Source organism: Agelaius phoeniceus, chromosome Z, assembly GCF_051311805.1.
Source record: "Agelaius phoeniceus isolate bAgePho1 chromosome Z, bAgePho1.hap1, whole genome shotgun sequence".
Lineage (NCBI taxonomy): Eukaryota > Metazoa > Chordata > Aves > Passeriformes > Icteridae > Agelaius > Agelaius phoeniceus.
Window position 1 is genome coordinate 3,888,683 of NC_135303.1, and position 143,230 is coordinate 4,031,912.

General features: G+C 42.0%; 4 protein-coding genes across 11 annotated transcripts; 2 read left to right on the plus strand and 2 right to left on the minus strand.

Moving 5' to 3' along the window:
- The first annotated feature begins 5,923 nt into the window (after positions 1-5,923).
- On the plus strand, positions 5,924-15,803 carry CZH5orf63 (chromosome Z C5orf63 homolog). Of its 4 annotated transcripts, none has more exons than XM_054653402.2 (5): positions 5,924-6,012; positions 8,503-8,627; positions 11,289-11,409; positions 14,130-14,186; positions 14,983-15,803. In XM_054653402.2, exons 3-5 carry the CDS (start codon positions 11,290-11,292, stop codon positions 15,160-15,162), a joined length of 357 nt encoding a protein of 118 aa, XP_054509377.2. In that variant the 5' UTR covers positions 5,924-6,012; positions 8,503-8,627; position 11,289; the 3' UTR covers positions 15,163-15,803. The 4 variants fall into 4 exon arrangements, with proteins under 4 accessions (XP_054509377.2, XP_077027616.1, XP_077027617.1 ...); XM_077171501.1 differs by lacking the exon at positions 5,924-6,012 and adding an exon at positions 6,184-6,298; XM_077171502.1 differs by lacking the exon at positions 5,924-6,012 and adding an exon at positions 6,270-6,290.
- Positions 15,804-20,580: 4,777 nt separating this feature from the next.
- On the plus strand, positions 20,581-83,785 carry MARCHF3 (membrane associated ring-CH-type finger 3). Of its 5 annotated transcripts, none has more exons than XM_054653400.2 (6): positions 20,581-20,714; positions 22,006-22,155; positions 58,791-59,004; positions 61,525-61,732; positions 74,818-75,027; positions 80,045-83,785. In XM_054653400.2, exons 3-6 carry the CDS (start codon positions 58,814-58,816, stop codon positions 80,201-80,203), a joined length of 768 nt encoding a protein of 255 aa, XP_054509375.2. In that variant the 5' UTR covers positions 20,581-20,714; positions 22,006-22,155; positions 58,791-58,813; the 3' UTR covers positions 80,204-83,785. The 5 variants fall into 5 exon arrangements, with proteins under 5 accessions (XP_054509375.2, XP_077027784.1, XP_077027782.1 ...); XM_077171669.1 differs by having other exon boundaries at positions 61,528-61,732; XM_077171667.1 differs by lacking the exons at positions 20,581-20,714; positions 22,006-22,155 and having other exon boundaries at positions 58,751-59,004; positions 80,045-80,231; positions 82,462-83,785.
- Positions 83,786-86,756: 2,971 nt separating this feature from the next.
- LMNB1 (lamin B1) lies at positions 86,757-109,135 on the minus strand. Its single transcript, XM_054653383.2, has 11 exons — positions 108,639-109,135; positions 100,099-100,255; positions 99,274-99,399; positions 98,105-98,275; positions 96,602-96,727; positions 93,822-94,042; positions 92,155-92,380; positions 90,071-90,175; positions 89,516-89,635; positions 88,697-88,810; positions 86,757-87,538 (listed from the first exon to the last, which is right to left on the minus strand). The coding sequence occupies exons 1-11, from the start codon at positions 108,986-108,988 to the stop codon at positions 87,497-87,499; spliced, it is 1,758 nt and encodes a 585-aa protein (XP_054509358.1). The 5' UTR covers positions 108,989-109,135; the 3' UTR covers positions 86,757-87,496.
- An 18,015-nt stretch (positions 109,136-127,150) lies between these two features.
- PHAX (phosphorylated adaptor for RNA export) lies at positions 127,151-136,768 on the minus strand. Its single transcript, XM_054653401.2, has 5 exons — positions 136,613-136,768; positions 133,894-134,513; positions 132,038-132,158; positions 130,114-130,197; positions 127,151-129,069 (listed from the first exon to the last, which is right to left on the minus strand). The coding sequence occupies exons 1-5, from the start codon at positions 136,706-136,708 to the stop codon at positions 128,800-128,802; spliced, it is 1,191 nt and encodes a 396-aa protein (XP_054509376.1). The 5' UTR covers positions 136,709-136,768; the 3' UTR covers positions 127,151-128,799.
- Between the last annotated feature and the right edge of the window lie 6,462 nt (positions 136,769-143,230).

Here is a 143,230-nt window from a genome sequence, read left to right on the forward strand (position 1 = left end):
CCACATCCCTAGGCCTGGAAAATCCTCTGCAGCTGAACCACTGTGAGCATGTTTTTATATCAGTCAAATGCACCTCTCAGTTTTGACTTTTTGAAATAGTTTTATAATTGATTTTAAATCAACACAGAACACAACACTGCTGCTGTTATAATTAGCAAAACACAAAACACTTAGCAAAAAATGTCCATGGCATTAAAGGGAATGGGTTATAACAGATTATGCTGCTAGTCAGTCAATTATTTACTAGATAGCAAATGGGGAAGCAGCAGAAAGAAACAAAATATCCCTGAAAAAAAAATTTAAAAAGTTCACGTGAACAGAACTTTTGTGCCATGTGCTGATGTTAATCAGATAGCTAAGTTTAAAATAATTGTAATTTCAAATGTAAAGACGCTGCTTTTTTATTCAGGTGGACTTCAAAATACAGGGTTTTAACACTTTAACACTTCTTGTTAGCATTTTAGCAAAGGGGCAGAATATGACTCGTGTTTCTCTGTAAAGTAAATTAGGAATAACAATTAGGAATAACAGCAAAAATCAACTTTTGCATGATACTTCACATTAATTTTGAAAGAAGTGTTAAGAGTGTAAGGTATTAGAATAAGATCCATTTCCTTTAAAAACTCATATTATGTGAGAGAAAATAAATAATACCCCACATTTTATATTAGTTAGTAGTTCATTACTTACCACCATTGCAAAGCACATCATTAGCCTGAAAAAGTTCTTCACTAGAAGAAAATAGCAGAGCCTCACACTCAGTCTTTTCCCTCATTTTCTTTCAAACTGCAAATGTTTTTTCAAGTGATGAAACCTGTAGGATATTACACGGAGAAGCTCTTTTTGCCTTGAGGGACAAAGCACAGGAAGATATTTTTAGGAGGAAGGTATGAATTTGTAGGAGTAAAATGAAATTTCTGCTGCTCACTTTGTAATGCCGAACAAACGCCGTTTGCTCACGTGTCCCTTATGGGCAGCCAAAGGGATGGTGAGCATGTGATGGGAGAATTTTGGTCAGCAAAGGAACTGCTACAACCCTCACGTAATTTACATGGCCCAAAATTATACCCATTAGTTCACTGTCCTGTTATTCTTCAACTGTATAATCTCAGAGATGAGGGGGGAGTAGGGCATTGGCTGACACCATCTACCAGAGCAGCCTTGACTTGCTTTAAAATAAGTGTTTATCCCAGATCCCATAAAAACTTCCATCTTCTCCCTCAAATACTCTCCACTGAGGTGGAATTTGTGCACAGTAAATTTCACTATTAAAAAAGCTGCTAAACACAGCTTGGTCTTAGCACTCAGAGCAAACATACCACAAATTACTTTCTGTGCTGCATGCAAAAGAATGGCCTGACCTAAGGCTTTTTAAAAGGAAGAGAAAGAACAGCATTGATTTCCAATAGGCTCTGCTTGAGCCTGGAACTCACTGCTCTCTTGGTGCTCAGTAAATTAATTTTTGGTTACCATGTGTCACCATGGCAATGGTCCAATAGAGAACATGAGATACAAAAATAAACTCAAAATGCTGCTCAAATTGCTGTTACACAGTGTGTCAATTAATGTGTTTAGTTTATTTAGTATTTATTTAGTAATTTATAAATTTATTATATATAAATTTAGTAACTTAGTAATTTAGTGTTTAGTTTATTTGGTATTTATTTAGTACTGTTTAGTGCTCAGATGATCCTTGGGCTACCAGACAGTGAAAAGTTCATGGGCAGGCAGTCCCCTGCCTTCTGCAGGTCATTTAGGCAAATGAAAATGCTTCTCCACTGGCATTCATCATTTAAGGAACACATTATGGGTTTTTTTTAAGCATATTCCTCAAGGTCCTTTTCCTCAGGCTAAGATCTCTAAAAGCTGTTCTTTTACAGCAAAAAAAAAAATTCTCTCATATTAGAATCAAATTCTCTAATACGTTTCTCTGGTGTTCCTCTGCTCCTTATTGAAGTTACTGAATATGTGATGCTGTGATTATTTTTTTGATTTGTCACATTTTCCGTGCTCAAGTTATTTGAGCATTAAGAATTTCGCTTTTCACAAAGTCATTCCTTCCCCCAGGCAGCCTCTTCCAATGCTTGATAATCCTTTCAGTGAAGATGTTTTTTTTAAACTTCATGTCCTGAGCCTGCCCTGGCCCAGCCTGAGGCCGTTCCCTCTGCTCCTGTCCCTGGTCCCTGGGAGCACAGCCCGGCCCCCCCGGCAGTGCCCTCCTGGCAGGAGCCGTGCAGAGCCACAAGGGCCCCCTGAGCCTCCTTTGCTCCAGGCTGAGCCCCTGCCCAGCTCCCTCAGCCTCTCCTGGGGCTCCATTCCCTTCCCAGCTCCGTTCCCTTCCCTGGACACGCTGCAGCCCCTCGAGGTCCTCGTTGGAGTGAGGTGCTCAAAGCTGACCCCAGGATTTGAGGTGTGGAATGGCTTTAAGGTGAAAAAGGGTACATTTAGCCCAGTTATTAGGAACAAATGTTTCCCTGGCAGGGTGGGCAGGCCCTGGCACAGGGTGCCCAGAGCAGCTGGGGCTGCCCCTGCATCCCTGGCACTGCCCAAGGCCAGGCTGGACACTGGGACACTGGGAGGTGTCCCTGACATGGCAGGGGTGGCACTGGATGGGATTTAAGTTCCCTTCCAACCCAAACCATCCTATGATTCTGTGATTCTAACTCAAAATAACATAGAGAAATAGAATAGAAATCTGGAGGAGAACCAAACTGAATGCAACCCATCAGAGCAGAAGTTCTTTTTAGTTTGGATTGTGAAACCATGTCCACACTTTATTTAAGAGATATAAAGAAAAAATAAAAAGGAAGACTTGTGCATCATAGCATGGTACCTGTGCAGCAAACTTAACCATTGAGTCCTAACTGCCCTTGAAATTTAAAGATGTCCTTTGTGCCATAATGAAAAATGGAGTGGAGTTGCACTTCTTTCAGATGTCAGAACACATTTTTAAATACCAAACTTTACAGCAATCCATCTCATTCCTAAGCACAGTGTTAGTGAGACATGCTCTAAGTAATAATTCTTTCTGCATCTATCACTATGAAGATTAAGAAGATTCATCTCATAAATACTGGATTAAAACCAAAGCTAATTTTGTGCTGAGATATCTACAGTGGTGTAAAAAAACCTGCCAAAGCAAAACTGGTTAATTGCAAAGCAGATGTTTGTAGCCTAAAAAACCTTTTAAAAACAAATAAAATTCTTTTTTCCATCTTTTTTCAACCTTTTTTTTTCTTACTTATCTCCTGTATTATAAACAATCTGATCTGAGGGTGAAACCAGTCTATATACCTGAGTGCACAACAATAAACATATCTGGCAGTGTAAGAAAATTCTGATTTGGCAGAACCAGTCAGTGGTTTGGTTAATTGACCTGTGTTAGGCAACAGAATGACAATCCTGCTGAAACTAGGAAAGGAACACAGCCAGATCACTTCTTGCCTTCAGCAGCAATTTTGTTTAAATAAACTGACCCGTTTTGGGAGCTCTGTCCTCCAGGTTCCTCTGGGAATTTTAGACACATGTCCCACAGAAGGATAGACTTGCTTTGGGAGCAAGAGGGATAAAATTAATCTGAGACCTGAGATGTCAAGAGCATGCTGGTCTCTGTATTTAAACCTGCTTTCCAACCTGCCTCTGCCCTCTGTCTGCATGTCCTCCCACCCTTTCTGAGAAAGTAAAATCCAGGTGAGAGCCAGCTCAGCATTTCCCTTGTGTGAGGCTTGTCAGGTCTGTCCTGTAGCAGTGCCAAACACCAAAGCCTGACACTGGATTTTATGATGCTGGGAAACAAAAAAACAAAACAAAACAAAACAAAACAAAAAAAAAATCCAAACCAAACCAAAACCAAACCAAACCAAACCAAAACAAACAAAAAAACACCAAAAAAAACCCCACCAAAAACCAAAAACCAATAACAAAATAAAACAAAAGAGCAGCCAGTGTCAGCTTGCCAGCATTCCATCTCTGTTCAGCAGCAGGGATTAAGAGAGTGTCTGAAAAGGAGTCACCAAGATCCCGAGCTGACTCTCCCTCCTGTTAATTTAAATGCTGGTTAATTACACGTGTCACACCAGCAGGGTAGGATTACACCCCTGGAGAGCCTTTCCCCTGAGTGCTGTTGTGTTTCTCAAAGCACAGATGAAGAGGAGAAGCTGACTTTAGCCTCTACCCTAAAGATTTGTCTCCTACTCTAGGCCTAGGGACTGCTAGCTACTGTGAGAGCCTAAACGAGGGATGTGGGACTCCATGGGGCTCTCCAAAATGCAGTTTATTCCATCCAAGAGGTTACAGCAGCCCAGGGTGGTGGGTGACAGAGCTGTGCCCACAGCTGTCAGCTGCAGCTGCAGGCAGGCCTGGAGACCCTTTGGTTTGGTTACAATGCATTATAGACTTTTCTTTAGCTTAGCATCTTAATACAGTAGAACCAATCTCTATACCTTAACTATTATCTATAGCCTATCATAACTACTGTAATTACCATATTCATGTTACTGTTCTCCAATCACTAAAAGTTAGTACATTACAGTTTAAGCTAGAAGTTTTTCAGTTTTCTTGCAGTGGAAAATTCTGAGACCTTTTTTCTACTTGCAGCTTTGCTGCCTTGTTTACCTGTGCTATCTTTCTGCTTGGTAAAAACATCTTGTTTGAGGGGGGTTTATCCTCTGCTCTAAGCCATAAAAACCCCTTCTAACTCACACACCCTTTGCCTCCTTGGTTAGCCAGTAAGACTGGCTCAGCAATTCTTTTCTTCCGTATCAAAACTTGCTTCCATCTCTATTCCTTCATCAGACTCTACATTTAAAAATCTTTCTGCCATGCATACATATCTGTGAGACTTTCTTGTCAAACTTTCATCCTTCCCAACAAGCTACTATGGCAAAACCAAACTCCTGACAGAAATACACTATGTATTTACAGTATGTAAACATGAGCCTGCAGCTTTAGCTGCCCAGCAGTGGACACTTGCTATTTTTTACTTAAAACTTTTTTGGGGAAAGGAAAATGAACACATCTGATGACTGAAACACCTCAAATGGAGCATCAAGGGCATCCTCCTAGCACCTGCCTTGGAGATATTTATATGCACTAATGAGATCCCATCTCAGTCACCTCTAGACTAAACAGGCCCAGCTCTTTACCTGTGTTTCTATTATTACTATTACGTTATTATTATTTCTATTGCATTGCTATTATTGCTTTTGCATTACTGTTGCGAAAAACGCGTATTTTATGATTGGATTTTTCACAAATATTAAAATGAATATTACGTGTGTTATGTTAGAAAGTTATGCTGTGTTAATTTTCTTAAGTAGTGTGTTAAACATAGTTTTAGGTTATAACATAAGGTTGAAATAGAAACTATGTTATGTAAGATACCTTTAAAAAAAAAAAAAAAGAAAGGACTCACACCGAGCTAGCAGGACACCTAAATCTTTCAGAAAAAGAGAATTTATTGCTCTCTTAGCGAGTTCTTCCCGCCTCGCTGAGCCCTGAAGACGCCGTCAGGAATAAGAGGAAGAAGTTGACACTGCCCAGACAGAATCCCGTGTTTGAATGGAATTTATGCATCACGTATGAGGTGTACGAATATGCAACAGGCTGTTGCTTTTAAGGGTTAATCCTCTGTTAACGTGGGTCCTTTTTCGGCTTTATGTTGCCCCGAAAGAGGTACCCGGACGTCCGTAACTCTTTGGGCTTTTTGTCTCGTATTGTCCTAAATACTAATTATCCAAATTTTAATTACTCTAAACATATTACCATTTTTATAACCATCTTATCACTATTAAACTTCTAAAATTCTAAAACCAAGCGCTTTGCCCCTTTTCCACCCTCCTATCCCCCCATTCCTATTACTTATTCGCATTTTACTTTCTCTTGCGGGCCTCCTCGGCCGCTCCCTTTGTGCCCCGGGAGCGCTTCCCGGGCCGGAGCCGCTTCCTTCCCGTGGCGCGGCCGCGTCACAGCCGGCGCTGCCGCCCCGCCCGCGGCCCGGCCGAGCTCCCGCAGGTGCGTGCGGGGCCGCCTTGGCTTCTCGGGCCTTGGCTTCTCGGGCCTTGGCTTCTCGGGCCTTGTTCCCTCGGGATGCGGGTGCCCCGGGATGCGGGTGCCCCGGGATGCGGCTCCCCGGGATGCGGCTCCCCCGGGATGCGGGTGCCCCGGGATGCGGCTCCCCCGGGATGCGGCTCCCCCGGGATGCGGGTGCCCCGGGATGCGGCTCCCCCGGGATGCGGTGCCCCGGGATGCGGTGCTCCGGCTCCGTGTCGCCGCGGAGGGTCCGGGCACAGGTTTGCGGGTATCGGCATCACCTGGCGGGCCGGCTCCTTGCGGGGCAGAGAGGGAGGAGGGCTCTGGATACACTGTACCCTGTTGGGCTCGCCGGGGGGCCCGGGGGGACTCGCTCAGAAGTTTCCAAATGGAAATGTTTAAAAGTCTTATTATGTTATATGTCTATAATGAATATAATGCCTACATATACATAATGAATATAATACCTACATATACATATACATATGCAGATTATATATACACACACAGAGATATATATATGTATGTATATTTGTGTATATATATATGTATATGTATATGTATATATGTGTATATATATGTGTGTATATATACATATATTTATATGTATATCTACATATATTTATATATATACATATATATTTATATAAATATAAAAATATATACTTATATATTTTTATATATTTTATATATATATACACATATATATACATATATTGATGTATATGTGTATATATATATGTATGTATGCAAATGTATATATGTGTATATATATACATCTATGTGTCTATGTATATGTAGATATGTATACATATATGTCTATGTATACAAATATGTATCTATGTATATGTAGATATATGTACATATATATGTGTATATATACATATATTTATGTATATGTATGTATATATATGTGTATATATACCCATATATATACACATACATATATCTGTGTATGTGTATATGTATATATATATATATATATATATATATATATGTGCGTGTGTATGTAGGCATTATATACATTATAGATATATAACATAATAAAGAGTTTTAAACATTTCTATTTGGAAACTTCGGAGCAAAACCGCCCAAGCCCTGCCAGATTGTATATATACATACATAAATATACATATGCATATACATATATATACACACACATATATATACCTATATATAAATTATAATTTATTTTGTAATTTTTATACTTTTTTATATCTATAATATATTTTCTGATTTGTTTTTCCCATATACACACACAAAAATATGTATCATATATCTATGTATTGTTATATATATAGGCACACAAATGTGTATCTTATATGTAAACATGATAATATATTTCATATTATTTTTATGTTAATATATGTGTATATTTGTATATACACATACATTAACATAAATCTGTATACATATATATAAATCTGTATACATATATATACTCATGAAAATATTTGTATATTTGTATGAATATATACATATGTATAGGTATATATATGTGTGTATATATGTGTATACTTAAATATATATATAATATATATATTTATATTTTATATGTATGTATGTGTATATATGTGTATACTTAAAACATACAAGCTGTACATATAAATAAAATATATACATATCAATATATTGATATGTATCAATATAATATACAGTATCATTATATATATAATTAATATACAATATCATTATGTACATATTATATGTAATATACAGTAGCATTAATATAATTATTCATACAATACACCAAAGCAATATTAATTGTGCATTAATGACATATTAATATTACCTTAATATGACCTACATAAATATTAATATGTATTATATCAGCAATATCCTATATTTTAATGTTATTGCTATGTTTGTTAATATGATAACATTATAGGCTGTGTAGCATGTAAGATATTAATATAATTTCATGAGATACATGGTTATATATAAAATATTGTGTGCTGTGTTCTATAATGTATATGATGCATATCTTATCCTCTATTATGCTATTTTTACTGTTAACTTTTAAGCTCCATTAGAAACTTTACATTATGGTAGTAGTGTGGTTTTCTGTGCAAGTTCTGCACAGTATTCAGAACAGGCCATTACAGCAACCTGTTGGGTGCAGTTTAAATTATCTGGGATTTGAAGTGTGGCCCTGGACCAGGTTCTAGGATGCACTCCCATGGCCTCATCCCTCTAATCTGGAGGGGTTACTGAGCAAAATGTGTTGACAAATGTGACACTTCCATCTTTTCTGTGATGGAATGCAGTGTATTTCTGTGGCATTTCCCCCGGGTTACTGTAGGAGAAAATGCATGGAAACATGCACTGGTTGATGCATAACATCACCCCACAGACATAGCTGGTATTGCTGATGGTATCTTTGAATTTCGAGCTGCTGCAAGAACCTGATTCTCCCTGAGGGACTCCTAGAGTCATGAGCACGTGCAGAAAAGATTTTCTTGTGTTTTGCAGGCCTCCTCTGAATGTCTGGTGGGGTAAGAGCTGCGTGGGGATCTCCACAGCTGCAGGGTTTGCTGTCTCCACTCACCTGGGCTCCCTGGTCTGTGTCACCTGTTTTCCTCTTCAGCATCTCGTTGGTAGGTAATCAAATGCAGACTGCCAGAAAATTTAGTTTCCTTGATGGCCATAGCTGGTTTTGAATGAGGGACAGCAGGAGATAGGTGTTTAAATTGCCATCAGCATGCATCCTGATATTTGCACCTACTTTATCCCCACCATTCTCTTTCAGCTGTTACTTAAAAGGTAAATACTTCAAGGAAAATAAATCCATGCTTGCCTTTCCTTGATTGATGCTGAGATTAAGTTTATACAGATGCTTACCTCATCTAAATAATGGATGGTTTTAGTGTCACAACTTAGTTTTCCTGCAGATGAGGATTTATTGGGTGATGCAAATTCTGTTAATGGGAATTGAGTCCAACTTGGCTTTGCAAAATAGAGCATGGGCCAAGCCCAGACTCAAAAGAATAATTTGTTAAATTTGTAGCATTGTGGTTTAGGGGAGGGTAAATTCGCAAGTTTGCAAGCATCCTTCTTTGTATTTATGTGTTCATTTTTTCCCTCAAGCAAATCTTTATAATTGGGGGTAGTCTAGAGAGAAATCCAGAATAATGATATGGGAAGTTTTGTGCGTTTTAGTGTCTTTGGCAGGACTCTGGTTTTTTCAGGTTATTTGTAAAAACAGCCAGTCAGACTCCTGTTAGCCCTGGAAACAGCAGATTCTTCTGGTCAGTGAAGATTTGCTGCTAGATTCTGAAAGTAGAATTTCTTGTAATTACATAAAATTGATGAAGAAGTTAAGGCACTACTGGCTGATTTTTTTTTTTTTTTTTTTTTTTTTTTTTTTCTTTGTGGGGCCTCAAAGTTTAGGTACTGAAACTGTTTTATTCATTCCTCTTCAGCTGCTGTTTTGGTAGTTGTTGTTCTCAGGACAGCAGAGTATGGAGGGATCAGGAGGGGAACTCTGGACTGAACTGGAGCTGCTATATGCACATATATGTGTGGAAGGGAAAATGTGATCTATGGAAATCTGTGCTTTTTTCATTCTACTATCAAAAAAAAAATAAAATTTGAGAACATCTTCCTCATTTGGAAGGCTTGCTAGGCTGGGAACAAAAGTGTTCTTAAAAAACTTGTCAGCAAGCAGACCCTTTTTTTTTCCTCCATTTTTTATCTTGCATGTGAACAGGCCAACATGCTGTGAACACTTCATGCCAAAACTGCATCCATTGTGGTCTTCCATTTGCTGTGGGTTTAAAAATTTTCCACGTCCGACTGAGGCTCTTCCTGCCCTCCAGATCTGCCTTTTTCCAAAAGGTTCCAAGCTTGCCCACACATGTAACATTCAAAATCCCAGGCAGTTCTGTTTCCACCTTGCTAAGTGAAACAAGTGCAGTAGCTGCCAAGGACTGTGACCTTTGGCAGTGTGTGCTGTGCCAGTCACTGCTCAGTGACAGGAATTTTACTGCTCTGCCCCTTGCAGCTGACTCTTACTAATAGCTGCTGTCTTTTGGCTGTGCAGCAAGATTGGTGGAGCAGTGCCCTGTCACCCATTTGATTTTTTTCTTGTGGTTGTGGCTTAGAAATAGATCATTTAAAGTTTAGAGTCCACTGCAGTGCTCTTCCTTAGTGGTTATTCTGCATAACCTTTCCTCTTAGAAAAAAGCTTCGTGATATTGGTACTGAGATATCCAGTGAAGCAGAAGAGCACTGGGTTCTGTTTGATTAAACATCCCAAACTGTGCCCAGAAGCTGCAATGAGATCCTCCTCACTCTTTAGCTGCTAGAAATTGTGACATCACGTTGTGTGTTTAGCTTTAGATAATAGAAGCTACAAGTAAGTCAGGCCTGAAACTGAGCAGAAGCAGTTTGGCTTTGGGTAAAAGGGATTCAGTTTGGTTTTCCCAGTGTAAATTCTGACATCAGGTGTCATGGCTGCTGATAATGACCATGCAGACTCCCTTTGGCTTCCTTCTTTGTCCCTCAGTCTTGTAGAGGTCACATTAAGGCAAAATTTTGGAGGAAGCAGTGTTTTTATCAATGACATTATGAACAGGTGACTTCAAGACTCCAGCGTGGCGCCCTTCAATAACACTTAACTTACTCAGATTTTCTCAAAGGAATTACAAACCCATCAATTAATTTGCTATTGCAGGAAGGACTTGGGGCAGTATGAATGCTTTTAATATTACCAAGTTAAATCATCTTGGCTACAGCTTTTTTTACTCACTGCAGAACGCATTGTATTAATATTCTGATTAGGCACAGATTAGTTTTTTTGATGGAATAATTCGGGTAAGTAGACTATGTCAAACGCTGCAGCAAGATTACAGAGGTTCAAAGCACAGCACTTTGCATTTTTAAATATGTAATTCCAGCTGGCATCTGTGGAGCTGGAACAGCATAGTGCATTTATGTCAGCATTTGTGTTGGGGAATTTAAAAGAGGCATTTCAACAAGGAAACGTAGGTGTTTTGTTGTTCTTTTCTTCTTTTTTTTTTAATGGAACTGCTGCTTTTTGAGTTGCACAACGTTTCTGGCCTGCCACATAGTAAACCCACCTCCCTGATGAATGTGTTGATAGTGTGAGGATAAAAACCCTGGGTTGAATGTTTTGGCTGTGTGTGATTTAGAGCCGCCATGGAAGCGTCGCGTTTATCCTGACATTAAATTTCATGAGCTATAACTTGGAACAACTCAGAGGGGTTTTTTGTTTTTTTTTTTACTGCCTGAAACAGGATGATGGTGCTCTGTTTCCTGAGCAGAGCCCTGCCACAAGCCAGGCACTCACCCAGCCCACTGGGGAGACAACTCTGCTCAGCCAGCACGGATAAACCAACCTTGACTTTATTCACCAAGGTAAGAGCTGTTCACACAATAAAGCTGGGCAGGACTGTGTGTTTGTCAGCTCTGAAACACAGGAATTGCAGGTTAGATGGCTTGTCCTTGCCCTTTATTTTCCCCCATTCAGAGTGGTGTTTGGCGTTTTACCCAGTGGGTTTCTGCACACCAGGCTTTGCTGCACAGTCCCGCTCTCATTGTAAGAATTAGCAATCAACAATTAGCAATCAACAAATATTTCAGGGCAGTTTTGCCTCTGTGACTCTGTGGTTCATTTACCAGCTGAAGATTTGGCCCAGCTGCCAGAGTTTCACCCTGAAAATGGAGAGCAGAGATGAAATGTTACACACAATCTGCCAACCACAAGCATCAGCAGTCAAAGCAGGCTCTTCAAAGTGCTCATGTTTAATTTCAGCACCACCTGTGAGACTGTAAAATGTATCCAATTAGTGCTGGGAGCACGTGAGGGAAAAGTAGATTTTTCTTTTACCCTCTTTTTTGCTTTGTTGGCAGCAGAAAAAAATGGGTGTAGAATTCCTAGGCATATTTAGAAAACAGATGAGATGAGCAGGAAGGGTCATTTGTGGACTGTCACATTTCATGAATTGTTTTCAATTATTACCTGCATAGTTCTGCACTTTTATAAAGGATGGCACAGGATGGGTTATGCTGAATTTATGTGGTTGTTGCAGCTTTTAAGAGGAGAATAACTACAAATGCAAAGCACTGAGAGTGCTGACATCAGTGTGGTGGTTTTAGATATGATTAAAATATTTTCCTCCTCCTGCACAGTGTTTTTTCATTCCATCTGTAACCATACAGGAGTGTGGAAACTGTGTGACAAATGAATAGGTTAAAAATAATAGGTCAGCATCCATTTAATAATCAGAACTATACTTTAAAGTTGCAGCTTTCTCTCCCCGTGCCCAGTTAGCCTCAACTAATTCATAATTCAAATGGGGTAAGGTAGGGAATAATGCTCTTACCTTTGGGTTAAAAATTGGAAAAAATTTCTCTTTTTAAAATTAAAATGTGTCTTAAAACTCCTAACTAGTAAGGAAGGCACTGTGTGAAATCAAATTTTCTAGTAGCAGATTTCCAGCATTTCCCTGAAATGGCCTTTTGTTGAAGGTGTTTTTTAACTCTAAATGTTTGCTGTTAACTTCAAATGTTCACTGGCAATTGCAAAGAAAAGTGCAGTCTATTAAAAAAATCTAATCTACACTGTTATCTTATGCTGAATGATCCCTTGTTTGCCTCCTTCTTATTTTTAATAAGGAGAAAAGAGGAGGAGAAAGCAGAAGGGGAGTTATGACTTCTGGATCAAACTGATAGAAGCTATCAAATGGGTTTCCCTTTGTAGTCCCCTTTTCTGACCACCCCAGCAACATTTGCTTATATAAATCTACTGCTACAAAAGATTTCGCTGTTTGTTAAAATAATTCACTTCTGATTTTAAGCCAATACCACCGAGTGCTTAAGCTTGCCATGAGAATGAAACTATATTTTTTCCTAAAAAAAAAAAAAAAAGTTTAGCCATCTTTACCAAAAGCATTTATGCGCCCGGTATGTTGGGAAGCTCTCCACAGGCCTAGAGGAACCAAGTGTGTCCTGGTTTAACTGGGTGGAGCTTTTTGGGGGTTTTTTTTGTGTGTTGCAAAACTGGTGTGCAGGGTTCTGGGTCAATTCCTTTCAGTCACCAGTGTCTGTCAAACCAAAAGCAACCAGGACTATGAGGAGCACAGGACACTTCAGTGTCCTGCATGGGTTTTCGGAGCACAAGGACTTGTCCATGTGGGAAAGGCAATTTAGGTTGGATCTAAATAAAAGCAGAGTGTTTAATCCGAAGTAATTCACATCACTGGAAAATTCACGTTACAGGAAATAAAAAGTAGCTGTTTTGCAAGCTAACTTCACATTTAAACAAGCTCAAGGAAGACTTTTCAGAGGGAGAATGAGAAGAAGATCTTTTCCAGCTGCGGGAGGTGTTTTGGGGCAGAGGGACAGAGCAGTCATGTTCACCTCCATGTACTTTGCCATGTGAATTTTGTGGGCCAAATTCTGCTGTTGCAAACATTGGAGCAGCATGCTTTCATATGAATTAATTCTTCAGTTACAGCCTTGGTGTCAGCAGAACTCAGATGGGGGAGTTTTCAGAAATGTGAGGGGTTTTTTTTGACCTGATCAGGGGTTAAGACACTGAAGGTGTTTGCCATTTCTCCTTTCTGGAGGTTACTTTCCTTCCAGCTCTGCTGTTTGGAGGATCCTGCTTAATTTCTTGCAGTCAAAGCCACCCAGTCTTAAATTGCCTGCTTTTCCCATTTGAGCTGAGCCATGTTTCTTGATCTGAGACAGGCTGGAAGTTACTTGTGTGGCTTTCTCATTCCTGTTTTAGCAGCAGTGGTACCTGCAGCTGTGCTCATTTGCTGCTGAAAATACTTTCAGATCATTCCCTTGGATCTGATTTAGAAAACTGTAAAATTTGCCCCATGAGAAATGCAATAGGAAATGTAAAATGATTATACCCAGTAGCTGGATAGTTTGTTGGGGTTTTTTTTTTCATCCATACTGCACTGATAAGTAAAGTTTTAGAAAGCCCCTAAGGCAGGGAGCTTGGTGCAGGGAAGGGAACCTGAATTTACAGTAATGAATGTAATGTCTGTATGTGTTATTTCACAGTACAAACAACTTCTGTGTTTTACTGCACGCTTTAAGGTACTCTGAATGTTTTCATTTAGAAACCATGCCCTCTGTGTGATGAAGCGAAAGAAGTTCTTGAGCCATATAAGAGAAGGGTAATGTATGGAAATTCTGTATATGTTTTCTATATGGAAAGAACAGTTAATCAGGATTCATTCTTTGTAAAAAGAAAATTGCTTGGATTTATTTGCATCTGTTATTCTTTCATGGATGACCTCTTCAAGACAATTTCAGCACTGATTTACATAAAACTCATTATCCAAAAGCATTTTGTGATAATGCTACTCAAATAAGTATTGGCAAACTAAGCCAATATAAACCATATTACAGGAGTTCTTGAAAATACTCCTTTTGCAAATACTGTTGCCTTGTCTGAAGGAAGAGTTTGGAACTTTCATGAGCCAGGATGTAATTTGGGAAAGATGTAACTAAGTGGGGTTGTGAATATTTGAACTATGTGGCTGCAATTTTCGCCGTTTTCCAACCAGTTTTTGATGTCTCTGTTGAAGGATGAAACTTTCAATGGAAGCACTGAGGGCTGTCGCACTCTGCTGCCTGTTTTGTTCCCGGCTGTGTGTTTGTTGAGGTTGCTGCCCACAGGAGAGTGGAACAGGAATACTCTGGGCTAGGGAGGCAGCCCCTTGTGGGGAGGCAGCCAAGGGTTGTGGCTACGTATATTTTGTACCCAAAAAAAACCAGGCCGCAACACAAAGAAAAGGCCGCAACACAAAGAAAAGGCCGCAACACAAAGAAAAGGCCGCAACACAAAGAATAAACCCGCAAGCTTCAGGAAAACAGCCCTGCCCTTCTGAGGAAAGCACTGAGCAGAAGACAAGCAGGTTTTGTTTTACAGTGTCCACTGGGAACTGACATATCTCTTCTCTGCCACAGTTCATTCTGCAGGAGGTGGACATCACCCTTCCAGAGAATGCGGCCTGGTACGATAAATACAAGTATGACATACCTGTTTTTCACTTAAATGGGAAGTTCCTGATGAAGCACCGAGTCGACATTCCGAAGTTTGAGGACCGGCTTCGGAAGCTGGAGCTGCAAAATGAGGGAAACCAGTGAAGAAAATGCAGCTGCTCTGAGGCAGGCCTCAAAGGTGAAAAGAACTTTGTGGAAAAAAAAACCAAAAAACCAAAACCAAAAACAACCCATATTCATTATCTGGCCTTAAATTTCTTAGGACGTACGAGTGTGAAAAGCTTGAGTGGCTTGTGTTCTGTTTTGTACTAATCACCAAGCCCAGCTGCACCAGGAGCCACCTTTTCTGTGCTGTTCATTTGCTGCTCTCCTGGGCTGGTGTTTTTTCTCTGAGAGAATAAAAGCTGCTCCACAGCACAAACTCTGTCTGTGTGGGGTTGGCATGGCCAGGTTGGGGTAGTGGGCGGTGGCACAGGGGTGTTTTTTCTGAGAAGCTGCTGGAAGCTTCCCCTGTGTCCAGCTGAGCCAGCCAGCTCCAGGATGGATCCTCTGGCCACATCTGAGACCATCAGTGGTGAGGAGGAAGAAGGAGAGAATGCTTAATAAAAAGACCACAAACCCTGTTCTCCATCTCCCTGAACCACTGAGGGGAAGGAGGAAGAGAAAATTGGGAGAGAAGTTAAGCCTTGGTAGAAGGGAAGGGTGGGATAAAGGAATTTTAAAGATTTAGTTTCCTTTGTCTTTATCCTGCTGTGGTTTGATTGGTAATAAACTAATTTCACTAAGTCTCTTCTCTCTGTGTTCTCATCTCAACCCAGGAACCTTTTTATTGTATTTTCCCTCCTCTGCCCAGCTGGTGATGGGGGGGACTTCTGGTGGGTGTGTGGCATCCAGCCAGGATCAGTGTTCAAAAGATGATTAGCACACGTAGATGGAGATTAGACTGTAGATGTGTTGGAGAATTCCTTGAAGAAGTCCAGGAGCCTACCCTAAATGATAATTCAAAATAGAAAATAGGGCATTTAAGTTAAAAGGGCACTTGATTAAGGACCACACACTCTCGCTGGAATTGTATCTGTAAAACGATCATCACAATTTGATACAGTTATTGCTAACACCTCACACTGAATTGTTTATTTTTCACGTTTCAGTTCTGTCTGCCACGCAGCTGCAAATCCATTTATCCTGTGGCAAGAAAGCCATTTTTTCAAGGATTGCTGCAGTTACATTAGTTACATAGGCAATGCGGGCCTGTGAAGGAGACAGAATGCCCAAGTTAAACATGTTTTCAGGACATAGAGAATGACAGATTCAGGAAAAGACAACCATTTTAGGTTAAATAATCTGTAACAGGCTGCAGAAAGTTGCTGGTATTTTTGATGTACTTAATAGATTCTTTAACACAGAAACTAATCCCCACCTGCTGCATTTTCGTTCTTATCGTGGTGATATTCAGTCTTTTCTTCTCACTAGGAATTTAAGCAGGTTCACTTGACAGATGTGTCTTCACAGAGGGAAGGATCCAGATGCAATGCCTGGCTGGAACAGCAAATTGAAATACAGCAGGATTCAAGAAAGACTTCAAGAAAGAAAGAAAGAAAGAAAAAATTCAGAAAGATTCAAGAAAGTTTTGGAGTATGGTTTAATAAGAAGTCAGCTGATCTGCTGTGGTGAAAATGGGCTTCATGGCCTCATCCTGCAGTGTCTTTAGCATTTGACAGATAATTTGCAGTCTAGTTTTGATGTATTCCCCAAGGTGAAAAATTTCTGGGGAGGTGGGAGTAAGAAATTAAAACTTTCCTCCAGTTTAGCAGCTTCAGTCCACTCAGGCTGGGGTCTGAAACTATCCAAGGTTTCCCAGGAGGGAGACCTATGCCATTTTTATAGCACAGAACTTGAGGTAAGTTCAGCCAGATCATGGATCCACAGAGTTTTTCATCACCATTAGCAGAAGAACAGGGCTCTAGAGACAAAACACTTCTATACTTTCTGCAGTTCATGATGCTACAGTCAAAATTCTGACTGTTCCGTGGGAAATAAAAGATATTTTCATTTGTTAAATAAAAGATTTGAATTATCTCTGTATCAGCAAGTGCCACTTGCCTTTCTTCTATGGTTTGAGATGGTTTCAGAGGGCCCAGGTTTTTTCCTTACTGAGGTTTTTGTGATAAGAGAACTGCATAGAGCACTTGTCAACCATAGCTCAAATGCTCTTCTAAAATGCAACAGAATTATCTCGAAGATAGGGACAACAGAATTCATGTGGACTCACCCCACTTCCCAAAATACGTAACTGACAGAGACTGGCAGAGCTCTCAGAGATCTTTTTGCCTTTGTTTTATTCTAGTAAGATCTGTTTCGGGAAGGAAAAAAAGAAAAGAGGAAGTTAAAACCAAACTTCTTAATCATTTTAGAGTTGATGAATCCCTTGTTTTTTTTGTCAGACTGTGGAGAGTTTCCTCTGTAGGCACTACCAGATACTTTTTCCCCCATTTATTTTGTAAAGTGAATGATACCAGGATTTCCATAATACCTTTTGTTCATTGCATAGCTTTTATGAGTGAAATTGAGCTTTTCCATTAGGGCTGTGCTGCCAAAAACCTTCCAGTGGCTTTACTGCTCTGCACTTTTAAGAGAGTGGGAACCCTCTTTTCATCAGCTTGGACACAGGGACAGGAGGTGGGAATGTGTCAATATGGAGTGTTGGTGGGACAGCCTCACCTTCATTTTCCAAAAGCAAGAAAGGATGCATCCTACATAAATTTGAGGGGGTTTTTTTCCCCCTTCTTCTTGAATGTAAAAAAATGGAGCTGTGTCCCAGCACATGCATCTCTCTAATCAAATGTGTTGAAGTATAACACAGGTATTAAAAGGAGAAGGTATTTGCCCCTGCTGAATATATATTTATGGAGCAATGTGCAACTTTGTGAAAACTGGCAATTTACTCTTTTGGCAGTGAGTATTGGCAGGAATGCAAAACCTTGTAATGTACTATCTCTGTAGTAAAAGGAGAATGAATACAAGATGGATTTATTTTCTATTTCTGGACAATGTCAGGAGCACACAGCACACAGACAATGTCCCATCTTCCAGTAACTATAAAAAGCCAAACACCCACTGGGCTTACTTTCTTCTATGTTCTGCTTCTCTGACCGTTTCTTTGTGTCTTTAAATTGTACACAAGACATGGAAGAAAATGTCTCATTTTCTTTTAGGCACAGCACTGCAGGTACAGTGTCTTCCTGTCCAAAGTGCCCTGTGGTACATAATCTCATATTCAGCTGTAGTCACATGGCCATCTGGGTTAACTACACGTGGAAGTAAGCAAAGCCCAGTGTGCAAGTGTTTACAACATCTTTTTTACTTTTTTCTTTTTTCTTTTTATTTTTCTTTTTTCTTTTTTCTTGTTTCTTGTTTCTTTTTTTCCTTTTTCTTTTTTTTTCTTCTTTTTTCTTGTTTCTTTTTTCTTTGTTTCTTTTTTCTTTTTTTTTTTCCTTCTTCTTTTTTTCTTTTTGTTTTTTAATTTCAGTGGCAATATCACTTTCCAGGCAGTCTTGCTTTACAGTCTACCAATAACATCCCTCTTCTTTTCCATCGTGCCCTGCTGGCAAGAAGGCTCCATCCCATTCCTGTGAAACTGCTTTGCCTTGTAGACCCAAACCTGAGTTTTTTTGAAAGTCATGACTGGAACTGTGAGAACAGAACAGTTTCCAGTTAGGGAACTCCATCTGAATGATAGCTTGAGCTGCTTTGGCAAAAAAAAAAAAAAAAAAAAAAATCACGGTAAGAACAACAAATTATTTATTTGTTATAAATAAATAAATATATATTTTTTTTTCTCTGTCCTCTATCCTCACCACTTGTAGCATTTGAGATCAAATTCTGGTTCTTGGTCTGGATCTTCCAGAGATAAATGACATATGAACATTCCAAGGGTAAAATGAGCTCCTGCAGGAGAAAAATCCTCTTTCCTTGTCCATGGAATGAGCTTCAGGGACTGAGGGCACTCCAGACCTTCCTAATTTTCCCTCAGTGTTGCCTTCTGGGGCACATATGGTTGACTACAAGGATAAAAACTAAACCCCTGCCAGTCATACACAAATCTCACTGAAATGAGACACTCCCTGCATCCACTCCCTTCTCCTGGGGAGAAGGCAAAAGATGTGGATTGTGTGATGTGGATTGCTGGAGCGCCCCTAGACACGAGGTCAGGGTGTGCAAAATTCAGGGTTTTACCCTGCCACATAAAGAAATGAGACTTAGACCATGTAATCTTCAGTCAGTCTCTTTTTCCCTTCTTTTCTCCCCTTCCTGAGTCCTTCCCAGGAATATTTAACCCAGGGACCGATACAAGGTGATACAGCTGGGTTTTTGTCTTGAGGGTTTTGGTGCTGCATTTTTTTGTTCAGTTGGTTTTGGTTTTTTGTGGGTTTTTTGTTTGTTTGTTTGGCAGGTTTGTTTGTTTGAGTTTTTTGGTTTTGTTTTGGGTTTTTGGTTTTTTTTGTTGGGTTTTTAATGCTTGGCTTTGTTGTTTTGGTTTTGGTTTTTGTTTTGTTTTGAATTGGGTTGGGCTTCTTTCTTCAGTATGACATTCCCTGAACATTCCCTGGAGATCAGCTCCCAGAAAGGTGGCACCTTCCTCTCCATCCAGCGTAGAAAAGCACGCTGAATCAAACCACCAGACCACACACGGGTCTGATTTGTACACCAGGCACCAGTTCAAGCTTCTCCTCCAGCAGGTGAGACATCCATTGCTCCAGGATCTCCGAGGTGCCAGGAGCTGAAGCTGCAGATCCGTTTGCAAGGGTTGGATCCAAGCAACCTCACTGATGTCCCCACTGTACTGAACACCTAAATTTCTACTAAATTTACCTTTCCTGCTAAGATGGGCTGAGTGACTTGGGCGTGCCAGTCTCTCCCTTTTTATTTTAACACACACACAAGTGTCACCTGTGTGCTGTTTCCATCTCCACCTAGAGGTGCTCCTGTGTTGCTTGGTGAACATGCAGGTGCAAATATCGGTGGGCATTTTTTTGGGAAAGCCAAGCAAGGGCAGCTCCTCCCTGCCCCTGTGATTTGCCTTCTGGTGAAATTTTAGTGCTGCTTTAACAGCTGCCTTCGGGGGAACGCAGCAATTTCATGAAATACCATCCCAGTCCTTTCATTTCCAAACAAAGCAAGCGTGACAGAGGCAGTGGGATGGAGAACTGCGGCTGGGCAAGGAAAAACATTAGCCTGGGGGGTTTGTCTTTGGAACTTGGGGCCGCACCGTTTTTTGGATGCTGCTCCAACTGAGTCTCAGCAAACTCTCGGAGCTTTCAGCACCGAGGCAGCTCCGGGAAAGCTCCTTGTGGACACGGGGCTCTTGTGAGGTTTTTAACAAAAAAAAAAAAAAAAAAAAAAAGAAGACAAGACAACGATGAAATTCCTTGATTCCTCGCGCTGTTCCAGGCTGGCACGGAGCTGTCGCTACCCGGGCGCTCCTTTGTGTCGCTGCTGCTCCGCGGGTACCGCCAGGGGAGGAGGAGGAGGAGGAGGAGGAGGAGGAGGAGGAGGAGGAGGAGAAGAAGGAGGGGTTGATGGAGAGAGGTCCTGTGGCGACAGCCGAGCCGGAGGCTGCTGCTCCTGGCTCTCTCCCGCGCGGGTCTCCATCCCTGCTTTTGGAAGGAGAGCTGAGGGTCCGGGAGGAGGAGGAGGTGAGTGCGACGCGGGAAGGAAAATCCGCGGTCCTCGCGTTTTCTGTGCGGCGGTAAATCGCTGCTTTTTTTCCTTCTTCTTGTTGTTGTTGTTGTTCTTCCTCTTCCTAATATTATTGTCATCGTCATCAGCGTTCCCCAGCGGTTCAGCTGGGGTTTGGGGTTTAACTCTTCCATTAAGGAAAAGGAGGGAAATCCATGTGGAGAGTGATAATGCCCAGCGTGGAGCGATCTGGCTGGAGGCTCTTTCAGGCAGAATTACCTTCGGGAACTCCGGGGAGGAAAGAAATGCAGTTTCTGTCTGTTCCAGAGGCTGTGACAAACTGTAGCCATTTCTGGGATTCAGACTAGGAATTATAAATCCTTCTTCCTTTTTATTTTTATTTTTTTTTAAATTCCTTTTCCCTTTTAATTGCCGGGTCTCATAGGGCTCTTTGCAGATATAAGGGGTTATGAAACTCCCCAGTAATGTACCTGCCCATGCCAGAGGAGTTTAACTTTCAACGCAATTCAAAGCGAAGTTTAAATTTCAAAGCAATTGTTTGAACTTAAAATTTAACCCTGTGTTGCCCGCTCTGGGTCTGCTGGTGGTGCACGCAGGGTGTTTACCGAGCAGTGTCTCAACTTTGGACTGTGCAGGGCATCCCCGAGCCATCAAACCAGTGAAAGCAGAGCATGTAAGTTAATTAATTTGCCTATTAGAGATCACTCGTTTTGGCAAGGATGCTTACGGGCCACCCAAGGTCCCTTGGAATAAACAAGGAAAACTCGCTGAGGAATGACTCATGTCCGTGGGCTTCGGACCCAGTGCAGGGTGCTGGAAATGTGCTTTGCCAAGTGGAACTCTGTGGGTAACCCTCCCTCAGCCCCCCTGGCTTGTTAAGGGTAGTGGGATGAGGTTTTTAACAAAAAAAGGACAAGAATGGCCTTGGTGAGTTGGTGTCAGACAAAAAAAACTTGCGGGCTTGTGGCTTGCTTTAAATACATTTGCTAATTGCACGTGTGCTCCCTGGGGTTTCGCATGCCATTGATCTTTAATTAATTGCTAATGGCTGAGCCTGCTGCTGTTTGTGCGGCTGATGAGGCAAAATGCAGCCTGTCCTTCTGCAGTAATTATTTATTTGTGGTGGCATCTCGGGGCGCGCAGCGTCTGCCCTCAAACTTCCAGGTGTGGGGTGCCCGAGTGTGAGGCACCAGACTCACCTGGGAGCACACAGGGCAGCTGGATGACGGATTTCCCACTCAAAAGGGACTTCTTCTGATACATTTTCTGACCTCTTGCTTGTCACAGGCTGCACAGGATCTCACGGATAAATTCGGCATCGTGCCCGCGGCTTCTGTGAGGTCTCCACTTGCCCCTATGGACAGGCTCCATCCGTGGCAGGGCTCCGAGCATGTCTGAGCCACTGCCTGGGGGCCCGTAGGCTTGAGCTCGGAAAGGGTGAGTGATATCTTCCATTTAAAATGGCTGTAATTGGGCTGAGAGCCGTTTTGATCTGTCAAAATATGTGGTTTTGCAAATAATGCCTGTTAAAACACATCAGGGTAGCTGTGGCTGTTGTGGCGCTTGTGTTGGCAGAGCCACTTTCTCCTTGAATTTGTATTTATTATCTTTCTCTGCAGCAGATGCTGAGAGATGTGTGTAGTTTCTGTAGTAGCAGAAACTTCACCCATATTTGAAAACACACCTAGCTAGCATGTTCTTTGCATCTTGATACAAATTTTAGGGGGGCCTGGTTTCTGAATGATGCTCTGAACGGATTCATCCTCAGACCACCATTGCCCAGATAACAATATTACCCTCAAGATAACTCCAGCTAGTTGGATCAGGCCCAGAAGAGCCCCTGTGGGCACCCTTCCCTTAAAATAAAACAGGTTATAGAGCAATGAAAAGTACCTGTGAGCATCACAGAAGTGGTCACGGCAGATTTCCGCTGCCAGGAGGGTGTCCTGCTTTCCTTATGGAACCTGGCAGGAGGAAATTCTGCTGCTGCTGCTGCTGCTGCTTGAAAACCACAGTCTGAAAGGGAGGGAAATTCCTTGTGACACGGTGCAGGAAGGCTCGTCACGAAATCAGATTGCTGGAAACCACCAAAGTGATAATGCGGACACCTGTCAAGGGGTTCCTGCACTGCTCCTGTGCCATCCTGGCTGTGCCAGCCCCCTTGGTGATGTGCTGAAGATAATTTTCAGTGTCCTTGCTGTGGTGCACCCCTCCACACAGCCAAGAATCCCACATCTCTCTTTCTGGTGGTTACTGAACCTGTTTTCAGAGCAATACAAAGCAACGGGGAGGGGAAAGAGAGTATCTGGCATCTCTCTCACTTTGCTCTCATTTAAGCTTCGTGCAAGGCAATGTAGACCAGAATTAATTTACTAATCCTAATTATACTTGTCTTGGAGATATTGATGATATTTTCAATTTCAAATTTATGCATCTGCAGCTTCATATTTTTTTTTTCCTCCACTGCAGCAACAAAGCCAGGAAAGCTCTTAAACACATGCCTATTTTAAGCCTGCCAGCAGTCCCTTTGACTTAATTTAGCTGAGTGGCCCAGGGCAATTGTTTGATATAAAATTCTCTCTTTCCTGATGGCAGTCGAAATTGTTGTGCTTTTTTTTCATGGTTTTGAGGGAAGAGGAGAAGGGAAGAAGTTGTTTATTCCTGAAGCCTTGCACAACTTGGCCAAGATCTTCTGGGTAAACCCTCAAAATGGGGATCCTTGCGTGTTAAAAATTCTGGTGTCTTGGTACCTGCTTTCACCCTGAAAAAAACCTTTGGGTTTTGTGTGACACTCATTCCAGACAGGAATTTAGAAGGCCTTTTTCATTCCCACAACAATTATTAATTATATATTATATATTATATATATTTATATTATATATTAATTAATATAATTATATTAATATAATTAATATAGCACTTATAACAATATATTATATATTAAAATATATAACATATAAATTATATATTTTATTAATTATAATAAAACTACTGCTAGATCTGCCTCAGACATGTCTGTTTCTAACCTGGAGTGTGTCCATGCCTTGGCACTTTACCATCCTTCCACACTTCCTTGTCTTCACCTTTTTTCTGCGTTAAGCTCCTGCACTTTCCCTTTTTTCCCCACAGTTTGCCAGTATTTACCTCACGTTTTTTCTTTCCTTGATAGCCTTCCCCTGCTAAAATGCAGCTGGCAGAACCGGTAGATTTGCCAGCATCTTCACTCTGCGTTTTGTGTTTTCTCTGTTCCCTGTCAGCCTGGACACTCTGAGCAGCTCAGGACAAGGATTTCAGTCAGATTTTGGACGTCAGCGTGGTGATCACAGAGATATTTCTTTGATTATGTCTCGGAGAGGTGTGCCAGTGGAAAACTGTTGGGTTTATATGGATTTATATGGGACCAGTTTGGGGGATAACTCATCACCCAGGTCTGGGAGTTACCAGGGGAAAGGAGGATCAGCACCAGGGTTATAAAGGGAAGGCAGCAGTGACACTGATGAAATTTGACTAATGTGGGCTGGATATCACCTCATAAATGCCTCATCTTTGGAGCCTCCCTGGCTCTTGAACTGAAAGCTGCACCTTCCCATCCTTGTTTTTCTTGATACGTGGATGTTGTAAGGAATTCCCATCCAACAGCAGTGTATTTGTTATGCTCTGTTCTGAGAAATGATGATTGCTGGCACACTTCTTTCCTAACAACCAGCTTCCTCTTGGAGTTGTCACTCAGTTTGATTTTTATGCCACAGATTAGCAATATCAGGCTAATTCCTGCTGGTGAAACCCAGTGCTTGACACCCTGGTATCTGAAAATACACAGAAAGGATGAGGGGGCTATTTATAAAACAGGCAAAAAGCTTGTAGCCTGTGTGAAGTGATGGAGAAAATGAGGCACCACTTGAAAGAAGTGATAGCAAAAGAGCCTGCAAATTACCTGTCTTTAAATTCAGTATTAAATTGAAGTTATTACAATGTGGTAATATGCATGAATATGTGTTAATATTTTGTCTCATTTGAAATGCTCTTCTGTTTGTTTTTTTTTTTTTTGTAAATTAGCATTTGGTCCCCAGCATTGAAGCCACCTGTGTAAGGTATCTGTATTAAATTTTAAAGATTACCTCCATCAATTTTTACCAGTCTCCACTTATTAAATGTATTACGTAAATGGTTTTTAAAATGTCATTTCCTAAGAGTTTCTGAGCCACCTTTAAGCAGGTGTAAAGCTGCTTTCACCTCATTTTGGAGGTTTTGGGCAGCAGTGGCAGGGGAGGTGAAGAGCTGTTACTAATTCACAGAGGATTTCCTTTCTCAGGTCACTTACAGGTCAAAGGTAGCAAAAAACACCAGAGATTTCGAGTGGGCTTTGATAATGATAAATAATAAGTATAACTTATATATATAATACTTACAAAATATAAGTATTATAAATAATAAGATAAATAATCTGTATAACCTCAGCCAGTCTTCAGACAGGTAATTTTCATTCAAACAGGTATTTAAAAGGAGGGGAGAGATATTTCTAAATTCTAGTGCCTGTGATTTAAAAGTATTAACACTTAACACAGTATTTTAGTCCTAGTGATTATTCAAAACGAGGTTTTATGTTTTACTTTTGCTTTCCAGCCTTGCAAGTGACTTTTCCTTGTACTTCTGCCCCTTTTTGGATTGAATTCTGCTGTCTGCACCTCAGTGAGGAAATTTGCTCTCTTGCAGCCACTGCCAATGTAAATTCAAAGGGCAATTTCTGGAGAGTTTTGAACATTATGCCCACAATACTTTTTATCAGAAACACATAAGAACTGCAGTTCTGCTATCTCTGTGAGGATAATATTAGCAGAGTTCTCATCATCTTTGCACTGTCCTTACTGGAGTCTTAGCTTTGTGTTAAGAGCTCTTCTGGAGGCATTCCATAAAATTAAATGGAGATTAAAACTAATTGGTTTCTATGTTTTCTAAGCCACTGTAAAAACTTGAATAATAAGTTGAGGAAATTGTCTTTTTGAAAGGGTTTTTTTTTTTCTGCTGTTGAAAAATTTTATCACCAAGGAGTTATTTTCCTCTCCCATCCTATAAAACTTTTACTAATGGCAAAGAATCATTCATTATATGTCTTAAAAGAAAGCTGTAAACAATAAGAGATAAGATTCAATGTGATTATTGAGCAAAATTTATATCCCCAAAGTTTCAGTGATGCAAAAGCAAATTGCAGGACAACCTCCAGTATCTCATTTATTGTATTCTGCTGAAGTTAGTCATGGTGAGTTTCTGGCTAGAAAGATGAAAAATGCAGTTTTCATATTTAATACCTGATATTTAAGCTTTGAAACTCCCACCAAAAAATGGAATGAGGAGGTGATTTAGTGGCATAAAATGGGACAGGAAATGTCACAGCCTTTAGAAGCCAAACCAGTGCATTTTGTGACCTTTGCTGCTGTCCTTTGGTGCCCATCTGAAATCCACTATGAATTTCTCTGCTTAGGAAGAACTTTTTCTTCAGTCGTTCCCCATTGTCTGCAGAGGGGTCATTTCCATAGTAAGGAAAATTAGGAATGGGTTTTTCTGCTGCTGACCAAATCTTTGCAGCAGGATCTTCACTGGACCTTCTCTGATTTTTGAGTCTCCTCATCTCTGCCTCTGTTTCCTTGCAGAGGGGCTGAGTCTTGGCATTCTCATCTGAAAATGCATTTAGGGGGGATTAGCTGAGGCATGGGAGTGAAGACACTTTAGAAATGCATAGCATTATAATCTGAAATAATTCAGTGCCCCTGTTAGGAGCAGTTTTTAATTTAATCTACTCATAATGAAAAGGGAGAAATACAGTGTCAAGGGGAAAAACACTTACATATAATCATGTGAAATGTAGGTAGCTGCTTTTACTTAAATACCTAGGTTACCTTACATTCTGTTTTACTTAGTTAATCTTGGCTGTTAGGTGTCTGTTGCCCAATCCAAATATTTGGGTCCTGTTTAAATCGAATTTGATTACTTCAAGTAATTTGCCAGTGTTTTGTTTGCACTCAGTGTTAGTCAGAGAACACACCAGTGGCTATTCAGATCATTTTTCCTCTAAGATTACAATTTTAAACGAATATTTTATCTGAATATTTTAAATGGAAATCATTGCTAAAAGGCATTTGTGTATTTAGTATCAGCAAAGGATTACAAACGGACCTGTGAGCCAGAAGGGGAGAGGCAGAGGTGCTTTCTCAGATCTGTGAGATCCTCAGCATTCTGCAGGAGAACCTTCAAGGCTTTATTGGAAGTGGAAAAAGAAACTGACTCAGTTTATCTTTGAAAATTGCAGCTATTAAAAAAAAAAAAGAAAAAGAAAAGGGGTGGAAAATAAACGTGGTATTAATTTAAACAGAATTTTGAAGCTAAACAGAAATCCTTTCTGCATCCCAGCTGCTTACAGGAATACATTTACTAATGCCAGACTGAGACTGGCTCTGGTTACTGATGGGAACCATCTCCTCATGCTAATTTAGGTGGTTGAATAGATGCCCAGAAGCCTGGGGTTATTTAGCTAAAAGTAGGTTTGTAGTAGAGTTTTGAATGTGAATCTGTGATGAGAGAGACCCATCCTTCGCTTGCTGCGAGTCCTGAGCAGAAATAACCCAAACTCGGGGTACCCCATGCAGGGGACTGCTGCAGAAACCTCTAGAAACTTCTGGGCTCACATTTCCACATGAAATTCTTTGGATTGAGCACTTTCCCACTTCAGGCAATACACTTTAAATCAGCCTCTCAGGCCCTTTTGAAAAGAGCATTCGGGGGGGGGGGGGCATTTTTCTTGTCAGGGGACTTCCAGTGCCATGGAAGGTTTTAGTGAAGTTTCAGATCCATAAGCTTCATTTTGTTATGGATCTGATCATGAGCTCTGTGGGCACGACCTGGAATTCCCTCCCTTTTCAAGGGAGGGAATGGGTTTGGAAGCTTTGGGTTTGTGTTCTGAATGTTGGAAGGAGTTTGAGGTCTGACTGTCCAAAATCCTCCTGAGAGGCTGCTGCAAACACATCTGTGGCTGCCCAGCCAGTTTGTGCTGGGTCTGGCTGGGGTGGAGATAATTCCCTTTACTGGAAGCCCATAAATTGCTGAGATTTTGGGTTTTCCTGGACTGTATTGTCAAGGTTTTTGCTCTCTGTGCCTCCCCTGCCCTCTCAGAGAGCAGGTTGTAGGTTTTTGGGGGGTGACCTGTGCTGGCCAAAGGCTTTTCCATAGAATTTGTCATGCCCAGCAATAAAACCTGGGGTAGGGGAAGGTGGATTGGGGGGTTCTGCCCCACAACTGGCATAAAGCTTTAATTGACTGTGATATTTATAAACACAAATGAATAAATAAATACTGTTGTGAAGCTGTTACAACCCAGGCAGTCTGAAGCATTTTAGAATTGATAATTTGTAAAAAGCCAGTATAGACAAAGAGTTGTACTGTATTTCACCCCTGCAATGGGATTTCATCCAACATTTTACTTTTTACCCAGTGATCAGGTTATGGCACCATGCATTTGCTGCCAGTCTCCACTGGGACCATCTCCATCATTCCTTTTGCTCCTCTCTGAAGCCCCTGCTCCAGATTAGCTTCATGTTTCACCTATTAAACTGCTGAGTCCTGTCCACAGAGCTGAGGGTCACCCTGGGAATGTGGGGGCAAAACAAACCTTTGTTTTTTCTTTGCTGTGAGTGCCACCACTACAGCTGAAACCTGCTTCTGTTCTGTTGAGTGAGGTAATGGATAACCAGCAGTGAATTTGAACGCTGCCCTAGAGGCAATTAACTGCAGATCGCTCCAACCTTGTTTTTCCCACTGGTCACAGCAGTCCTTGACACTGATTTGTCACCTTCTCCCTGGATTCCTCCACGGAACCGAATTAAAATCCTCTTCCAAGTCCCCCATAACTCTCTGCCTGCTGGACACCTCTGTGCCCACATGAATCCTCTCTCTGACCACTCAGGCCTGCCTCATTTTGTCCTTTGAGTTCTCTTCTCACCGTCTCTGTGTTTTCATTTGTGCTGCCAAACGTGGGAAGCTGTTCATGGTGCTGTCACCTGAATGTTCTTGCTGGTGGAGTGGAGATGGACAAGGTGGGTTCTGGAGGTCCCTTCCAACCACTCAGCCTTTCTGTGATTCTGCTTGGAAGGGCTGTCACCAATCCCTCACCCTGTAGTTTTCAGCATTAGATATATGTATTGGATGGATGGATATGTAATATATTAGCTATTGCATATTAGATATGTATCATTAGAGCTGACAGTCCATTTCAGTTAAGCTCCAGCCCTATCTCATCATTAATTCCTGTAACACTACAAAAGGGGAATTATCTAGATGTGAGCACCATTTGCCTAAATAAGCTGTCACATTTCCCTCTAATTTACACCCTGCTGCTTCATTGTGTTTGGATTACAAATGCCCTAGGCTGAGGAGTTTACTTATTGTTCCTATTTGGAAAATATTTTGTCTATCAACACAACCATTAAGAAATTAGCAGAAAATTATTTTTGGGTGCAGTGAAATTATCACTTCATGGCTGTGGCCTTCCACAGGCCTGTTGCTGCAAGTCTGCACGTGGTGTCCATCTGTTCATGTGATTCTGGAGAGGCAAAATGAAACTTCAGCCCCAATTGAGGCTGAAGTTCTTCTGCACGTGCACTGCCACCCATCCTGCTGTCACCAAACAAGCTGCCCCAGACCAGGGGGGCATTTTGAGACTCTGCCTTCACCAAGCCCAAGAGGATTTCCAGCGCTGACAAAGGCTGATGTGCACTTTTGCAGGTGGTGGTTTGCTCCTTGCTCTCTGGATATTTGAAAAATTGTTGTGGTAAGGAGGATGTGGTAAACGTGTAAGTCCTACCTTGAAATTTTTGATAGTAAAAGTGGTGTGGTCTCATTTAATCTGAAAAAAAGAGGAATGATTTATCTATCTCAGAACTGCTGATTAGTCCCTCTAGTATTCAAGGTGTTTAAGCAACATAGAACAACAATAGAAGCACAACAGTGCTTAGAAATACAGATTTGAAGGCTGTGCTGTTGACCTACCCAGGAGTCTGTGTTCAATAACTCTACTTCAGAAGGGTGGGGATACTTTAAATTTGTTCACCATGAGTCCATGAGGGAATTTACAGACTTATGGTGTCTGTAGGTGATCAGCTGTAATATGAATATTCTCTATCCTGTGCATATTCTGTAGAATATACAGATTAATCTGTAAATATGTGAACACAACTTTTTTTGAAAATTTATTTTCCTTCCTTTTTGAACTTAACAAGTAAAACCAATTCTTTCTTGGTGCTGCTTGTGACTAAATTAATTTTTTTAAGGCAATCCTTATGAATAAAATCTTAGTAGTGGTGCTGGGACTTAACACATTTCTCAGTTGCAGGCATAAAGCTAAAGAAAACTTGAATTATCCCTTGGCTCTTGTTCGAACAGTGAATCCCAGACAGCTTCACCTTTGCCAGAGTGCAATCAGTGTTGCCAAGGAGAGTTCAAGGGTTTTCTGGGCATTTGTAAATTGGGCAGAGGAGAGTGATCTTTCATCTCACTTAGGCAGTTTGCAGTGGAGACATATATGAGAATTTCAGGAAAAAAAAAAAAACAACTCTTCAGCAGCACCCTTGCATCTGTGGAAGGACCAGTTTAAGCCCAGAGTTACAGATAAATTTGATTTATAAACGCAGCAACCACAAATTGCAATGCAAACATACCTCTGTGTCCTACCTCATTTAAAAAGAAAGCAGTTTTGTCTGTTGTGTGATCCAGTTGGTCTATTAAGCAAAAGCTGAAATTCCTCCCTTTTCATGTTTTTTGGTTTTCTCTGCATCCTGCTGGAGCAGCCAGAAGAGAGTCTAACACCAGAGAAAACGTGGGGGATTAAAGCAGGAGACAAAGTCTTGAATGGAAACAGTCTTTCAGAAAACTGTAAATTAGTACAGAAAGAGATCCTGTGAACAAACCGCTGTCTTCTTTAAGGAAAAGTTAAAATTCTGGCTCACTTTGATCATGCCCACGATTTGTTGTGGCTGTATAAATGTTTTATGGGAATCAGCAGAAGCTTAGTGTTTCTCCAATAACTTGTGGTAAACATAAATATTCTCAAACTCTCTCCCTTCCTCTCTCAGTGGCAAATGAGTTTAACAGGACTGAATATAAATCTTTGCAAATCTCCTCCTTCACAGAGGTGTTTTTCCCTTTCTGTCCCTCTCTCAGCTCTGGAACTGCACCTTCCTTGTAGACCAGAGCTTTTGGGTGGTTTCTGATGTTTTCTGGAGTTTCTAATGTCTGAGTGAATCTCTGTGTGGTCGCAGAGAAAATGAAAACCCCTCAGTTTTCAGGCCAAACCAATAGTTTCATCCCCAAAAAAGGAATCTGAGGGAGCATGCCAGGAATGGGAACATGGACTGTGCTCAGTGCAAGGTGGAAAACAAGGCTCTGCCTGGAGGTGCTTTGGGTTTGTGGGGCATTTGTTCCACAGCTGACCTTAATGTGCTCGCTTTTGGTTGTGCTGCTCAGAGCACACCTCAGGCTGCGTGGTGCTTTGAGAAAGTGGTGGAAAATTGCCCCACAGAACCCTGCTATTCTGTAAACTCACCGACTTTTACACTTCATTTGTAGTGGATACTGCTGCCGTGACCTCTGGAGAGAGAAAGGGGAAATTTGCCAGCCTATTCCTGCCACTGCAAGTGGGAGAAAGCCCGGCAGTACTTCCTTCCACCTCGGTTTTATTATTTGTAGGATGAGTATGACTGCCTGAAAGTGATGGTTTTATATTTCAGTATGGGTCCACTTGGCTTAGAAAGGTTGTAGCAGCCTTGCATGCTACCCATAACTTCAGTAAAATGACAATAGCAGAATTTGTTTATCTGTGATGGTCAAACCCTTCAGGACATCTTCTGAAGCAGCATCAGACATGCTGTCTTCCTTCTGCTTGTAGATTATTACCCCTTTCAGCAGTGCTCATCAATCACTGGGTTTTCCTTAATGGTAGGGAATGAGTGATAGCCAAAGGCAGGAGTGATTTGTCTTTCCTTAGCTTTGCATTTCACTTCCCTGTGCTGAAGAAGTTACATAGTTCATTCTGCTCCAAGGTTGGCTCAGCCTTCTGCATGAAATGATTGTGATCAAAGCTTCACTTCAGAAAGGAGCTTGAAGAGGTCATTTGAAAAGGACAGAATAGCATTTCTTGGCTTTTAAACTTTGCCAGTCCTCAGTTCATTTTTTTGTAGCTGCACAGATATATTCCCCCTTCCAGGAAAAGCTTTGAATTTTGTTTATTGGTTGCTTTGGTTTTTTGGTTTTGTTGTGGTTGGAGTTTTTTTGGGTTTGGTTTTTTTTTTTTTTTTTGCCTGCATTTTGTGTTGTGTTGTGCCATTGATGAGTTACTGCTGGTTGATTACCATTTCCCTGTCTTCATTTTCCCTCTGCCTTGGTTTGTCACCTTTCCCTTCTGCTTCTCCTCATCTCTTTCTTCTCTCCCATCCTTGGTGGCCGCCCCATCCACAAACCCTCAGGGCTTCCCAGCAGCAGGAGCCACCAGCACCTCTCAGCTCCAACTCCTGTAATTCCTGTTGTGATTTGTGTTGTGATTCGTGTTGTGATTTGTGTTGGCTGCACAATTTCTGGGACAAAAGGCCCTTTGCGCTGCATTTTCCATGCTGACAATGATCTTGTCCAGGTGAACATGGCACTCACCCACTGGGACATTCCAAAGCTGATGACCAAACCTTTTTTGCAGTGTGTGCTAGTGCCTCATCCCATCAGAAACAGCAAAATCTATTTCATTAAACACTGGGGGAAATAATTGTCCTCTGCAGATATCTGCTTCTAATAAACTCCACTTATGGATTTGGGGATCCTTTCCAAAGGATCAGTAGGAAGATAAAGCACATTGTCTACTTCATTTGGTGTGGTCCTGGATCCACAAAGAATTCCCTATTCCATGTAAAACTCCAGCCACCTGCAGTTGGTTGGTTCTCTTAAATCCATTACCCAGCTGTGAACAGCAAGTGGAAATACTGGTTTATTATTTATCGCCTTTTCAAGGGCAGTACTTCCTCACTGCGTTTTGGACACAGATCAATGAAAATACGACTTTTTTAGGCAATGAACCAAGCCCTGGATTTCAACCTTTGTGTGCCCCTTGTCTCGTGCCGCTGGGGTGGTGCTGACTCCAGAACCCTCTGCCCTCACTTTCCTGCCCAAGCAGGTGTGACCAGAAGCCTTTGGGCTCCTCCTTTCCTCTGGATTTGTGATTTATGGCCACTCAGCGCAAATTATTGAAGTATTTCGCAGACGACCAAAAGGGGAGGTTAAGAGCACTCTTGAATTTCTGCCAGTCATTTGCAGGAGCAAGAATAAAACCCCACAAATTCCTGGGCTTTGGGATAACCAGGAGCGTTTATGGGATGGTGGCTGGTTACACCTGATTGTGGATCTCTGGCTGGGAGTTTAATCCTGTTATTTCTGAAAGACATTTTTACACCCCCATTAAAGATTTTTGAAGTGTCATGCAACAATATAGGGGTGTTTAAAACCGTGCACAAGCATGTTGTGCTCTTGCCAGCAGCGTTTTCCTGGCCAGAATAATTTTTTTTTTCCTTCCCCAGTGTGTCACATTTTATAGCTTGGTTCACTTTTTAAGGGCTCCTGGCAGGTCCTTAAACTCTGGGTTCCATCCAGGAGAAGCAGCCAAAATTAAGCTGTGCCAAACCACAGCTACTGTGCTGTTGTTTTGTTCATTTTTGCTCAAATTACAGTATTTAGCAAGCAGTCATTCCCTGACATTTGCAGCAGTGGCTGAGTTTCTCAGTGTCTTATTATTAAATAAAAAATAATGAAATTAGTCATAAAAAGTCATGAAAAGCCTGAAGCAGGGTCTTGGGACTTGGTACTACACATAACTTAGATATGATCTGAGCTGGAATCTACTCTGTTAATTTGGGGTTTTTTATGCTTTTTTAAGGGAAAACTTTGGGTTTTTTTTTTAATTTTATTTTTTTTAAAACTAGTTACCTTTTAACAGCTCATGTTTCTTGTGTTTGGGAAGACTCAGTAGCCCAATTTCCTCCCAGCGCTCTAGGATGTCACCACAAACTGTGTGTGTACACATATGGACACACACAACACACAGATATTTATATTTAAGGCAGACATTAAAACACTTGAAGCTGATTTACAGGATGTCTTCAGAGTATTGGGAAAAAAAAAACAAAACACATTAAAACCCCCACATTTTCAGAGTATTGAAAAAGACATTCAGCCTTCTCTGGGGGTTGGGGTGGAGGGTGAGGGAAGCAGCTGGGTGGGAGATAGCAGCAGCTTTTTAGTACATGCTACCAAAAATAAATTAGGATTTTCCTTACACAGAGACACAGTGCTTAAAAGAGAAATAAACCTGTGCAATTTTGTGTCTCCTCAAGTTCTCTGCCTGGAAATATTTTGACTAAACCTTTGGGGTGCAGATGTGGTGTTTCAATCTCCTCTTCTGCTTTTTCTTCGTGCTCGAGGGTTCATTGGAATATACATAAATTGGAGTGGGAGTTTGGTCAGGCTCTGCCTGCAAGAAAAGAGCAGAGTCTTTCACAGAGCTCTCTGTGCCCTTTATTTCCTATTAGAAGCCAGTTAGATTTAACAAACCCACACCCAGTGTTTTAAATATTTCATCTCTTACTTGTTTCATCTCTTGCTTTAAAATATTACAGTCAAAATAGAGGGTTTTCTTTTTTTAGTCTGATGAGGTCTGACAGAGAAGTCAAATCTCTTATATTCCTAAATATCATATCTATTATCTTCCTAAAAGCAGAGAGAAATACTTTCAGGGTGATAAAGCTGTGTCTTTATGTGAAAAGTGAGACTGAGAGCACCAACACATTTTCCTGTCATTTGTGGATCTTTTTAATGGGCAAAAATCCATATTGGCAGCCTTGTGTGTCAGCCCTAAGCCTGTGTAATTTCAATCTTGCCTGAACTCTGTTTTCCTTGGAAGAATTACCATTTCTCATCACTGTGAAAAGGAACAGAGTCTTTCAGCGCTGTTAAAAAACTTTCTGACTTTCCCAGGCAGCTTCTGAAACAGGAAAGCAGAGGTTGTGTGCGTAATTTAACTTTTCAACACACAAATATTTGCCAGATCATTTGCTTTCTGTGTTTGCAGAGGCTGCTCCTCTTGTGTGATAAGGTCAGGCAGCCTCTGAGCCCAGCTCATTCCTCCCCAGCCCCTCTGTAAGACATTAACTCAGCAACAATGAATGAAGAGGTTTAATTTTTTTATTTTTTTTAATTTTTTTTTTACCCTAGGAAGTGTTTCCTCCTAGCTGGAGGCTCATGCAAAAGAGATTTCTGCAGAATAATAATAATAATTAAAAAATATAATGCATACAGTGAAAATCCAGTGTCCTGCTCTTTTCCCAGAGGGTTGGGAAAGAGACTTAGCTTCACAAACATTTGCAAACCTCTGTTTTCTCATTAGTTTTGTCCTTGGACCTCCCTAATTTTTAGATGCCACTAATTGCAGGCCTTCTGTGTACAGCTTGTACAGATGTAGGAGGAGAGAGCAGCTGGGTGAAGAGGGGAAAGAGAATTTACCCAGCAAAAAGGAGTTCTAGCACAGGGAAACAAGGCTTAAGGCTGAGATGCGGGAGTTGAAGGGAGAAGAGAGCACAAAAGGTGTGTACACCTGAAAGAAAAGGATTAAACACAATGAATTCCACTGAGGAAAAGGCACTGCAAGCTCAAACAAAATTTAAATCAAAAAAAAAAAGAGGAAAAAAAAAAGAAAAAAAAAAAAACCAACCCAGGAGTCACAGTATAAATTACTTATCTCTTTCTTATTTCGAGGAAGAAGTGATTTGATCTGCATGCTTCCAAAGGAGGTTTTAAACCCCTGAAATTCTTTCACGGGTTTTTGGCTGTTAAATGCAGAGCAGGGCAGGTGCTGATGGGAAGGGCAGCAGGGGCTGCTCCAGCTGAGGTAATTTTACAGCAGGTTGGAACAGGGGTCATGAGCCCACAAGTCATCCACTGGCCCCAGTGCCAGCTAATCCTCAGTGTTTTACTGTTGAGAACAATTTTGGTTGGCTTTAAGTCCTTTCCCCTTACCAGATGCTGGCCTGTCAAAATCAGGGAAGATAAAGCTGTGCCTGCTTAGCATGCTTAAAAATAAAACCACAGACCTTTTTTTACTCCATAGCTGGGATTTTTTCTCCCCTTTTTAAAGAAGGAGAAAGAACAGAGAGACAGAAATGAGGATTATAGCTTGTTTTATGGCATAGTGAACATCCTGTTCACTTACCTTCTGTACATTTTTTAAAATTAAATAGCCATCTCAGAGAAAGCCATTGCTGGTGAGTAGCTTTTGCAATTCTTGGCAGTGGGTAGGAAATTTGTAAGTGTGCTATACCTGCTCTAGTCCTCAAGAGAGACTGTGGCATGTAAAAATTTCTGTCTAGATTACAAATTAAAAATAATATGAAAATTTAAAAACTGCTATTAAGAAAAAGTCTTTGTCCCATACCAGTCACCACTCACTGTTTTGTGTGATTTTTTTTGAGTTTTTTTTGTCTTGTTAAGTGACCTGGCAAAGTGACTTTTCTGGTAAAATTGCCATATTTCCCCTCACCATTCACCATATCCTGTGTGTTTAAAAACGTAATTCTCTGGATGTTATGCTGCCATGCATGTTCAGGTGAACTCCACGCCCCAGGAAGTCTCTCTGTCTGCTGTCATGCATGTTCTGTGGCCTCAGTTAAAAGAATAATGAAATAATTAAAAAATAAAAAAATAACTAAAATAAAAAATATTATTAATAATAAAAAGAATAATAAAAGAGCCAAATAGCTCCACAATTCTTTTAATTTCATATCTTGGAGCTGACATGCAGCCCTTTGTACGGCATGCAATTGGCAGCAGAGATCCCCTTGCTTGCTGCTTCAGAAACAGAGAGGGCATCACAGGTTGTGAGGCTTTGGGGGTGAATTATGGACAGGTAAAAAAACCCAAAACACTGTGAGACAAAGCAGAGAGGACCAGTTTTAATTTGCTTTTGGACTGTTGAGCATGGCTTGCTCTGTTGGCGTGGTGTGACACGCGCAGTTCTGGTGTCGTATTTTGGGTGTGTGATGACTGTGCAAAACACCCAGTGGTGGAAGGGCTTTATTTTTTTTGTTGTTGTTTTAATTTTTAATTTTTTTTTTTTCCTCTTGTTATTCTGTTTCTTGGTAGGAAGGAAACTAACCCATCTCTGCAGAAAGTGCTGTCAGAGATGCACTTACTCTCCAGGACAGAGAATGCCCCGTTTGCCTTTGGCCTTTTAATAGCACTCCTTCAGGCCATGCAGTTTCCTTAATGGAGCCACGTGCCTGATCCTTTTAGCTGAAAGAAACATTTCAGCATTAATGACTAAGAAAGGGGTTGGAGAGAGGGAGAGAGGACCTCAGGAACACTGTGGGAGGCAGCTGTACATGCAAAGGTGGTTGTGGCTCCGCTGAAAGGATGGGAAGTCTGTAAGGATGGAAAAGGAACACAAGATTTTACAGAATTTAATGAAATGCAATGAGACTGTATTGCATAAAAGGAACCTGTGCTCCTTTTGCCATATGTGTGGGTTCTTATTTGATTTATTTATTTTTAATGCGAGCACAAAGTAGAATAAAGAGGAATGGAAGCACTCAGCTCTGTCAGTTCTGTCCTTCCATGGTCACCTTTTAAACCATTTTTAACAATTTTTAACCACTTTTAACCATTGAGCTGTTAATGTATCTGTGAGCTAGAAGTGGTAGGAAAAATTTACATAGCAGTCAGCTCTTTCAAAATCCTGAGGTTTTTTTTTGAAGAGTGACGCATTTTACAATTAATTTGTTTTTCTCCAATTGAATACCCCTGTGGAGAAATTTAAAAAATAAAAAAAAAAAAAATTATCTGTTTGCTTTGGAAGTGCCATCCAAAGGTGCACAGGGAGCTGGAGCACTAGAATTGTCATTCTGGATTTGGAGGAGAGGAAGGAAAATATATCCAGGGAAATGAAGCCTGCTTCTTCAATTTTCTCTGCACACCTTGGTTTTCAGATGTTGATGTTTGTGACTGTGATTTGGAGAGGAAAGGATTTGTACACAGGGTTTGTATTTTTGTTCTTCTAAAACTTCCCCATATCAAAGAAAATTACTTTCACACAGTCTGCTAAGATATGTGGGAGAGAACAGGAATATGTTTCTGGGAGTGGAAAATGCTCCTTTTTTTAGGCACGCTAAGCTTTGAAATCTTCTTGTGACGTTTTCCTGCCAGGTGTGACAAAATAACGTGAAAGTAGCTATAGTAGCTTTAAAAGTCAGAAATCACAGTTACTGATAACTGCGCTACATTTCAGATGTGGTTTTGAAACTTGGACTTGAAGACCAGGTACACAAATCATAGGGGATGGATAACCTGGAGTTATATTTGGATATATCATCTAATTATTGTGTTTTAAAGCTTCCTGAAGCTTTTCTCCCATAAGAAATCAGGAGAAAAGTTAGGAGAAGATGGGTTTGAATTTTGTACAGTGAACAGCTATATGTGTGTTCATGACAGAAATAGAACTCTTTATTTGTCCCCAAAACCTCAAGAAAACAAGACTGGTGGCATGTGGGGCGTCTTCAAACTTGTAGAAAACTAAATGAAGTGTTTGTGCAGTGCCAGTGTGAATGACTGGCTGAAGATGCAAACTCAGGGCTTCTGAATATGTTTGGGATGGCCATAAAAGTCTCACAAATGCGTTGTACTCGGTTTTGGTAAATAATTAAGCGCATGTTGTGGGACTGAAGCACTAAAAGCTCTGTGTGAGTGCCTGGAACTCAGCTGGTGGGGGCAGCAGCCCTTGGAAGGCAGCCCCTGTCCACAGGGATTTCTCAAGCAGCTTGGCTATGTTTAGCCAGCAAGATCTCCCTAAACAAATAATCTTTTGATTTTCACTGCCATGAGTTTATAGAGAAGCTGCTTATCGGGGCAAGGAACAATCAAACGGGCTGTGAGCACCTGGTGCTTTCTTTTGCATCAGACACCTGAATGCCCTCCTGCTTCTGCAGAACTGAGTCCTGGTAAAGCAAAACATTCCTAGAGAGGGGCACTGAAAAGCTTAAAGTCATTTCTGCCTTTCACCTAAGCTGTGGCTCATTCTGCCCATAGATGCTGATGCTGTTCTGGAGCTGTGTTGTAATTCCCAACCCAGCCTGGATGTAATGGAACTGCATGCCAGCTTTTCTTGTGTGAAAAAATGCCAGTCACTTGTTTTTTAAAATTTTAAAAGTTTAATAGTAATAAAATGGTTATAAAAATAGTAATACAATTAGAGTAATAATAATTTGGAGAGTTTGGATTAGGACAATATGAGACAATAACAACAAAGAGTTACAGATGTCCGGGTACCTTTTCCTGGGCAAAATAAGCCTGAAAAAGGACCCACAGTAACAGAGGACTAACCCTTAAAAACAACAACTTGTTGCATATTCATACACCTCATACATGATACATAAACTCCACAGGATTCTGTCTGGTCATCATCAACTTCTTCCTCTGAATCTTAAGGTGTCTTCATGACTGAGTGAGGCAGGAAGAAGTTCATTTCTTCTGATAAGGGAGAAATAAATTCTCTTTCACTGAAAGATTCAGGTGTCCTGTGGCTGTTGTCTCGGCACGAGCCCTTTCTTTTTTAAAAAAAGTATTTTACATGGCATAGTTTCCATTTTAACATTTTGTTATAACCGGAAACTATATTTAACGCACTACTTCAGAAAATTAACACAGCGTAACTTTCTAACACAACACACATAATATCCATTTTAATATTTGCAAAAAGCCAGTCATAAAACATGCATTTTTCACATCTTGCATTAAAGCTTTGACAGGAAAAGGCTGTCCAGCTGAGCCAGAGATCTGCCCCCACAGCCTCATGCTGAAGTCACTTTGAGCTTGCTGGTGCATCTCGTGGAAGCCTCTTTTCCATCTGCTGGTCTGATGGTGCATGAAGCTACAACAGAACATTAATTCCCAGAGCCTTGAAATGTTGTCCCTCCTGCCTGTGGCATTGTGAGTGGCTGGGTGAATTTTGGGGATTCTGCACGGATTTTACTCACAGCCACCTTTACTTTACCCACAGCCAGTTTTGGTCTCAACACACCCCAAATTCCACTGAAGCTCCTTTGAAAGCCTCCCAGAATAGGAGGAAGTAAACTCCTTGAAAAGATATAATACTGCTTAATAAGACGACCACGAGGGTGCAAGTCTTACCACCAGTGGAATAAATCCTATTGCTCCTTATCAGGTATAAAAGGAAAATATGTGATCAGTTATGGCCCAACTGCTTTTTCTGCATTTTTAAGCATGCAGACAGGCATGCAAACCCAAAATGCTTCATGGTTTCATGAAACCTAGCACAAAATAATTCCAGGAAAGTCTTCTAAAATTGAAATCAATTAGAAACTTGGTGAAACAGTCATGTCTCCAACTCTCCAGATTATCCCAATTTTCCCAGAAAAGCCTACCTTCTAAAAAAAAAAAAATTAGCATTAACATAGGCATCACTTCAACGTGACCAAAACTCATAGTTTTGCATCACATTTTTCCTCACAATTTAACTGTAAGTGCTTTTAAGAAGAACAGAATGTGAAGCATGACACTCAGTTTGGGAAAACTGGAAAATAAAAAATTTGGAAAACTGATTTTCTTGCTCTTCTCCTCATTTAGCTGGAGCACAATGTTGATTTCCACCAAGTGAGGCACAAGGCACTGGAGGTGGCTGTGTTGTACAGAGAGGTCTAAAAAATCCCCCTGGCTGTGGTGAAGTCCCACCTGCAGCTCATTGCACTCAGCAGCCCTAAAAACGATGGGATAATCAGCTTGGACAGCTTGGACAGTGTGTGCTGGTCCCCAGAAATGAGTAAAAGATTGTGTCAGCTGATGGGCAAATGCTAAATTTCATGGGAGGGACCCAACCTTTTCCCCCTGTAAATGGTTTTCTCTGCGGTTGCATGGCCAAGGAGCTCCCTGATGATAATGATGAGTGGCTGAGGTGCCCTCTCAGTCTCACTCAGAACAGAGGTTTTTGGTTTTGTTTTTCACAGCAACATTATCTAAAAAAGCCCCACAATACAGAGAATAAGAGGTTTCATGGATCTGGGGTTTATCCTTTGGAGTAATTAACAGCTCTCTGGACTGAGGATTTCATCCTCTGTTCTTTGTGGAAAAATAATAAAATTGGTAATAGTCACCATTCATTTTTATTTAATGGAGTGGTGGGGTTTTTTTTTTTATTAGCAGAATCAGGAAATTAACAATCTTGTTAATGTGTTCTGCTCTAAGATGCTGGTTGTCTTTGCAACGCTGTTCTGCCAAGGACAAAGGAACGGCAAATAACTTTGGATAATGTAGTCTATAAATTATTTTCACCTGAAGAGTTAGCGTATTCCTGTGCTGAGCAGATCCTGGAAAAATGAATGTTAATTAACGGACTGGTAGACATTTGTTTCAAAGGAAAAAAATTAGGAGTAGGGGGAAAAACGTTATGAAGAGAGAACAGAGATATCATCTACTTTTAATTATTCAACAGTATTTTGTAGGGATGAATCATTGCTGGCACTGGTAAAGCAGAGACAAAATATTTAGTCTAACACTGTAAAAAGAAAAACCCTCTAAAAGCTCAAGAGAGATCTTGGATGCTTTTCCTTTGATTTGTGCAGATCTTTACTGAGTTTTATTTTGTGGGAATCACACAGAACCACAGAATCAATTAGGCTGGAAAAGAGCTCTGAGTCCAACCTGTGAACCAGAGCAGAGCCCTGGTGCCAAGTCATTCCTTAAACCCCTGCAGGGACTGAGACTCCACCCCCTCCCTTCCAATGACCAATCACCAATCAATTTCCAATCAATTTCACCAATCACCAATCAATTTCCAATCAATTTCAACAGTCATCAACCAACTTCTTCACTTGTGTGAAGAAATTCCTCCTCTAGGCCCACCTCAACCTCCCCTGCTGCAGTTTGGACTAAGAGAAAGTGGAGTGAGATTTTTTTTTTTTTAACCTCTTTAACTTTTTCTTTTAAATATTGAATGAATCTGGTTCTACTTGTAACACAAAACTGCTGAATTTTGAGGACGAAATTTCCTTTTCTAACTGTTATGGCTTCACATAGAGAAGCACATTGGCTTGGATAGAGCACACTGACTGTGACAAACTCTTTTATTTCCACTCCGTTTTACTGATTTTTTTTAATGTTGGGTGTTCTGTGGGGGGATGTGGAGACATCTCATGCCCTGGAGGCAGAATCTGCAAGACTGCGGGTTGCTAAAATGAGGGAAAATAGTGAAAGCCATGGAATGAATCTGTGGTTCATGAAGCTTGCCAGAGGACCTTGACAAACTGCTGCTCAAATGTTGGGTGTCTTTTTAGAAGGAATAATTTAAAAAAGGTAGAAGCCATGCTTTTCTTCCTGGTATAAAGCAGCAGTGGAGATGGCCACTTGAAATTTAGAGTAAAACCCTGCTAGATAGAGATGTTTTTTAATTATTTATTTGTTTATATATTTGTTTATTTATTATATTTTTAAATAAAATAATATAATAAATATTATATTATATTATATTATATTATATTATATTATATTATATTATATTATATTATATTATATTATATTATGTTATATATAAAAATAAATATAACAGTAGTATCTATAATTTATTATATATAATATTATAACAATAATATTATAGATAATTTCTTATATATAATATAAGAAAAATAATAATATTTTTATATATAATAATATAATATTTATATATATATTTATATATAATATATATAGTAATTATATAATAAATTAGTTTTTTATATATAATAATATATAGTTTTTATATAATAGTATATAATAAATACAATAAATATTATTATTATTATTATTATTATTATTATTATTATTATTATTATTATTATTATTATTATTATTATTATTATTGTTTTTTATTATTCTGTCACACTTATATTAGGCAGCCTAAACATTACAGCAAGTGTTGTAAGTATATAGTTGTACTAAGCAAGCATTAAAAATTTAACGCAGGAAACTTGCAAAGGCATGTCTGTGTTAAAACACACAGGGAAAAAAAAATAAACCCAAAACAAGACTAGCAAAAGAAAACTCTCTTTCTGGCTTGATGATGACAGTCATGATGAATAGGCGAATTTTGCAGAAGGTTAACCAAAGGATACAGGCAACTGGCATAAAGCTTTTATTGACTGTGATATTTATTGGGATGTGACAGTAAACACAAATTAATAAATACTGTTGTGGAGCTGTAACAACCCAGGCAGTGTGAAGCTTTTTAGAACTGGCGCTTTATAAAAAGCTGGTGTGGAAAGAAATTGGCCATATTTCACCCCCGCAGTGGGATTTCACCCCACGTTTTAACTTTTACCCAGTGATCAGGTTGTGGCACAGTGACAGTGGCTGCCTAATTCCATAATTCCTTTTTCCTCTCTCTGAACCCCCTGCTCCAGGTGAGCTTCGTGTTTCCCCTATTGAACTGCTGGGTGAGCAGCTCAGGATCACCCTGCTCACTCCTGGGGGTGAGGCTGGGAGGTTGGTGCTGCTGCAGAGCTGCAGTTGTGCAGCTTTGCTGCATTTCATCATTTTTGTGGGCCTGGGATTCCTGCAGGTTGGTGTGGAATTCAGAGAGGTGGCTGCTGCTTTGGGGTGAGGTGCTGACCCCATAACCTGGTGTTTTACTGGTGATTAACCCTTCCATGAAGTCACAAATAGAAGAAGAAATAATCCAAGATGTTTAGATTGCAGGTGAAGTGCAATTTATTTTGTTTTTTGGTTTTTTTTTTGTTTGTTTGTTTGTATGTTTGGTTGGTTTTGTTTTGTTTGTTTGTTTGGTGGTTTTTTGGCTTTTTTTTTTGTTTGGTTTGTTTTGGTTTGGGGTTTTTTGGTTTTTTTGCAGGTTTTTTTGTTTATGTTTTTGGTTGGGTTTTTTTGGGGGGTTTTTTGGTTGTTGCTTCTGGAATTTTTTTGTGTGGTTTTGTTTTGGTCTGTTTTTTTGGTTTTTTTCCTTGCTTGTTTTGTTTTTTTGGGGGTTTTTTTGGTGTATTTTTTTGTTTGTTTGTTTGTTTTGGGTTTTGATTTTTGGGGTTTTTTTGTCGTGTTTTTGTGGTTTCTTTGGGGTTTTTTGGGGTTTTTTTTTTTGGTTGGTTGGTTGGTATTTTTTGTTTGTTTGTTTGGTGTTTTTTGTTTGTTTTGTTTCTTTTGTTTGGGTTTTTTTGGGGGGGGTTGGGGGGTTTTTTTGGGTTTTTTTGGTCATCAAGTCTGGGCTCTGGTGCCCCAGTTCTCAATGTAATCACTGCTTTACCTCAGAGAGGGAGAGCTTGAGAAGCATGAGGCAGGGTCATGGTCTGCAACCCTTTCTTACCCACCTGTTTTTTCCTACCTCTGTGTGAGCTGGGTGCTTCACAAGCATCACTGGGCCGAGCACTGGGGAGATTATTTTTCTCCAAACTAGCTTATGGTTGAGGTAATTGGTTTTCCGAGGGCTTAAAAAATAAAAATTGTAAATCTGACACGAGGTCAGTGTTGGTTCTTTGCTTATCTGCTCTAGGCTGTTTGTGAGAAGCATCAAATGCATTTATCTCTAAAATGCTTGGAAATAAAACCGTGTAGCATTTCATGGCTGTAGCTGGAACATAAAGGCCTTGTTTAAGGCCTTGGTATCTCCACATGAGGACAGGTTTACACCTTCATCTTCTGGGATTTTTTGCCCCCATTTTAGTCCTTAAGGTCTCTATGAAACAGGATGAAATACCTTCTGTGCCTCTTTATGTTCTGTAACATAAAGTTATGAACTTTATGTTTCAGAAATCCTCAGGCCGCTCCTTCCTGAGGTACCGAACCATGTCTGAGGGGGCTGGTGCAGCAGAGGGAGGAGTGATTAATTCACATGGGAGTATCAATAACACACTTTGTTTAACCTTTGTTTTCAGGGAACAGTCCCTGAAGACCATCAGGAGCAGGAAACTGAATCCCACCTCTCTTTTCTCCTCCTCAAATTGCAGCTCCACTTTTTCACAGCTGCTGGAAGTTGTGGTTTCTCTGACTTAGTGCCAGGACTGGCAGGGAGATGAATGTGGGAGCTCTAACCTGCCCATTCCTGCCCTCCTACTTGTGCCTAGAGCCTTCCAATCCATGCAGCCTAAAAAGGACAGTTTCCCCCTTGCAGCAGCTTATTTTAAATTTGGACGTGTTCTGAAACTCAGGAGATCAAAGTATCCTCACCAGCACGAGAGGAACTCATCCCTGATGGAGCCCTTAAAGCCAGCTCCTTGCCTGTAAGCTGATTTCATTGTGCAGCAGTGGTTGGTGGCTCAGTTTCTGTGACTTCAGGGTTCTGTGACAATCCTGATGTTAAGAACACGTCTTGGGCTGGCAGGAATTGGCAGCTGCCAGGCTGGTGTGGGCTCTCAGCTGTGACACACAACTCAGAGTTGATTTCTAGCTGCTGTTGGACTGCCTGCTATCCAGTTTGCGCTGTTGGACACTGCCGGGGTTTATAAAAGCTGAAAAAACTGCAATGGGGAAGAGCAACTGAGAATACTTCACTGGACATTGCTGCTGTAATCAGGCTCTGCTGCCACTGAGGTTTAGAAAATAGAGACAAGTCTCTCAGTTTGAAATATTTCATACATGTACAGGTTGCTTGTGCTGGCTGGCTCTCAACCCACTCAAACAGACTCCAGACAGAGTTTGATTTAAAAGCTTCTATCAACTAAATCAAATTAAATAATGAAATGTCATATGGGAAAACGAAGAAATAAGAGTGACTACGGCTCAGTTTCTCCCGTGTTTTGTATAAATCTGTGTTAAAGCCACAAGGGCAATTCCATCCCTGCTCACTTGGGCTGTGGCTGCCAGACCTTCACCCTTTGCCTGTTCACACTTTGATTAGGAGCACAACCTGCCCAGGGGTGTGCAAACATGGCTTTTTTGTCTGTCCTCCCTGAAGGCTCAAAAGGCAATGAATCTGTTGCCACCTCCCACTTGGACACAAAAAAATCCACCCCCAAAATCCAAGAGAAATTTTTTACCACCTGGACTCCATCACCTCCTCCAGTTCTGGCCTGTTGCAATTAATTGCCTTTGTTGATCATGAGGCTTCTGTTGTTTTGCTTTTGACAAAAGACAAGTGTGCTCTGGCCTGGGCCAATGTTGTTGAGTATTTTGGGGCTGAGGCAGTGAATTTCCTGTCTCTGTTTTGCTTATTTCAGTCCTGCTTGGCAGCTGAGAGCTGATGGCTCTGTGAGACAGATAGTCCAAGTTTCTGGAAACACTTGGTCACAAATTCCTATCCATAATTAATTTATCCTCTATCTGTATCAGCAGCCAGGAGTGTAATGTGCTTGAAACAGGTAATGACTGCTAGAAAGGACAGATGTCACAAATATTGGAAGCAAATAAGTGCAGTTATTATATATATGGACTGTTCAGCCTTGGAAATGAGCTGCACTGAGGAGGGGTTTGAACAAGGCTTTGGCTTACTTTAAACTAATTTTTTGTCACTCTTTTAACTCACTGTTCTTCATTAGGGCTACAAATTTGTTGTATGCCTGGAGGATGTTACATAGGCAAGAGTATTAAGATATATTTTATAGAAATATGAGATATCAGGGATTCACTCTGCTCCCACTGTAGCTATGGTAGGAGATAAACCAGGAGTTAGAAAGGAAGAAGAGCCTTTGGAGGATGTCAGCTTCCTCAGAAAAACACTGGGGATTCATTTGATAGAAAAAATGAACAAAATTTAGGACTAGTATGACTAGCTGAGAACAATGCCCATGGCATGGGATATGTAATTAACCTTTGGCAAATGCAGCAGTTCTCAAAATGATGATGCAGAAATTCACTAAGATTCACTAGTTTATTAAGATGTTTGTACATAAAGGGATCAGTTTTTCAACTTCAGCATCCATGTTGTTATGAAATACTTGTGGAGGTATTCTAATAATTTTTAATTAAAGAGCCAGAAACACCCACTTAAAATCTCACTAGTCAATGGCAAGGAAGATAAAAGTGTTGGAGATAGCCTAACATAAAACAAAAAAATGATTGAATCTTACTTATCCAATTTGCAGGGTGAAAAATTATGTTTCCAGCAATGGGCAAAAGCTGGGAGACATGGTACTTAATGAGGAAATTTGTTTCAGTGCTTTTCTCTAACAAGGTGTAATTTCTTCCTGACCTGACAGGCTGCTAAACCTTGGGATGCCATTAAACTGGTAATGAAGTGCCGTGCTAAAAATAGCATTTCTGCTTTCTTTCTGCTTGCCCAAACCAGCAGAATCATCTGTATACTCAATTTACCACTGTGTGTGAGACATCTCTGCGTGGAGGCCTCCAGGGAGGAGGAGTGTCATCTTTCCTCTGTCACACAGAGCAGAGCTCTGTGCTCATCAGGTGCCAAACAGGCAGGCAGAGTTGGGAGCTGGGCATTTCTGGGTTTGCTCACCAGGTCTGGATTATCCTGAAATGTGCTCTGAAGGTCCTGAGCATCAGCTGAACCAAGGGAAGTGCTCCTTGTGGAAAATGGGGTGTGCGGGGTTATTCTATTAAAGAGCAGAGGATCGTCAAACTTTACATTTCATGGGCTGTGTAAATGTAAATTGCCCTTGATTAAGAGGTGCAGCTGGAGTACATAGCTAGAGCTGGTTTTTTAGGGCTGGTAAAGTTTCCATTTTTAGGTTTCATTGGTGATTGCTTCCACCTAAATTCTCCTCAATTGCTGTAGCAGCCATTGCTCCACAAGTGTCAAGAAGGAAGGTGAGTGAGTAGATTCTAGAAATCTCCACAGCCCTACAGTGAGATAAAGCTGTCTGACTCTAAAAGTTTAAAGTAGTTGAGAGGACAGAGACCCACAAAACCCTGCGGTTTGTAAGGCAGAAATCAATCAAGAGTTTGTGGAAAACCTGCATCCTAAACTTCCAGCAGGGTTTTCCTTTTCACCTGCCTCAGCAGCAGGAAGGCAAGTCTTGGAGGAGAAATCTTTTAGTTGCTTGTTTACTAAGAAAAAAGAGTTTTTTGGAAGATGAAGTAGGCTGGTAAAACACATTGCTGAAAGCAAATAAGTGTTTCACCAGCCTACTTCAAGTGTTTTATCTTATTAAAACACTTACTAAGTGTTTTATCTTACTTTTTACTTCTGGCTGTTCACAACATCTCCAGGAACCCCAGAATTTTGCAGCCCCCAGGGTAAAACTTGGAGATGTTTAATTACTTTGCCCTTTGGCAACAACCAACTTCACACAGATTCTTCTGCAACAGAGCCAAAGTGCTCAGCCAAGCTTTAGAACTTCCACGCTTCTGGATGATTTCTGTGCCGTCAGTGATGTCTTAGGATGTGCACGGTGGCACAAAGACGTGCAAACATTTTGATGAGGTACAAGTGAATCTTTAAGAAGATTCTGCTTTAAAAAGTGTGGTTGAAGGAAAATCACAACCATCATGTTCTCAGGCCTCGTGGGACTTGGTGCTTGGGGCAGCTCCAGGGATATCAGCCTGGGGAAGGGAAGATTTCAGGGGGAGCCAATTGGGACCATTTTGATGCAGAAGGGAGGTTGCAGGAAAGATGGAGGCTGTTTGGAAGGGTCTGTAAGTGACAGGACAAGGGTTAATGGCTTCAAACTAACAGAGAGTAGGTTTAAATCAGATATTAGGGAGAAATTCTTCCCTGGAAGGGTGGGCAGGCCCTGCAATAGAATTCCCAGAGCAGCTGGGGCTGCCCCTGCATCCCTGGCAGTGCCCAAGGCCAGGCTGGACACTGGGGCTGGAGCAGCCTGGGACAGTGGGAGGTGACCCTGCCATGGCAGAGCTCGCACTGGATGGGATTTAAGGTCCTTCCCAACCCAAACCATCCCCTGATTCTGATACACAAACTCCACCAAGCAGCATTAATACAGTGTTTCATAGATGTGGTTTCATGTTTCTGGGTTACACACACTCAGCTTCTAAAAAAGGATTAGTAATTCTCTGGTAGTGAAAACAAATAGCAAAGCTTGCTAAATGGCACTATAGAAATCTATGACATGTCTTGCAGGTCCAATTACACAATAGTATATATTTTTAGCATCAGTCTGACTCACTGCTGCTCTGCAAAGTTCTAATAGTCCTATACCAAGCTTGTCTTGGGTATGCAAACAAAGCTGCATGTCAGGGTTGATTTCAGAAGAAGTCACAATGACACACAGAGCAAAATCCCAGCTGAGATCAGCTCAAACCTACTCCAGGCTTCCACTGACTTTATTTCTCATAGAAATAAGGCTAATACCTACTTCATTTCTAACTCTTGTTATTTCTCTTGTTGATATTTCTCTCGGATTTGATAAGGACAATAATGTTGTCCAGCAAAATTTTACCTCTGCCACTTCGATTTAGTTCTGTCTTGTAGTTTTGATTCACTAGTGTAGCATTTCAGTAATTTGCTTGAAGATTACTGAAGAGAAATTGAATTTTATGTGCTTCATTTTGCAGCAATAACTTTTCCTTTCCAGGTCTGCATGTCAGATCTGATTTGTTTGACCAGTGCCAACTTCGTGTGACAATGACTAAAAGCATTCTTGGTGTGCTTGTTACTGAAAAGGAAATGGAGCTGTTCAGTCCCCACAGCATATAGTTTTATGTAACACATCACAAACCCATGTAAAACCAGCTACTGTAGGGAATTACCACTGATTTTAATTAACTCACAGTATCCCCATGTGTTTGTCTCATTCTGGACTGCAGTGCAAGTCTCGGAGTTTGATGAGAAACTCTTCCCCTCCTCCCAAACTGAAGTTCAGAGGGAAATCTTTATGTAAATATTGCAGAAACCCATGGAGTCCACGCTTTGCTCCTGCTGAGAGAAATGACTGATATGGGAACAGGGAGGGTTTATCTTCCCATGTGAAGGAAAATGCAGCAAGAATATTTTTAGCTGCTTTTGACTGAAGGGTAAAAAGGGAAAAGGGAGAGGAATAGACCTGCATTTGGAGGCATGTTGCTTTTTAAAGTGTTTTCCTCTTTTTCAAACAAGATGTTTGGAAGACTAATTTCCCCCATTGCTAAACATCAAACACTCAGCTGCCGCTGCCAGCCGAAACACAACAAGATAAAATCATGCAAAGTAAATTCTCTTCAGGGAAGGAAAGTGGCTTGTTGGATGGCACCTCCAGAAACACCTGGGGTGATCCCACAGCCAGAGAACAACTGAAAGCACATATTCCACGTGTAAATATATTAGTTGGGGACATGCTTTGCAAAGCATCACACAGAAGCCGAGTTTCGTGTATTTGCAGACTGCCATCCAGGTGATTCATTGCTGAATAAAACATAAGAATTTAATCCACCCCATGGGGTTTTTCAGTCTTGTTGTAGAAGTGACAGACACAGGGCCTAGGGAAGAAGAAAAATATCTCCTGATTGCACTTGGTGCATGTAGGCCTCAGTGCAGAGCACCAGACAAGTTTTTTAGTAATGCAGGTACCTTGCAGACAGTGAGACGTTTGGGATGCATCACATGGAAAGCTGAGAAGTCCTCTGTGGAGGAACTAAGTATTAAATTTTTATGCAGGTGAAGACTAAGGAAGAAAAGAAATTAATATGAAGGTACCAGAACGATTTCAGGTTGAATTACAATGCATCCAAACCGAGGTATGCAGGGTATGATAATAATCTTTGCTTCAAAACTGGAGTCTTAAAGACAAGTTGTGCTCATTGAGCTTCTAATGAAGCTTTTCTCAGATGCAAGACCGATGCAGCCAATATTGCCGAACTCTGGAATTAAAACATAAAGCTATTAAAAAGAGAAATGTTTTCAATTTTCTACTTACTTTAATTTGAAAGTGGGTTTAGTATCTTTTCTAAGTTTCATTCACTGAGCTGTTTTGCCATCAATAGCGAGGAGTATAAATGCAATAATTGTAATAGGATCATATTCGTGTGCAGTATCGACTGCAGGATCTGGGAGAATGAAATGTACTAAAATCAGTCAAATAATTAACTTAGCAATGATGAACAGAAGAATTAGCATTTTTCTTAAGCTGTCTGTAGAATTACCATGACCACATTTCTCCAAGTGTCCCCCGTAAGTAGTTCAAAACATTTTGCTTTTCTGCTGGCTCTTTCTGGCCCGCAGTTATCAAGCTCTTGCCTCCATCACCTGCCAGCACCCTCTGTGCTCTCTGTTGCTCAGACTCTCCTGCAAACAAATTTCTTGGTCACAGCTCCAAAACCTGTGTGGATTTGACCACTGTGAGCCAGGTAAAACCATAATTTAGCCATAATTTAAGAGTTATTTGTCAAAGAATTAATTTACACAAGATTTACATGAACTGGAGTTCGTCACCAAGCCCTCAGGTATTAACTATTTACACCATTTGCAGTTTAAATGAGTAATTTTCAGCTTGGCCTTACCTGGCCAGGAGAAATCAGTTGGATTCAGCTGATATTTACCTGTGTGAGCAAAAAAAAAAAAAAAAAAAAGAAGCCAAATTATGGATTTTTTACATGGGGCAGGGCAATGATCTGTGTGACGCTGGCAGCCCTCCTTTCAGCCTTGCAGTGGAAATGGGGAGAGCTATTTTTAAATGTGAAAACGTGGCCTTGGGAGTACACAAATATTTAACTTTTGAGCTGTTTTCCCCTGAGCTCCATCCCACAACTGTGGGACAGTAGCTCTGAGTCCAGCCTAAATGTGGGGAAGGTCAATAGGGACAGTTCCATCAAGTGCAGCACATTTGGATCAGATCTGACTCCGTTTGCCCTCCTAAGACCTTGTATTTAAGAAAGGCTTCAAGACTTTATATTTGACAGAAACACTGGTTCCTCACACTGTCTCCGTTCTCCCCATCTGCTGAAGGAATAGTTGAAAACATCGAGGTGTAATTTCTGTTCAAATTTTTGGTGCTGTGTGAGTCTCAGGGGGTGGGGTGAGCATCTTGCACTCTCAGATTTTGCTCCTTCTGACAAAACAAGCAGCAGGAATGAAGCACCTAAATGGAGCAGAGGTCAGAGTGCAGAGGCACTGGATGATGAAGGTCCTCTGCACCAAAACTGCAAAAAAAAAAAAAAATTTGGAAATTGCAAAAGACAGGTTTTCTGATGAAATCCGAGGTGCTTGCAGAGAATTTGGCTGAAAGTTTTGCAGTTCCCATGATGAAGGAAGTGCCTTGTCAGTAAAACACAGTGTGTGCAAAAAAATACTGTCACTCTGATTTTTAGAGATGAAGCCTGGCTTTAAGGGCTGACATGGAGTTCTTTGTCCTTTGACAGCTGTTGAGAGCAAATTAAATTCTCATTTTTCACGTTTTAGGCCAAGAAATGCTTGACTCATTTGTATGAGGTGACCTAATTTGGAAGAGGAAAGAGAATCCAGAGCTTTCTGGTGCAAAAAAAACCCAAACTTCTGGGCCTTTTAATATGCAATCTTTGAGTATATAAGCAGATACTAATTCTTTCACTGCATTTTGGTGCCTAAGTGTGGAAACAATTGTGGTTTATGCCATTTTCTGGGGTATAAGAAGGAATTTTGTGGACAGGAAATAGGGGAATGAGGGTCTGAAGCAGATGTGGCAATGAAAAAAAAGGAAATTTAGGAACACATGTCAGTGCCTTTGTAACCTGTGAGGAAAGACATTTCTGCTAGAAAAAAACTAGTACAAGGAAAGAAAACATACATATTTCCTTATACCTTGGGAAAAAAAACCCCTATTTCCAGATCAGCTGTAAACTGAATTTGTGTCTTCTGTTTTCTTTTTTTTTCTTTTTTATGCAAGGCTAAAATGCCAACACCACAAGTACTTCTACTATTTATTGTCATCTGAAAACTTTCATTTCAACAACCAACAAAAGGATACAAATCTAGGCAAATAACCCAAGTTAGTGGCTGTGCAGGCATATAAAGCAATTTATTAAAAAGTTCACAGTGCCAAGAAGGGAGTCTATTGCTCTCATGGAAAGTGGTTCAAGGTTCAGTACCTAACAGAATAACAATGATTTATGGGTGGGCACTGAAGTTTTAAATGCATGGTCAGACTCTTAAGGACTACTTATGCTGAACTGCTTTGTGCTGCTGCCTCAAATGAGCACTCAGTTTTTCTGATGGTCTTGTTTATAAAATTGCGCTTTGAATGCGGCCTACAGTGTGGCAGCTTTTAAAAGCCCCTGCAGCTCTCTGCAGTCAGACCAGATGAATGGGAAATGCTGTTTACAGCTTTGAAAAATTAGTAAAACTCGGGCTGAAACAGAGTAAAATTACCCAACGTCATCTGTGCTTGTGCTGTGCTACTTTCTGTGTGTCGAAACGCCTTGACTTGAAATCTGCCCTCCTCCTCTGGGCAACAATTGCCACATCTTCCTCTTGCACCTTTCAGTGGTCTCTCAGAGCTCCTTGAAAGGGGGTGTGTGATGCAGCAAACTGGATGCTCTTGACCAAAATAAAATTTTCTCCAGCCTTCTTCTCCTGCCAGCGTGTCCCAGCACTGTGGTGCCCCCTCTCACTGATGCCTTTAGAGCTCCAAAATGAACAGGTCAGGCAGCATTTTGGTTTGTTTGGTTTTTTTTTTTTCTTTCCTCTCCTTGTGCTGAGCCACATGTCATTATCAAATATAGGAATTGGTCTTCTCAATTGAGAGAGATTAATTTTTTTACTCTGGGGGATTTGGGGTGTGTTGTGGTGCTTCAGCTGGAATTCCCAGTTACTCCACCAACTTTTTCACTCAGTCTTTGTGTGTTTGAAACCAGAAGGGCAGCCTTGAAGCTCTGTGGTGGATCCAAGAAACATTTCAAACTATTCCAGATGTGAGTGTCCAAGAAAGAACATGCATAAAAGTCGATTTTTTTACACTAAAATAGGATTTTCAGGTGTCCCAGGGGTTCTTACTTTTTAAGAAGTGATCTGTGCATTCCACCTTCACAGTACCCTGCCTTGTTTGTTAGCAGGTAAAAATCTAGGAGGTTCCAGAGTGCTCTGGAGTGGAGAATTTCGGTTCTTCTTCTGCATTTTCTTTTGTGGGAAGGGGAAAGAGGGATCACCCAGCAGCTGTGTGTGATCCAGTGAGTGCAGTGCCTGTTTCGGTCTCTGGGGCATCCTGAAGGGTGGCATAAAATTATTGCCTAAACTTCAGTGAGGGAAAGGTGAGTTCCTGTTCCCCTTTTCTAGAAACAAAGGCAACACTTGAGCCGGTGGAGAGCACTGGAACACCTTTTACACCCAGCCTCTGACAGCTGCATTGCTGACAAAAACATTTTGAGATTTCGAAACGCTTATTTAAAACATTTTTTTATTACTTAGAATGCAGCAATTTCCATTCTGAGCAGCCAGCCAGGGTTGATAGCAGAAAAGAAGGAGGGAGATTCCCCTCCATGATTTGCACCATTCTTCCAGCTTGCAGTGAGGTGGAAAATTCTATCTGTGCTCCAGATCTTCTGACCTGTCCCAGGTAAAAAACTGTCCACACATCCCTAGGGCCCAAAAATCTGGAGTGAACTGCACCAAATTATGTGAAATTACATAAATAGTATAAATAAATAAATAAATAAATAAATAAATAAATAAATAAATAAATAAATAAACAATAACAATCAGTATATAAATAAATAATATAAATTATAATAGTATTTAATATAATAATATATATTATATTATAATATTATAATATCATTATAATATTATACTATAATTATATATTTTTATATAATTTTATAGACCTATATATAATTTTAATATTATAACATAGTATAATATTATAGTAATATTAATATAAATAGAAATAAATAATAAATAAACAAAAACACATCTCTGAAAGCTTCTGAAAACTGGAGGGCAATTTTTTGGTTGTTTGGGATTGTTGGTGGTGGTGGTTTTTTATTTTTTTGGGATTTTTTAAAATTATTTCTCTGTGTGGGTATGTATTTGGGATTTTTCTGCTGGTGTGGGGTTTTTTTGGTTTTTGTTTGGTTTGTTGTTGTTGTTATAATTATTATTAATATTAGCATCAGTATTTTGGCTGTTTTTTTAAAAATAACCCGGTATTTCTTGGGAAAATATCTCCAGATGGGATGCTGGTGGTTTTTCACGCATATTTTTGAGTGTTGAAGCTGATTGATGCAAGCTCGTGTCACATTTCTTGAAGTTAATAGGGTGAACTCGTGGGAACATGGAATAAGAAAGGTGAAAGGGTTTCCAAGTTTGAAACCATGACTGAGAGGTGGAATCAGTGCTATTCTTAGCAGAGGTGCTGAAAAGAAAAAATAAAAAAAAAAAAGGAAAAGGGGGCAACTCCACGAGTATTTGTTCAACATTCGCAACCCACTGCTTGAAGTGTAAAGATCATTTTGGCTTGTGTCAATCCCAGCCAGTCACAGCTCCAGCAGGAAAGCAGCACTGCCTTAAAAAAAGCTCTGCTGTGATGATTTAACTCGTCACCCTGGTGCTGCTTTGTGGCTCTCAGAGCTGGGGTGAGCTCACGCACAGACAGAGAGAGCGCGACAAGGATTCCAGCTGCCATCCGGGTCTGCAGATGGCTTTGCCTTTAAATTCCATTTCAGGGCAGCAGTTCTGGCTTTTTGCTTCTTATTTGGGTGCAACTCAATTGGAATGGCAGTGCCTTGCTGACTGGCACTTGTTGAGCCTTGTGGGCTCTTTGGTACAGAAGTTATAAATCTCTTAAATAGGAATAAACCATCCCGTAAATTATTAAGGGGCAAAGGATGTCTTCTGCACTTGAATCTTCTACCTAGCTTCAACAAGCCCTCAGATACTTTCCTTGAGTTTATTGGTTGGTTTGTCACTGTTTTTACACTTACTGCATAAAGAAAATACCTGCAACACCTTTACTTTTATTCTGATACCCATAAACCCATATACATACGTACATATATATATATATATATATATAAAAAATAATGTGTGTGTATATACATATTTATTTATATATATATTCATATATATATAAATTATATATATATATACACACACACACACATACATATACATATATATATATATAAAAAAGTTAAAAACTACAGCTAGTGAAACACAGGAAAGAAAAAACAGAGAGCTACATACTACCGTACATTCATCATGCCAAATTCAGCCACTTTTCTCAGAATTTTCTGGTGTCTGGAATAAATATTGATACTCTGTCTTCCCCAATGTAATATCATTTCTCTTCATAAATACCAGCTAAACACATCTTCCTGGTTTTGTTCTTTATTTTTCTCTTTTATTGAGGCATTTTTGACAGATTTCCACTTGTTTCAGGTGAAAAACTTCAAGACATAGTACATACATATGGTAAATACTCACTTTGGGGGTTTGTGGCTGTTAAAATTTACAATTCCCTAATGCCAGCTTTAATTTAGGATTTGCTTAGGATCTCTGTGCTTCTCAGGACAACTAATCTCCATTATTTACCATGGGGTTCAGTATTAAAGCACACACCATTTAATTCTATAATTGTATCACTTTTCAGGCACATGCACTGATTTTGTGTGAAAATGGTTCTTCTGAATTCAGAAAAATGTGTTGTAACTTTCAACATCCTTTTAAAAAAAGCAGAAAGCGATTACCTGAACCTTCCTTCTTTAAAAAAAAAAAAGTAGAAAGGGATTACCTGTATCTGCTCTGCCAAAGTGGGATATCAATGCAGTGCTGTAGGCAGAAATTTGAATTAACATTCCTGAGATACAGCCAGATAATTTCCTGTGCGCTTTAAAGCTTTGCATTTAGTTGCATCTTCTGATGCTCCAAACTCATCAAGTGACTTGAGGGATGTTTGTAAAGGCCTGGATGGCCGTTATATATGAAATTATAAAACCACTGTTGTACTTAATGGGGTCAGTGAAGCAATCAGGATAAAAATACATAATTCTGCAGCGTGAGTCTGTAAGCATGATACTTCTTAGGCTTTTTAAGTTTAATGAAGCAGCTACTCAGCATCTGAACGTTCTTGTTAAACAGTCTCAGCATGGATTTTAAAACTAAAACTGAACACCATCGTCTCCTTGGAGAGTCTGTGGCTCTTATTCTCTTGAAATGTCTGCATCTTTTATATGTTAATGGTTTTGACATCAGCCATTTGCTTCATTTTCATTGTAAATGAGGCCCAGAGTCCAATTCCCTGCCCCATTCCCTGGACACTCTCTGCCCTGTAAGCTGTCTCATCAGCCTCCAGCTCTTCCCCTGGGGGATGTGTGGTCTGAAAACAGCTGAAGTCATCCTGCAAAAAAACCCCCATTTTCCTATTTTAGATGCCTTTCTAAGAATATGAGTCCCTGTGTGAAAACTTGAGTGGTGCAAGTGGGTCCAGCATCCGCACCAGTCCTCACGTGCCCCAAAACCTTACTGCCAAGGCCATCCCTTCAGGGGGCTTCCAAAGGTTGGTGCTGCTCTTCCTCAAATCCAACAGAGTCAAATCACAGGGTTTCACCTAAATCCTTGGAGAAACACCCCTGTTTAGAGGGTTTTGTTCATGTTTGGTTTTTAAAGATTCTTCTCAGCCGCAGTGCTGGCGCTATACAGCTGTGGTGAGTGATGCAGAACACTTTTTTTTGAGGGGGAAACTCCTGCTTTTAACATGGGAATATCAGCGTTGTAACCTGCAAGTTTTACACAGGACTGCAGCCAAGTGTCCCAGGGTGTGCTAGGGAATCTTCTCACCCTTTTGCAGAGGGATTAACCCACCCTGTGTGTGTGTTTTTGGTGCCTGACCCAAAGGGCAGGGACAAAGCCTGGTGGAGCCCTCCAGAGCAAGCACACCCAGCCAGGAGCACCCATCCCACCAAGGCATCAGGAATTTACACACTCAGGCTTCTTCAGGTTGGGATCCAAAATGCAGGGCACTCTCAGAACTTTAGCCTGTAAGCCAAAGCTTAGAATTAAACACAGGATTTGATCTGAGACCTTGGAAAAGGCTCCCAAACTGAGGTGCTAGAAGTGAGAATGTGGATTTACAGTTTAGAGCAGACACCCATTAAGTGGAAGAAAGTTTAGAGTTTTAGAGTTTAAGATATAAAAATTAAAGTAGTTACAAAGGTAAACAGGAAGTTTAGAATGCAGTGCTGTAGGTTTGTGTGTCATTACATGATTGGCTAAGGAAGCTTACACAGTGACATGGGTCCATAAGACGAAATATTTAAGGATTGGGTCAAAAACATAAATATCCTTGTTGGCAGTGTTTTATTGGTCAGTAACTCCTTAAAAGTTCTTGTAACTAGGGGGTGTTGTGACCTTCTGAACCATGGGGTAAAGATGTGAGCAGAATTCACCCTTCCTACCTATGCAGAAGATAAGAACCATAAATCACATTATCAAAACCAACTCAGAAGTCCTGTCTCAAATTCCTTACACAATTCCCCACGAGTGGATTATCACACTTGTTCCCAGCACAACCCTTCCTTCCCATTTGCCAGGTGTGAAAGCACTGTGCAAAACACACTCACAGTGATGTGAGAGACAGCAAAGCAGAGGAGGGAGGCATGGGCAGGCTGTGATTTCTGTCTCACCTTGTGGCATAAATTACTGCTTTGCAGGCTATGATTAAGCAGGTTTGTGTGACTAAAACCCTGTACAGGATTAATTGCCAGGTCTGTGCTCTGCTGTGGGTTGGTGATAGAAGACACTAAGCAGCATGGAAGTGTTTTCAAAGGGGATTTGAAGCCAATCAACCATTTTCTCCTCCAGCACATAACTTTCCCCCTTGGCGGACAGTGGCAGCCTTTAAATTTGAAAGTGCACAGACTGTATATACCTTTGAAACATTTGGAGAGGGAGTGACAAAAGCTTCAGCCTCTCTGTTTATCACTCATGACTTTAGGAGTCTGCAGAGGGAAGAAGACAAGGTTGCTGCCTTGCTGCTTGTGGGATGTGCAGGCTGTTTCTTCTGTGACACCCAATACTGCAAACCCCCTTTCCCTGCTCAGTGGGCTCTGGAAACCTGGGGTGGGCACTGAGGGATGCTCCTTCTCATGCCTGCTGTTGGTCAGACAGGGAGGGATGTTCCCCACAGCACCTCCCTGTCCCCATTCCTTCCTAGATGGGGACCCGCTGCCCAGCGCCATGAGGACCAACCGCTGCAGCCACCTGCCTGGAGTGCCTCCAGATCATCCACACCCTGCAGCCCTTGATGGAAAGAGCCTGCCTGGCAGCAGCGGGGGCCTGGCCACCAGCTGTCCCCAGTATGTCATGCAGGTGTCCTCCAAGGATGGGCAGCTGCTCTCGTCCGTGGTGCGGAACCTGGCCGTGCAGAGGTATGTGGGGGGAAGAGGGAGGGACAGGCCCCTTCCCATGTGGCGTGTGGTTAAACCCCCATTCCATCACCACAAGGATCATGCTGCAGAAGGCATCATGCTTTTTAAACGCTTCACCAGCCCCTGGTGTGCTGAGCAGCCATACAAGCTGTTTCTAGCACCAGTGTTGCAGCTTCTGTCATTGTCCGAGGGATTGACCTTTCTTTTTGCTGCTGGTTTAGAGAGGCGGATTAGAGGTGAAATATATTGTTAATCTATGCCTTTGAAGCGTGCTTCAGGCTGGCTTTGTTCTCATTAGAAGCAAGGAAGGGTATTCTGATGTGCTTGGCCTTATCCAGACTTGATGCTTGGGTCAAAATTAAGTTTGTCTTTGGTGGTGGTGAGCTGGAAAGGCTTCATGGATCTTAAAGCAGTGCAGAAGAGATACCCACCTGCAGCCCCACAGCAGGGATGTGTTTGGCACACATCTCTTTGTATCCCTCTTTGACCTGCCTGTGGGCTGCCCCAAAGAGAGGGAAACCCTTTCCAGGGAGAGGAGGTTTCGGCCTTCATGTGCTTTTTTCTGAAGTTGTGGCCCTGCCTTTGGGGGCTACAGGGAGAGGTGATGCTCTTTCAGCAGTCCTTTACTGTTGGCCAGTGAAAACAACATTTATGTATCAAAAAGGACAACCCCCATGGCAGGGAGGAATGATGAGGACACTTCCAGCTTATCAGAAGGCTAATTAATTACTTTACTATACTATATTATATTATATTTATTATATTATATTACATTACATCTAAACTGAATCTGCTAAGCACTCAACTCTGCACACAACTACACTCTAATTCCACAAAATTTCGTGACTGTTACCTGACAGTCCCAACACACAACACACTTGGCCCTGATAGGCCAAGGAAACAAACCACCATCACTTTGGGTAAACAATCTCCATATTGCATTCTACTTTGGCACAAACACAGGCACAGCAAATGAGATAAGAATTGTTTCTCCTTTCTCTGAGCTTCAGAGAATGTGAAACCCAGAAATATTCTTGGGAAGAATTGTGCTCTTCTCTGTGAGGAGAAATGGGATTACATTTATGTCAGAGGATCACCAAGAAGTGCCCAGCTGAGGCAGATTTACAACCTCCCTGATGCACTTTGGGATTCCCTGAGGCGGCTGCACTGCTGCTTTGTGAAGAGCTGGGAAATACAAAATACAGAAAAACCTCTGTAAAAAAGAGGTGTTCTGCCTCTCATCTGCCACTCTGATGTTTTTCACTCTAAACTTTCTCCCCACACCTAATAAAATAAGCATTTTAAGCAAGAAAACCAAAATGCCTTAAATCATTAGCCTACCAGCTTGGATTGCTAATTAGAGGGCAAAGCAACACAAATATTTCTAGCTCACGACAGAGGAGCCTCATGTTGGGCGCCACTGGATGTGTTTGTCCTGGCTCAGGGCAAATTTTTGAAAGATCCCCCCAAAGGGGCTCCTCTAGGAAAGTAGTTCATGACAGAGAAGCACTGGATGTATTTTTCCTCATTGAGGGCAAATTTTTGAAAGACCCCCCTAAGGGGCTTGTCTAGGAAAGCAGTTCACAACAGAGAAGCCCCATGTTGGGCGCCACTGGATGTATTTGTCCTGGTTCAGGGCAGATTTCAGAGAGAACCCCCCCAAAGGGGCTCCTCTAGGAAAGCAGTTCACAACAGAGAAGCCCCATGTTGGGCGCCACTGGATGTATTTGTCCTGGTTCAGGGCAGATTTTGGAGAGAACTCCTCAAAGGGGCTCCTCTAGGAAAGCAGTTCATGACAGAGAAGCCACTGGATGTATTTTTCCTCATTGAGGGCAAATTTTTGAAAGACCCCCCTAAGGGGCTTGTCTAGGAAAGCAGTTCACAACAGAGAAGCCCCATGTTGGGTGCCACTGGATGTATTTGTCCTGGTCCAGGGCAGATTTCAGAGAGAACCCCCAAAGGGGCTCATCCAGGAAAGCAGTTCCCGACAGAGAAGACGCACGTTGGGCGCCACTGGATGTATTTGTCTTGGTTCAGGGCAGATTTCAGAGAGAACCCCCAAAGGGGCTCCTCTAGGAAAGCAGTTCATGACAGAGAAGCCACTGGATGTATTTTTCCTCATTCAGGGCAAATTTTTGAAACACCCCTGAGGGAGCTCCTCTAGGAAAGCAGTTCACAACAGAGAAGCCCCACGTTGGGCGCCACTGGATGTATTTTTCCTCGTTCAGGGCAGATTTCAGAGAGAACCCCCCAAAAGGGGCTCGTCCAGGAAAGCAGTTCATGACAGAGAAACCTCACGTTGGGCGCCACTGGATGTATTTGTCCTGGTTCAGGGCAGATTTCAGAGAGAACCCCCCGAAGGGGCTCCTCTAGGAAAGCAGTTCATGACAGAGAAGCCCTACGTTGGGCGCCACTGGATGTATTTGTCCTGGTTCAGGGCAAATTCAATCGGCCCTTCCCTCCAACCAATCACCACAACCCTCCAGCCCTGACCAGCATTTTTCTCTCCCTGTCCTGCAGCAGCTCCTTCAATGACCGGCCCATCTGCAGGATCTGCCACGAGGGCAGCAGCCACGAGGAGCTGCTGTCCCCCTGTGAGTGCACGGGGACCTTGGGGACCATTCACCGCAGCTGCCTGGAGCGCTGGCTGTCCTCCTCCAACACCAGCTACTGTGAGCTCTGCCACTTCAGGTTTGCAGTGGAGCGCAAGCCCAGGCCACTGGTGGAGGTCAGTGCAACCCTGAAATCTTCATTTTGGCTGGAAAGAAATCCTGCCTGCTTCCGTGCAGGCATCACAAAGGCTCTGTGGTTGCAGTGGGATTTGGCAATGTGAGGTGGGAGCTCAGGGAAAGGGTGGGATGGGGCAGAACCCCTCGTTTTGGAGGGAATCAAAACCAAATCTTTAGGATCAGTGGGTTTGCTCACTGCAAACCTGAGTGGTGGGTTTTTTGCAGCAAATTCCTGAGATGCCAGCCAGCTTGGCTGAGAGTGGAAGAGAGGTAAGTTGAAGTTTCTGTGGAATGTGGTGGAAATCTCTGGACTCAACATATTAAATATAGGCCAGAAATTTATTTATTTCTTCTTGCTTTTGAGAGGTAACAATCTTAGGAGCCTTGGAAACCCAGTTTACCTGTCAAGCCCACAAGAAGGAATGGTTCTTGATGAGTATCTGGTGTCTTTAGACATTTGTGAGTCACCTTTTGGCCTTTTCTTGCCTATGTGCCAGACTCAAAAATGAATTGGACAAATTGTTTCTCCTTTATCAATGAAAATTCAGTTTTTGCCAACTATAGATAGCAGCTTCATTAAGTTTTCCAGGTTTTAGGGTATTTTTGGTTCTCAGGAAAAGAAAAGAAACTAAAACAAGTTCAATCTCTTGACCCTGCTAATGACCTTTTCCTTTCCTTATTTTGTTTTGGGAAAAGGTGAAGCAAAGTTAGGGTTTCTTTAGTAATTAAAAGTGAAATACAAGCAACATTTTGGCAAAATGAACGAGAAGAAGTATTTGGTACCTGTTGGTGACACAGACACCTATATGCACAGTTTGGGTTCAGGACACAGTGTCTTTCCTCTGCATCTTAATTGTTCCTTTAAACTGTGTCAGAACTGGTGGAAGGAGGTACAGTATTAAAAATGGGTAGGGGGGAAGCAGCATTTTGTTTTCCTCCTGCTCACAGAGAAGAGGACACAGGACAGAACTCACTGGGAGGTGGGTCAGGGGATGAGAAGTTCAACACTACCAAAATCACTTTAACTGAGATAGGCACGCACATTTTGTGTCTGAGCCTAGGGATATCTTCCTTCTTCCTCAGGATCCCCCCACAAAAGGAGCATGACATGGCATTTAGCACAAGTTCCTGCACCCAGAGCAGGTCCTGGCCAGCTGGGTTTGGCTCCCTCTGGGTTGCTTCTGGATCCCCTCTCAATCTTTGATGCAAGAATATAAATGATATAAAAATGATGCCATTCTGAATCCGCCCTCTGAGAAGAAAGATAAGCAGTGCTGAGGCATCACAGTTTGATTTTAGAGCCCAGCTTCTGGAGGTTGTTCCCTTTGTGATGGCTCCTGGTGAGGCTTGTGCTGCACAAAGTGGATGTGGTGCTGGCCAGAGCTGCTGATGATGGAAGGAGCTGAAAGCAAAGCTGACCCTGCCCAGGATGGGGCACTGTGGTTGCTTGGTTGTTCCCTGATGAAATTAGGCTTCTTTTTGGCAAAAGCACTAATAAGTAGTAGAAGCAGCAGCGATGATATTTAGAGTAATAATGGTAAACCTGCCAGTTGTTTCTATTTGCTGAGGACAAATGAAAACCCTGAGCAAGGACATTTTTGAAACATAGTGAAGTGTTTTTATCTTTATTCATTATTTTCTGACTTCTCAGCTTACACCCACAGTATTTTAGTGCAGAAATCAACAGTTGGGTGCAGTTGCAGGAAAGGTCATAAAAACCCCCAGTCCTTTGTGATCTTATAAAGGGAATATGTTTTCAGTTTAGAAGGAAAATGAAGATGTACTTTCAAAGGTGAGAGCAGAAGAGAAAAAGAGTAACTAAAATGAGCTGTATGCCAGGAGGAAAATTAAACAGAAAGATAATCAAACTCCTTGATTTCTGTCAGTGTAATTTAAGTTTATCTTGGACATTTCTACTTATTTAATACACAGCGCTTTGAAACGCAGAGACCTCTGCATGCAAATAATAAATAAATAAAAATAAATCGCAGCAAAAATCTGAAACTTCCTAAAGCAGGACTAAAGTTGCCAGATTCCCTCATCTTCTGTGTCCTAAAAGCATCTTCCTGCCTGTCTCTCTGTTACCCAGAGCGTGAGGACATGGCAGGAGGTTTACCAGGTGCAGTAGAACCTTTCCTCACAAAAACCCTGCTGTAAAATTTGGATGAATGACAATCCAAAGTGGCCACCTGCTTTTAACACCACAGGGAGTGTAAGTTTTGGGGTGGGATGTCAAAGTCCTCTTCATTTAGCAGTGAGGTGATTAGTTCTCCAAAGATTCCCCTGACCTAGATAATGGGAAGAGTAAATGGTCCTCCTCTCACTGGAGGTGAGTGATGAGTTTTACCGATGCATTTTAGTAGGTCAAGAGGGGCTATTGTGCTCATAAAGTGATTTATAGGGCACAGACTTTAAAAACCTACCCAGTAACTCCTCAACAGGCCCTGTCTCACAGAGTGAATGCATCCCATTCAGGGCTCAGTGACAGGTAGTGAAGAGATGCTCAAAGCAATCAGTCACCATATTGATCTTTTCTGCAAGAGGTCTTCCACCAAGAGGGGGAAAAAAATGTATTTCTGACTATTCCAAAATGTATTATACTCTTTTTCAAAGGGCCAAAAAAAGGACACAAAAAAAAAAACCCAAAAAACCCCAAAACCTCCAAAAAAACAACAAAAAAACCACCCCAAAAAACAAAAACCAAGCCCCTAAAAAAAACCCCAAAAAACCCCAAAAATAAAAAAAAAAACCAACCAAAAAACCCCCAAGACACAAAACCAACAAAACACAAAGCCAAACTAAAACAAAACAAAACAGACACCAGAAACTCCACCAAAAAAGCCCCCCCCAAAAAACCAACAAAACAACCCCAACAAAACAAAAAAAAAAATAACCATGCTATTATGTTTTCTCCTCATCCCTTCACTAGATTGATCGCTGTCTCCTGGTGGCTTAGGCACGGGTGTGGAAGAAATCTGTTTCAGAGGGAAACAAATTGAGGCACTTTCCTAGTTTTATCTAGAAATGTCATATGTGAATTTAGGAGAGGCTGCAGCAGCAGTGAGATTGAAATGGAACAAGTGGTGTGGCTGGTGGCTCAGCCAAATTCCTTCCTCCCTCTGTCCATCCTTATGGAAGCAGCAGAGGAGTTGACCAGACACAGCTCTGTGCTTCTGCTTTGTCTCTGCCACAGGATGTGTATTTTTGTCTGAGGGAGAGTCTTCTCCCTGGAAATGCACAATTTGATGCCCAAAACCCAGCCAGAGCAGCAGGCAATGGTGGTCCAGCCCCTCAACAATGAGTTTGTGATGCTTCTTGGTTCATTTCTTTTTCTGAACTCACATTATTCTCCCCCCCAAAAAATTGTGTTTCCACACTGGGAGTGTGAATCAGGCACTATGGTGGTGATTAAAACCCTACTTCAGCATTCACAATGGTGCAGAATTCAGTGAAAGGAGTCAAGGTCTGAACCTACCCCTTCCACCCCCTGACAAAGCAAAGAGAAATCCATAATATGGTGGCTGATATGCACAGAGCTGATATTCCTTGTGACAAGCCAGCCAAGCACCTCAAAACCAGCACAGTGAAATCTCAAACTGCAGTAATTCGATTTCTGACTTTTATGGACCTTCAAGTTCTATATAAGCTGCCTTTTTAATGCAGCCAATTCACAGGAAAAAAAAAAAAATCTGCATTAGGAATGTGTGGTATTATTCATGTGGCTGCTTTTGCTGTGTTTCAGCATAAAGATTAGTCAAGCTTTATGTAAGTATTATGTATCATCTTCATTTTCAATTTCCACATTGCATCTGTGTTGCTTCCACTTGGCTCAGTGCAGAAGCAGGCACGAAATGCAGCAGTACAAACATATTTATGTGCAATAATAAAATGTTAGGGAACAGCCAGCTACAAAATAAAAATGGTATAAGAGTATTATGTGACCATATAAGTCAGGCTTGTATTGCTTGTAAGTTACTTACATGTTTTAAACCAGCCAGGATTTGGTATCTGTTGGCTCACTTTTATTTTTTTTTTTTTTCTGCAAACAAACAGAAAGCACTTAATTAACAATACGAAGCTCATAAGCAAAACAGCATGACTAGGAGAAAAAATAAAGTCAGGATAATTACAGCAATATTGGGCAGAAATTAACTTCAGTTTTTCCCTGCTGTGTTGCTGGCTTTAGAGCCTACACGAGTAAGGTAAAATAAATTAAAAAAAACCCTCTTAAATGTACACCTATGCATGAAGTATTTAAGATGAGCTTACATTATAAATTAAAACCTCACGAAGCCTTACACTGAAATATGAATTCATTTCCTGTGCAAGACTTTGAGTCACGACATTTTTATCTGTTGGGATTATTTTTACTTATTTTTCCTCTCCACTGTTCAGTGAAGCAAGTCATTAGCATTAAATTACTGTAATGAACAGACACCAGATTTGCAGCAGGTAGTTTATAAAAGGATCACACCTCAAGCCAGAAGGAAAATAAATGGTTCCTCAGCATAGTCACCTACCAGGAAAACTTTCATAAATCAAAGTTTGGAGGAACTGCAGCTGTCCATAAGCATATTAGGGCTGGGAGCAGATAATTAAGGTGTGTCTGTCCTCCTTCCTTTTTTGACCCAAAAAGGGCAGATTAAAAGGGCAAGGTGATAGAGACATTTTTGTACCTAGTTATCTTTGGCTGTGAAAATAATCCCCCTAAGACCAACTCACACGGGGATTTTTGGAAGCAGACATGTAGATTTTCAGTAGAAGTATGTCTGAGTTAAAGCTGGTATTAAAAAAAAAAAAAAAAGTTATAAACTCCCCAGCATGGATTTAAAACCATAAACTCTCCAAGATCCCTTTTTTTATCTATTTATTCCTAATGGAGTGAAATTCAGAGACCAAACCAGAATGCTCTTTCTCCTTTAAAGAGAAATAAGGTACCTGTTTTATGTTCCCTGCAGCAAGGATTTGCTACAATGCACAAATCTTTCTTATAGTACTGGCAGCAAGAGTGCAAACAACAGCAACCCACTCCCCGTAAAAAAACCAAAAATTTAAATTACTTGTCAGTGAACAGACTAGTTCAAACCATCACATCTGTAACTGCTCATCCCTAACTTTATAACAATCAAGGGCAAAAATACTGGAGGAAAGTTCCCGGGAGAAAGTAACTGAACAATCAGATTTGCTTCAATAATGAGCAAGATGGGGGAAAGATGCTGGAGTTTCCAAAGGCACAGCTTCTTCTGTTTCAGATAATGGGTTTGGTGACATTTCTTTGGGCATCGTGGCCCTGTAAAATAGTCCTGAACTGCCCAGTTGTCATCTATCTCTGTCCTTCCTGCTGGCAGCATTTCCCAGCCCTGACAGGAGCCAGTCAAAGTTTACATTTTCTAGGAAAATAGAAGTGGTAAGATTTATTGCATCTGTCTTTATTTGTAGACCTATCAAGAATTTATTATCTATCATGTCTTTGCTTCCCATATATTTGAGTTTGTCGATCAGGACGTGTACAATGTCTTGAAATAAGTTTTGCCAGTAGCAAATCTGCTTTGCTTTTATTTTAAAATGTGAAATGTGATTTTTGTTGATTTTCTTGAATGCATATATATTTGTCTGCCTAACTGGGAATACAGTCACTCAAACCAGAATGAGAGCATTGCAAATACAGATAGAAAGACACACAGCTTTTCCCATAGTTCCACAAAATCTTTTTTTTCTTGACACATCCTGAAATCTTTTAACTGATACAACCATCTCCAGGACTATTAATTAAAAGTGGCTAGTAGGAAAACAGAACAGCAGTGAGCCAGACTAATGTTAAAAAATTATACTATTGTGTAATTGGACCTGCAAGACATGTCATAGATTTCTTTAGTGCCATTTAGCAAGCTCTGCTATTTGTTTTCACTGCCAGAGAATTACTAATCCTTTTTTAGAAGCTGAGTGTGTGTAACCCAGAAACATGAAACCACATCTATGAAGCACTGTATTAACGCTGCTTGTGTATCAGAATCACTGAATGGTTTGGGCTGGAAGGGACCTTAAAGCCCATCCAGAGCCACGCCTGCCATGGCAGGGTCACCTCCCACTGTCCCAGGCTGCTCCAAGCCCCGTCCAACCTGGCCTGGAACATTTCCAGCAGTCCATGATCAAGTCCATCTCTCCCCAGTTTGGACAGAAGGCTGTTCTGGGAGACTCTTTTTGCAGAAATCCAGGTAAATGATATCTGTAGCCCTTCCCTTGTCCACTGGTGTGGTCATCTCATCAAGAGAAGGCCATTGGGCTGGTCAGGCAGGGCTTGCCCCTACTGAGGGATTTGGCTGCCCCAAATCCCCTCCCTGAGCTCCAGGAGCCTCAGCAGAGCTCCAGAGGGTCTGTCCCATCACCTGCCCAGGCACAGAGGGGAATTCAGCTGGGTGTTCCCAAGCTCTTCCTTCCCACCCTTTTTGAAGACAGGTGCAATATTTCCCCTTTTTCAGCCACCTGGGGTCTCACCCCTGCCAGGACATTCCCAGTGCCATGGACAGTGCTTGGCAGCTCCTCCAGCCAATTCCCTGGGGACCCTGGGCTCCATCCCATCAGGTGCCACAGAGCTGAGCATTTCCAGGCTCCTCAGCTGGCCCTGAGCAGGATCTTTCCTCCCAGGGCAGAGCCTGTGCTCCCCAGGGCCCATCCTGCTCTCCATCCACCTGGAGGGCTGGGAGGAGAGGCTCCCTTTGGAGGCTGGGGCAGGAAAGCTGCTGGGTACCTCAGGCTTCTCCCCATCCCTGCCACCTGTCTGCCAGTGCTGTTTGGAGTGGGGGAAACACCCCCTGGGACCTTCCTGTTGTGTTTAATGAGGCTCTAGAATGTCCTGGTACTCTTTTCCCGTTTCCAGGTTCAGTTCCAGCTTCACCTTGGCGCTCCTGAGCCCAACCCTCCACAACCTCTTAGAGGATTTAATCTCTGGACTCTTCCCAGGTCACCTGTCCTTGCTTTCACTGCCTTGTGCATTTATTTGCTTCTTTCCTTTGTCCAGTAGGTCCTCACTGTCCTATGCTGGTCTCTTGCCTTCCCTGCAATAGACCAGCATAGGACCTGCCTTCCCAATTTCTTGCTCCCGTTTTTCAGCTGGCAAATGACCCAAGGTCTAAATTGAAAACTGAGTTGTGGTGTGACAGCAACCACAGCCTGTGGTGATCTCCTCACACTGAGGAACCAACTCTAGGTACAGCTGTCTGTGCTGTGATTTACCCTTTCTAGAAAACAAAACAAAACAAAAACGAAAGTTTTATCATACACCATCCTTACAGTGGAAAATGTAATCCTTCCCCTTTCAGAAGCACGCAGAATAATGCAAAATTTATTTGCTGTTTCAAAAAGAAGCCTTGGCTCATTGAGACATCCACATTTAAAATATTTCCTGCACTTCGAGTCAAAATAGGGATCAAACTTAAATAAGAGCAGAGTCATTTGCAAAGAGGCCATGATATTGGCACAATAACATTACAGAGATCAAATAATTTTTATTCCAACTCTCAAATACACTCTTTGGACCAAAGAAACATCTCTGTGAGCTGTCACCATGGCCTTTCTAAAGGCACCTACTAAAGACAATATGACTGTGCTAGTAACAGAATGTTTGATATAAGGAGGAGACCAAAAAACTGGAGCATAAATATTTTTTTCTGCCAAAAAAGTAACTGTCAAATGTTTGTTTTCCTTGGCAAAATATTAACCTAGGAAAGTTTCAAGTCACCCAAAATCTTTCATGACACTGAAAACAAGCATATATATCATTCTAGTCTGGGATATTTTATTTTTTAGTTACATGTAGTTAAGCCAGGTTTCAAAACATTTCACTGAAAAATGTTAAAATGGATATTTCAAGTAAAAATAGTGTCAGAAAAAAAAAAATTGCTCAGATGCAGTATTTGGGGATGGGCAATGAATGGGAGGAGGAGAAGCAATAAATGGTCTTCCTGATCTTTAAAAACATTCTTCATTCCAGAGAACTATTCTTTGAAAGAAAGAGGGAATATCAGCCTTTCTCTGCTTAAAGCCCAAGGCAAAATGCTCCCATTGGTGGCAGAAACCAGAAAACACAGTAATTTCCATCACTTCAGCCTGTGTACAGCCTGCTTCCACCAGGACTCACTGCTGAGCCATCAGCGTGAAAACGACAAAATGAACTGATGAGTTCTGATGTGCAACGAGCTATTTTTGGCTCAAAGGACAATGCATTTAGGGGAGATAATTCCTTCCTCTACGCCCAGCTTCGTGGTGTGACTCCAGAAATGTTTGAAATCACTTCTCCAAGGAAAATGAGCTGAACCAGAAGGGGCTCTCCAGCAGAAACAGATGGTAGCCTTAGGACCTGATCAGGAAAAACACTGCGCACACACTTTGCTTTTACATTTGTGAGTCATCTAATTGAAGTTAGACCTGCAGAAATGAGTACTTCCAGGACCTGGCCTTTGGCAGTGGTGAGGCAGCTCAGAATGGTGGAGGTGTTTTACAGCAGCACTCTGCTGGCAGCTCATTTTGGTTAGGGTAGATAAATTCAGGGAGCCTGAGCCTCTCCAGCTGTTCTGGTCCTTGGCTGCTGCTTGCTCCAATGATTTCCTCCTCCAATTTCAGCCCTGCTTTGTGAAGTGGCTGCAGCAAATCTTTCTGTGCGTGGGGTGGAAGAGCCCCAGGTGTGTTCACAGTGTTTTGTCAAGTCGAATGCAGTACATCAAAAATCTCTTTCAGTATGCAAGCAAGCTCCTTCTCAGAACTTTGTCAGCTTTTAGTCTAAGCTGCTCTTCTTGGGAGGCTGCTCCAGAGTAGGATCCTCTAAAGGATGGGGATTTTTTTTTCTGATTCTTATGCTAAATTTATTTGGGGGCAACAATTATCCATCTATTCTTAAGCCAACCTTGTCCCTCACCTTAAGCAGCACTTTAACTTCACTGATGGCACCCTTCAGCTCTCCCTTCTGGCTTTCCCCAAGATGCCTTTAGAGAGTGACTTTGTTGAGATAAGTGTTAACCCCCATCTCTCTGAGGTGCTGGATTATCAAAGGGTTTCTTGGCTTGTCTCAGTCACGGGCCAAGATTGGGTTTTGCATCAGGTGCTGTGCTTAAAGCTCTTGAAATAATTTTTGCTGCCATAGCTGAAGTCATTTCATGTCTTGTTACTCCAGCTCCAGTTACCTGTGGATCAGGAACAGGGAACACTGACCACTTTAAGATTTCACTTCACAAAAATCCAGGCAGGCCAGCATTTTACTTCAAACATGACCCTTTTTCTACCTCCTTTTTTTTTTTTTAATCCTTCCCCTGCTCCCCTAAATGGAAATTATCACTCTGAGAGTCTGGGTTTATTGCAGAAATAATTGGGCACGCTGACACATTTTAATAGGACAGATTTCAGGGTGTCACAGCGCAGATCTGACAGCTTCATCTGGCCTTACATCTCGTTCTTGGCCAGCAGGGTAGTCCATACCATACTGCCACAGTAATTAATCAGCTCAGGGCTTTGTTAGGATCCCTGCGTGGGTATGAGTTGCACAAAAGGATCTGCTGACTTGGCTTTTTAGCTATAAAGTAACTTGACAGTGCCCATTCCATTCCCAAAACAAATGACTGAAACCTAGAAACAGAAGCAGATTTAGAAGCAGGTGTGCACTGCTTCAGGAGAAATATAAGTGCTGTGACTGAAACCTGTACAACCACTGAAATCGCTTAATCTTTGCTTCTGACTTACACTTCAGAGCTAGCTAATGAAATCCTTCCGGCTTTTTGAGGTTAGACTGTAGAATTGTGATGGCTTTATTTATTATTTAATACTACTCTTGCCTGTCACGGCCTCATCTAATATTTGAATTGCTTGGGTTTGACTCTTTGTTCGGGTGCCACAGGGCATCAGGAGCAGGCAGCCATCAGCCTGTGAAGCAGCTCCACACCTTTTTAATCTGCTCAAACTTTCAATCAGGTTTGATGGCACAGTGAGAAATGCTGTCTAAATTCAAGTGCACTGCGCTGTGTGCAGTGACAGTCACAGGGCGGGGATAACAGCACATGCCTTGACATTTGTGCTCCCTCCCTGCATTCCTGATGTTCTTCCTCCTTGCTCTGAACTGGGAACTATTTTTTGCACTACCTGAGTGGCACGGGTGCCAAAATTTTGAAGTCTGTCCTGGGAAAGTGGTGAACACCTGCAATTCCTGTTGAGGTCAAGAAGTGTAAAAATGCCCAGCATTTCTCTTCCAGGTCGCCTTTCAAACAAGTGCCTTTCACAAAACCTTTTTTTGTTTTTTTTTTTTTTTTTTTGCAGTCTTAAAAACCTTTAAAAGCACAATCTCTGCTATCAGGTCCTTTCAGTTCCTCTTGTTTTCTTGGTGGTTTCAGGGACTCCTGGAAATTGCAGGGACTCCTGGAAATGGAAAACAAGGGGAAGGCTGCAATCAGTCTTTTCAGAAGCAACCAGATATAACCTGGAGCTGTTGTGCATAAACCCTTGGTGCTCTTTTTAAGTAAATGGATACAAAGCTCCAAGGAAAGTAGTGTGACACTTTTACTCGCTCTTTAGCATTCCCTTTAAAGCTACAGTAAAAGAAAAAGGTGTTCAAATGTAAATGTGTGTTCACTTATTTTGCACAAGCTCTGCTGAAGAACACTCTGCTTGCAGCTTTTTGCTGTTCTCCCCCTCATACTGATGGGATGGAGAGGTGAGGAAACGTCTGTGTTGGGCCTTAGCTGCTTCCTGGGGTAAACCACACCTGGTTACTATCTGTCCTGATCAAGGAGAGGAAAAAAACCAGTTTTGAGCCTCCCTCTTTAATTGGCATCTTCCCTTAAAACTTCTTGCCCACAGTAATACACAGCTGGTTTAAAGTGCTTTGCACTTCCTTAGCATTTCAGAAGTGTTCAAGCAAGTTATAAGCCTACATCCTAAAAAAAAAAAAAAATTATGAATGTATTTTTTGTATTGTAAATTCCTGAGTTGTACATGAGACAGGACTTCTACTGTAAATGTGTAACACACTTGCAGAAATAAGAGGACCAATGCGTTTAGGGATGCATGAGCCTCTTCTGGTTCTACTGGCCCCAAAAACCCATAAAAGGATGCTGCAGAACAGGTTTGCCCAAACCCCACGGCTCACATTGGCAAAAAGTACAGGGCTGGGTAGTTTTCCTGTTCAAATATTGACTCATGTGATGAGGTTTGGCTTGGTTTACTTTATTTTCTTTTTAATTAAAAGACCTCAACGTACTGTTGTAGGAACTTCTTTCACCTCTGCTATCTCAAATCCTGTTTGTAGAAATGTGGGCGTGTGGGCTTGATAGCTGTTCAACCCTAACCTTTGCTTCATCAGCTGACTTTCAGGCACTCTGTTTCTTAAGATTAATACCCTCTTAATAAAAATAACCTTGTGTGCATTGAACTCTGCTTAAATGTGGGGGTATCTGAAAACAAGTCGAAAATGGCTTTGCAAATGTTATGAGCAGAATGTTAAAAAAAAGCCCCCTAAAATAGCATGGGAAATGTTAAAATATTTTCTGCACGTTTACATATTAAGAAGGGAGTTTTTCAAAGCAGCCAGTGGGCAAAAAGTAGGGGCTGCACTTCATAAAACATTTCTCAAGGCAGCCTTTACCACAGCTGAATGAATGACATGGTAGGTACAGATAAAGATGGACACCAGCAGGAGGCAAGGGGGAGAAATTCAGATCTCTAGTGTTGCCTAAAATACAAAGGAAAACAATATTAAGAGTGGTAAGGTAAAAAGCAGTTCTTTAATGAAAGCTTTCAGGTGCACAAAGTGTAGGTATGAAAGTGAGTGATACAGGATTTCTACAATTTTAAAAATTAATTAGTATTAATTATAATAAGCTCAATTAATTTGTACATTTAGCAGGTATATGCAATGTTGTTGCCCTGGGGTCTGTCCCTTGGAGTTGGTCCAGGGGGTTGCTTGCCCTACATTTTGTTATGTCTCTCAAACTCTGGTGAAAAACAAGGTTTCCTGGTTAAAAGTTCTCTTCTTGAGAGTGAGACTAACCAGAATTCCAAGAACCTGCTAGAAAGGGTTGGCTTCTTATTCTGAAATGTGAGAGAGGGCAGGAAAAGTGTCGGAGATGGATAGAAACAGGGAAGACTGATTTGGTGATCAGAATCGGATTTATTGTGGGATACAAATGCTTATATACTATTTTAGGGAGGCTAATAATGTTTCACTATAATGATTGGGTTAAAGATCACATAAAAAACTTACGCATTTTAAACATCTCTTGCTTGCTGAGAGGGTGTAATTTTCTTTTTCCAGTAAACCCATCTGATTGAATCTTCTTGCAATCCTCAATGTATTGTTTGCTTTTGCCAAGGCATGATGTTATCAAATCTCTTATGTTAACCAGGTCCAAAGTCCATCATCTGTCTTGTGTCCCCCAACATTCCAACATTTCTCCCTTTCTTTTCAACCACTCCTTTAATTGCCTTATTAATTAATCTATGCGCAGATTGAAAGGTATCATGATTAATACAATAACCACATAGATACCTTTCCTAAAAAGAATCTTTTAGCTAAAAACTCCAGCCACTAAAAGGCTGAGGCTTGATCTTTTTAAACTAAAAACATCCCTGATGGCAGCTGCATTACTGGATTTTGAAAGGCAGACAGAAGTGTAATTGTACCAAAAGGTTTGATTCTTTTACACGGGGTGATAGGGAGAAAGTTTTAAAAAAGTTAAAAAGTTTTAGACTGATTTCTTCCCGTGCGTTTAAAATTAACATTAAAATCCAATTCCAGAGAACGCAGGAACTCTAATTCTTGGGGTTCCAAGGGTGTTTCAGAAGGGCAAGGGATCAAATTTGATGCGATTAGGTTTGCTTTCAAAATTTTTAGTGTAAATATTAGTAAAGTTCTGGAGGAGCTACAGAAAAGTACTATAGAGCTATACATTAAAAACCCACAGATCCATGAGAGGCATCCCCGGGGGACGCCGAAAGCCATGTCCGCATTCAGTCCTCTAAGGGGTGGGTTTGTGCTTTGAGCTGGGGGTAAAAAAAAAATCCTCCTTGGGCTGACATCCTCCTTGGCTGTGTTGTGCCTGTGCAGTGGCTGAGGAACCCGGGCCCCCAGCACGAGAAGAGGACCCTCTTTGGGGACATGGTGTGCTTCTTGTTCATCACCCCGCTGGCCACCGTCTCTGGCTGGCTGTGCCTGCGAGGAGCCGTGGACCACCTGCACTTTAGCAGTAGGCTGGAAGCTGTTGGCCTCATTGCACTCACTGTGGCACTCTTCACTATTTACCTCTTCTGGACCCTGGTAAGTGTCAGGGGTTTTGTTTACATCACAGGGGGAAAGGGAAAGGGGCAAAAACGGGGAAATGAATGGCACAGAGCGCTCTAGGTGATGGCACGGAGCTTTGCTTCTATTTTGCCTCCTGTGCTGGTGAGGCCAGACTGCACCTGCAAGAAACCTCTTTTTTTCCACACCATTCAAGCTCCCTGGGACAGCAGAAAGACAGTTTGCTTCGGGGTAAGGATTCCCAAATGCCAAACACCAGTGGGGACAGCAGGAGGGAGGCAGGGAAGCAGCATGGGGGTGTTCAAGGCAGATGCTGCAGTGTTGGGACCCTGGATGCTGAGAATTTTGGACTTTCTGTGCTGATAGGCACTGACCCCCAAGAGAACACTGCATTTCACTTGAAGCCATGGAGAAGCTTCCGAAATGGAATGATAGAACCGGGATTATGAGTGTGTAGTATGAATAAAAGTGTGTAATGTCTCACAGCAGAAAACTGAAAGTTTTAGAATATAGTAATGTACATTGAACCAGATAGAGATTTTAGGGTGAAGACTTGTCCTTCTCCTTCACCTTCTTCTTCATGAGTTTAGGTAGTATTGTGTAATTAGATAAAAAAGTCCACATTGCGGGCCACAAGTAGTTAGTTATTAGGTTAAAAGTAAAAACAATATAAACGTCATTTCTTAATTAGACAGTTTATCCTTAAAAAGCCTTATAAAGAGAGAGATACAGCTACATTTTTAGTTTGTTAAAGTGAAGTACTATAGAACTCTCAGTTTGTGGGATTGTAATATAGATAAAAACTAATAAACATCTGAGTCTGAACAAAAAATACCATCTCACACATTTAATGCCAACCTTAACAAAAAAACCCTAAAGAATCCACACTACAGGAGGGAGTTTCAGCAAATGTGATGTGCAAAGGGTGAAGACACAGCACATACACACACAAAAAAAAAAGATTAAAGGCGAACAACTTGGCTGCCACAGAGGATTCAGATTTTATTCTAATGCAACTTACAATTCAAAAGTATTGGATGTGGGGGAAATCAGAACACACACGTGCCCAGGTCTGTGAAAACAGAGCTGCTTTTCCAGTGCAGGTTAAATTGCATTCTGTGTCCCAGCACGAGTCACTCTCCCGCCAATCCATCCTGAGAGCGACTTGTTCTGTCAAGTTGTTGAATTGAGATAATTTACTGGCCCCAGTGCACTGACAGGCAGCAGAAGTGAGAGGAACACAGGGGACAGCTGCCAAAATGGGTGTTTGTCAAGCCATGGTGTAGCAGCTCACTGAGAAGCCGAGGTTAATAATGCTGTGTTTGACATTTCACACCTTTTTGTGCAGCGGGAAGAGCGGGGTGGGTGCAGAGGGGGAGCACACACAGCAGGGCACTCAGATGGTGCCAGGCTGGGGCAGGAAAAGCCCAACCTGTCCGTGTGTGTGTCCTGGTTGAGGGAAAATTTGGGAGAGAACCCCCAGAGGGGCTCCTCTAGGAAAGCAGATTCAATCGGCCCCGGTGCCCAATCAGTCTGGGAGAAAATACCTCCTGGGAGAAAAGTGGAAAAAACCTGTTTATTAAACAATAAAACCTAAACAATATTAAACAATGAAACCTCTTGCTGCTCCAAAAGAGAGACAATCTCACAAAGTCTCCTCCGTGGGCTGTGGCTCAGCTCACTCAGTCTCTGATCAGTCCCTGTGGTGCTGGAAATGCCGCGGCCCAGGCCCAGCCCGGTGGGTCACAGGTGTGAGCTGCCAGTGCTCTTCTGTTATTCAGTCTGGAGAAGGTCTAAACAGGTCCAAAGAAAAGGGGGAAAACCCCCACACAATCTAGGGAACTTCTTTGTCTCAGCTAGCTAAAACTAACTAAAAGCAAAGGAGAGCTCTGTCCTGCTGTCTGTCCATCCGCAGACATCACAGTCCAGGAGCAGGAATGTGGAGGAGTGAGTGCAGTTTCTGAAAAGAAACTCCATGCTTCTTCTCTCCCCCCTTCACTCTTGGAACAAGCCTTAAAGGTGCAAAACTTATTATTCAGCAGAAACAGAACATGACAATTGGGGATAAAAGCATCATATAGCCAAGCCAGGACACCGTGGCATGGCCACATCCCACAGGGCCAGCACACAGCTCTGCCCCTCTCTGGTTATGGCCATACTCTATCCCAGACTCCTTTCCGCAGATTTGGACCCGTGTGAGCTGCTGAGGAGGTGCCACTTTTAGAAAAACTGCATTGGTGGAGCAAGAAACCCCCCCTGTGCTGAGCCCTGAGGAAAAGGGGGTGTGAGGGGAGCACAAAACCCCCCCACACCTCCTCACGAGTATCTCCAAGAAAGCTGTGAAAGGGAAATCTCATTTGCACATTTGTGAACCCTGTCTCACCCACGGAGCAATGCAGGCAGGAGGGAAAGCTCAGAGCTTTGCCTCAGCCTCGTGCAGTTAATCTTTTTTTGCTGTTTTCTGCTTTTCTGTGAGGCAGCAGCACTCTCCTGAGACAGGCCATGTACTCCAGCAGTGAGGCCACGCTTGTTTTCTCCTGCAGTGCTGGGTGTAGATGTGCCTGGCAGGTATGCAAGCAAATATTGTTCAAATTTGCTTTGTGTGTGGCTGTTTTGGAAACCAAAATTCTGAACAATTTACCTAGCACACTTAATTCACCATCGCCAAATTGCTGGAAGTGGTAAAAGGCTTTTTTTCAGGTGGATTTAATTAGCCATGACACAATCTTGCTTATTAAGATTACTGCAGCATCCCAACTTTGGTCCCTATCCCTGGGTGTTGCATTTGCAGCATTAGAGGCAAAAATCCCTTATATTAACTTTATAAATTTTACCCCTTCTAAAGCACACAGGAAAACGTGCTATTGGCTCTTGGAGAACATGCTAGTGGTACTGAGCCTTTTATAAAGGCATACCTTGGTTGATTTAATCAAAATTCAGTATCTTTGATGCTCCCTCAGCGGTGGACAGCTGTAATTCCATTTTAAATTGTTATTTGGGGCAACAGGAGATGGATGGGCTAGGGGAGCACTGTGTTCACTTGAGAAGGGCAAGGCAGGAAGGCCTTTAGGGAGGTGAATCACCAAATGATTGAAGCTTGGAGTCAAAATAAGCCTCCTTTCAGTGAGGTAGGAAAGCCCCAGCCTGGGTTTGCCTCGGGGAGGGCTCCAGGCTCCCCTTGTGTGCAGGAAGGAATGGTCCCACACACAGAAGTGTTAATTTCATCGAATTCTTCAGCAGCACATGCCCTGTCACTTTCAGGAGTGGGAGAATCCTGTTACATAGCTATGGCTGTGCAGGGAATAGGTTCAGAGCTGCAGGGTAAATTACACACAAGATGACACAATATTCCTCTAGGTCCTGGGGAAATGAAGGGAACTAAAACTTTGTTTTACTTCCAGTAAATCAGCCTTCTTTCTCCGGGGGCAAAAGCTGGCATACAGATTATTTACACACCACAGTTGTCCCAGTGAGCAGTGAGCAGCAGGGATGTTATTTTTAGCATCCCAGAAGCTGTTTTATCCCTCCCTCTAAAACAGACAAGTTATCCATAAAACACTGTTGCTTTTTCCTCTGTATTTTTAACACACACACACACACATGCACACCAAAAAAGGCACCTAGTCCTCCCAAGAAGAAAGCTCCAGACACCAAAAGGGGGTTCTTACTTAAACTAAGAATTTAAATTTAAATTTTAATTTAAAAAGTAATTTAATTTAAATTTTAATTTTAAAACTCTGCTTTCTCTTGTATAACATACATACCTAGTTTAACACTGCAGCTATTACTCAAAGAACCTCATGTTGTGCTGCTTGAAAACCTAACCTGAACTCCAGCTCACATTCCTGTCACTGCATTTTACAGGGCATCCCTTTGCAGGTGTTGGGGTGTTTTCACCCTCCTCACTACTCCAAGTGATTTCTGCTCCTCCTGCAGTGTCTTTTGGGAAGAGATTTCTCAAATTCCTTCATACACACTGCTCCACAGAAACAGAGGATGCAGGATGCTTTCCTTCAGGGGGAGGAGAGGAGGTTGAAAGCTGGGGGGATCAGTCTGAAGAGCTGCCTTTGCAAAACTGCTTAGTCAACCAAAGCTTTATAGGTTTCCCTCAGACAGCTGTGAAAAGCTCTAATTAAAAAAAGAAAAAGAAAAGCATTTTTTAGCCCTTGTAGGACATTGTTGAAAGGTACATTTCTTTAGTTCTTTAGCTCTTCTTGCAGTATGGAAAGGATACAGTGCATGGGTCAACTCCTGCCCACAGCTCAAGGAGAAAACAATCATCACTTGGCACATTTCTCTCAAAATTTACAGTTTGTTGTTAGGGGTTTTTTTGTTTGTTTGGTTTGGTTTTTGAGGGTTTTGTTTGTTTATTTTTGTTTGTTTGTTTTGTTTTGATTTTTGTTTTTTTGTAAACTGCACATACATACACATTCTCTTACACAGCTACAACTCCCACAATGCTTGGCTGCCACTAAAACAAGTTGTAATCTATTTTTTTAAAAACATGAGGCCAAGCTATCTTGCATCTCCACAGCAATCACATTTCCACATAAAGGTTGAAATTACCTGATAACAACAACAACAAAAAATAATTTTCAGAGACAATCTAAAATGAGACACACACATTGTCAGCTCATTGCCTCTGTGCAAGCCCAACTTTGATGCATTCAGCAGTAAAATATTACAAGGTAGAACACATCTCTGTTCATCGGCCTGCAAACAATTACATTCTTTGTCAATTTAGCAACCTGAAGCAGGAGAGGATGTCCCAAATTCTCATTCCACGTGTGCCAACAGCTCTTGGGAAAGGCAGAGGCAGGATGTCTGATTTTTCAGGCTGTGAAAAAAAGAGGAATGAGAGGTAAAATAGTTCACAGGCTGTTTTTCTCCCGTGCTCTGGTAGCTTGGGGCGTGGTGGGTCTCTCTTTTCACCAACTCTCACCCATTTTGTCCCACTGGGAGGCATTTGGAGCCCCGGCTGGGTCCTTGCAGGGTGTCAGTGGCTGAAGGCAGCTCGTGTCCCTCCTGTCCCCAGGTGTCCTTCAGGTACCACTGCCGGCTGTACCACGAGTGGCGTCGGAACAATCAGCGGGTGATGCTCCGCATCCCAAAATCTGCCAACGTCCCCTGCACCCAGCAGTCCCTGCTGGGCCTGCAGCCCCTCAAAAGGAGCTCCAAGGAGACAATCGTGTGATTCGGGGTGCAGCTGCGCACTAAAGGAGGTTTGTTTTTCCTCAGACCCATCGGGGTCGGGCACCCAGAACCCAGGAATGTGCAATTTGGATTTACAGACTGAGTGCAGAGGGATAAATCACAGTCAGAATTCAATCCATCAGCCGTGGATGCTGCAGTCATCTGTGGCATTTGCTGAGCTGCCAAACGTGTTTAGTGAGCAGGGACCCTATGGATTCTGCAAATATGTTAATTGTTGCGTCATCGAGAGATGCAAAATTCTTTTATTGTTTAAAGTATTAAACTATGGTAATTAACAATGCAAAACAGGTTTAAAAAGTGCTTTGTTTTTATGATTTCTTGTTCCTACAGTAATGTTTCTTTAGGCAGCTGGACAGCAACCAATATTTATTTCTGCTTCTTAAAGCGCAGCAATGGCATTTCCTCATTTGATTTTATCTGCAGGTCCATTATACCAATGTTTTGATTATTAAAATCTCTGTGCAATGAGCTCTACAAATTGGCACATTATTTAAATGCTGCAAAGTGATTGGAAAATTGTATTACCCATTTCCTATTTGGCAGGGAAGGTCTGACAGGAAGATTCTTCAGTTATGACTCTAGCATGTGCAAGAGAAAAATTACACAAATTGCAATAATCTTCCTGTCAAAAGTATTATAGTGCATAGCACTCAGGAAAAAAAAAAATATTCTGCTTTTCCATGAAGAAGCACCACCACATTCTTCAGTGAAGTGCACATTCTGCTGGTGTGAATTCAAACTTAGCCAACATATCCTGCATTTATACCAGGCTGAATTTAACTCTACAGCTTACTTTTGTGTAGGGAAAGCTCTGCATACATAATGAATGAGATCATCAGATAAGTTTTAGGAAGCAGGGACTCATCTTGCATGAAGAACAGCATTATTTTAAAGCAGCAGAAACTCCAGCTTGACAGGTAGGATTTGGCAGAGTGTGTGCAAACCCTGACCTCTCATGGTAGCACTGAGACAAAAAAAAAATTTAAAAATATTTAATAACACAGTCTTCTATGGTGACCAATTGAATTTGGAGTGTAAAATCAAGACCTTATTCCTGGGAGACTTTATCTGCTTCCCCTCTGTTTTATGCCTAATTCATTCAGCAATCCTTCACTCCCAGAAGAGACACACTTATTTTAAATAACTACACAAAATCTCATTGCCAAAAGCTGCTAGAATTAGAAATTGATACAGAGCCCCTCTGAACAAATTAATTTCTTAAAACTGTGCACGGATGGCAGTACCACCATGTGCTTTGTTTTCCAAAAACTGCAGGAACTGAAAATCAAAAGGAAGACATAGCAGAAAGGCTAAAAATTTGTTATTCATAAAGTTCAAGGTATTATGGGTATTTACCATCAGACAAGAAGTTATTTGATGCTTTGTGTGTGCTCTGTGGGGGTGAAAAAGCTTAGTACACAAAGCCAAATCTGTTAAATTTCTTTATTCTGTCTGTGGACCAGTCTAGCTGTGAGCATGTTATTTAAGAATGTTCTTTGTGACTGTCAGTCATGGGGATAGGAGAACCATGGGGATATAAAGCAACAACAGCCTCATTCCAACAGAAAGGCACTTACACAATGAGCCAAGGTGTGTAGGAAGGCCATGAACCTGCAGATCTGTACTCATCTGTCTGACAAGGCTGGGGTTGCTCATGTTTGGCTGTGAATAACTGCTTCTCTTCCTGAGAAAACTAAACAAGGCTCTGGAAATAAGGATATCACAATCCCTGTGATAGCCTAAGACCTGTAGTCCTTTATTTTTTTTTTATACCTCTTCCCAATGGTAAATAATTGTTTGGAATGAAGACTGAACACTCATTTATGCAGAATTCCAGATTTAAAATAAATATCTGCTGGCCAGGGGCAAAGAAATAAAGCAAATCTAGCTGGGTGAGGATGCTGTCAGTGTTTTAATGCCTACAACACACACTTTTGGTAAGCTTTCTTCAGAACTTTACTACTGCTCTTGAATTCTTTGAAAGAATTGTTATTCTTAGTGAGTGACTTATTCTTGTTGGCTTTGCCTCATGAAACCAAAAATCAGGGTGACAGGGAATTAAGTGGCAAAACATTCAGGGAAACATTTATTCAAGTGAAGCTGCAAGGTCTGTGCACAGGGATTGGCACAGTGGCTTGGCCCAGCTCATGTGTATTATTTCAATTTTTTTTAATTTGTTTTTTGGTTTTGTTTTTTCATTTGGGTTTGTTGGTTGTTTTTTTTTTCCTTGGTGTAAAGACATCTTTACTGACCTGAAGAAGGCATATTCTTCAGAGAGAAGCAGACAGAGAGGAAAAACGAACCCAGTTTCTGTGCTTGATGCAGCAGCACGGCAGAACTGTCTGATGGAGTCACAGTAGTGTCCCATGGATTTTCGTGAGGAAAAATCCAGTCAGACACTTAACATTGCATTAAACCCATGGGAGAAAGCACTCTTCCTTGTTTTTCCTAAAACATAAGAACTGGGAGGTGAGAGATACTACTTCTTAATCCCACTCCTGCTCTAAAGATTTACAGACAGAAGAATCTCCCAGATGGGAGCTGATTTTTCTTCCACGAGTTGATGCTGTAGATGGCACACCAAGCCCAAATTTCCATTAAAAACGGGATTATTACAGCAGATTATTAAAAAAGAGATTATTACGGAATATTTTCTACAACAGCAGCAACACCCATTTCTGTCTGAATAGAAATGAAAGACAAAATAAAACCACAGCAGAAGCCGCAGCCTGCAAAGCTCCTGGTAGTACAATGACACCTTTGTTATGCTCTCCTTAAGAAAGAAAATTAATTAAAGAACATAATTAATGACAGGATGAGTGACCACCTTTGTATCTTTTGAAAATGTCAACTTCTCTCTCAGCAACTTTATGCTTTCTTGTCATGCAGCTGACCTTGTAATTTACATTCCTTTTCCAGATAAGAAGCTACATGGAAGGAACAGTATTCAACAGTATTTGAGCCAGTATTTTCAGTTGCAAATGAAAAAAGCAGCCTGTTCTGATTCAGTGTGATGAGTGTAATGCAAAATGAGGAAGTTTTACTTTTTTTGTATAGTCTTTCCCTCTGCAGGACTTGCCTATCACATTACATAAAGATTGAGAAACACCCCAGCTTTCTGTTCAGCTGGAAGGAAGTCACAACAGAAGCGATTAAAGATACTTCAGTTTTTGGTGTTGTCTGGGGTTTTCTTTTTCGTTACTCAACTGAACATTTCTGCCAGACTGAGACCTCAAAATGTCATTTACATTTCATTTATTTAAACCAGCTTTGCACCAGTACAAAGTCACGCAGGGCAGAGTGACAACTCTGCAAAAAGGAACCTGGAGCCAATAAATGCAACTGGCCTTTGATGCAATGGGTACAACCAGAAAGAGGTTTGAGAAGAGATACTGGGACAGACTCAGGCACTAAGAGGGCTAAAGAAGCTCTCCCTTTGAAACAAACAAAAAAAAAAAAACCCTGTTAATAATTAAACATCTTTACTTGTTACTTTTTGTGAGACGGCGCTTCATTTAACACAGAACTGGTTAATAAAGAAGCATTTTCCTTGCAAGCAGAACTGAGCCCTGCCTCTTTACTGCCAATTACTGGGAATTCAAAAGCATCTTTAAAACTGCAAGGCAAGCTCATAGAATCACACAATTTTTAAGGCTGGGAAAAGATGTCTTTGAGTCCAGCACCACCTCATTGACCACAAACCATGTCCCCAGGCTCCACATCCACAGGTTTTGTTGAAACACTCACAGGGATGATAATTCCATCACCTCCCCAGGCAGCCCATTCCACACCTTCAGTGAAGAAACTGAAGTGAAGAAACTTTTCGTAATGTCCAGTTTAATATCCCTGCCTAGAGCTCCATGGGGTTGTTGTGAGCCGAGGGCAGGACCCAGCACTTCCCCTGGCTGTCCCTCATCCCATGGGATCCAGCCTGGCCAGAGCCCTCTGCAGAGCCCTCCTGCCCTCCAGCAGATCCAATTCAGTGTCATCCAGAACTCCAATTTATCTCCAAATTTACTGAGAGTTATCTCCAAATTTACTGAGGGAACACTCCAGATCAAAAAAGATAAATAATAACCAGAGCTTGTCCCAACACTGATGGTGACACCTCACTGACCCACTGTGTTATTCCACATTTCAAACTTAAGTTTCATGTACATTTCCAAATGAGACAGCTTTTTTTTCAAATCAAGGGTTACATCTTAAAGCAGGTGACATCCCTTAACCTGCTTTCAGGGATATAATCTTCTGCCAAGAGCCTCTCCTCACCCTCTTGTGGCAAAGCTACAAAGCACTTGTCCTCCCTTTGGTGTTGAGAGGTTATTACAAAACCAAAAGGAAATTTCTTTATTCTAAGTGTACCAAATACTTTCCCAAAAAACTTGTCAAAATAGAGAACAAATGTTGATATCCTATGTACAGAATGCCCTTAGTAGCAACAACAAAACACACCAAACTAAAAACAAGATGCTGCAGTTGCAGGGGAAATCGTTGTCACAGTTTAATTCCATAGCTTCTATTGTTATGCAGAAAGTAAGACTTGCTTGCCGAAAATAATATTTTTTGTTCTGAAAGTGCAGAACAGCTATGAAAACTCACATCCAAGAGTTAATTTTTAATTGTAGGAAAATTCTATCAGTCAATCATCTTAAGCTGTAATGTGCCTTCCTTTACTGATGCCCCAAATACAGCTTTTCTTTGGGGTTAATCACAGTGTTTTTATCACACAGGAATCCTGTATTTATGCAAACCTCCTGAAAAGAAACCAGGAGATCAGCAAAAGGCTCTGAGCAATAAATGCACACCAAGCAAAACCTGAGATAAAATAGCAAATTTCTGCCATAATCCTGTGATGGGGCTAGTTGAGTATTATAAATAATTAAGTCTCCCAGCCTTTCCTCGATGTCCAGGAAAGGCTAAATAAGCATTCACATCCATCACACTCAGCCTCCACTCCCTTTCTAAAAACCACTGGCTATTATCACTTGTCCTCTCAGGACAGGGGCTTTAAGAGCTTTTATTCTCCATCAGCTACTTGATTTCTTTGACTGGAGAAAAATCCTTCATAGTTATCACGTGGCCATTTCTGTAAAAGCAGCAGCATTCAACTTGAAGTACAGATACAGCTTACAGTGCAATATGAATATGAAATGAAGTGTTTCACAGATAAAAAACATCCCTTTCAATCCAGAAACCCCTAAAATAGTATCAAAATGATACACTGATAGGATAAATTTTCATGTGAAAAAATTAAACTAAGACTAGTGTTTAAAATTGCATAATTTATCGAAGGAAATTAATAATTAGCATCTGTTGAACAGAATTTACTGATTAATTTCTCTGTCCATATTTTGCTTCTGCTTGGAGCAATGTGATGGAAAATCATGAACAAGGAAATACAAAGCAAAAACCGATTTTTAGCACAAAACTGCTGCCAACAGCACCATAAACTAATTTGCACCAGTTTTGACTACACTGGGGTTTTTATAATGAACACTGGAAAAAAAATAATGCAGTTCACAGGTTTGCTGCACAGGTCAAACCACTTGTTTCCTAAATTCCTCATCTGTTTCTTACAGGAGTGAGTGTATTTGAGCAGAAACATTTCTGGTAAAACGTTTATCCAGCTGCAAGCAGTAAATTGCTAAAGAGTTTTCAGCTGCAGGAGGATGCAATTTGTATCTAATGCCAGAACCAACGATGATCAAGTTATGGAAGTTTCAGGGAAGTGCAGGAAGTGTTGCTGTGCAAGTATTAAAAAAGAACAAGCAAAACAAGACCTCCACCTTGTGGCAGCATGTTTCACAGCTGTGTTTCCCCACACTCCCTTCTTCTAATTTACAGTAACTCCTGCCACAGCAATGAAAAAAAGGAAGAATTATTCTAAGATCTGCATTTCCCCCACAGTCATCGAAGAACAGGCTCTACAAAAGCTATAACCAAGAATTAGATCATGCAGGAAGGTTCCTACCATAACTTAAGATTTGTACATCAACTCCTCCCTTTCTACCTTCTGCTGGCACATGAAATTCCACCAGAAAAGGGCTCATCCGAGGTGAAAGACATGTTAAAAAAACCTTAATTTTGCCATGAAAAAAAAACGTTCAGTCAATTAAAAAAAAAAAAAATTCTAATCAACTTCCAAAATTCTGGCTGGGCATTTAAAACAATAAATTCAAGCTATGTCAAAGATAACTATTTTACAGCACTTCTAAATTTCTCTTTATGTTACTGTGCTTGCTCACATTTGCTTAGGCTGGTACTTGCAGGATGCAGTCAAAGCCAGTCCAGTAAGAACAGAACCATGAGCCAAGATAAGCACAAATGCAACAGAGTGTGAATAAAGCTCTGAAGAACTGGTTTTATAAATGTGACGCAGTATCAGTCATTATTCAGAAGAAATCTTTGCACACCTCAAATGCTACTGTTCCATTTAATGGATGTTTCTTCAGCTTCAAAGCCCATCAAATTTCAAAGATTCAACACTCATTCAGCTTTTAGCTCAGTTCCAGGAAGAAACAAATTCCAAAAACTTTACTCGGCAGCACAGACATACTTTATTAAAATGTTTTTCAGACATTGGAATAATGTGAAAAGGACAGAAAAACTTTCAACATTGGCAAAATTACAACTGTTTCCCATACAAATGTAGACTAGACCTCTAGAGACTTTGTTTTGTTACTAAAAATTGTAAACAAGTAAGGCAATCCATATTAAAACAGCTTTCTAATTTGTTAGAAAAAAACCACATAAGAAAATTTAAGCTGGTAACACTATCTTAACAACACAACTACAAGGTGTAACATGAATCCTCTTCCAGAATTAGGAACTCTAAACCAATCCCCAACAGCACCTAAAATACAAAGAGGTCGTAGCAACTAGTCTAGAGTGGTATAATCTAAAAAAATCGATCCCCAAAACACACTGGAATATTCCTACTCCAGCAAGGTTTCAATGAAGAGAGACTGGTGTATGAATCTGAGAGAGAGAGAGAGAGAGAGACAGGAGCATCAGCTGAATTCTCCTTGTCAGGAGCTAACAGCTCACATCCTGCGAGGAAGTCGAGATGCTTGTGACAAACCTTCCTTTTTCCTTTGTTTTCCTTTTTTTTTTTGTTTTTTTTTTTTTTTTCTCAGTGGCAGAGGAAGTTTAAGGCCATCAGACTCGCAGCTTTAAAAATTCACAGACAGGAAAATAACGTTGTGCTTCTCAGAAGGCTCTGTTCTGCAGGCAGGGGTTACCACGGCTGGAGGAGCCTGGAGTGGCAGGAATTTCACATGACCACACAGCTTCTGTTGGATGCCCTTTGCTCTGCCTGTTGAGAACAGGGAGAACCATTTTAAACAACAACAACAAAAAAAATCCAGGAAAAAAACCCCCAAAAAACCAACAAACTACCCAGCAGCAAAATGCTCAAAATGCTTTTCTACCCAAAAGAATCTACTGTGCTTTTTAATATATACTTTTAAATAAGTAAATATTAATTTTATAGGAATTATATATTAATTATAATACACAGTATATATTGATTACGTATTAATGATATTCATTCTATATTAATTATCTACCAAACATAATTAATGATATATTTATATATAATCAATTATATATTTAAATATTTAATTATACTTAAATTATATATTACATTTAATATATAATTAAATTTATATATACATATATGTATATACATACACATATATACATACATATATACATATATATACACATATACATATATATACACACACACACTTTTTAATATATGAAATTATTGGCCTGGCATGGTACAAACAAGAGTCAGCAAAGCTGTACAACTTATTTTACCCTGGAATTAAAACAATGTTACATGTCCTTTCCTGTTGAGGAGTAATAGAGGTCAGGCACCAGAAAAATACAAATAATTGCCATATTTGAATTAGGGAGCATAAAGAAGAACCTTGTGAGGTTGTATATAATAAATATAACATTGTCCTCCTTTTTTTTTTTTTTTTTTTTTTTTGGTCTTAGAAATTTCATTTTTTCAGCATGCCAGGCACATTTTCTCTCAAAGAGTTTTCAAATCTCAAATTATCTCTATCAGAGAAAATACGTGAATATAAGACACTAACATGACTTTCTCAATCAGAGATAAAGAGAGATTTAAATTCTGAAAACTTTAAGTAAATTTAGCTGCTTAAGCCAAGCTTTACTATAAATTGGCATGGGGAGAATCTTAAGAGGAACAGAGTTTAAGGGGGAAAAAAAAAATCCCCATATCTTAAACTTTAAAAAAAATGTACTTGTCTGCAAGAGGCTATGTTAGGCAGTATTTTCAAAAAGACAGCCCCATGCTTTCCTTAATTAGTGATTAAAAAATAAATAAAATAAAAGAACATCCACACTGGATATTTTATTTTATTTTTTTAAGAATTCATTACTTATATCTCAATTTTTTTTTAACATAAATAACCTTGTTAGCCCTAAAAGAAAATACCTGCTGATGGTAAATCTCTTCCTCATCCAGAGCTTCAGCCACTTCTTCCTCAACTTCCTCATCTTCCCCTTTACGTGCTGTTGTTTTGAACACAGTGCTTCTCTGAGCAACCTCCTGCAAGACAGTTTTAAGACTTGAACTCTTCAAAACAACAACAACAACAAAAATTTCCTGTTTCTCACCTGCTCAAGACTTTTGAGAAATGAAAGCTCCAGCTGCTGGGAAAACTACTTGTACTCATTTTGTTTGTACACTTCCTCAAGTATTGATCATAAGCAGCTTAGTTTTAAGTATCTTAAAGATTAAAAGGACTGTTTCTGACAACACAGTCATCAGGTTCTTCCAAAATCTGATTTTTTTCATATCTATTTAAATATTTTCTTTCATTTGCAGCATGTCTCAGTAATTATCCCGCCCCAGGTTTTACTAACTCCTCATTGCTTCATGTGGATTTCACTGTGGCATTCCCCACTCCTCATAAGCACACAAGATTAAGAAAAACTGATTTTGAAGACTAATCACTCAAGAATTTACCAAAACTTTCTTTTCAAGGTGTATTCTAAGGCACTGCCCAGCTCCTGTCATGAGGAAGGTGCCTGAACATGTATTTTTTTCACTATTTACACTCAATACAGAGTAAAAAAAAAGAATCACAGGCTTCAGTAGAGGCATTTCTAAACTGCAGCTAGTTCTCCAAAAGGAGAAAACTTTACCTAAAAACCGCTGCAGTGCATTCCTGTATGGAGCCCTCATCTGAATCCTTGTAGGTGATGCCACCTACAGAGAAAAAAATCCCACACAGATCTGAGGTTCTTTTACCTCTCCCTGAGAATTTTTCAGCACAACTTTCACATCTTCACCGGTGCCCCAGGAATTCTGGTTCTTCCAGATGAGGTCAGTGGGAGGGCTCGCAGTTACTCCAGCATTTGCAGCCCAGATCTGACAACAGAAGTCACACAGGAACATTTTTTTTGCCAGTCTTACCACATTTCCAAATTCAATTAACGTATTTAATTTAGCAGTATTTCATTGTATTTCGTTTCACAGTGAATCCCTTTCCAGTGAGGAAAGGCAAGCATCTCCCAAGGTTTTGTACAATAAAACACATGTGTTTTTAATGCAGGGACTTTAGAATATGTAATATATGTAAAATTTTCACCTGCACATGGTGAAAATTAGTGCTTCGCTCAGAAAATTCTGAAAAACACCTCTGTATTAGTTATCCCAGTAATAAACACAACGAATGCCCAACACAAACACAGGTGATAACTTGCTGAGAACATACAGAGGAAGGACGAAACTAAAAATCCTTTTGTCTTTTTCACCCACAGAAGTTGGCCTCAAGTCCATTTCAAGTGAAACTTGACCACTTACTGTAACAGTCTGGCCTGCCTTTAGTACATATCTTGAGGTATATCTGTAACTTGCAGAAGTGTCTCCTATTTTTCGGATCATCTCCCAGCCTCCCATAGGTTGATCCTAAAAAAAAACGGAGTGGAAGAAGAAAAAAATTTAGTATTTCCATCAGCATTCATTTTTCTGCTATGCATGTAGTGTGTTTTATCTTTAAGGCCGTGACACACAGACAACTGTCAGTGAAGGGGTTTATTATCTCTTGATCTTCAGCATGGAATTAGAATAATTTTAGGTTAATTTATCTTACCTCTTATTTGAAGTTAAAGCTTAATACATTCTGCTTTTGAGTTCTGATGTTAACTTAACTAATGTTTATGATTTGCATCAGTTTTGTTATCACTTGGTCCAGAGAAATACATATTAGTAATACGTATTAAATATTAAAATCCCCTTACAAATATTTATTGTTTTTTGAAGCACAGAATGGCAAGCAGGCTTCCTAGAAAACAAAATATTGCTGTTAGTATTCCTGAAATATTTTTACATATGCACACTTGCCACCACATACTCCCTATATTATTTTTTTTCCTATCAACTACTTGAAAAGCATTAACAAATCATTTACAGGTCATCTTTAAAGAATGACTGCTTCAAAACAAGAGTAGGTATTTTTTAAATTCAAAGCAAGTGTTTTTTCAACTCTCCCACAAACACAGGTTCTGATCATTCAACAGTTCCCACTGTCAGTTAAAATCATCTAAAATAAACAATCTTATATAATTCAATGGATGCTGACATTCAGTTTGTCATTGCACCACAACATACCATACTTAGAGAGGATTTTATAAATTTTTAAAATCTATTTATCTATATAAACTGTCAAAACGCTCATGAATATTCCCCAAGTACAGTTTATTACACTGCACTACAGGGAGTTGCTCAAATATCCAGATCCCCTAGAAAAGTGCTAAAAACATGAACCACCCATGGTTACTGGGAACAAAACTGATGCTTCTCCTTCCTTATGAAACAAGGGATGTGCATGGAAATTAAATAAAAGTTGGGGGGGCGGCAAAAATCTATGTGTTAAACGAGTATTTGTGTGGGGAAGCTCAAAAAAAAAACCCTCAAAAAAGAAAGAAAAAAAAAAAAAAAAAAAAAAAAAAGGCAGGTTCTGACTCACCAGAAACAGTTTTTGACCTGGCTGAATTGAGTCATCTACAGACTGAAGTGTCTAGACCAAGAGAAATGTCAAGGTTTCTTGAATTCACTAAATGAAACCATCGCTCCCCAGGTGTGGTAATTACAGGTAATTAAAAACCACATTATCACTGTCTGGAGGAGCCTGTCCATATCCTCACTGATTAGAGGGGACTGGAACATTTGGAACCAGGCCAGCTCATCGCAACAAGCTGCCTTTTAGTGAAGATAAAGGGGGGAAATGTGCTGTATGTAACAGCATCATTTTGAGGGCAAAATAAGGAAGCGATTATTATTTATCAAAGGGTTCTTCATTTGTGTAGATATGTGCACCCTCCCAATACAAATTCTAACCTATTCACAGAATCATATAATCTCAGTGGTCACTGTAACAGTAGCTTTGGCATGGGAACTGAGGGCTCATGAAATTGTGGGTGCAGCCAAGGAAGAAGAAAAACCATGATTTAGGAAAGCTCTATGCAGATACAAAGGACATTAGCAGTTAATTTTATCTAGACCTTTATTCTGCATCTCTGTTTATTTATTTTGAGGCTTAAAAAGGCAGAGAAAGTGCTGAAAAGGCTTCTAAAGCAGCCTGTGTGTCTGCTTGCAGCATTTCTGATCAGGAACAATGTCATCTGTAAAGTTTTACAGGTGCATTACTCGCAAGGCAGAACGCAGAAGTGCGAGGTAACGATTTGGTGGACGGGCCACCTTGCAGTAAAAACAAAAGCACCAAAACTCCTTGGGGAGAAGTCACCATCGATCCAGATCAGTGTGTGAAAGCTTTCTTTGGGAAACACCAGTTCCTTAATGCCACAAGCTCTGGGGTCAAAGTGAATGAAGCCTGGGAGGTGTTGAGGACGCCCTCAACTCGGGGGCGCGCGTGGTCGCTTCCAAACCTGCTCAGAGGTGTTCTTCAAGCGGATGAACTTCCCATCCACGTCTATCTCCTCGATGGACACGTTCCCCGTGGCAGAGGCAGAGTGGGAAATGGTCACGCTGCTGCTGGCTTCGGACTCCTCCACGTCAATCCTCTTCCTCTTGCCGCCGGCCGTGCGGACGCTGCGGCTGGACGAGGCGCGCGAGACGGTCACCCGCGAGGAGGGGCTGGGGGAGAGCTTCAGCCTGGCGTGGGCAAGGGAGAAAACACACACACACATCACATCAGGGAAAAGGAGGCTCGGGGAGGGACCTCCCCGCTCTCCACAAGTCACTGGCAGGAGGGTGAAGTGAGGTGAGGGTCGGGGTGCTCTCATGGGGAATGCGGGACAGAGTGAGAGGGAACAGCTGCAGCTGGGACATATGGGATGGTGTGCACTGGGTATCAGGAGGAATTTCTTCACTGAAAAGGCTTTGCCCAGGGATGTGGTGGAATCATCATCCAAACATCCAACATCCATGTGTTGGAAACATGTGGATGTGGCACTTGGGGACATTGGGGCACTTGGGTTTAGTGCTGACCACGGCAGCGCCAGGTCAACAGATGGATTCAAATCTTTCCCAGCCTTAATGATTCCATGATTTGGTTTCACTTTTTCCACCTTTTTTTAAATAAACTTCCTTCCATCTGCTCTTCTTCCCATAGATTGATACAGCAGCATAGTAAACAAAGTATGTTACATGAAGAAGTGAAGGCTGAAGTACTGAAGAGGTGAATGAAATGTTGTCAAACAGCTGATTAATGTTCCTGGAGCACAGAATACTGATGGATTACTACATAAAGAGCATAAAAGCATTTCTGTGCATTTGTTGAAGACTACAAAGAAACAAAAACCCTAGGGAGACTTAAGCCACTGTGTGAAATTAATGCAAAAATCCCCACAGTTGAGAAGAATCAGCAGAGAGTAGCTCAGAACACAGTGAAGAACAAAACTGCTTTAAATGACAGTTGTGACAGAGGTGAAAATTCTCAGTACTGGAAGAACTCTGAGGCCAGATGTGGAAAATGCAGCTGGCTGATGAGCTGGGCAACAATGGCTATCAGTTTATTAAAATTATTCTATACTTAGAGGAATTTGGGTAACAATTATATAACCCTGCAATTAATTTTGCAGAAGAATATTAAGCACAGCGCCAAGCAGGCATACAAATGACAATTTATTACTTCTTCTCTGCTGGATCTTGGGGGAAAAGGAAGGGGGAAAAGGAAGGGGGAAAAGGAAGGGGGAAAAGGAAGGGGGAAAAGGAAGGGGGAAAAGGAAGGGGGAAAAGGAAGGGGGAAAAGGAAGGGGGAAAAGGAAGGGGGAAAAGGAAGGGGGAAAAGGAAGGGGGAAAAGGGAAAAAATTTAAAAAATATTAAAAAGAAAAGATAGATAAAAAAAGATTAAAAAAGAGAAAAAAATTTTAAAAAGAAAAAGGGTAAAGGGTGTTTGCTGCCTTGAGAGCTGGTCTGATAATCAGTGTGCTTGGTCTCTTGGTGACTTAGAACTCTGTGAGATAGGAGGGGGCAAAAACAGTGCCTTGGAAAGCAGTCAAGCACCACTAAAAACTGCTTTTTAACTGAGAAAGAGACAAGAAAAGCACAGGGATAACAGAGACACCACCTCCTTGCCATGTCCTTCCCTACCTCTCCTCTTCACCCTCCAGCAATTTCCGGTATGCATTGATCTCCATGTCAAGTGCCAGTTTAACATCCAGGAGTTGCTCGTAGTCAGTCAGCTGCTCCTGCATCTGATTTCTTATCTCTGCAATTTCCTTCTCCTTCTCTGCCAGGGTTTTGCGGCAGTTTTCCTGCTCCTGGGCCAGGCTGCTCTCCAGCTCCTGGGCTCGGTCCTGCCACGCTCTGGACTAGAGGAAAAGCATTGAAAACATCAGTGGTGGTGCAGAGGAAAGCCCACCCAAGCCTCCACGTGCTCCTCCTCTGCAGTTCAGGCAACACCAAATTCAAAATACAGAAGTTATGTCCTCCCCTGAGTTCAAACTCACCCGTGTGTTCAGCTTCCTCCTTTCCAACCCACCTACTACAAATGTAAACACCTCAAATTCCAGTGAAACTTGCAACATCCTTGGGAAAACAACTACTTTGCAACGTTTTTCTGAGGTCTGACAATATGCTACTGCACTTGGATTTACTCAGGAAAGAAAAACTGAGCTCAAGAAGTGTTTAACATGTGCCAGACAGGACACAGTCCTAAGCTGCACCAAGGGAAGGTTTAGTCTGGACATTAGGACAGATTTCTTCACCAAAAGGGTGGTTAGATATTGGAATGGGCTGCCCAGGGAGGCAGGCGGAGGAGTCACCAGCCCTGGAGGTGTTTCAGTGCTCTGTGTTTTCCAGATGTCTGCTCTGTGCTTTGGCTTGGTGCTGCTAATCCTGAATTCTGGGAGGCAGCTCCCCTCAAGGAACAGGGGCTGTTGTCAGTGCAAACCTGCCTGCCTACCCCTAAAGCCTCCAAGGCTTGCTCAGAGTGTGGTGATAAGCACTCCTTGAAGAAATCTGATTTGTCTCCTGCTTCAAAAATTCCATCAGGTCGGCAGATCTTAAAAGTGTACACCCAGAATGGAATGCTTATCAAAGAAAGCCCAAAATGATGGCAAGCTTTGGGGTTTCCATAAGCAGCATGCTTTCTTCTGTTTCACAGCCCCTTGAGATTCAAATTTTTTTAAAAAATTAAGGAGCAGACAGACGAACCAATGCCCCATAATCACAAAGTTTGTTATGCATGCATCCAAATTTAGGAAGTCACCACATATTCCAGAGACAGAGAGGAGAGGGAGTCTCCATGTCTGAAACAAAGGACCAGTATAACTGGTTGTCAATGCTGAGAGCCAGATAAGGAATTTAATAAATGGAGTTTTGTGTCACATGGAAGATCACAGTGGAGTCTACTACAGAGCTCAGTGCTGGCAACTCAAACCAGACCAGCACCAGGATAAGAGATTTCCAAGAAAATAAAATTAACTTAATGCTACTGAAGTGGAAAAAGAAAGTCCTGGCTGATTACACTAATGCTACCATAAAAAAAAAAAAACACCCCAAAACCATAGCAAAAAGCTTTCTTTGGTAGAAAATCACAGTCAAAATGACAGAAGTTGATTTTCCCTGAAATTAGCAACAAACACTCGTGCAGTTCAGAAGAAGCAAGTCCTCTGAAGCAAGCTGTCACTCCTGAAGTCACAGAAAAGAGGCAATTAACTTAAAAAAAACTGTTGACTGAAGCCCCAAAAGATGAGGGTAATCTAAAGGCAGAAATAAGGTCTAAGTGGCCAAAATTTTCCATCCAACTCCTGTGGAACCTCATGCACATTCATTATGTCACCTGATCTTTTCCAAAGACTAACCTGTCTAGATAAAAGGAAAACTAGGAAGACTCTTACTAGTATCTGCCAATTTATTTGGAAAATAAGGAAATAATATCCCCCACATTTATATTTTTCACTAGAAATACACAGAGTTTTGATGTTCTATTAGAGTCTACTGTACAGGAGGAATAAAATTCAAAATGTATCACAGAAAGGATTGAACAGTACTAGTATTTTATATTAATAAAATTATAATTATAATTTTTATTATAATTATATTATAATTTTTATTTTATAATTATTTTTTAATTATAATTTATGTTAATAAAAATGTTTAAATGTTTAGTTGCATTTTCAATTGAGTTATAAAAGGTTACTGCAGAACCTCCCTCCTAACTCTTCTGATTTTCGTTCTGGATTTCCCACTGCAGTGCACACAATGTTACAAACAGGCCAGTACTGAACATATCACTTGTCATACATTATGTCATACTTCTCTGGGTGTGATCTGTGCCCTCTGTGATCTAGGAATAACCAATTTCTGCTCGAGGTCCTGCCCTACAGATGGCTTAAGCACAGTTATTTAATGTTTTTACTCAGTCTCACATTCCTAATCTGGGCAAGATCTTGTCATTAGTTTTGGTTTTTTTAGATGTCTGGATCTAGGATGAAAAGAGCCTCCAAATTCCAGTTCTGGCTTTGAATGTTGCTTTGTAGAATTCTACACTAGGCTGGTCCAGTCATTATTAAGCTGCTTGAGCATCAAGAACATTTAATAAACATTTGTCTAAAATTGCCTCATCTCTCCACAAAAAATTTCACAAAAGCCAGTTAACAGTACCCCATTTCAAACACTGGCTCTACAGCAGAATACTACACACAGAAAAAGAAAATAACGTTTGTCAAAAGGAGACAAATCCTTAAGGAATTTGAAAAAGCACAGAGCAGGAGGAAAGAAGACGAACTCCGGTCATGACACTGAACAAACTTAGGGGAAAACACACCTTTAATACAAAAAAACAACAAATGTAACAGGAAGAAAAGCCCTTTAATCCAAAACCCAACGCGTGTAAGCAGCAGGAGCGAGGAGGCAGAGCTGGATACCTCTTTCTGGAGGCTGGTGATGTGGGAGGACAGGCTGTCGATGCGCATGCGGCTCTCGTTCAGCTGCTCCCTGATGGTGTTGGCTGCAGAGCTGCTCATCTCCGAGGACAGCCTGGCACTCTCCAGCTGCAGGGCACCAAAGTGAAGACATCAGTTTCGGAGTAACTTTCACCAGAAGAAGGAATGAATCACCACAAACCCACAGGCCGCGCTAAGCCACCCGAGTTCCTCTCTGCAGCTCCGACGCGCTGAAACGTTTCTTTCTTTAGGGCTAAAATGTGGTTACCAAGTTGGATTGCCCTGCCTGGAATTCCAATTCTCTGAATATTTACTTTAGGATTAAAACTGTCCCTTGTAGACATTACTGAAACTGAGCTACTGAGCTCCGTGTTCATGCTGGCTAAAGTTTATTTAATACACTTAAATGTTTATTTAATAGGCTTTAGCTTCTTCTTAGTGAAGAAGCTAAACTGAAATGACCAGGTCTCTAAAAAGAGGCAAACTTGTTAACTTCCAGGCAATATAAGCAAACTTGGTACCAGTAACTAGTGTCCTAAACCACTATTGTTTCATTCTATCACTTCAAACTTTAACAGTTTTACTTTTATAAAGTAACTAAATCGTTCCTGCTTAACATTACCACACACACTTGAGCTACACCACAGATTTATTGAACTTGATGACGATGATGCAAAGCAACCTCACTTATTTTTTTTAACTAAGTGTCCAAAAATACAGAGAATTATACCTGATGATAAGGACCAAGGAAGCAATGAGAGATTGCATTTTTGGCTAGACTGTATTTTAAATCATCTTTTCCAAGCCAGATTGAAAGCCTGGAGATAAGCATGCTGAAAAGATCAAAACCAATGCTAATAAATTCAGTTTATATGAACTTTTCTGATGTAAAATCCATCTCACTTTGCTTTTAAAAAATACTAACTGCAACAAGCACAGCCACAGAAACCAGGTTCAGTTGAGACATCAGGGTGCCTCCTGACATAAATGCTGAGTAACAGCAGAGGAAGGAAATGATGATGTCTAACTGATTTCAGATTTCTGCCCAGATGAGTGAAAAACAGAAGTTACAGGCATTGTAAAACTTCCCCATGTTTTGTACAGGCTCAGAGGACTCTATTTTCTGTCTTCTCAGCAAGCCCCATTATTAATTTTTAAACAAACCATGAGACACCTTACTGATCATTGCTCAGTATCATGCTTAACAATTCAAAAATTTTCCCTAAATTCACAGTAATCTCAGCATTAATCACTTTTGCCCCCAGACCAGCTTCACACAGTGCTTCCTTCCCTTCTGCTGCTGTACCTCATGAGGATTAAACCTGCTCCCAAAGCGAGATGTGAAAATGCAAATCCACACCCAAACCCATGCTAATTCCAAACCCAGCTCCCTAACAAACCCCTCCCAGCCGCCAGCAATTACCCTATTAAGCCAAACAAAAACAAAGTAACATCAAACAGCTGCGTGAAAAACATCGTTCTCACTTTGGAATGGTAAGTCTCTTCCAGCTCTTCCTTGTAGAGCTTCACTTGCGCATCGTGCTGCTCTCTGATCTCGTGGAGGGCCTGGGCCAGTTTGTGCTCGTACTCAATCTGGCGCCCAGAATCGACCTCCACCAGGCGAGTCTCGTGCTTCCTTCTTGTCTCATTGATTTCCTGTGAGAGCCAGAGAAACATGCTAACACTCGGGAAATACGGGACAAGAAAGTTCCAGGAGGCTGTCCTGTTCAGTGGGGAGTAATGTTCTAGTTAGGCTCCAGTATCAGATTATTCTGGCATGAAGCTTTTGGTAGAAATGGTCTGCCCAGTCTTATTTTGCAATAGCTAGTCATTAAAATAAGAGCTAGGATACCAACAACATTTTTTTCTGAGAGTTCTCTGAACTTTCAACAAATGCACCTCAGCATCATCAGATTTTGGAAATATATCCCTCCTTTCTTGAGGTATCTCGTGTGCTTCAACAAAATCAAATTACTGTGAAATAACAGTCACCCCACTTTCCCCATTTACTTGTGTGCTTGCCTGTGCTTTCTCTGGAAAGAAAGGGATTCCAACAATATGAAACAAAGCTGAAAATACTTCTAGCAAGAAAAAGCACACGTGGAACAAAAGACAGTATGGTTAAGTACATTTGTTACTGCCCTAGGGTTCCTCCTGGAAAGACTCAAATGCCACAGGTGAAAGGGAGGGTGGCAAGAGAAAGTTCTAAGAGACAACTATTCCTCCTCTTTTGTTTCCATGATTCAAAAGCATCCTATTAGAAAGGTTTGAAAATAAAAACACTGCAGGTCCAGAGCACCTGTTTGAGTCTCCCTCTACTTTATTTCTTATAATGGGATGATGTGGGAAATTACTAACCTTTCTCATTAATAAAAGACGACATGTGCATTGCATACCATGATCAGAATTTAAGATGAAACAACATGATACATGAAGTTATTTTACCACAAGGATTCAGAGCTAAAATCATTTTTCCTAGAAAAAAGGAAATTAGAAATCTTCATGCCAGAACAGAGGTGAACCCTACTCTGAGTAAGAGGTTCAGACAACTTGCAGAGGTACCTCCCAACCTAAATTATTTTTCCTATTCTAGAATTTTCCACACCGGTTGCCTTCTTCTCTTTAAAAATGTCAATTCTTGAGGCTAAATTTACCTCCTCATACATATTTTTACGGAATTCCAGGTCCTCAATGAGGCTCTGACAACGGTTCTCAAGGTCCACCTTCTGCAAGGTTTCGTTTATAAGCTGGTCCTTGGCAGCAGCTAAAGAAGCTTCAAGCTTTAAGAAATAAAAAATCAACACAAAAATTATGCAGCAGAGCTCACAAAATGGCCAAAGCCTCACAGAATTACAGCTAACTACACATTAAGCTTTAATTTCACAATCCAATACCAGTATTTATCCCAGTAGTATTATATATCACACATACACACTCTTGCAGTTGCTTATACAAGTGAGTTCGATATTTTTCACATTCATAACTGGCATTAAAATTGCTACCTAATAATTTTCCTTACAAATCAATTTTTAATACATGGAAAACACCAGTTTCCTTGTCTCCACAACTCATCTTCTTGAGGTGGTGATGCTCGAGATTACAAATCTAAAGGCTAACAAAACTAGGACAAGAGGTTTTTCTCCTCATTGTTCCATCAGAACATCCAGAACCAGAGGCAGGAACAAAAGGGGGGCAGAGAGAAATTGTTATTTGTCACTTATTATCTGTTCTTGTGAAGTCAATCTGCCCCCCAAAACACTTCTGAAAAGTGTCAAGTGTACTTTGAGTCGTGATCTGCTTTCTTCCCCCTAAGTAACATCCCTCATATTTTCAGCATCTTCAATTTTAAGAGCTCTCTCAGCTCTAAAAATTGAGAGGTTTTCATCCTTTTTTTGGTTTCATCAGAATGGCAGCTCATAATACAGAAAAGCACCTCACTCGCTAAGAGAACCTGATGGTTAGAAATCTTTTCTTCTCACCTCTCTAATTTGATCTTTCAAATCTTCAATTTCTCCCTCCAGGCTTTTCTTATCACCAAGGGCTGTGGCCAGTGCAGCTTCTTTAGAATTCAGGGCTGCTTCAAACTCACGAAGTTTGACCTGGGCTCCACTGAGGTCAGATTCCTTTTTTGCATAGCTGGAACAAACCAGAGAAAGATAAGTCACAAGAAAACCTAGAATTGCCTAGGAAAAGGTTGCAAGAAAATCTAGAAATGCCCCCAAAATAGACTGCTGGCTAATAAAGCAATCTGAATCTTGAACTTGAGAAACACCTGTGTGTGTTAGCTAAATTTACTGGGCTTGCGCAGCAACCTTCAAAAATGGCAAAGCTCCACAGACCCAAATCCTGTCTATACAGTATCTGCCATCATAGAAATTACACTGGTGCAGAGGTGATTTCTTTATGAAGGCAAGCACAGAAGATTTTCAAATTACGTTCAAATTAGTTTTTGTGTCTTGACAAGCAGTCAAGCATTTTCTAGATGTTTATCTCCTAAACCAGCATATTCAAACAGAGAAATCAAACAGGGGGGAAAAGTAATGTCACATAAATACAAGTTTATTATCCACAAATAACACAGCAACAGGCTACTATCAAAAACAGGAGAAAGGAAACCTATATTCAAGAATCAAAGTGTTTCTTGTCCTTAGATGGCACAAGCAGCCATTAAATGTGTAACAAGTTCTTCAACCTTGGAGTTGATTATTTTTCTGCCTGGGATATCCACATTTGTCTATCAAGGGCAGTAGCAAGCAGAAGTCCTAGATGGTTTTAATAGAACTATGAATGTTTTAAAGGAATGGATAGATTGAGGCTCGATAATACAAGAGCTGGCATATCCTTCTTCAGTTCTTATGCTTTTCTTCCCAGACATTGAAAAAACCCAAAAAAACCAAAAACAACACAACAAAAAAACCCCAGAATTAACAAGATGATGTGCAGAAAATTGGAAAAATTGAAATTAAATTAAAATTTGATAGATTCAGAATACATCCACTACTCTTTTTAGTCACTGTAAGGTTTATAAGACACAACAGCAACGCATCTCGACAAAACGAGACCTAACGCAAAATCAACACAACTTTAAAAGGAGACACCCCTCAGCTTTAAAAAAAATCCTTTTTTCCCCCCCAAGATTACCTGCACTCATCATGCTCAGGAGAGGCGCATGCACATAGAGGGATGCAGGAATGGAATGCCTGTCTGGAGGGCTCAGCACCACAGCCACGCCACATGGCAGGGGCTTTACGCAACAGACTTAGCGCTCCTTAATCCCGATCCCGTGGGATTAGCACCTGCTCCCCCCACGGCATCCAAGGGCCAGGCTGGGAGCCCCTGAGACACACAAAAACACTCTCCTCTGCACTCAGCTGCTTCCTCCTGCTCAGCACTCCCCACTGCCTTAGTGGGATTTCACTCCTCAGACCCACAGCCGGATCCAGCGCTCGGACAAAAACACAGGATTTAGGGTTTGGGCACTCCTGTTTCCAGCTCTCTGCATTATTCCCTAGAGGTTCTGACCTGTCCTTCCTCTTTCACCCAGGCCTGTTGGGACTTCAGCGTGCAAGGAAAGTGTGCAGCACAAGAGGTAAAAGAAGGAAGGGAAGGTGTGTTGCACATCTGTACAAAAACACATCTGTAAAAAACCCCAATCCCTCCATCCCCCTATTAGGAAGTATGAGGGTCCACAGCAGACATTTCTTGCTTGATGACTTCTGGGATAAAAGCTTTTATCAAAACAGGAAGAAGCTGCTTCTCCCATGCTGAAACCAAGCCTACTAAGTCAGACCCTGAAATGAGAAATTTGCAGAGCTACAGATAGTGTGCTGCTCCCCAAATTATCCTGGACTCTGAAACAGAGAGATTCCCCAAAATGTGCCACTATCCAAAGTGTGTGGATACCTTAAAACTTCTCGGATCTTTAATTATTTTAATGCAAGTACCTTTTTAATGCATTTACAGACTGAAAGGCAGCTGAGAAGAGCATTCTTGCCATGCACCAGCAGAGAAAAAAGGGTATTATAATAAAATAGACTAGCAACAACAACATGACTAAAACCCAGTGTAGTACCTGTACCACAAAGAGTATTACCAGTTAGATCAGCCCTTCCTGGCTTGTTTGCAACAAGACTGTCTGTGAAGCCACACTATAATTTAATGCAACAAAAGCCACAGCAGGGGGGGTGGTGGGTGGGTGGAGAATTAAAATTGAGCACTATTAGTTGTTAGTGACATGAGCTGTCTAACTATGAGACAGCTCATCTGAACACATTCTCAGAGAGAAAACAGAAACCAGAGCTCAACACTTCAAACGCTGGAAGCCAGATGAAATCTCAGCAACTCAACAGTGTCATCCCAGCCCTGAAGGGAATTCGGGAAAGGAGGGAAAGATCAGAAAAGCCTCTGTGATTTATAAAAACAAACACCAATGTATACAACACATACTTCACCCTTACATCCATTAATTTTGAGCAGGAAAAACTTCAGCCTCTTGACAATAGCTGGCTTCTTCCTCCCCAGAGAGCCAAAGCTACATCTGAATACAGCAAATGAAAAAACCTCAAACACCTTCCTGTTGCAGTGTTCAGAAATTACCTAGAACTGTGCTCCTTTTCAAGTAGTTTGACTCATGAAAGGAAAATAAGAGCAAACAAGTAATTGCTGACTTGCATCTTTTTCAAAGAAGCAGTTTGGTTTTCTCTCTTTTGACTTCAAAGTGCGTGGATCTCCTTATCCATGGAATTTGTTTACAGCAACCTAGAATTTCCCGTCATCTCCTTAAACATCTTGCTAAGTTAATAGAAAAGCCATACAAAAAAACCCTCATCTGAACAAAAACCCCACAGAAATAATTTTCTAGCTGAACTGACCATCTGGAGCCAGACAAACCACACACCTAAATGCAAGGCAAGCAGTCAGCAGCCAGACCTTGGGAGGTGTAATTCAAAATTTCGTTTGGAAGTGACCAAGTGCAGGATGCCACCAGCCTACAGCAGATTCTTCTCACCTCCCACACCCCACCCACTCTTTTCTGCAGCTACTTAAGAGCCTGATCACCAAGCTAAGCATTACCAACATTAACCAAACCCTCCTCGAAAAGCAAAGGCTTTCAGCCAAGTCGTGACATAGATACACACGTGTTGCCATTCCTGATAATGCAACCTATATTTAGACCCCTATAAAATTACATTTACTGCAAAGTGGGTTGGTTTTTCTGCTCCACTTGTAGATAAATATGAAAATTAAAATTAAAAAAAAACAACTACAGTAATGAATTTTTGATGTTTTATTTAGCTAGCAGTCAGTTTCCCACATTTTTCTCCCATGGCAGACAAAATGCTAAGGCTGTATTTTGCAAGAAAGTGACTTAAATAACACAAGAAGCACCTAAGAGTGTTCGAATTTTCGATTAGAGACCGACATAAAAGTAAGAGAAACTGGACAAGTTTGGCTTTCCTGTAAATAAATATATGTAATGTTGTTTCAACCTTGTGTCTCATGTTACCCATTTTATTTAAATATTTGCCACCAACAACAACACATCATCTCTGGTCACATACTGTTCAGCTGTGACCCTGCTTGAAGTCACAAATCCAACCTGAAGCTCATCTGTGTGAACCCCATAGCCCCATTTTAAGCAGAAACTACACACACAAGCCACTGCCCACTACCCTGTCCTCATCACATGTCCACGTATTTGAGACACAATAATTATGTCCCACACTGCACAGAAGACACGCTGACTTCAGAACAAGATCACCTACAACAACAAAAACACGCCTAAAAAAATATAATTCAAGTCAGCTTCCTTTCCAGCTCCTCACAGCACATATGTGCCCTGGAGAAGCCTGGAACAGGTGTCACATCTTTGCCTGCACCAACACCACATGGTTCTGTGTAGCTGCTCAGGGTACCAGCTGCAGAGTGCCACACACTTGCACAGTAATTCAAGCCACAGGCTGATGGGAAGCTGTTCCTGATATTTATTTTACTGCCTAATCTCAGTGCAGAAATGTACTTCGGAGTGTGGATGGAAAGGAAGGCCAATTGGAGATGCAAAGCCAGCCAGATAAATTATCTGTTTGATATTTAAAATTGAAGTTTAACTCCTTGCCATAATTTCATTTGCTATTAATGCTTGCACTCAACAAAACACCTGAAGACAATAAAGGAAGATTAAGTCCTTTACCAACACCTTCAATAAAACACAGAATTTCCTTCGAAGTTACTTTAATCACATTGTCTCTCCTCTTCCAGGAGAGCAGATGTCCCTCAACACTGGCAAAGTGCCACAGTGAAACCCCAGCCTGCCAAAGACAAATGCAAACAATGGGTTTCCTAAATTAACTGGAGTTAACACCAGCTTACACCTCCTAAAGAACACAATTTCCTCACAGGACCAACACAGGCAAGTCCAGCCGGGGATTTTTGACCTGCTGTACATTGAATTAAGTCCCCGTTGCAAGCATTCTTAGAAGCAAATTTTCTTTATCTTGGAAACCACTTCCACCAGTGGAAAACCGTGCTGAAACCTGACCCATCAGCAGAGCCCCACAATGCAGCAGCCAGCCCTGGCCTTCTGAACGGCCCTTGTTCAGCAGGACTTGGTGACACAGCTGTGCCAAAATTCACAATGTGCACCCTTGTTAAGTTAATTGCTTCCAGTGACACACGAGACCTTTCTGCCCCCACCGTCGTGGCCCAGCAGTTCTCCCTGGTGTGCACTTGTGGCAAAGGATGAGCCCATGACACGTTTCCCCTCAAAAAGCAGAAGCTTTTTTGTCCACTCTCGTAGGATGTGATGGAGCATTTGGGACCTGCTGCTTAAATGGTGGCATTATGACATGCCCAAGGATGATGTCCTTCACTGATTTGTATGCCTTGTCTATTTAATCTTTTTCTCGAGAAATATGGAACTTGCAGCAATCTGAACTCCCAGCCAAGGCAACGCTGCTCTGCTGTAGGAAGTGCACTCTTACCTAAAAATAACGGGAGTTGTTACCCCAAAGTAATTTGTTGTTAATTGTATCACCACGTATTTTGAGACTTCATGGTCCTGCTACCTACAGGCAACCTTTCAGCTTTATTGCCCACGAGCAAGTCCAGCAGCTGGAAATCAATATGCACAGACATTTTTTCTGTGGAGCTACTGCTGGTGTCTGCCACAGCCCTTGACTGGCAAAAGTGCAGCAGTCACAATTAATTACACAATTTATTTAAAGGACAGAAAGTAGAGGCATGTGTCTACAACAGCCAACACCAATGGCAAAGCATACAGTACAGTCTTGTCTAATCACTAATGAGAAAATAAATTGGAAATACTGTGAAATTTGTACTGTCTCTCAATTCTTTCTCAAACTATGAAAGAGAGACCTTCCTCTCCTCCACCTCCCAAGAGCTCTCCAAGAATTCTATACACCCAAACTCAAATTACATGGTTTCTTCCCCCAAGTCTTAAGACACAGAGGTTTATTTTCCTTTATCTCCATTCTGCCCATCACAAGCTTCCTACTTACACAACTATGAGTATCACTTTCCCATCCCCTCTCCAGAACAAAAATAGGGAAGCTCTTTTTTTCTTAATCTCACTTTTTTTCACCCCTAGTTCTTTTAGAGATTACCAACTTTGAAGTATCAAGTTAATAGAAAAGCCATACAAAAAGTACGTATGAAGTATCAAGGGAAACCTTCATATTTTTGCTAGAGCAGAACCCATGGCTGCATGGCAAGCACTCTAGGAGAGCATTCAAACAAATCTGCTATATATAGGAGTGCAAACAAATGCAATTTTCTTGAGGGATTTGAAGTATGAGCAGAGCAAGCTTTTTGGTGCATCACACCATATAGATGGCACTGAATCCAGCAAATCCAACAAATAGGTGACTGGAGCTTTAATTTTTGTAAAGAAAGAATAAGAGAAGTCCTACAGCACTTCGAGAGTAACCAGAAGCTTGAGATTGGGGCACCAAGAGTGACTGAAAGATGACTGGAATAAAATGGATCAAGCAATTAAGAAGGATGCTGTGCTAAACAGAGGAAATAAGAGTTAAACAAGAGTAACACCTGCAAAAATATTCAAGTAACACAAGAAGGCCAGCTAGACCATAAATGGTATTGCCCAGCCTCAGATAATCAAGTGGCAAATCATCTTTGCTCCCTCCAGAGACCCAGAACACCTGAAGGGCCATTTCTCCTCCACTAGCTCTGTAAGGAAACAAAGCCATCTCTAATTTGAATTTTATGGCTACCAGAATGCCTAAGCCACACAAACCAAATGTGCCAGGTAACTTTTCTTTTTTTTTTTTTCTGTTAGATCCAAACTACAACATACTCACATTTTAACTAAAGCCAGTGCATGCAGCCGCTGCAGTTCAGCTTTCAGAGAGGGCAAGGAAAATCCTGCTGAGAACACGCATCTTTATCTTACCTTGCAAACCTTTACACTACTCCTAAGCACACTTGTGCAAAGTGCTTTTAAGAGCGTTTTTTGGTCAGGTTACAATGTGATTTAACAGCTTTAAGAAGCCATGAAGGACCGTGCCCCAGTTCAAGTGAAAAACCCCTCTGCTCCTTTTTAAGGCTTTGCAAATAGAATTACAGATAAGCTTAGATATCCCCAAGATATCCATCTTAGCACTCAAAGAGGACTAAGAAACTGCACGCCCACCGTGAGGTCTGGCAGCACCAAACACCACCAAAGAGCCACAAACAAGTGGAACCCAGGAGCCCCAAACAGCACTAAGTGTTTGTTGTGCTAAAGCCTCCAGGAGCTCTTGGCAATCAGCACCCCGTCCCCAACAAAACAGGTTTTTGCCAAGCATCACAGGCAAATGCAAGACAGAATATGCAGATGGCCATGCCCACGTTATTAAAGCCTTGGTTCCAGCCACAAAAAGGGAAGCCACCACAGACTGCATCTAGATCCCAGTCCCACGCATGGAGTCCTGTGAGAAGCTGACACAAGAGCGCATCTTCCTCAATAAAATCCCTAAGAGATGGAAATTCCTGGCTTGACCCCAGAGTCAAGTAATGCTGGTGTCTGTCAGCAGCTACACCTGGCGTTCCCCTATCACTGTCAATGACTACTTTGATTTAAGACTTTCATAAGGCATCAAGAGAGAACTTCAAGAACAACCAGTCTCACTAATTAGAAGCTCACAGTTTTGGGGTTTTTTAAATAACAGGGTCCAAAAGATATCAGAGCTGTCTGCAGACGCGGGAGAACATCAATATGCTGGTTACACATGAAGTATCTTCCTCATCATCAAAAATCAGGGCTGAGAGGGCATTTAAAACACAGTAGCAGAGGAAGAATAACAGCCCTGGAGGGTTTTTCCCCCCCATCCCAATAATGTCACACCTTGTGATTCCAAGGCGAAGGCGCGAATGCCTAAAACTGCAGCAGTCATAAAAATCAAATTGAAGGTAAACAGAAACAAGGAAACAAATAACAATTGAACGGAGCCGAGTGTTTAAGAAGCAAAATCTAGTGTCTCAAAATCAGTTTGCTACAAGAGCGGGGATCTTGGCACTGTGCCCTAAAGCCGTCAGTCTGGGGGATGCGTGGATACAAATTCTACCTTTTGTAACATCTGAACATCCAAGAGGGCACACAGAAATTACAGCTCCCTTTGGTTTTAAGCATGATCCATGTATTACCTAGTCAGTATTTTCACATTATGAAGCTAATCTGTTTGAGAAAGGTTCAATTTTTCCATCCCGAAGCAGCCTGAGTCTTAAAGACAGCCCCTCTGTCCGTGCAGGGTGACTAGTCATGGAATCACAGTGCTGAGGGACTGGAATGGACTCTAAAGCTCTTCCAGTCCCAAGTTCCCAAACTAAAGCAGACCATCCCGAGCTCCATCAAGCCTGGCCTGGAACACTTCCAGGGATGGGAGCATCCACAACCTCCCTAGGCAACCTGTGCCAGGACACCGCCTCTCTCACAGCCAAGAATTTCTCCCCGCTATCCCATCTAAACCTGCCCTTCCTCAGTTTAAAGCCGTTCCCACTTTGTCCTGTCACGCCGTGCCCTTGTCAAAAATCTCTCCGCAGCCTCCTTTAGTTACAGGAAGGTGCTCTAAGGTCTCCTTTACTCCGGGTAGCAACCAGAGCACTTCACCTCATTTCTTACGCGCCAGCCTCCCCGTACAACCTGTTCCAGCGCACAGTAAGGAACTCCTGCTTAATATCTAACCTGTCTAACAAAACTTCCCCCCTTTTTCCGTCCGCACCGGAGCATCCCGCGGATGCTGCGGCGGCCGGGGCACTCGCACCCGGCAGGGGCGGCGCTCGGGGCCGGCTCTTCCCGCCGGGGCGGAGCGGCGGCAGCGCTGCCGGTGCCTCCTCATTCATTCCCCCATTCATTGCCGGCCGCGCACCCCCGGCCGAGCGCCGGCGGGACGGGCGGGCGGGCGGCGCGGGGCGCGCCCCGCCGGTGCCTCCTCCGCCGCTCCGCCCGCAGCCCCATCTCCATCCCGCCGTGCCACCGATGCTTCCCGGCCCTTTTCTCCCGCACCTGCCCAGCAGCTGCTCGTGCTCGGCGCGCAGCTTGCCCAGCTCGATCTGCAGCTTGGCGCGCTCCCGCGCCGTGTCGTCCAGCGCCCGCCGCGCGTCCGCCAGCTCCGCCTCGTAGATCGCCTTGAGCCCGGTGACCTCGCGGCCCCGCACCTCCTCCCGCTGGGTCACCTGCAGCTGCAGCGCGCTGTTCTCCGTCTCCAGGCTCCGCACCTTGTCGATGTACACGGCCAGGCGGTCGTTCAGCTGCCGCAGCTCCTCCTTCTCCTGCAGGCGGGAGATGCGCGTCGGGCTCTGCGGCATCGCGGCGACGGCTGGGCCGCGGGTCCGCGGCGGCGTGGGCTCGGCCATGGAGCGCCGGCTGGGGGTGAGGACACCGGCAGGGCGGGAAACGGGCAGGGAGCGACGGACAGGCGGACGCGCGGACGGACGGACCGACCGCCGTCGCCTCCTCCTCCGCCGGCTCCGCACAGATCCAATATGGCCGCGCGCCCGCCCCGCCGGACCGCGCTCGCGGCCCTCCCGCCCACGTGACCGCGGGCCAGCCAATCGCGAGCCGCCTTCTGCCGCGGGCTAAATTCAAAACCCGCCAACGGCCGGCGGGCGCGCCACTGAGGCCACGCCTCGCCGGGCCACGCCCACGCCCCGCGCGCGTTCCCGCCCCTCACTCCCGCCCCCCGTTCCCGCCCATGGCTCCGGACAAAGGGACCCGGAGCCCGCGTCCCCTCCCGCCGCCCCGCCCGGCGGTCCCCGCACGGGCCGCCCGCAGCGCCCCTCGGCTGGCCGAACGCTCCCGGGGAGACGCAGTGGTTTGGCGGCGTGGCTGTAAATTACAGAATGGCGGGATAAATCAGGCGGGGGTGATGGAGCGCAGCGCACGGCCGGACACCACCCTGCCAACAAGAGCATGGCACTGAGCGCCGTGCAGGCTTTCCATCAGCACCTCCGGGGAGAGTGAATCCAGTACGTCCCTGGGCAGCCCATTCCAGTGCCTGGCCACCCGTTCTAGGAAGAAATTCCTCCTGATGTCCATCCTAACTCCCCCCAGCACAGATTCAGGCCATTTACTCTTGCCCTTGTTCTCTGGGAGCACAGCCCGACCCCCCCGGCTGTGCCCTCCTGGCAGGAGCTGTGCAGAGCCACAAGGGCCCCCTGAGCCTCCTTTGCTCCAGGCTGAGCCCCTGCCCAGCTCCCTCAGCCTCTCCTGGGGCTCCATTCCCTTCCCAGCTCCGTTCCCTTCCCTGGCTACGCTGCAGCCCCTCCATTGCCTGCGTGAGGGCCCAGAGGGGACCCAGCCCTCGAGGTGCGGCCTCAGCAGGGCCGGCACAGGGACGGGCCCTGCCCCGCTCCTGCCGCCACCCCAGGGCTGGCACAGCCCAGGGGCCATCGGCCTCTCGGCCCCCTGGGCACCCCTGGGCTGTGTCCGGCTGCAGCTGTAAACCCCTCATAAATAAGGAATTTTGCTGTGCCGGATGTTTCCTACCCAGAATTTACGTGTCCCTCACCCACAGGCTGCTCGCTGTGGTTTAAAACACAGCGTTGGCTCCTGCTGCTTCCTGAGCAGCCAGTGCGGGGCTGCTTGGAAGGAATTTGGTATCCAGGGATCTCCCAGCTACAGGATGAGAGGGCAGAAGGGGCTGTCCAGGGAGGTGCTGGAGTCACTGTCCCTGGAGGTGTTTAAGGAAAGGCTGGAAGTGGCACTCAGTGCCATGGTCTGGGTGACAAGGTGGTGTTCAGTCACAGGCTGGACTTGATGACCTCAGAGCTCATTTCCCACCCAACTGATTCCATGATTCTGCAAATTTCAGGACTCGGAGTGCAATTCCTGAGGTGGAGTCAGCCCAACTTTGGAATCTGCATTTTCATATTCCTTGGCTGATGTCAATGTGGCTCCTGAAGTTTTGCTGCCAGCGAGACGCACTCACTTTCAGGTTGAACATTAATTTCTTCAGGAAAAACGGGAGTCCTTTTGCAAATTTTCACTGCTAGGTGACAGCCCTTCAAACTGCAAAAAGAATACATTCCAATCACAGGGGTGTACATAACTAAAGTAATTAAGTCATAGCTGGGAGCTCCTGCTTTTCCCACATGGTGCCTTTGCTGACACAAACCATTATCTCTGGTTTTTCCTTCCCTGCCATTTACTAGATTTCCTCCTTTTCCACTGGAAAAACAGAAAAGCTAGGTTACAAGAGTGATAGCAGCTGGTAAAAAATTCTACAGCACCTGCTGGAACATAAAATTGTCAGCACAGTAGGATTATAACCCTGGGTAATTTTACACTGCAGCTGGCATTGCTGTGAAAGGATCTGTGTTCACAGGCAGTACAAGAGACAAAGTTTGGGAGGTTTTATTATTGGACAAACTGAGCCCTCTGCAGGTGTTTAGTGCTGGCTTTGGTTCTGTCTGCTTCCAGAATTCAGTTTGGTGCTTGGTTTTAAATCGAGTAGTTTTCATTTTGTCATAAAAAAAATCGTGGTATCATCCCTTCCCCACCCCACTACATCTGTCTGCCTGAAGCAAAGCACTTTTCTCTCCCAACAGAGGTATGGGTGTGATGTGTTCTATTTCACCGCCCAAATCAAAAGGATGTATTAAAAATCCAAACTATTTGTAAGGAGGCCCTCCTTTCCCCTTCAGAAGCCTCAAGATTCATATTTTTGTTGTTGAAACCACTGCATTTTAGCTTCTGGTCTATCACATGAGATTAAAATAAATGGTGCTTATTTAGCAGACAAGATTGGCTAATACTATAAAAAAGTATTAATGGAAACAAATATTGTACTGGAAGCAGCTGGCCAGATCAGTCTTCTTGTTGTAATTACCCAGTGGAAAAACTAAATGTTGATCTTGCCTATTCCATGCTTATTTTTCAGCAGTCTGGGTTTTCAGGTTGCTGCTTCCACCTAATAAAAAAGAAAGATGTGGCATTTCCTATGCACATAAAATTATAATAGTTGAATCTATTAATATCTCATTATTAAAAAAAATAAATAAACTTGTGTTGGTATCAACAGCAAGACTAGCTTCGATGAAGAAATAAGCAATCATTGCTGCTGTCAGATTTCCCTGCAATTTTCTTTATATCTGAGATTTCTTTCTGGTGCTTGTGTGATTGAATTTTTCCTGCTGGATTAGTCTGAAAAGGGAAGTGAGTGAATGATGGGTCTTCAAACTGTGCCTGTGCTGATGAAACTGAGTATCAGCACTGTTCCTCTTTACTTAGGGCAGCTCCAAACAAACAAAAAAAAAATAAAGGGAATGTGGTGTTTACCCATGTGACTCAGCCCTGCCTCTAACACACCTCTAAAATACATCACAAGTATTTTTTTCCACACGGGTTCAAAATGCCACTGCAGCTGCAATTTATTAATTTTAATTTATTAATTTTTTGTAGTCAGCATAAATTGTGTATATGGGGCTTGTACACAACTTACAGACCCAACAGAGTGCACCTCTTGGACTCACCTGCTCAAAATGTGGAAAGCATTTCAATAACTGAGACATTTTTAAAAAAAAGCCTTCCAACATGCACCATTTAGTAGCAAAGGTTTTCTCTGTACACTGATTTAAGTTTTGGGAAATTTGCACAGATCCTGTAATTCCTAGTAAATGAGCCATTTTTGCTGTTGCCAACTTTGTATTGCTAAAACAGATTTTATATGTGTATATAATAATTTGTATTTGTACCATATTTACTTTTAAAGTGGACACGGTGAATACATTCTGCATATGTGTCCATAGTCTGAGGGTTACCTCAGTGATTCAGGTATTGTTCTCCTAAAGAAGAACAATATACAAATATTTAATTTTATATCACCTAACCTGAGTACTTATGAGAAAATACCATTTGTTTGTTTCCACCTGTGGAATGTCTGCTAAAGAAGAGCCAAAAAGAGAATTTGCTTCAGTCTGGGCTTTCAAGAAACCAAGCAAAACAACAAAAAATGAATACAAATGATTTTTTTTTTTTCTGTAACAGCCATGGTAGGAGGAGAGAGCACAGGGGTATCTGCAGCTGTTTAGAAAGAGAACAAAATCTGGAGACTCCTCACATGAGCAGATGGGGTAATAGTAATACTCCTCCCTGGTTTTTGGCTTTAGTGATGTGAAAATGATCACTGTGACTGCTGCATGGTCCCTGTGCAAATTCTAACTGCTGCTCTGTATAGCAAAAATCTAAGTATGACTACACTGCACTTTGTAGGGTCCCTCAGGCAGAACTTGAAGCCTTTCCTAGAAAAAATACTTTAAAAATATTAATTTAGCCAGGATTGCCAGGATTCAAAGAGAGCTATCAATATTGTTTGAGATAAATGAGTATATGAAATGAAAACAAAAAAATGACATTAAAAATCTGCATTTTTTTTTTTAAACTGCTGTTTCAGGTAGAATGGAAAGCCTGTTTTTCATTTCTGCTGAATCTTTCGCACTGAAAACTTTTCTAAGTTTGTTTAGTGTTCTGCGGGGTCTCTTTCTCCAGGAAAAGCCAAAGTAAGACGAATAAACACATTTGGGATGTGGACACACAACGTTTGCCTCTGAGAGTCTGATCAAGGAATGGAAGCAGAGCAGGAGAAACAGAAGCAGAAAGAACCATCACAAGAACTGCCCCGCTCTGCTTTTCATCATCTAAACCATCATCTAAACCAGCACCCTCCAGCTCGCCCTGCCTTGGCAGAGGCTGAGCCACGCAGGGATCTGTGTTTGAAGAGATAAACACACGGGGTGGGCGTTTGGAGAGCGGCCCAGGGAGTTTTCTACCCGCACTGCAGAGCTGCCCACAGGGGAGAAGCAGTGATAGGGCTGTTAGTTGTGGTTGGAATCACTCCCCGCAGTGATTGCAAAACACTGAGAAAGAGAGAGGGAGAGAGAGAGAGAGAGAGAGGGAGGGGGAGAAGCTGTGGAAGGTGAAGGAGAAGCAGAAACTCGTAATTACACAGTGCCACATGAAGGTCAGGTTAGGCTCACTTTAAAAAAGACCATGCAAAACTGGAAAAGTTGCATTTCTCCAGAACAGGCTAGTGTAAATAGAGAGTCTCCTTGCTGAAGAGCCCAGTTGTTCGCACAGAATGCTTGTGCTTATAGAGAAGTACTAGTTTTTGGTAAAAAAAGGTTTTTGCCATGAAGTTACAGAGGCATTAACCCTACTAGTACATGAGAGAGCATTGCTGTGGCTGGTCCCGTGACAGGACAACTTTAATTCACATTGTAAGTGCATGGTTAGGGAATACATCAATTATTGCCATGTTCTGAGACTTTGTAATTAGTTTTATGAAACTGTCAGCTTTGTTTTCAAAGGCTAGTTATATGAACTGTGTCAGATTAATCACAGCTCAAAGTCTTAGCAAGATCCTTGACCCCTTAGAGGCAGGGGAGAAAAGCAAACCTGTTGTGTGAGTCACTGCAAAATTAAACATCTTAAAGAAAATTAAACACTTGCCCCAAGTCTAATCTGGCATGTGACAGGTAACAGCAGGCATGGTGAGTTTCCCAGATTCTCTGAGTTAAGGTGAGTGCTTGTGAAGCTGATGTGCTCCACATCTCTGGACAAGTATAGCACACAGAATTTCAGAAAAAACAGAGTTTAGCAGCCTGCTTGTCTTTCACAAATACTGCTCTCCTGCCAGTCAGGGAGCCTCTCTTCTGTTTTTACAGAGATCTAGAGAGTTTGGGGCTCTGGAGGGTTTTAACTTCCAGAACTGCTCATCTAGAAAATAATTTATTGCTCTTTCTGGAGTGAAAATGTCTCATTTCCACTCACCCACATCTGGAACATTGTCATTATCAACTCTTAAATAATTACTAAGCACAACTATGTTTATTATGTTTGCACACCCAAAAATAGTAGCAGGGATGGAAAGCCAACCTTCTCCAGCAAGTCTTGGAGAGGGGATGGCTATGGGGTGGGCCCAGAGGGTTTAGGGAACCCTGAAATTTTACACACACATCTCTCCCCACCCTGCTGCCTGCATGAGGTCACTGGACACAGGGCTGGCCTTGTCCCTGTGCCCCAGTGTCACCTGTGTCACCCCCACGGAGGGCTCCCACCCACCACAGTGTAAAGAGGGCAGTGCTGTCCCTGGAGGGTTCCTGTTGTCCCTGGGCAGGGGACACTCTGGTGTCCCAGCACAGCTCCAGTTGTGCCCACCAGCGAGCCCTGGGTGAGCCCAGCCTGTCTCCCAAGCCCAGGTACACCTGAAGCCACCTTTCAGCATCAGAGAGGGATGGGAAGGGCAGCTGAGGACAAGGCTGCGCTCCAGAGGCTGCACCACCCTCACCTGTGGCCCTTCCAGGTCCCAAAAATTGTGGACAGCAGCCAAGAAAACCTGGAGCACACCGATGCAGTGTCAGCTGGGGAGAGCCTGGTTGCCCTGCCTGTAATGCTGGCCCACAGCATGTTGACCTTTGAGGCAGAAAATAAGAGCTATCAGCCCCAACAGCCACAAGACCTTGTTCCCTGTGGGCAGAGGGATCCTGAGGCTCTCTGGCTGCCAGACCCGAGGAATGGTGCAGGACATTCCCTAGCAGGGACAGCTTCAGACTATGGGAGTGGATGTTCTTCGCACCTCAGACTCTGGAGAAGGTCCTGCACATCCAACTCGGGCACAAAGGGCTCTTCCACACTAAGGAGGAGGACACCTCATCAACTTGGCTGTGAGTCAGTAGGAGAAGCCCCAGTGAAGCCAAAGCTGGTGCTGGGAACCAGGAGCTGCACAGTGCAGGCAGCCTCGCTCTGCCAGGATCTCACTGCTGGGGTCCTGTCAGCTGCTCAGCTCCCACCATGAGAAAGAGAAATCCACTCTGCAGTACAAAGCCTTGAAGCTCCTGACATACCCAAGCAGTGATCTGCTCTTCCTGCTGCTCAGGGGCCTCACGATGCTGTCCGAGATGATGAGCGAGGGAGCTGGCTTGGCCTGAGCTGGAGTCAGGAGGCGGTGCTGGTCTGGGAAGCTGCGCTGACTTGGAGCTTCTCACAGAATGGAAGATGCCTTTCATACATGCAAGAAGGATGCATGGGGGCATGGGGAAGGGGGTCAGGAGAGGGGACTGACACGTCCCAGCGGTCCCAGGCGTTGGGGCAAGGGCTGCTGGCAGCGTTCCCCCAGCCCAGCCCGAGGGAAGGGTCCCTGCAGATCGAGCAGGGCCAGAGAAGCCGGCACGGCCATTTCCAGCACCTGCCCTGCCTGCTCCAGCAGGGCCTGGCAGCAGCCCCGGCCGCAGAGGCTGAACGCCGGTGTCTCCGAGGCTTCCCAGCGGTCCCCACCGGTGTGGGAGGTCACGGCTTTGATCCTCAGTCCCTGTCCCCAAGAGTGCCCCAGACACTTGGGTGGGAGCACATCCCAGCCGGATCCGTAAGGGCGGGATCACCCCAGAGCAAAGCCCCGAGCTCTCCTTCCCTGGGCTCTGTTGCCGCCTCCCACCTTCTGCTGTGCCGCAGGTCTCCGGGGAAGCGCTCCCGGCTGCTGCAGAGCTCCTCAGGTGGAAGGAGCCGGAGCTCCAGGAGGGATCCCGCGGGGGATCGGCGGGGATGAGCCCCAGGGCCAGGCTGGGCCGGGGCTGCCCCTTCCCTCCGGCTCTGCTGCAGCCGCAGAGCCGCGCCCTCGGTCCTGCCCTCGACAGCCCAACCCCCGAGGGCTCCGGAGCCCCTCTGCCCTGTCCGGAGCCCCTCTGCCCTGTCCGAAGCCCCTCTGCCCTGTCCCGCCGAGCCGGGGGAGGCCTCTGGACAGCGGGGGCAGGGGAGCTGCGGCCGCAGGGCCCGCTCTGGCCGGCTGCGGGCTCTGGCGGGCCCGTGCCCCTGAGCTCTCTGGGCTGCCGAGGGACGGGAGCCGGGCTGAACAGAGCCTCGGGTACCTGCAGGACCCCCGGGCCCGTGCGAGAGGCTCGGGTTCGCTGGTGAGGCCGTTCCCGGGGTCCCTCTTGGGCAGCCGGGCTCCGTCCCCCAAGCCCAGGGGACGCCCCGGGCAGGGCCTCGGGCCCCCCCCGCCCCTCCTGCCGTCACAGCCGGGCTCGGCGGGCACCTCGGCCAGCGCCGCGCCCGGGCTAACGCTGCTAACGCTGCTGCTGCTGCAGCTGCGGGCAGGACTGGGGCGGCTGCGGGCAGGGCTGGCGGAACTGCTGGCGGAGCTGCGGGAGCTGACGGAGCTCCGTTCCTGGGGATGGCCGCACCGAACCGAGGGGCCGGGCTGAGGAGAAGCCGGCTCCGATCTGCAGCTGAGTGCGGAGCGAGGGCTGCGGGCAGCTCTGCAGACACGGGGGCTGATCCGGGCTCTGCTTCTTTGGGTCACAGCCCTCCAGCCCCTGGAGGTGGCCCTCGATCCCACCGTGCCCGGATCCTGAGGAGACCAAGGAAGCAGCACGGACCAGGACGCTCCCTGTGGGTGCTGTGCTGCTGCCAACTGTGCCAGCAGCAGCGTAGGTGGGAACCTCAGACAAGGTTTCACAGAAAGCCCAGAATTCTGAGTTGGAAGCATTGTCAGAGTCTGGCTTTTAAGTGAATGGCGCATAGAGGGATCCAAGCCACAACCTTGGCATTATCAGACACCCACCTGTGTCACTGTAGGACACGAAATAACACGAGCGCACACACCACTGCTCTCAAGGTGAAGAAAAAGGGGAGTTTATTTTCTCACTCCAATATTTAGAGTTTTCTCAAAGAGGCAGTGGACTGGAGGGTGAAAGTGTCACCTCTCCAATGACACTGAACAAACCAACAGTCCATCAAATTTCTCCTCCTCCATAAAAGAATGCAAAACAATAAGTTATTTACAGAAAGCGCGCGAGAAAGTTTGCTGCAAGAATGTAAGCATCAGAAGGCTTAGAAAATCTTAAAAAATTCAGGGGGACACACCTGCAATGTCACGAGTGGCAAAAATGACCTCCAGAGTTTGTGAAGTCCTTCTCAGAGAGGAGAAGGTCCAACCCCAGCCCCAGGGCTGGTCAGCAGTTTATGTCTAAAGGACCACACAGGTGTTATTGAGCCTCACAGGACTCAGGCTGGCAAACCAACTCCATTTATGGAGGTAACACAAATTATTTATTTGGCAGCCCAAAAAGCCAAACGTGCCTTGGGCTGATCCCCCATTGTGGGCAGCAGGGCAGGGGGGATTCTGCCCCTTTTCCCTGCTCAGGTGAGACCCCACCTGCAGAGCTGCTCTCAGCACTGTTGGAATGAGTTGGAGTAGGCTAGGCTGCTTTTTGAGACTATGAAAACACTAAAATCTTAGAATGTGGACAGCCTGTCTGCTCCTACAGGAGCTGCTGTGGGTGGCAGCGCAAATAAAATACAATATACATGCAGCAGATTTCTGGTCCAGGCATGCCCTTATATTTAGTTTTATTCCAATAGCCTCCTCTACATGGCTGAAAAGATAAGGAGTGTCAGAGTTTGTTCTAGGGGTGTTGGCAGGCATTGGAAATACCAGTTTTCATACTTTGGGGACACAGGGGCGTACAAAAGCCTTGTGGTTTTGTTAAATGAGTTAGCAACGTACTAATTATGTTTTGAAAGTTTGGCATCTTGGCTGTAGAGTTATTCTTTAAAAGCCACATTCGTGAAGGAGCCTTGTGAATATTGTTTCAGAGTTAGGAACTTTGATGACTTCAACCTGTCAAGGGATTTCTGATAGAGAGGACTGACATAAGGAAAATACTGTAAGCCGCAAAACAATTTCAATGCAATTAAGGCGAGTCTTCCTCCTAAGCCCAGAAGAAAACTTCATTTCTTAGATATGTAAGACTGCATTACAGTATCTCTCCAGTGGAAATTCAGTATGTGTTTTTTATGAGTTCTCTGAAGATTCAGAATAAAGGAGACTTGCTCAGCCTGCTGAAGTTGATAGTTGAAAACTCTTCATTTTAAGTGTTGCTTTAGCTGTGTCTGTCAAACTGTCCAAAATCTCGTTTGGCAGAGGAAAAATATTGCAATTTCAAAACTGTCACAGCAGTGTCTTTTCACAGCCCAGATATTTGTGGCCCTAAGTTAGGTGGGACTGTGGATCCCCAGAAAACTATACAAGCACTCAAGAAGTCATTTCAGAGAAAAAAAAAAAAATCCTTTGAGAACAAATGTAAAGATTTGCCAAAACTTGAGAAGGCAGTTTCAGTGTGTAATTGGTTATAAGTTTCTAGTTCTGGGCTTTATGAACCACAAGTATTGGAGAATTTCTGTTCTGAAAATTTAAAGAGATTTTATTTTTTAAATGATTTTATTTTTTATTGCTTTTTAACTATGGGTCTATTTAATTTTGCCATGCTGCTTCTTCCTTCTGGAGGGAAAGGCACATTACTGACAGGCTCTTAGCTTTTAAACTACCAGTAACATGATTGTAAGCATTTTTCAGTGCACAGGTATGTGCAGGATTAATTATTCATAATTAATTATTCAGAAAGAAAGATCTATACCAGGGTGCAGAGCTTTATTGTTCAGATCCTGGCGACTTCAGCAAAACTGGTCTCACCCTATAATTTTCATTAATAACTGCCTTTCACAGAATAAATTTGCTTATAGAACAACACTTCTTGAAGTTCTCCTACATCTGTTACAAAATGGTGCAAGAGCACCCTGGAATTAACTACAGGAAATTAAAAGTTTTTTATTTCCACTTGCCTTCAGTGGCTAAAGTAATGTGTTGTGTTTTCCTCTAACATTCAGCTAGCAAGCTCTCTGAAAAATCAGCTCACTGCCCCAGCATGAATTAAGGAACTAAGGTGAGATAAGCCAAGGTCCAACAACACAAAATCTGATCTCTCAGCTTGAGGATCACAATTCCTGCGGTGGGGATGGGAGGGGAAAAGTTTAGCAGTCCCCTCAGCTACTAAATTAACAAAGCACGGACTAAAGATAGGATTATTTTTTCTATAACGAGAATAATTTTGTTATTTTTTTTTTTTTTTTACCTGCGACTATTTTCAGCTCTGTATGTATACTTGTAAATTCATGCTCCTGTATTTTATTTAATTTTATTTTTCTGGCAGATAAGGCTCAAAATATAAGACTTTCCATGATCTATGAGCGTCTCATTGCGAATTTTGGCCTTAGCTGTCACCAGATGGACACAGTTTGCAGCAGTTTCCCCAAATCAGCTTCATTTTTGCACTGAGTGCATTGAGGCCACATGTGCTTCTTGGTCACTACAGTGTTTCTTGCTTAAACTACAAGAAACTACATTTAAAATCATATTACCTTTTGAAATTTCTCCAAGGGGGGGATGAGAAGAGAATCATTATTGTTAAGTCACACCTTTGTACGTTTCAGATCTTCTGCTAATTTTCTACAGGGCCGTATTTTTAAAATTGCATTCATCGTAAAACTATTTTACAATAATACATAAAAATTATTTTACGCTGATAATTGGCTGCCTTGCACATGAAGAATTTTTGGAATCCTGAAGCTTAGTTCTTCATGGTTTAAGAGATTTAGGTATTAATTCCAAATGGCATCTCACAAAGGGCCAAATTCCACCCAGGGATAAATGACTGCTCATCCATGCCAACTTTAATGTGATCTGCTCTGCTCAGCAGAGGACGGGATTTCACAGAAGGCTCTTATTTGATTCTGTACCCATTTGCAAAAGTGAATACTTTATGCTTCTCTTGGGCACTGTTGAAATGGCAAATGACGTTAAATGCTGCCAAGGGCACCAAAAAGAGCTTGAGCTAATATTCTTACTGATAAAAAAACCCCATTTTGGAATTAGCAGACAGAAACCTTATCTCGTGAATGAAAGGTGCTCTGCCTTGTAGTAGCCTGTGAGTGGGAAAAACAACCTTTGACAACAGAGGATAATGCACTTCGTATTTGTTCTTACAAGGAAAGTAGTGTAATGCAAACAAGGTAATAGCTAAGATACTGATGTGCTGGCTACAAAAGAAAACCCCTGTGCTTTCTGGAACTCTGAGAATCTGTTCATCATCTCCCAAACTTCTCGAAGGCTCAAACAGTACTCTGCTGCTTCCAAAAGTTTGAAGATATCTGAATAATTATTTCAGGCCTTGTGCCAAAGATTGCTTGAACATCTTGCAGAGATGACTTAGTTCTGAAAATATGTGTGCAGATAGGCAATAGTGGACTTGCAAGTTATCATCTCCAAAGTTCTGGGATAAAAACTTAAAGCTACAAAATCTGTTTATTTCTCCCCTGCCTGTCCTTTCAGGATGTAGCTAATTTTTTCTTGCCTGTGATTTCCCCTAAATGTGCCCTGGCAAAATACCACTTCCTCTTGTGTGTACCAATATGGAAGGATATTTTGCTGGAGAAATATAGGGTATAGAAACAACCAAGAAAGAATAAGGAAGTAATTTATTTTTTATCCAGCCTGCATGATAAACTTCATGCCTCACTCTGAATCAACTGCCAAGTCCAAGTAGAAAAGGAATATCCTGCTCACAGATACCTGAAAAATCTAATGAGTAGTTACCTTTGTTAATCAGTTGATTTATTTACTATAAACCTTTTCACTTGCAAGTAGTGTTTGTATGCTGTAGGATAGAAAATTCATTATTCCTTCCTCCTCCCCTGGTAATTCTTTGTAATTACCTGACTGGGCTATAAAGGTGACAACTGTAGCTCTACAGACAAACATCATAAAAGTACCTTCAAAGAAGTGGCTTGGAAACAGAAAGCAGTGGTAATGTGTTATCTTTTTTATTATCATTATTCTAAAGAGTAACTACTGTTGGTCTCTGATAAGCACAAGCCAAACAACCCCACAGCTTTTTGACAAAAAGCTATTTTAGTGCCTGTCCTCCTCTAGGGAATGCTTGGGCAGGAGCGACACTTAGAGGAAGGCAGAGAGGACACACTTTGTCAGAATTTTTTTAAAATTAGTTTTTGATATAACTAAATACATACAAATAAAATTATTTTTCTGGCCCATGCTGAGGCAGTGATATGGTGGGTGCCTCCTTTTGGATTTTAGGACTTTAGATGATGGGGCTTGCTGAGTTTGGCTCCAGATCCTGCTGATAACACCTCCTTAACTTCTCAAACTGCTATTTCCTTCATTTACTCTTCCTCTGGGGGAGCCTGTCCTCCCAGCACACACCAGATCCAGATTTCCTCCCCTCACATTCCTGATTCACAGACATTATCCAGCACCTGCACAGGATTTCCTTCAGGGATGCAACTGCTCAGTTTGGTGCCATTCCCACATCTTCAGCTTGAACCACCAGTCACTGAACATAACTCTTTCCTATTTGTCTTTCAGTTTAAGAAAAACCAGCCAATTTCTCTCGGGTCTCCTGAACCATCTCTGAAAAATTTCCAGTACTCTTAGCCCGTAGACCCTTAATGTTTTTCCTTTTTTCCAGTTCAGGGGAGGAAGCTCACTCCCAGGTGAGGCTGAGTTCCACCTCCTGGAAGGTCTAACTCCCTTTCTCCAAAATACTGTACAATAAACAGGGTAGAAACCATTGCCCTGATAGCCTTGAAACGTTTAGGATAGCCCAGGGGTCTGCATGCTGCTGGTGAAGTCTGATCATCCTTGGAGAGAACTGAGGCAAATGCTCTGCTGTGCTTGTGTGGGGAAGAGGAATTATGGACAATCACAGAGCTAAATTCACAGAGCTAAATTGGAATATTTTGGAGAGAATTGTGGGCATGCAGAAATTCCCATGTAAGGAGCAGGAAAACTGCAGGTGACACTTTCTCACATGTTGCTCTTAAAGCCTTTTTCCCGTGCCCTGAGTAGGGGTGAAATATCTCAAGTGAAATTACTCCTCCCACCAAGAATCACTGGGTTATGTTTCAATGGAAATGTTTTTCCTCTATTTTCTACCCTGTGCAAATCAGGCTTGCAAGGAAATGGAAGCTGCAGCAAAAGAAAGCTGCAGCACAGCCTTGTTTCCTGCAGTACAACCAACTCTGGACTGCAGTCTGTAGATAAGTTTTAGGAATTTGAAAGAGGCTCATTAAATCCTACTGTGTGGTGTTCTCCATTTAGAGGCTAAAGGTTTTACAAATTGAGCTGTTAACATCTACCTACTTCACCTTGAAGTATCAAGGCACTTGTATCTACTTTATGTCTTTTTTAGGAATTTCTGAACTACAATGAAAGTGTGCTGGTTTGCAAATTGCAAGTAATTACATCTTTAGAGAAGAAAATTCTACTTTTCCCACTTAAACACATTCCCTCATAAAAATAAAATAATCCTAATTATTTTATTGCTTTATTACTGAAATCAAGTAATTTCACAGAGGTGGTTTAGCACCTCTGTGTGATCAATTCCTGTTCACTGCTGGGAGGCTTAAATTTCCCTACATAAAACTGGCAGCTCTTAAACACTCCCAAAAGTCCAAAAGAGCATTGTGGGGTTTTCTGTGTGTAGTGTTGGGCACAGTTTAAGCAGAATATTAAGGTACTGGAAAGCATCCATAGTCCCATGTCCCATGAAGAGCAGCTGAGGAGTTTGGGTTTGTCCTGTTTGGAGGGATGACCTTGTGGTTCTCCACAGCTTCCTGAGGAGGGGATGTGGAGGGGGAGTACAGAACTCCCAGGGATCCAGTGACAGGATGGATGGGAGTGGCTCAAAGCTGTTTCAGAGGAGGTTCAGGAACAGAGCTCCTATAGAGGTGATGGATACCCCATGCCTGACCCCTCCCTTAAAACAAATTATTTGGGCAATAGCCTTAATAAAGGGTTTTAAATTTTCTCAACTCTGGAATAGTCAGGCAGTTGAACTAGATGACTTTCATAGGAATATTTCTATTACTATCTATTTCTAATTTCTATTTCTATTTCTGTTTCTATTTTTTCTCTTTCATTTGTATTATTTCTATTTATATTCTAATTCCCCATTTTTTTAAGGGTTTGATGGAGGAACCTGTTGATTTCCCTCTTAGCTTATCAATTGGGCAGGGACTTTGGTTTTGCAGATAGCAGCAGAGTGATGTGTTAATTACATGAACATCCTCTTTCACGCCTGCTTTAATCTCATCTGTTTAACTCTTCATATAACTGCTGAGATGACTCTAAGAATTACCTTATGGCTTATGTCACATGCACACACCCCTCCATTCTCTGCAGGGGTTGCTGTGCAGAAAAAATTGCAGCAGGTTTTTGTCTCGCTCCCTCTTTTCATTTGTGAAGAGAGCAAACAAACCTGGAGCAGGGAGGGAGGAAGGGAGGGAGAGAGGAGAGGAAGTGGTGTCCCGAGGGGCCAGGGCCCTTGGCATGGAGCTTACCCCATAAATGCTTTGGGACCTATCTACAGGAAACTCCTGGAGAAGGTCACTGCCAGACCTGGCTGCTGAGCAGGGTGCTCCTGAGAGCCCAGGCAGTCAGGCAGAACCCAGGAAAATAAATCTTCAAGGTGAGGAATCCTGAAGACCAGACCCTTCTTTACCTGCTTGGTCCCTGATCTTTTCATTCCATCATTCTTCAAACTGCAGATTATTGCACTTTGCAGCTGTGGGGCTCAGGAATTCATCTGCTCTACACTCTTTTGGCTTAACTGGGGCATCCAAGCCTGCAAAAAGCTCCAGTCTTTTGAGAGGTACTGGGGATGTTCTGGCACAGAAACTCATCTTCAGTGCCTTTCACTGGGGAGTATCTGGGTAAGGTAAGAAATCAGGCAGTTTGCAGATAACAGCTCAGAGGAATAACATTAAAAATAAAAACCAAATAATGCTGATATGTTAAATAGGCTCACCAGAAGGTGTTTCCTGTTCTTAAAGCATGGAAATAGTATTATAAGTAACTTCTGTAGAAAAGAAGGTTGTGTCAGCCATAGATCTTTATCTACCACGACAGAAGTTCCTAATGGAGCAGCAACAAGGTGCAAGATAAATTTTATATATTTTCCTAAATAAATATAAATGCAATGTTTTTTAGATTTGACACTACTTAGGAAAAAACAACAAGATTGGGCTGCTACATAACTCCTGTACATCTACACAGACATTCTGATGTTCCACCAAAACCCTGAGTCCTAAATATTTTAGGTTGTCATATTCTTTAACAAGGAAAGCGTGTCAACATAACAACAAATTGGTGGGGTTTTAAAATTATTTTTCTTTGTCAAGAAAGTACTCCACACAACAGTTTGGTGCAGTTTTGTATGCCTTTTAAATATTGCATACTATTCTGTCCCAGTTTGTTTTCTAAGAGGAAAAAGCAGCTCATGAGTCTTTCAAATGGAAAAGCTATCACAGTTGCCCAACATCTGGAAATGGGAATGTGTGAGGATATCAATTAAAATTTCTCAAAGCTTTTTTTTTTTTTTTTAGGTATTTCTTTCATCCTTGTGGTAAGGTCTCTCCTGGTGCTCCAAGACAGAATGGTCTTCCAGGATCTATTTTCCCCAGTTTTGCTCCTTGAATAAAGGTATTTTAGTGGCTGAAATGGTATCAGTACAAAACTCGTCAGTGGTAACTAAACATCAAATGTAAAATAATGACTGTAAATAGCTGTACTATCCATTGGGGGAGAAAACCAAAACCCAAACACCATTAATCAGTGATGGAACAAATGAAAAATCCAGACTGAAAACTAAAAAAGTGAAACTTCCACAGAAAAATGAGAATACCTTTCAAAGGGATTATGTCTTAAACAACAATGCTGATATATATTGAGTCACTAGTAAGTTTTTAATTAGTAAAGTGTTCTATTTGGGGAAAAGTTTTCAAGATAGTATTTTTTTTCTGTATGCATTTAATGATACAAAATTGGTGTTTTGATAGTATGGTCTGAGTTAAGGGGATAAATAATGAGCATTGTCATACTAAAGTTTTATGACTCATAAAAACTCAGAATTTAAAAAAAACCCTCAAGAATTGTCTTTATTACTCAGTCTATGACTTCACCTTTTCTCTGAAAAAATACAACGAATTTAAAATGTCATGATTAATACAATCATCTCCTTTCCCCATCACCTTTATACCTTGAACTGTGTCATTTCATGCTTGGTTGAGAATTTTGGTTTGGAACAGCAGTTAATAAGCCCAGAGAGCATAAGAACACCTTAATGAGATCACCTACTTGGAAGGGGAAGGAGAATCTGTAAAATTGCAATTATACTTCAAATGATGCCTTCAAGATCCACAGTTAAACTGAATCATTAATGAGCTATTTTTTCCAGTTGTACCAAAAATCACTGGAATTTTGGATGCAAGGTAGCAAAAGGTCTTTGGTTATAAACAAGCTTTGTGTTCCCAGACCAAAGCACATTTCCCTCATTTTTTCGTCATCTTCTTTGGGTATAACAGAGATGGCTCATTATGCTGGTAAAGTTTATGGGATGGAGGGTGATGTCTGTACCAGCAGTACAGAGTGTTTATTTCCAGAAAAAATAATGCCTCAACTTCTGCTCATCAGAGAAACCTGAAGAGCTCAAACCCCAACCCGTTTTGCTTGCATTTTTTTGTCTCCAGAACATCAGCTACCAAAACTGACACAGATCTGCTCCCAGACAAAAAACCAAGATCCCTGTGCAGGGATCAGCCCAGGAAAACTGAAGGTGATTAATTAGGAGCTGGGAGATAAATTCTGTCTCAACTGCAGCACCACACAGAAACTGGTGCTGCTTAATGCAGCCTGTTTGATACCAAACACAAGACTGCTGGTGGACCAAGCCTCAAGACTTGGCTACTCATCATCTTGAACTGGCTTGGCTTCTGGAAAGCCAGGGAAAATAGACAACAACCACGAGGTAAGAAAAGGTCTCTTGGACACTGTGAGGAAACTGAACCGTGGAATGATTCCAACAGTCATGGGAAAGAGTGGGAATCGGGTATGGAAAAGTGCCATGGATCTGAGGAATATACCATGGCTGGGCTGGAGGCTCTCTCCTGAGAAATGGCTGCAGTACAGTTTTATCTGATCACACCACTTGGATATGTCTCTTGGACACATCTTTATAAGCATAAAGCTAGAAGATTAAATAAAGGTTGTTATAAAAGTATCTGTTTTTTTCTTGGGAGGCACATGGACACCACCTCCTGCTCTCTATTTATCCTGTAACCTGATGTTTTCCAAAGTAGCTCTTAGTGACAAAAATATAGCATTCTCTTATTAACAAAACTATAGCATTCTCATGAAAATAAACTGCAGATGTAGTAGTGGTAACAGTAACTGAACCATGGAATCTGCTGGGTTGGAAGGGACCATCCAGTCCAGCTCCTGGCCCCAACAATCCCACCCTGTGCCTGTGTCCAAACACTCCCCGAACTCTGTCAGGTTTGGTGTTGTTACCACTGCCCTGGGAAACCTGTTCCAGTGCCCAACCACCCTCTGGGGGAAAAAACCTTTTCCTGATACCCAAACTAAACCTGAAAACCCCGACCCAGCTCCAGGTTTCAGGTCCTGTCACTGCTCAGCAGAATGAAGAGATCAGTGCCTGCCCCTCATCTTCCCCTCCTGAAGATTTTAAAGACTCCCCAGTGAGTATCCCCTCAGTCTCAAAGTGCTCTCAGCCCCTAGGCCCCCTCTCCTGACCCCTCCCCATCCTCACTGCCCTCTCCAATTGCTTAAAGCCCATATCACCCTTTTGTTAAAGACAACACTTTACACACCATTTCGGTACCCCTTGCCTGGGAAATCAACGTTAGAAATATTAACATTAAAAAAATACACAGTGCAAATTACATAACGATAAAAAAGTTGCTTAAACCAACGTTACAATTTGCTGATTCTATCCAGAAAAGAGTTAAGACATATCCCCAAGCAGTTCCCAGAACCAGGATGAAATGGTACAGTCCCAAAGCAATTAAACAGCACAAAATTCTGTTTCCCATACAGGAGTTACCAGTTTACTCTGACCATCACTGGTTAGGAAAATTAATGAAAAAATAAGAATTTTTGTTATTTCAGTACGAGCAACTACTACCAGCAAAGGCATGCTGCACATCTGATTAACTTTTTAACAATTAGGAGCTGTGACATGTGAAACAGATAAAAAGCAGAAAAGTCAAAACCTAGGTTTAGTAAGGCAGGTAATGGAATGTGCTGTTATGTATAAGAAATGTTTCTTCAAATGCTGCAATCCTTTAAATGCCAGCTCTTGGCAGTACTGAATTGTTCAATCTTATAAACAGATTATGTGTTTTAGTGACACACCTTCCTTCTGAAACTCAAGGACTCAAATGTGAACAAAATTTATGGGCAAAAATTGGGCTGAATAGTGTCTACTCACGAAAAAAGCTACAACTTATTAGTGACAAAATACTTTAGACATAGAAATCAGTGTTGCACGTGTTCTTCAGCTATATTAAAAACAATACTCAACATAAAAATTGTTTTCGGCCGAACTAACAGACTACACAACACTCTCCTGCATCAAGTAAATAATAAAAAAAAAAAATATCCCCTGCAAGAGTCAGCACAGAAAAACTCCAGATGTTCTGCAAGCTGCACATTATCTCACTGCACACAGGAGGAGGACAGAAACAAGAACTGCAAGGAAAAGGGTTTGTATCTCCAGCGACAGACTAAAGACCTTTGAAGGGAACACAGCTCAGTAAAATCTCACTACTCTGAAGGCTTTCAGTTATATTTGTCTGCAAACATAAAGATCCATGGAACTTAGGTGTGTGTCTAATCATGGAAAATGTTTAGACAGAACAGATTGGAAGCTCAAGTCACCACTGGAACACAAAGATTGAAAATACTGCAGAAATCTGAAGCATACATTGCTCAATACTGCTTATTTACAAGGTTGTTATTCAAAGGTCACTGACCACTAAAATTGTTTCACAAACCAATCTGTTTTTACAGGTCTTAATCCTATAAATACTGTTTTTGTCAATACATGGCCACATTAAGAATATGATCATTTATATCAAGACTAAAATTATTCTGTTTTTTCTGTTCATCTGTAGTAAAGAGCATTGCTCACCTGATGACTTTGTGTACTTCAGCAAATTAAATGAGAAGTATTTGGTTAAAACATAGCCTTAACTCCTAAACCTAATGTGTGACTAGAAACACTTCCTAAGGTGATGCAGGGCTCTTACCTAGAAAAATCTTAACAGCTTCTGAGGACTCAGCAAACAAGTAACAGGACAATTAAAACTCTTTCATGCTGTTAAATTTAGCTAAGAATTACCTCCTGTTCTTCAGCATCAAGTACTCCCCCCATGCTTTGAAAACAAGAAGCCACGGGATTACAAGAAAGGCTCACTGAACATGTTTTTATAGAGACTCTGCTATCAGGAATATTAGTAACTAAAAGATCTCCAAATCGTGGGCGTTATCGATTTCAATGGAATCCTCAGGTTCCATCTTTGCCTCGTGGTGCCCTTCCTGCAGGTCCTCCAGGGAAGCCAGAGCCTCGTTTGTGTCGCTGGCAAAAGTCTCACGAGATGCATCATCATATTCCTGCAGGTTGAGCCCCTTGATGGCCTTCTTCATCTTCTTCCCCAGAACTTGTATCCTCCTCTTCTTGGCAGCTTTCTTGTTTTCGTACTCCTTCTGGTTTTCCAGATAGAATATTTCCTTGAGAGAAAACAAGTAAACAGGCAAAACATTTTTGCATATTCATTTTACTGGTATTTCCTAAAAAAAGAAAAGAAAGCGAAGCACTAAAAAAGAAAATACAACAAATACTAGTCAATATTTAACTAAGCTACTTGCTGTTGGGAGCAGAAGTGTGAGAAAAGACTGCACTTAAGGAAGAGGGGAAGAACAGAAAATTTACTTTTAATAGTGTAAAGTGATCAGCCTTGCAACTTCTAAAAATTTTTTCTGACCACTGCAAGCTATGAAAGGAAGTTGGAGTTTTATTTTCCTTTCTCTTTTTCTTTTCTTCAAACAATTTCAATGCTGACACAAAGTTGACTTTTTTCTCAATTCCCATTACCAGACTCTAGAAGGGTTTACAGAATTACCTGTATCGACCTATAAGCAAAATAAAAACTCTAACAAAAACTTTTTTAATAAAGTAGCATACACCACAAAAAAAAAAAAAAATTGGTATTTTCTCCACTAAGTTAAAAGAACTAAGAGAAATGATATTTACAAGCTTACAAAACTGATTTAAAGAGCACCACAGATGAGCTCAGTGAGCAATTCAGATCAGACCATCAACTGGTTTAATGAGAAATTCTGCCTGGTGCCACAGCTGGAGCTATACAGGACAAAAATATTCTACTGGGAGACCTGCATTCAATCCATGCACAATGACACAAAGCTCCAAGGGGAGAAACACCATGGTGACAGCTTTGCTGTAAAGAATACCAATCTACAAATCAGGAAAATCTAACATTTTCCTCTGCCAGACTCTACAACCTCATCTTCCTCAACAGGTTTTTGTGACTGGCAACATGCAAAAATGAGTTCTCTCTGCTTAAGAGTTAATGGCAATTTAATAGTTTTTGAGTAGATTTTTTTATATTTTGCCTGTCTTTTGAATGTGAAAGCCTGGTTTCAATGAAATACACAGTTACATTTGTTAGAAGTTAGAGAGTTTCAGTCGTGACATTTCTAGTAGGAGGAAAAAACCCAAATGAGAATGCACATTTGAATTCCTGACATTTTTACCTTGATTTTTTCTTCTTTGATGCTCGGTGTGTTCTTCAGCAGGTTTAAATAAACACCCCCAGGTGTTCTTCTCCTGGTGCCATTCTTAATAGGGAGAGAGGAAATTAGGAACAGCAAGCTTAATGCTAAGTGTTAGGGAAAAAAATAGCCTCTAAGGCAACACTCAATGTTGAGGCAGAATAAAGCCAATTTAAGTTCTGGTGTGTCAAATACCACACGAAAATAACCTTGGCTATGTCTCATTTGTGACTGAATTAGTCATATGAAGGTCAACAATCAGCCTGCTAAATCTGGACAGGAAAATAATGAAGTTACAAAAAAATTCCCTCAGAATATAATGTTAAATTGTTAAAACTACATACTAAAGCTGATTTTGGTAGAGAAGAAATGAAATACAAATAATATTCTAACTACTCTCACAGCTATCTGCAACAAGTTTATGCACTAGGTTAAACATTCAAAGCATTCCTAACACATAAGCTCAGTAAAATGTCTAAAACAAATCTAACAAAATTATGTTCATCCCAGTTTTTGGGGTTTTTTTTATTATTTTCTGTGCTCAGAAATGCTACAACTTGAAAAATGCTGCAGGATTTTGCATTTCTGTTGAAAGCACAGGAAACACAACCTGCACTTTAAAATTCCTCCCCACCACATGTTTGACCCAGAAGCAGTGCATGGAAAGGGGCTCAGCTTTGAAACCCCTGTAAATTACAAGTGCTAATTATCATACTATTATTCAATTAAAATTTGCAGTATAAAACACTGCGTTTACTCCAGTAAAAAGTGGATGATACCAGTGCAAAGTGTGATACTTTCCTCATAAATAATGTACTCTATAATCTAAAAATTACGAGAAGAGGGATGGTCAGGTTTTAAGTAGGCTCTTGAAACAGCACATCTGAACATCTTTTTATCAGCTGCATTTCATGGTGCCTTTTGTGATCTGCCTTCTTTCAAAGAGTGTACCCTGATCTGCTCCCAAAGCAACCTGTGCCACCAGGAGCTGTGTCCCTTCATCTCCTCTGTTAAACACTTTTTTAATTTCAAGACAACAGAATGCTTCTAACACAACTAGCCAGCTGGAATTTGTTGATTTGTTGCCTTTTGTTTTTTTGAAAGAGGAAGGTGGTTTTTTTTTTTGGTTTGGGGTTGTTTGGTTTTTTTTAGTTTATTTTGTTTTTGGGTTTTTTTTTAATTGTGTTCCCCTACTTGTTTTTAGCCTCCTCTCTAGTTTGAAGTGATGGAACTTAAAAATTGTAATCAAGTGAAAGCAATTCCTCATTCTCACCCACTTTTTCCTTACCCACAGCTTTTCTTACCCACTGTGCTTTTTGCACTGAGGCTCATCATTTAACAAGAAAAATAACAGACCAAAAATGGACAACCTAGCCAAGGAGTACAGGGTTTTTTAACACTATTTTTAACAGATATCAGTGCCCAGTCTTGCTCTCCTGATACACAAGCCAGTGGTTCCCTAATAAAGGTAACAGTTTTCCTTTTGGGAGTTATTCTGAAACCGGGATGTTGAAAATGCTGGGTTTTATTCAAACCTGAGAATCCTTCATCCTCAATGATGAGGGAAAGATTCCAAGGAGAGCCACAGTAACAGACACAGCATTATCCTTGCAAATCAGACACCATTCTCAGCACAACAGCCTGGGTAATTTCCAGGTTCACTCACCTCATGGTTTGCTCAAATCCTGCTGGAAGGTTACACAGATAATTTTTTTAGGGGTTATACAAATTATTTTTTTATGTTTATTAGGGGAGTCTCATGGCAAGGGAAGGCCATGAAACTCCAGGGGAATGTGCCCAGCACGAGAAACTTGTGTGAAAATTCTACAAGTAGTGAAAATTCCACAAGGAAAGAGCTGCTGCCCTGCCCATCCCTGGCAAACCCACAGGATGACATTTTCCTTACCACGATGAACAGTCCACCATTCTGCTCTACTTCAGCTGTTTCCATCAGCAGCTCGATGGCTTTTCTCTTCCCAATTATTTTCACTACTCGAGCAATTAAGTCTTTCTTTGGCTCACAAAGTCTGAACAGAGAGGGGAAAAAAAAAAAAAAAAAAGAGGCACATTTACTGTCAGAATAATTCCTTGAGTATAACTGACTGTGGAACTTCCACAATGAATAATAATTAATTTTGTGCTGAAGAGTCTATGCATTCAAATGTGTTTAAATGGTTTACTGAATCAGATTTCAAAACACTGAGCTTCTGAAGCATGTTTTTTCCCTGAAGCATGGATTTTTAAAACTTGTTTCAATGAAAATGCCTTGAGTGGTTAATTTCCTTCTATTGATGAGTAAAATATCAAACCAAATACGAAACTGCAAAGACCTGCATAAATCAAAATATAAAAGCTTCTTGTGCATTTAACAGTTAAAATTAACTTTTTACAGTTAAATCAGCAACTGGAGAAAGCAGGAAGTATAAAAGTTCCCCTGTATCATGTGCCATTTCAGTCAAACCTACATAACAAAGAAGAAATCAGCTTATTGACTGATCTACGATAATCAATATAAAGCAAACAAAACAACAAAAATTACACTACAACCAGTATTGTATTTATACAGCTCAGTGCCACTGCTACTACAATTAGAAAAAAGAGGCTTCTGGCCTATTTCAGTGAAGCTCTATACAACAAAAAGGAGTTTATTGCAAGAAATATGCTTGAACTTTTCAAATTAAGAAATAAGAAACTACCCTGAACTATTAACAGCATTAATAACTAATGAAATAATACTACATGCATAAAAACAACTATGACTAATAAACCCAATCCTTGTCCAAGTCTTACTTAAATGTCAAGCTAAGTGTCAGTAAATCTAAGTCTTGTTTCCCATTTAATGTAATTTTCTTCCCTTGCACAAGTAAAAGAGGAGTGTGGCAGTTTAACTCCATCCAAAACACTGCACTGCCCAGTAATCTACAGTTTCAAAGGTTAAAACCAGATTTTTGTGATAACCACAGCATTAGTGTCAACCTCGAAACAAGCACTGGGTATTTCCCAAAAAAGCCACTACTAAATCTGTATAATGAGAAGCAGTATTTTTCCTTGCCCTGTTCCCAAACAACAAACTACCCTAATGGCTCTGTAAATAAAAATATAAAAATTCGAAGAAACAGGCAGTATTATTTGGATGTTTCTGCAAGATCACCAGCCACTGTGATGCATTTTCATCCCAGGATTTTGGAAAAGCCTTTTGTCATCTTTATGCCTTGAGAAGGCTGACCTAGAAGTGAGTCTAGACAGAATTAAAGAATGAAGTAGGGATTTTTTAAAAGGCCTCAGTGGATACACCTTGGGCAGCACAGGAGCCCAGCCAGGGCTACACCCCAGGTGAACCCAAAATGGTCAGAAAAATCGACAACCAGTGATGGGGTCTCTCACTTTTATAGGTTTTGGTCTATTTGCATATTGGAGTTAATTGTCCCATTCCAGCTTTAGCCCCTGCAGTCCCACCCTGCTTGTTTTTCTCTCTCCAGCCCACGGTGTTTGTGCTCTAGCCTGAGATTTGGATCATCTGTCATTGGTCCCCAGCTACAGAAGGAATTGTTTTGTCTCCCTGCTCTGTGCAGAGAGCTCACCATCCCCCAATGTGAAGCTGAGAAGAACACACTAAAGTAGCACAGAATCTGAAAAATAGAAAAGCCAAAACCTAAGGCATCAATCTGGTGCGGCACCTCATTTAGCAGCAGGGGACCTTTCCCCCCACTTCTTTCTAGCAGCCACCAATACTTAGTGAAGACGCACCACTATTTAACTCACCGATAAGCAATTTCATCTGCCACTTTTTCCTCTGAATCTTCCTCTGTGATCTCATACCTTCCCTTGTATCTCATCTCCTGCCTTTCCCCCAGTCTGTCTTTCACGGGCCGCTTCCGTTTGAGGAAGCCCTGCCCGTTCTCCTCCTCTGCTGGACACGTCTTCTTGTCATCGTGCATGTATTCATCCAGCTCCTTATCCAAAGTCTCTGCCTCCTTCTGCTGGGCCTCCTTCATCAGCTTTTTAGCCAGCAGGTAGTTGTAAGTCTCAGACTGCCTGCTCCTGTCAATTGAACCGTCCATGCCCAGAATCCCAAGCTCGGTCGCCACTGCATCCTGGTTCTGCTCCTGGAGCACGGCGCCCCAGATGTTGTTCACCTTCTTCCCGCGCACAGCAGTCTCTCTTTGGTGGCTCTGGCTGAGCTGGAAGGGCTCGGGTTTGGCAGGGGAGAAGTTGAAGCACTTCTGCCTCTTCCTCTTCCACAGGCAGCTGTCGTCGTCGGAGTCGGAGCCGCTCTCCTCGCTGGAGTCCAGGCTCTTGGTGGTCCTGTAAGGAACGCTGGGAGCACAGGATGAGAGGCTGCTCTGGAAGGGCCTGCAGGAATCACTGCCAGCATGCAGCTTCTGCAATTAAAAAGCCAATTGAAACCCATTACTCATGAGAATTAGAAGAGCTGTCAAGTTGTCGATTGGCTAAAATACATAATTCTGGCCCTTGTGGCCATGCAGATCTCCATGAGCATCTCTTGGGCCACAGCACAGGAGCATTCTTTGAAACTCCTGCATTTTGAGTGCAGGAGCATGAAATAGAGCATGGCTGACACTGAAAAATGTCAGGAGCTGCTCTTCCCCTCAGGGCAAACTTTGCTGAGCAAAATTTATTACAGAACTGGAAAAGTGGTGAATATGTGCAAACTGGGCAAGATGCACAGCAGGCTCTAAGAACAGGAAAATACCAGAACAACCCAGCAACCTACCAGAGCTTTGTCTAACATCAGAGAAGTTAATAACATCTCTGCAGTTTTAAGTGAGAAGACCAAATGACCAAAAATAAACCCCAAAACCAAACCCACAGTACTGGGATGGTGCTCAGACTAAGAATGTTCTGTGATCCTGGCTCAGTCAGGACAGCACATGACCAACCTGGGGACAGCAGAACCTTTACAGAACCACCCATTTTTCCTCCTTTAAACTAACAAGACACCATGGATTAACTATGTCTAATGAATTAGAACACCCCCCCCACCAAAAAATCATTCCACTGATATACAAATACTGAAGAAATGCTTTTACTCCTAATTCCAGTTATTCCCTGACTGATTCCTTATCATAAAGTTATATGCTGTCCCATTATCTTTCAATATAAGATCTCTTCCTGCACTTTCAGGTGAAATGAAAATTCTTTCTTTAGTCTTACTGTTTTCATCGACACGGTGCTGTTTCTTCTTTCTCCAAACAGAAAAGGGAAGTATTCAACTTACCACGTTATGAAATACAAACTTTTAACTTCAAGTGTAATGCAAAAACCCCAAACACAGCATAAATAAAAAAAGACTGAACATTTCTGTAAGAAACTTCTTTTTTCGCTTCATTTCTCAGAACTATATCGCAAAGATCAAAATGACTAGAGAAAATAAAATTTGTTACGCATACAGTGTCACACAGTGATCTTTGAAATCTTTCTCTGTCTGTGCACTGCCGTGAATACCTCAAACTCTCAGTACGAATTCCTCACAGAATAAGTTCCTCACATCCTCTGAGAATCACAGACTGGTTTGGATTGGGAGGCACCTCAAAGCCCATCCAGTGCCACCCCTGCCATGTCAGGGACACCTCGCAGTGTCCCAGTGTCCAGCCTGGCCTTGGGCAGTGCCAGGGATGCAGGGGCAGCCCCAGCTGCTCTGGGCACCCTGTGCCAGGGCCTGCCCACCCTGCCAGGGAACAATTCCTCATTGCCAAGATCCCAGCCAGCCCTGCCCTCTGGCACTGGCAGCCATTGCCTGGCTGCTGTCCCTGCAGCCCTTGGCAATTGTCCGTGTCCATCTTTGCTGCAGCCCCTTCAGGCCCTGCCAGGCCACCCTGAGCTCAGGCCAAAGCTTCTCCTGCCCAGGTGAGCAATGGCAGCTGTGCCAGCCTTGGCTGCCGGCAGAGCTGCTCCATCCCTCTGCCCGTGCTGGAGCCTCCTCTGGCCTGGCTGCAGCAGCTCCAGCTCCTTGCTGGGCTGGGGACTTCGGAGGGATGGGACATAAGGAGACACAGAGAGACACGGGGACAGCGCTGGCATCTCTACCCAGACACGGAGAGCCGCGGGGTGCTGGTGCTGGCAGCCGGCAGCGCTCGGGGCTCTCCTGCGCGGTCACCCGGCCGCTCTCCCTCACGGTCGCCGCTGTCCCCATTGTTCCCGCGCACCACGCGGCTCCGCGGGGAGGCCCCGGCGGTACCGGGGAGGGACAGCCAGCAACGCAGGGACAGCCACCACCAGCGCAGCGACAGCCACCAGCGCAGCGACAACCACCAATGCAGGGACAGCCACCAACGCAGTGACAGCCAAGCCAGCAGCCCCGGGAGAGGCCACTAAGTCCCGGGAGAAGCCACCAGCCCGGGAACGAGTGCCCCACAGCCGGCAAAACCCCCTGAGGCGCGGCCTCCGCGGCCTTCCCGCCCCGCAGCGCTCCTGGCCCGGCGCTCCCCGGCCCAGCGCTCCGGCCGCTGCCCACCCTCACCTGTTCGGGGGAGCCGGCGCCGGGCATGTCCGCGTCGGAGCCCGAGAGCTCGCCGTCCTCCACGTCGCCGTCCATGCCCCGCAGCTCCTGCGCCATGTCCCGGCGGAAGGGAGGAGCGCGGTGACGGGGCGGGACAGAGAGTCCGTCCGGGGCCGGGCCGGCCGCGGCTCCTCCTTCCCGGCTCCTGCCCTGTGGAAATCTGTTGGGAAGGATGGAAGTTTGACGAGAAAGTCTCACAGATATGTATGCCTAGCAGAAAGATTTTTAAATGTAGAGTCTGATGAAGGAATAGAGATGGAAGCAAGTTTTGATACGGAAGAAAAGAATTGCTGAGCCAGTCTTACTGCATAACCAAGGAGGCAAAGGGTGTGTTAGTTAGAAGGGGTTTTTATGGCTTAGAGCAAAGGATAAACCCACCTCAAACAAGAAGATGTTTTTACCAAGCACAAAGATAGCACGGGCAAACCAGCCAGCAAAGTTGCAAGAAGAAAAAAGGTCTCTTTTCTTGCAGGTTTCCACTGCAAGAAAACTGAATAACAACTTCTAGCTTAAACTGTGACATACTAACTTTTAGTGATTGGAGAACAGTAACATGAATATGGTAATTATAGTAGTTATGATAGGCTATAGATAAAAGTTAAGGTATAGATTGGTTCTACTGTATGAAGATGCTCAGCAAAGAAAAGCATATAATGCATTGTAACCAAACCAAAGGGTCTCCAGGCCTGCCTGCAGCTGGAGCTGACAGCTGTGGGCACAGCTCTGTCACCCACCACCCTGCACTGCTGTAACCTCTTGGATGGAACAAACTGCATTTTGGAGAGCAGCCTGGAGTCCCACATCCCTCATTTAGGCTCTTACAGAAGTGCCTCTTATTGCCGGCCAGGGGTCTCTGTACAAATCATGAATGGGACGGGGCTGCTGTGGAACGCGCCCTGAGCTGTTTGATTTTCCAGCATCAGTCTCATTACATGGTTGTGACAATGGGAAGATGCCACCAGCTCACATCCCAGGCAGCAGACTAAGAACTTAATGTTACAGCTTACTTTATAAGTTTTTTGACCAATCCCACAAAGCAAAAGCACATTGACAGTAGCTCTATCCAACCACTATAAGCACAGGTACCTTTGGTTAAACAATGCTTGCTTATTTCAAATACAATACCTGCTTGTAAGCCTTAAAACACAATGCACAGAGCTCCATTATGAAGCTTCAAACTTCCTAATATCTTGCTAGATAAACTTTGCTGTAGTATAGAGAGTTATTCTAGACAAGTGTTAATACACAGACCATTGTTCTATTTGTCCTTGCTTTTCTACTTTTTAAATAATTTTTCTGCTGACCTATCTCATGGCTGCTGCTTAGCTCTAATCATATATCTACTGTCTCTGAGGCCTGCCTTTTGCAGCTTTCCCAAAACCCTCTGATTTTGTGGATTCCCACACCTCATGCTAGAAGGAAGCAGGGTTTTATCGGCCTTACAGTGTGCCCCAGGCAGCCTGTGGGGCTCTGGGATGCTCGGCACAAGCATTGTGGGGTGTGGGATGTGGAGAGTTTGCTTCAAGGCGAGTGTTCTTTGGGGTGGATTCTCAGTGTGAAAAATGCTTATCTTGTGATTGGCTTTTCACAAATGTTAAAATGAATATTAAATGCGCTGTGTTAGAAAGTAATGCTGTATTAATTCTCTTTAAGTAGTGTGGTAAATACAATTTTAGGTTATAACAAAATGTTAAAATAGAAACTATGCTATGTAGGATGCTTTTTTTTCTAAAGAAAGGACTCGCATTGAGATAGCAGCCACAGGACACCTGAATCTTTCAGAGAAAGAGAATTTATTGCCCCATTATCAGAAGAAACAAACTTCTTCCCACCTTGCTCAGCCAGGACGATGACATCAGGATTCAGAGGAAGAAGTTGACACAGACCAGACAGAATCCTGTGTTTGAATGGAGTTTATGCATCATGGATGAGGTGTATGAATATGCAACAGGCTGTTGCTTTTAAGGGTTAATCCTCTGTTACTGTGTGTCCTTTTTTAGTTTTATGCTGCCCAGGAAAAGGTACCCGGACGTCCGTAACTCTTTGTTTCTATTGTCTCATATTGTCCTAATTCAAATAGTCCAAATCATTATTACTCTAATTGTATTACTATTTTTATAACCATTTTATTACTATTAAACTTTTCAAATTTTAAAAGCAAGTGATTGGCGTTTTTCACATCGGTGTGCTTTCAAGCCAGATCAAAGGAAAGGAGGTTCATTCTCGTCAGTGGCACGGGCAGCAGATTCACCCCGTAGTCAGGGGCATCCTGGAATTGGTAAGCTCAAAGGGTGTGGCAAATAAAGGTGTGGAGAAGACAAGGCTATGAAGGAATTAATTAGTGCGTATAAATGTCTCCAAGGCAGTTCCTGAGGGGATGGTGCCTCTGTTCAGTGGTGCCCAGTGACAAGGAGCAGTAAACTAAACCACAACAGGAGGGAGAAGTTCTTTCCTTGGAGGGGCAGAGCACTGGAATGGCTTCCCAGGAAGGTTGTGGAGTCTCCCAAATCCAACTAGATGTGTTCCTGTGTCACCTGGTGACCCAGCCTGGGCAGGGGGCTGGACTGGATGAACTCCAGAGATCCCTTCCAGCCCCAACCATTCTGTGTTTCTTTATTAGAAGAACAAAGAGGACTTAGCATCCCCCACTCAAGGACATCTGGGAGCTAAGAAGCTTTAAGCTGATGGTATTATTGCATGGTAATACCAGTGCTCGAGGTACTATTAATTACTGATTGAGGAAAAAAGAAAAAACAAATCCAAGCAGATGCCTCATAATTCTTGAGCACATACCAGCTACTGGATAGGTACATTTTAAAAAAATAAAACAGCACAGTTGATAAATTTCTCCTACTGAAAATATCTTGGCTCCAGGAAAATAAACATAGCTGTGGTTTTCCTGTGAAGAGTTACATCACAGCTAGGCATTTATGGTCTTGGTGATGTGGCCCTGAACACTCAATACATTTAAGAGTGCAGTTTTTCACTCCCACCATTAACAGGCCCATGCATGCACACTGTTTTTCCTTTATGCATTTTAGACTCTCTTACCTGAGGACTGCAAACCATCAGTGCCTTGTTCAAAATCCTCGTTGTGGTCTAATTGGATTTTCAGTGCTTGGACACTTAACTGCAATGAAAATCACTGGAAGCTACTTCTCATTATCAATTAGCCATCCTCATTATCAGTTATCCAGTCAGGCCTTTGTAAACCCTACTTGACATTTTTCTGCACCTTAGGACAGGTACTTAAAAATTTCACTCCTGGACTTAAATTTCCTACTGTCTTGAAAAGCACAAAGTTGAAGAAAGAACAGGAACAGTTAAAGCTCCTTCCCTGTTTGGTCCCTCAGGACACTCATGTTGCAGTGCTTCAGAATTATTCAAGGAACCCAGTGAAAATGAGATAAATTATAGCGTGCTTCTTTCTGTGCTGTTCTCACCTGATTTCCCATTGTGTTTAATGATGCAGAGCACTGCACACATCCTCTTCTGCCAAAAAGCTGTACTTGCAATTAAATAATATCTGTGGGATTTTGCTGGGTTACAGGGAGTTCCTGGGTTGAAGTTAAGGGGAACTGTAGAACAGGGAAAATGTAATCCTCCAGTAACTCACATGAAGGAGTTCTCTATGTCAGCATAACCTGTACACGGCGCTGAGCAAAAACCACAAAGAAGCCACCACAACTTCCAGTTTAAGTTCAGAAGAATAATTCATTTGGGCACTTCTCAAAATTTTCAGAAGCAGGCCCAGTAAGATAAATCAGATAACAGTAGAATTTACCTAAAAAAAAAAAAAACAAACCCAAACAAACAAAAAACCCAAAAAAAAGCCAGTTGATTCACAACCCCATATCTTGATTTCCTAAATGAACATTCTGTATTGAGACATGTCTTCCTATCTCCATCTTTAATGCAGCTGTAAAGAACATTTTGTTTTCTCACTTCAGGCATAGTAGGGATGGTAGGCAAGACCTTGGGAAAGAGCAGAGAAATTCTTGGTTAAACACCAATTTCAATCATGGTCTCCTCAATGTCCTTGTTTGCACACCTCCAGTTTTCCCCTTACCAAAACCAGCTAAGCTGACAGAAAAAGATTAAAAAACACCCTTTGACTGAGCATATCACCTTCAAAATATCACCTCCAAAAATAATTTAATCTATTATATCATATTATCATATAATAATTACACTCAAAAATCAGATCATCAAGTAGTTTATGCCAGCCTGCAGCTGCTCTCTGTTGTGCTACTGCAGTTTTGTGTGAGTGGAGCCTCATCACTGTAGGTCCAGATAAAGCTCAGAAGATCCATCTCTGATTGAAGAAGAAGCTTCATTCTGAGAAGAGAGAGGCCTGCCGAGTTTGTAGCAAGCACATTTCATGTCTATGAAAACAAAATGTGCAGTATTTTTAAGACCAAGTTGAATAAATTGTGGGAAATTACTCCCTCCCTGCTCTGGTGGATGATTCCATACTCCTTGCAGCTGTGACTCATGACAATACCAGTTTACCTTTTACTGGCTGCACAGAGAGGGTGCACAAATTTCAGAAAATGTCACCTAATCTCTTTGAGAAATCCATTCTGGTTTTTCTGCCCTGATGAGCATGTCAAACAGATGGAGAATATTTATTTCAAGGTGTACGTTTAATTAAAGCAACTGAGGTCGTCATGGCTTCTTCACCTCATCATGAACTGAATTCACAAGAGAAATTGCTCTTAACTCCTCCAGGATTTTTTTTTTTAAATAATCTAGTTGGTGGTGGTAAAACTAAACAATCTGTTCAGCAGGCACAGTATGTCCCTAGCCCCCAGGATGTTCAGTTGGAAAGGGCATCATTCAGGAACACTTGTGCTCCTTAGGATGGAGCTAAACCTTGAGAAAGGGTGCAGCAACCTGATGCTTTTCATCCGTGCTTTCCACTGGATGAAAGATAGGTTTAGTTTACCTGAAAAATAATGCAGAAATTTTTCAGATAATCACAGTTCTGTGTCATAAGTGTTCATCCTCCCACTCTGACTCCAGCACTGCAAATACCTGTTTTTAAAAGCCATGAATTCCTGAGATGTAGGCGGCGTGCCAGGGTGTTACCATCCTCAATGTGGCTTTGAAACAGAACAGCAAAAATGTTCTCAGTGCTTCCTTTTGCAATAGGATTTGTTCAATTAAATACTTTTTGGTTTATGCAGCTAGTCAAAACACTTAAAAAAAAAAAAAGAAATACACAAGCCTACAAATATCAGTAACAAACTAACAAATACCTATGTTAAGAGAAGGCTTTTACAATGCCAGTTGGTGAAAATTAAACCCTTCTGATACATTTGTAATGTGCAATTGTGAAATCCCAGTGAAAATTTAATCCTTTAAAGTGGTCATAAACTGAAGGAGATGAAGATGCACACAGGCACAAGAAGTGCATGTGAAGCCATCTCCTGGGTTTTCATAAGAAGAGTTTTCAGCTTTTTAGGAATAGAGGGGCAGACATGTTTGAATGTGGAGTGGTTTTTTGGTGCGGGTGTGTGGGGGTCTTTTAAATTGTATCTTTTAAAAAATTAAAATCTTTTGGGGGTGTTTTGTTGTTGCTGTTGTTGTTGCTGTTGATGTTTGTGGGGTTTTTTTTGGTTGGGTTTTTAAATTTTTGTTGTTGTTGTTGTTGTTTCTGACTATCCTACTCTGTTACAATTAATTTGCAGGAAATTTAATTAATTTAAATTCCAACATCAAGTCAAGTCTGTTTTGCCTGTAAAGCAGATAAGTAATTTCTCTGGCTCCATCTTAATTTTTTTTCTATTTTCCTCACCTGTCCTTCCTGTGCCAGTGATAGAGCACTTGGGGGCTGGCAAAGGTCAACCCACCACAGAAATCAGTCTCAGACCTAATCTCACTTAGAACTCTTACTTAATCAGCAATTGGCAGTTTTTCTATTTGCATTCAATATTTTCTTCCTAGCACATCTTTTATTATTATTCACAGCATTGCTGTCCTGTGTGACCCAAAGGCTGCATAAAAAAGAGTTTAACTGAAGTTTTATGAAACAGAAAGAAGTTCTGGAAAAACTTTTTGACTTCAAATGTGCTCTCACAAGTGTTTGGTTTCACTAAAGAGTTAGTAAAGGTTAATTGCTAACTGATAAAAATATGTGAGCAGGAAGGCAAAATGAGCCTTGTCACTCTATCAAAGGGTTTCACAGGCATTAATACAATCATTGTAGCATGTTAAAAAATGTATTAAACCTTTGCACTTGGAAATAGACAATTATTAACTCATTAAACAGACCTTGTAACAATGCTCACAAAGGCTGTCATTTATCAATAGCACAGATGTGCCACATTTAGATGAAAGAGATCCAACAGGAAACAGATTGTAAAGTGCCAAAATATTTAATTTTTTCCAGTGCATTCCAGTAACCGTAAAGCAGCTAAGTGAACCTGAAAATGTTGGAGGTTTTTGTTATGTTTTGTGTTGATTGCTCCCAAAGTAAATACTGATTTGGTGCTTCATATTTAGGAGTATTTCAGAGTGCTCAGCCCACAAAGTCTGATCTAAGCTAGAAGCTGACAATGGGCTGTAACATTCAGG

Bases quoted from the DNA above. Each gene is read 5' to 3' on its own strand.
- CZH5orf63 (XM_054653402.2), top strand. From the start codon at position 11,290: ATGATGGTGCTCTGTTTCCTGAGCAGAGCCCTGCCACAAGCCAGGCAC. The intron at 11,410-14,129 runs GTAAGAGCTGTT...GTTTTCATTTAG, and splicing joins CCTTGACTTTATTCACCAAG to AAACCATGCCCTCTGTGTGA. The intron at 14,187-14,982 runs GTAATGTATGGA...TCTCTGCCACAG, and splicing joins TTGAGCCATATAAGAGAAGG to TTCATTCTGCAGGAGGTGGA.
- MARCHF3 (XM_077171666.1), top strand. From the start codon at position 58,751: ATGTTCCCCACAGCACCTCCCTGTCCCCATTCCTTCCTAGATGGGGAC. The intron at 59,005-61,524 runs GTATGTGGGGGG...CCTGTCCTGCAG, and splicing joins CGGAACCTGGCCGTGCAGAG to CAGCTCCTTCAATGACCGGC. The intron at 75,028-80,044 runs GTAAGTGTCAGG...TCCTGTCCCCAG, and splicing joins TTTACCTCTTCTGGACCCTG to GTGTCCTTCAGGTACCACTG.
- LMNB1 (XM_054653383.2), bottom strand. From the start codon at position 108,988: ATGGCCGAGCCCACGCCGCCGCGGACCCGCGGCCCAGCCGTCGCCGCG. The intron at 96,728-98,104 runs GTGAGAACGATG...GGTGCCCTGCAG, and splicing joins AAGAGACTTACCATTCCAAA to CTGGAGAGTGCCAGGCTGTC. The intron at 92,381-93,821 runs GTAGGGAAGGAC...TGCCCACGCCAG, and splicing joins CTGGAGGGTGAAGAGGAGAG to GCTGAAGCTCTCCCCCAGCC.
- PHAX (XM_054653401.2), bottom strand. From the start codon at position 136,708: ATGGCGCAGGAGCTGCGGGGCATGGACGGCGACGTGGAGGACGGCGAG. The intron at 132,159-133,893 runs GTGAGTTAAATA...CTCTCTGTTCAG, and splicing joins GCAGATGAAATTGCTTATCG to ACTTTGTGAGCCAAAGAAAG. The intron at 129,070-130,113 runs GTAAAAATGTCA...TTTTCTCTCAAG, and splicing joins TCAAAGAAGAAAAAATCAAG to GAAATATTCTATCTGGAAAA.